The following is a 134,141-nucleotide window of genomic DNA, read 5'->3' as shown; positions in this document are numbered from 1 at the left end:
GTATACCTGTGAAGAGATCCAGGATTTAAAACTTCAAAGCCAAACTGAGAGTATCTGGGTCAAAATTAAGGGAGAGAAAAATAACAGTGATCACATTGTGGGAGTTTACTACAGATCCCAAAGCCAAACTGAGGACACAGATGATGCTGTCCTGGAACAGATGACCAAGCATTCAAAAGGAAGTGAGATAGTAGTAATGGGGGATTTCAACTATCCTGATATTTGTTGGAAGTCAAACTCAGCCAAGAGCACAAGGTTGAACAGATTCCTCACTGGCCTTGCAGACAATTTCATTGTCCAGAAAGTGGGAGAAGCAACAAGAGGATCAGCCATTTTAGATCTGGTCTTAACCAATAGTGATGACTTGGTAAGGGGGTAGAAGTGGCAGGATCATTAGGTGGGAGTGATCATGCTCTACTGGAGTTTATTATACAGTGGAAAGGAGCAACCAAGCATACTAAGACTCAAATTCTAGACTTTAAGAAAGCCGACTTAAAAAAATTTAGGGAAACGCTGGGTGTGATCCCATGGTCAGTAATACTAAAAGGGAAGGGAGTTCATGATGGATGGGAGTTTGCTAAAAGGGAGATATTAAAAGCACAACCTCAAGCAGTACCAATGAAACGAAAACATGGAAGGTGCCTAAAGAAGCCAGGATGGCTATCTAAAGAACTGTGAGCACCTAGAAAGGAACGCTGTGATCACTAAAAGTCAGCATGAAAAATAAGTCATATCAGACCAATCTGATCTCATTTTTTGACAGAATTACAAGCCTGGTAGATGAAGGGAACGCTGTGGATGTAGCCTATCTTGATTCCAGCAAGGCCTTTGACAAGGTGCCCCATGATGTTCTTGTAAAGAAGCTGGTAAAATGTGGGCTAGACAATGCTACCATTCAGTGGATTTGTAACTGGCTAACTGACTGAACCCAAAGGGTGCTCATGAATGGCTCCTCTTCATCCTGGAGAGAAGTAACTAGTGGGGTGCCACAGGGTTCTGTCTTGGGCCTAGTCTTATTCAACATCTTTATCAATGACTTGGATGATGGGCTTGAGGGCATCCTGATCAAGTTTGCAGATGACACCAAATTGGGAGGGGTGGCTAATAGCCCAGAGGACATGATCACACTTCAAAATGACCTTAACAGATTAGAGAACTGGGCCAGAGCAAACAAGATGAATTTTAACAGGGAGAAATGCAAAGTACTACACTTGGGCAAAAAAAATGAAAGGCACAAATACAGGATGGGTGACACCTGGCTTGAGAGCAGTACATGTGAAAAGGATCTAGGAGTCTTGGTAGACCATAAACTTGACATGAGTCAACAGTGTGATGCAGCAGCTAAAAAAGCCAATGCAATTCTGGGCTGCATCAATAGGAGTATAGCATCTAAATCAAGGGAAGTAATAGTACCACTGTATTCTGCTCTGGTCAGACCTCACCTGAAATACTGTGTCCAGTTCTGGGCACCACAGTTCAAGAAGGATACTGACAAGCTGGAACATGTCCAGAGGATGGCAACCAAAATGGTCAAAGGCCTGGAAACAATGCCTTATGAGGAACGGCTTAGGGAGCTGGGTATGTTTAGCCTGGAGAAGCGAAGGTTAAGGGGTGATATGATAGCCATGTTCAAATATATAAAAGGATGTCATATAGAGGAGGGTGAAAGGTTGTTTTCTGCTGCTCCAGAGAAGCGGACACGGAGCAATTGATTCAAACTACAAGAAAGAAGATTCCACCTAAACATGAGGAAGAACTTCCTGACAGAGCTGTTCGGCAGTGGAATTTGCTACCAAGGAGTGTGGTGGAGTCTCCTTCTTTGGAGGTCTTTAAGCGGAGGCTTGACAGCCATCTGTCTGGAATGCTTTGATGGTGTTTCCTGCTTGGCAGGGGGTTGGACTGGATGGCCCTTGTGGTCTCTTCCAACTCTATGATTCTATGAACTTTGGCAACTCTGTATAATTCATCAACTTCTCTTGCCATTGTTCCTTTGATGCTATTTCTCCAGTCTTCCAATTCTGTGCTATCAAGATTCTTGCTGCTGTTGTCGCATACATAAACAATGTTCATTTTTCTTTCAGTGGTTGTCCCAAAATTCCTATCAGAAAAGATTCCGGGTTTTTTGTAAAAGTCATTTTAAATATTTTTTTCCAATTCATTATATATCATTTCCCCAAAGATTTGGATATTCCTACATTCCCACCATGTATGATAAAAGGTACCTTCCCCTTCTTTACACTTCCAACAGTATTTCTGTTCAGTTTTATACATTCTTGCCAATTTTGTTGGTGTAACATACCACCTGTTTTTTTTAACAACATACAATCTGTAAATTTCAAATCCACTTTCCAAAGTTTTGTCCAATCATCAAATTGTATGTTATGCCCTATATCCTGCATCCATTTAATCATTACTGATTTAACTTCCTCATCTTTAGTTTCCCATTCTAAAAGTATGCCATATGCCTTCCTTAACAGTTTAGAATTAATTTCTACACTTTTACACTGAGATCCAGTGCTAAGGGCCTTCTGGCGGTTCCCTCATGGCAAGAAGCAAAGCTACATGGAACCAGGCAGAGGGCCTTCTCGGTAGTGGCGTCCGCCCTGTGGAACGCCCTCCTATCAGAGGTCAAAGAGGTACAACTACCTGACATTTAGAAAATATCTGAAGGCAGCTCTGTTTAGGGAAGTTTTTAATCTGTGACATTTTAATGTATTTTAATATTTGTTGGAAGCCGCCCAGAGTGGCTGGGGAAACCCAGCCAGATGGGCAGGGTATAAGTAATAAATTATTATTATTATTATATTATATGTGCATGGAAAGGACGAAGATGCAACCCACAGATTAAGCTGCATCTGCTGATCCAGATTCCAAATCACAGCCTGCTAGATTTGTAACCTCATTTTTTAACTTCAGCAGCTCTATTTCCTTCCCTTTCCATGGTAATTCCCGCCCTCCCTTCCCAGGTGGGCGGTGTTTGCGGCACCGGGCGGGATCACCTGGGCAGGTTCCACTCCCCTTGGGTCAGGTCAGCCCTTGACCGGCCTCCGGCCAGGATGGGACAAAGGACAGAGGCCGGGGGGCGGGGTCAAGGGCCAGGTAAAAGCGGCAGAGCCGCCAGATTTCCCCCCTTTTCGTTTCTCTCCCGCAGGTTCATCTTACCAGGTGCATCCAGGGTCCAGGAGCGTCTCCAGGAAGTGAGGTAAGCTTGAGTTGAGTTGGAGGGCCAGGATCTGGATGATCGGGCCCGCTTCATTGGCGGCGGCAAGCAAGGGCTCAGGGCCCTTCTGCCGCCGCTGCTTGCAATAAGGGGCCTCCCGCTGGACCTGGGGGTGCGGCGGGAGCCCGGGATCAGGCCGCGTCGGCGGCCGAAGTGATGCTGGCGACATGGAGGGCCCAGGGTCCTGCAGTCGCCTTCGCTGGTTGCTGGGGCCTCCTGGCGGACCGCGGGAGCCCAGGAGCAGGCCGCTAGCCGGCCAAAATGGATGCGGCCGGCACGGGGGGGCTCGGAGCCCTGCCGTCGCCGCCGCTCGTGTCCGGGGCCTCCCGCTGGGCCGGGAGGGCTGCGGGAGCCCGGGGCAGGCCGCTAGCCGGCAAAAAATGGATGCGGCCGGCACGGGGGGGCTCGGAGCCCTGCCGTCGCCGCCGCTCGTGTCCGGGGCCTCCCGCTGGGCCTGGAGGGCCGCGGGAGCCCGGGGCAGGCCGCTAGCCGGCAAAAAATGGATGCGGCCGGCACGGGGGGGCTCGGAGCCCTGCCGTCGCCGCCGCTCGTGTCTGGGGCCTCCCGCTGGGCCGGGAGGGCCGCGGGAGCCCGGGGCAGGCCGCTAGCCGGCAAAAAAATGGATGCGGCCGGCACGGGGGGGCTCGGAGCCCTGCCGTCGCCGCCGCTCGTGTCCGGGGCCTCCCGCTGGGCCTGGAGGGCTGCGGGAGCCCGGGGCAGGCCGCTAGCCGGCAAAAAATGGATGCGGCCGGCACGGGGGGGCTCGGAGCCCTGCCGTCGCCGCCACTCGTGTCTGGGGCCTCTCGCTGGGCCTGGAGGGCCGCGGGAGCCCGGGAGCAGGCCAGGATCGGGCCGCATGGCGGCCGTAGGGATGGCGGCGGGCGCGATGCGCTGCCGCCGCTGCTGTTGCTGGGGGGGCTTCCCGCTGGGCCTGGCTGCCGGCGGGAGCCCCCGGGGATCGGGCCGCATGGCGGCCGAGGAGAGGGCGGCGGGCGCAATGCGCTCCCGCCGCTGCCGCTGCTGGGGGGCTTCCCGCTGGGCCTGGCTGCCGGCGGGAGCCCCCGGGGATCGGGCCGCATGGCGGCCGAGGAGAGGGCGGCGGGCGCAATGCGCTGCCGCCGCTGCTGCTGCTGGGGGGCTTCCCGCTGGGCCTGGCTGCCGGCGGGAGCCCCCGGGGATCGGGCCGCATGGCGGCCGAGGAGAGGGCGGCGGGCGCAATGCGCTGCCGCCGCTGCTGTTGCTGGGGGGGCTTCCCGCTGGGCCTGGCTGCCGGCGGGAACCCCCCGGGATCGGGCCGCATGGCGGCCGAGGAGAGGGCGGCGGGCGCAATGCGCTGTCGTCGCTGGGGGGCTTCCCGCTGGGCCTGGCTGCCGGCGGGAGCCCCCGGGGATCGGGCCGCATGGCGGCCGAGGAGAGGGCGGCGGGCGCAATGCGCTGCCGCCGCTGCCGCTGCTGGGGGGCTTCCCGCTGGGCCTGGCTGCCGGCGGGAGCCCCCGGGGATCGGGCCGCATGGCGGCTGAGGAGAGGGCGGCGGGCGCAATGCGCTGCCGCTGCTGGGGGGCTTCCCGCTGGGCCTGGCTGCCGGCGGGAGCCCCAGGGGATCGGGCCGCATGGCGGCCGAAGGAAGGGCGGCGGGCGCGATGCGCTGCTGCCGCCGCCGTTGCTGGGGGCTTCCCGCTGGGCCTGGTGGCGGCGGGAGCCCCAGGGGATCGGGCCGAATGGATGGCAATGCTTCAGGGAAGGGCCAATTGGTGCCCAAGATGGGCAGTGAACCCGGAAAATGACTCATTTTCTTCCCTTCTTGATGGTGCATTGCGTATTGTGGTTGGCGTATTTTGAGTGTATGGGCTAACCGGTTATTTTCTTCTCTCCCAGTCAGTGTGTATGCGCAGTTAGGTTTGTGTGGTTCTGTCATTTAACCCACCCCTGTCCAAAAAAAAAAAAAAAAAAAAGTAGCAGTTAGCTGCAAAGTTGATTAATAGAAATAATTCTAGCATTCCCATTGCATTAAGTGCAGCATGTCTCAGGCTGAGGTCGCGCAGGGCACCCTCAAGGCGAAGGGCACCCCGAGTAATACCATGAAAGCGGCGAACAGGATTAAGAAAAGGGCCTTGTCTTCTGGCAGGAAGGTCCCCCCCATGAAGCTAGTATTAAAAAAGACGAAAGCAAAAGGCGACCCATCTGATGGCCCTTCTACCTCTGGTGCCAAACCTCGCAAGGCCCGCCCCACGCAGGATATGGTTACGGAGAGCAGCGACTCCTTGTCCACTGACGTAGAGGCGCCGGATTGGGAGCGTCAGTGCGGCATTTTGCAGCGCCGCCTGGCCCGCGCTAAGCGGCGCTTAGATAGGTCTAGGTCCCCTCGCCGTCGCTCCAGGGAGGGCAGGCGCAGGCATAGGTCCCCAGTGTCTAGTTCATCTGACAGCTCCTCCAGCCCGGATTCGCGCAGAACACATCGCAGGAAGAAGAGATCACGCAAATCAAGGAGGCACGGGCGTAAGCGCCAGAGGGACACATCGGACACTTCAGACTCTTCAGGTCTTTCAGGTACGTCTGATTTCTCCAGCAGTGAGTCTGAGGAGCGTTGTAAAGGGTACTGGGTCACTACACGCAAGGCTCCGGGCCTCCCCAGTTGGATTTGGGAACGTCGCACCCGGCGTCATCGCCGTGCCTTTGGTGCCAGTGGGCCATGGGGAGAGGATGGGCAGGATGCGAAAGGGAGGGTCCGTGCTTCTAATTTTAAGCGTACGGATCAGCCACCTGGCATTAAGTTTAAAAAGAACATTCGCAAACGCATCCTAAATGGGGAGTTTGTGGATATATTTGCATTGCTTTCCCCAGCTGTCAATCGCAGCACAAAGTTTAAGCCAGAATCGCGCCGTAAAAAAGAAAAAGCTGTGGAGATTGACAGGACCTTTGATAATTGGCTTATTGCATACACAGCCTACATGGGGCTGGTTTCAGCCGCATATCCGGACAGGGCCTGGCATCTGATCAACTACCTAGCCATCATTCTAAAAGCCAGGAAAATGGCGGGTGATGAGGCAGCCTTAGCTTATGACGAAGAGTTTCGCGAGAGGGCAGCCGCGGACCCTAATTCACGTTGGGATATCAAAGATAGTGATATCTGGTCAGAAACTGTGGCTCCTCACTTTGAAAAGAAGGCCTCTGGAGCCAGGTCAGGTAAGCAACCATACAAAGTCCGGCGGGTGACCAACACAACTTGCTGGGAGTTTAATAATGGGTCGTGTAACAGGGACAGGTGCCGCTTCGACCATGTATGCGAACGCTGCGGCGGTTCTCACTCTCGCACCAGGTGTTTTAAGGTGAAGCCGCTTTTTCGTGGCTTTCGGAAGTCGGGTTCAGGGAACGGATCCAGTGACAACAAGGGTGGTGCGAGAGAATCGGGCTCCAAGCAGGACAAGGCCACTGCCAAGAAATGAGGTTTTTTCCTCCCTTGCCCCAACCCCGGTCTGCCTTTCAGCAATGTTACCCCTTTTACGAGCTTACCCCAACAGGGCCGCTGCCGACTTCTTGGAAGCCGGGTTCCGCGATGGTTTCCGCATCCCTGTCTCCAATTCACCTGTCTCCAGAACTCCTCCCAATCTAAAGTCGGTAAGGGAAATGCCCCTCGTAGCGGCGAACAAAATTGAGAAAGAGCGCCGCTTGGGCAGGGTGGCCGGGCCGTTCCCCGCCCCCCCCCTTTCGATAAGTTTATCGTTTCCCCACTTGGCATCGTGCCCAAGAAAATTCCCGGTGAATATCGCATGATACACAACCTGTCATATCCTAGGGGTGGGTCGGTAAACGAGGCCATACCACGAGAGCATTGCTCAGTAAAATATGCTTCTATAGACGTGGCCATAAGAATCATCAGGGACTTAGGCCCCGGGGCTATGCTGGCAAAATGTGACATCGAGTCAGCCTTCCGGCTGCTCCCGGTCCATCCAGAGGACTTCTGGCTTTTGGGTTTTAAATTTAGGGACGGCTGGTATTTTGACAAAGCCATGCCGATGGGTTGTTCAGTGGCCTGTGCAGCCTTCGAAACCTTTAGTACCTTCATCGAATGGGCCATGAAAACAGTATCTGGCTCACCTTATGTGACCCATTACTTGGATGACTTTTTGTTTATGGGGCCCCCGGATTCTCCCGATTGCGCTCAATCTCTCGCTGCATTCACGCGTCTGGCTTCAGACCTTGGTATTCCTTTGGCTGCTGACAAGACTGAGGGCCCCTCCACTATCCTTTGCTACCTGGGTATTGAGCTGGATACACGTCAGCAAACATCGCGCCTCCCGCAGTCCAAACTTGATTCCTTAATAGCGTTGCTGGAGGCAATGTTGGAGGTTAAAAAGGCAACCCTTCGGCAGATCCAATCCCTCATGGGTCATCTCAACTTCGCATGTAGGGTAGTCGCGCCTGGGCGGGCCTTCTGTGCACGCCTGGCTCGACTCACGGCTGGGGGGAGAGCCCCGCACCATTACATCAGGGTGACAAGGCAAATTAAGGACGACGTGAAGACGTGGCTGGCATTCTTGCAAGATTATAACGGGGTTTCATTCTGGCAGAAGACCCTCAACCCTGGTGTAGACTTACAGGTTCATTCGGATGCCTCCGGTCGTTTTGGTTTTGGCGTGTTTTTCAAGGGCCATTGGTGTGCCCAACCATGGCCTTCTGCGTGGCATGCAGCTGGTATCACGCGCGATCTAACCTTCCTTGAGTTCTTCCCTATTCTAGTGGCCATTCACCTTTGGGGAACCCACCTTGAAAACTCCAGGGTCTGCTTCTGGTCGGACAATCAAGCAGTGGTAAGAGTTATAGCCAGGCAATTTTCGAAGTCCGACAGGGTAATAAGAGTGCTGCGCCTGTTCGTGCTGGAGTGCCTCCGGTATAATATATCCTTCACAGCCCGTTTCATACCTGGTCTTGATAACAACATCGCTGATGCTTTATCTCGTTTCCAGATGGAGCGTTTTCGAGAGCTAGCGCCAGAGGCGGCCCAAAACCCAGACCCCTTCCCGGACAATCTGTGGGAAATTGGAAACGAGAAGTGAAGCAGGGAGTATTATCAGCTTTAGCTCCCTCCACCAGGCGTTCCTATTCCCGAGCCTGGCATGCTTTCGGGCTTTTTCGCGGCTCTTCAACACGGCGCGCGTCAGAAGAAGAGGTCCTTCAATTCTTAGTCTGCCAAAAACGCAAGGGCCTCGCCATAAAAACCCTGTTGCTTTACAGGGCAGCGATTTCCTTCTTCTGTAAATTCCTTCGTTGGCTGGACCCTTGCGACAGCTTCCACGTCAAGAAGCTGATGGCGGGTTGGCGGCGCATCATTCCGCCGCGCCAGGATGGCAGGAAGCCCATTACTTTCGACATCCTTCAAGTAATGTGGGAAAAATTGCCAGAAATATGCTGGTCAAACTTCGAAGCACGCCTATTCCGGGCCGCTTTTTCCCTCGCCTTTTTTGGCGCCCTGCGTATCGGGGAATGTTTGGGCTTGCAAGCGGGATTGGCAGTCTCGGACATTAAGTTTGTAGGGCCTCTGGTAAAGATTAAAATCAGGGCGTCAAAAACCGACCAGTTACGTAAAGGGGTCACACTGTCACTTACCCAAGCCGAGCAAAGGGGGCCCTGCCCTTACCGGGACACACGCCGCTTCTTCAGGGTCCGGCCCCAGTGCAGCGGCCCGTTTCTTGTACATGCCAATTTACGCCCTCTTTCACGATTTCAGTTCACAGCAGTCCTGCGAAAAGTCTTAGCGGCCTGTGGAGCTGACCCCCAAGGATACTCCGGTCATTCCTTCCGTATTGGAGCCGCCACTTCTGCAGCAGCCCAGGGTTGGGACCCAGCGCACATTAAGGCGCTAGGGCGTTGGCGTTCATCGGCGTACAAAACCTACATCCGTCCTAGCTCCTCCACCCTAACCCTTGCAATTTAATTTTATTTATTGCAGGTTTGCCCACCACGAAGATCTGGGTGGTAGGACACAGTATCGTGCACTGGGCGGCGGAGCAGGCCTGGCTACACGATGGGGGACGCAACCTTAACATCCACCCCAAGGTACGCGTTTACTGGATGGGCCACCGGGGCATGCGTTGGCAGGGCCTGATGCCCCTGATTAGCAGGACTGCTGCGAGGTATGGCCCCCCGGAAGTCTTGATCTTACAGCTGGGGGAAAATGACCTGGTGGAACAAAAGGGAATTGAGTTGGTCCTGGCGGCCAAGGCGGATATCTCGCAACTGCATGCATTGTACCCAGCGATGACAATCGGCTGGTCGTACTTACTCCCCCGCCTGCGATGGAGGGGGGTTCCTAACCCCTCCCGTATTAATCATGCAGTTGAAAAGATCAACAGAGCCATAAGAAATTTCATGCGGCTAGTTGGGGGCTTCACCATTCCACACCCCACCATTCGGGCGGACGCACCAGGCATTTTCAGGGACGATGGAGTACATTTGACATCTGTTGGCAATGATATATGGCTGCGCGACTTGCGTCAGGCACTCTTGAACAGGAATTAAGCAGGACTTAATAGCAGTGTGGGAGTATGGGTTCTCGGTCGTGGGATTGCTTGGCGGCGAGGCCCCTGCGGGGCCTCGGGTGGCGGAGTTAGGCCTTGGCAAGGCTGCCTTTAGTCTATCATCTGGGGGAAGGGAGCGGCCATGCTCCTCTTCCCAAGCGGCGGCGCGTGCGAGGCCCGTTAGAGGGCAAAATTCGGGAGTCCCTGACCTCTTGGAGGCGGCGCACAGGTCAAACTCCCGAACCGGGGCCAGTGGCTGGGCATGCTGTGTAAGTGTGTGCTTTACAGTCCCCACCCACTGTGCCTCTTCATCCTGCATATCCTCAGCTCTCGGGCTGAGAAGGTTGCCTGCCAAGGCCTATGCCAAGTTCTCCCACTTCTGAAATTAATAAAGTTGTGGCCAATTCGAACCCATACCTTGGTCTCGTCTCATGTTTTTGGTGGAAGGGGTGGGCACCGTGGACAGGGATTTGCACGTGTGACCGCAATTCCCGCCCTCCCTTCCCAGGTGGGCGGTGTTTGCGGCACCGGGCGGGATCACCTGGGCAGGTTCCACTCCCCTTGGGTCAGGTCAGCCCTTGACCGGCCTCCGGCCAGGATGGGACAAAGGACAGAGGCCGGGGGGCGGGGTCAAGGGCCAGGTAAAAGCGGCAGAGCCGCCAGATTTCCCCCCTTTTCGTTTCTCTCCCGCAGGTTCACCCACCCCCCCTCCCTCTAATTAACTCAACTTTCTCTTTATAGTCGCTGCGGTAGGTTCCGGTCTTCAAGTCAATAATTCTTTGTTTGCAGGTTAACTTCTTGCGTTGCAGGTCAGCGGGCGCTGCTGTGGTCATAGATGGTTGCCGTATTCGGGACCGGGAAGGAATTTTCCCTGCATTGGCAGGTTTTGCCTCCCCCGCAGCATTTCGTCACAACTTTGGCGGAGTTAGGCCTTGGCAAGGCTGCCTTTAGTCTATCATCTGGGGGAAGGGAGCGGCCATGCTCCTCTTCCCAAGCGGCGGCGCGTGCGAGGCCCGTTAGAGGGCAAAATTCGGGAGTCCCTGACCTCTTGGAGGCGGCGCACAGGTCAAACTCCCGAACCGGGGCCAGTGGCTGGGCATGCTGTGTAAGTGTGTGCTTTACAGTCCCCACCCACTGTGCCTCTTCATCCTGCATATCCTCAGCTCTCGGGCTGAGAGGGTTGCCTGCCAAGGCCTATGCCAAGTTCTCCCACTTCTGAAATTAATAAAGTTGTGGCCAATTCGAACCCATACCTTGGTCTCGTCTCATGTTTTTGGTGGAAGGGGTGGGCACCGTGGACAGGGATTTGCACGTGTGACCGCAATTTTCTTCCCCATCTCCAACCCTTCCAACTGCGTTTGTATTTGTTGATGTCTCTCCTTCCTTTTCCTTGCTCTTAACTAAAAAGGCTTTGCAATTCCTCCCCCTCAAAAAAAAATCTTAACTTTTCTGTTTCACCTTTGCCTCTTTCCCACTTCAAATACTTTTTACACAGCATTTCTCTTTGTTGGCAACCATGACAAGAGAGGGGCTCCAAAGAGAAGGTTCTCGCCCTTTCCCCTCCAACTTAAGCACAACAGTCCTGCAGTGCTGTACTTGCTGCCACCGCCCTCCCACTCATTCCTGCAGCCACAGATGGCAGGAAACCAGGTATGCAGGAAAACTTTTTAAAAGGTCCACAGACCAAGGCCTCAGCATTCTTCAATGCAAGCTGCACCTTTGGAGTGTAAGGGTGCCATGTCCTCTCTCTGAACTTCTCCCAGTTGCCAAGAGAGTGCGCTGGTCACTTACAACACAATCCTAAACTCCCAGGAGCCCAAATGGCAACCATCCAGGCATGTGGGGGATCCTAAAACACAGAGGTAGGCACCTGCACACACTCCATGGTAAAACAAAGGAACTTTACAGTCAGAGCTGCCTTTCCCATAGGGCTTAGTGGTGCGTCAGGCCAGGGCAGACTAGGATTCCACTGTTCCCTTCCCAGTAGGTGCTCGAGATGGTCTTCTTCAACATTCCTTATGTTAATCTTGTTTACCCCTATGCTAATTATGTATGAACTCTCCCCTTACCGCCCCTTTTCTGACGTTTTGCTTATGTAGTAGTGATGTAGGAATGACATTTTCCGAACTGTATCTTGGGATATGGGGGGGGGGAGTTTTAAAAACCCGTGTCACCCTGTTCTAGTGTTCAGTTTATACTCGAACCTTGTTGTGCAATAAACTCCATGTTTTACTTTCCTCCGTTGGTGGCTGAGTAGCCTCGCACTTGGACTTTTCCATAACAGGATGGAAGCTGTGCCCCGTTAACTGTGTGGTAAAAGTATTTTGTTGTTGTTGTTCAGTCGTTCAGTTGTGTCCGACTCTTCGTGACCCCATGGACCAGAGCATGCCAGGCACGCCTATCTTTCACTGCCTCCCGCAGTTTGGCCAAACTCATGCCAGTCGCTTCGAGAACACTGTCCAACCATCTCATCCTCTGTCGTCCCCTTCTCCTTGTGCCCTCCATCTTTCCCAACATCAGGGTCTTTTCCAGGGAGTCTTATCTTCTCATGATGAAATATACTCGGAGTCAAGTGTGAATAGCTGTGGTGTGTGCACTGCTTGAGTGTGCTGCTGTACTCTGTGCACCTCCTCCCTGTCGGATCCTGAGTCATCGATGAGGTCCTCGTGGTGGACCCTTGGTTGGGACGGCACGCTTGGCCGTGCCTCTTGCATTGACCTCTCGGTGGCTTCTGTTGCCAGGGCTTCCTCCAGAGCGACCTGGAACGTGTTACGGAAATTACCGGGTCGAGGCTGCTCAGCTCCCGGTCCTACGGAGGAAGCCCATGGTTCACTGCGGAGGTAATGGAGACCAGCCGGAGATTGGAGCAAAAGCAAAGGAGTTTATTGCGCAACAAGGTTCAGGAGGATCCGAACCCCGAACAAAGGGTGCCCTGGACTTTTAAAAGTTCCCGCGATAGCCCAGAATACATAGCGAAATACATCACAGAAACGTCAGAGATGGGAGGAGGGAGAGGAGGTTCTAGTGGGATTTACATATAGGAAAAACAAGTTTTACATATCAGGAAGGATGGCAGGAACTGGTGAATGGACCTAGGGTGGGTGTAATACAGATCGAAAGTTTCCACTGGGGAAGAACAATAGAAAACTCCTAGGAGGATGTCTGCTGCCATGGTAACTGATGGATGGGTGCTCAGATGGATTACCGGGAGGGGTGCATTTCCTCTTGCAGCAGGATGAGGACGTGACTCGCTGCTTAAGGGATTATGGAGGCCACTGAGTTGAGAGTCCAAAAATTATACAGTATCGAAATAATATACTTCTGATGATCGGAGGATGGCGGGGACCGAGGGGTTAGGAAGGTTATTTTATAAGGAGCAGATAGACACCCGAACCAAGCAGATCGGATACTGCATTGCTGAGATATTGATTTTTCATGTTATTTAACGTTTGAGCTGTCAAACTGGCCACCCACATTCTAAATAAGTCCACTTGCAACATTGTAACAGTTTATAATTAATAGTTTCCCAAACTGGATACATTTTGGTTTCAGTTCCATTGTTCTCGCAGCAGGGAGCCTGTCAATACCCACTTAGCGCTCAGTCAAGCGTGAAGGTGATGATTGAATCACAGTAGCTGAGCTGAACGTTCCATTTTGCAGGCTGAGCTGAATGCACGCTCCTGATTGGTGGGTTTGCCGTTCATTGAGAAAATGGAGCGTGTACGGAGCGCTGTTTGACAGGAGCGCTTTTCCAGGGGCTTTTCGGAACGCAGATTTGGGGTTTTGGGGAACCCTTCATCGCGAGGGTTTTATGTGGTGCTTGTGCGACTTGTAAGGTGAAGGGGATGGCAGGAAAAGAGGGGAAAGAATGCCCGCTCATCGTCGGGCGTTAGCGATTTTTACGAGTCCCGCACTCGCTACCGGGGAGGCATAGCGGTGGGGGAAGGTGATGGCTGGTAAATTTCCCTATCAAACGTTAGGTCCTTCTTGGCATAGAGGCGTCGTTGCAGCTTCTCGTCCCTCAAGCCACCGACGAGGCGGTCACGCAGCATGTTCTCCAACTCTGAGAAGTTGCAGAACCGAGCGGCTTGGCGGAGGGAGGTCACAAACCCCGTTATGGTTTCCCCAGGGGCTTGCCGCTTTGCATAGAAGGCATTTCGACGAGCCACCACTGAGGGCTGTGGCGAGAAGTGCCCCTTCAGCCGTTCCACTATTGTTTTGTAAGGAACGGTAGCAACATCATCAGGAGCAAGGAGAGCCCGGGCAATTTCGAATGTCTCCTCTCCGCAGATGCTGAAGAATATCGCCCTCTTCTTGGCATCGTTGGTGACCCCTTTAGCTTCTAGAAGAAAGGTGAAACGGGTGGCGTATCCTTCCCAGTCTCCTGATGCTGGGTTGAACGGCGAGAAGCTGCTGTCCGTTGCCATCTTGAGTTCCTTAGGACCCGGAGCTGAAGCCTGGATACACAGTGCGAGGCAGCTGTGCGGCAGGTGGCGTTGCTGCGGTGCTGTGTGTGGCAGTCAGCTCAGTGGGATCCCATCCTCGTCGCCAGTGAAATATACTCGGAGTCAAGTGTGAATTTCATGCTCTTTATTCAGCTCATAGTAGTGAGGAGGAATGCAGTTTCCCCAAAACGTTTGCTTTATATACACTATTTACACAATGGGCCCCACGTGATTGGCTAATTCCGGGATACTCCTGTATGCCAATCGGAGTGCGGATTCACTTCCACCTGGAGCTGGATTGGGTGGCTCCTGCGGACCAATCAGACTGCTGCAATCTCAATCCTATTGTTCTGGGACCAATCAGACTGCTGCAATCTCAATCCTATTGTTCTGGGACCAGTCAGACTGCTGCAATCTCAATCCTATTGTTCTAGCACCAATCAGACTGCTGCAGTTTGGATCCTATTAAACTCAGTACATAACACATGAGGTGGCCAAAGTACTGGAGCCTCAACTTCAGGATCTGTCCTTCCAGTGAGCACTCAGGGCTGATTTCTTTAAGGATGGATATGTTTGATCTTTTTGCAGTCCATGGGACTCTCAAGAGTCTCCTCCAGCACCATAATTCAAAAGCATCAATTCTTCGGCGATCAGTAAAAGTATTTATGTACTGCTAAAGCACAAAATCTCTCAAAGCAGTTTACATTTAAAATATTTTTTTTTTTAAACCATGCAACAAAATCATTTTTAAAAATCAAAACTAAAAACAATTTAAAAGCAAATAAATAATTACAAATCTCCGCAGCTTCACCTCCAGCTCACTACATCCTGACAAGCAAATAAAACCGCTTTGCTCACTTGGGATGTCGGGAAAATGAGCGTCAATTCTCAGCTTGATGGAGAGCGCGCGAGAGCGCCCTGCGCACGCGCCCAAGGATAGACAAGCTCTATGGCGGAACCGCTCTACGGCACAGAAAGAAGATTCCCGCCATGGACTCTATGGTCACTTCCGGCACTACAGAGTCGGCGGCGCTTTGCTGCCAACATCGACCAAGAGAGTGGTCACAGTCAGTGCAATGCAGGAGGGGGGGGGGCTCTGTCGTTGACACCGGAAGTTCTCCCTCCGGCAATCCTTTCCTTCCTTTTCAGGCTCCGTCCCTTCTCGCCTCCGTCCGGCCCTTGCGGCCAATCAACGTAGAGCAGCTGACTCCTCTCTGGGGTGTCACGGGGGGGCGCCGCCTCTTTCGCCCAATGAGAAGAGAGGCGTGGCCCTCTCGCCTCGTCGCCCAATCGGAAGAGGAGACGCTTGCGGGGCGGTGCCCTTGGCCAGTCGGAGGACGCGGCCCGTGCGCTTCCTTCCCGGGGCCGGCGTGGCGGTAGCGGCGGAGTTTCGGTGAAGTGAGCGACCCCTTTCCCTCCCTCCAAGGGGTGGCGGAGACGGGAGGGTCCTGCTGGCTCAGGCGGAAGAAGGTCGCGCTAGGCTGCCTCCTCTCCCCGCTCAGAACCTGCTTGGGGGGGGGGGCCTCCAAACCTCTCAATGCGGCCCTCAGGGCTGTCGCCAGGCCGCGCCCCTCGGAAGTCCTGCCTCGCTTCCCCGCCCCAGGAGAGCGAGCGGGACGGGGGGGGGGGCGTGAAGACTGTCCCTCGCTGCCCCGCCCACCAATGGCACGTGACCCTGGAAGGGATCTCAACTCTCCCCCCCCCCAAATAAAACCCTCCCCTGACCTCCGACCTTCCTTCGTTTCTGCAGGTCCCTGTGAGCGAGAGAGACTCGGGGCGTCTGCGCAAGATGGCTCCTGCTGGGCTGCTGAGGGTGCTGGCGGCTCCTCTGCGCTGGGGTAGGTGGCTGCCATGAGAGTCGCTCAGAGCCAGGAGCCTCTTGCCCTGCTCCATGCACCAGTGTGCATGTAGAGTGACAGTGTGGTGTAGTGGTTAAGAACGGTGGAACCGTCCTCCACATGCAGCTGCTGGGTGACCTTGGGCAAGTCACACTTCTCTGAAGTCTCTCAGCCCCACTCACCTCACAGAGTGTTTGTTGTGGGGGAGGAAGGGAAAGGAGAATGTGAGCCGCTCTGAGACTCCTTCGGGTAGTGATAAAGCGGGATATCAAACCCAAAAAACACCTCATGGCCTGGGGGAGCCAGGCCCCTTCCTCTCGGAGGGCATAGAGGGCAGCTGCTCCCTATGCGGGAGGGGGGCTGGGAAGGTGTGTGTGTGTGTGTGGGGGGTGTTTGCCCCCCTCCCCAATGTCAAGTCTTTGAAAAGAGAACCGTGGACTCCATAAGGGCATTTCTGCGAGTGGTACGTCAGTCACACCCCTGTCAGCACACCCCTGCCTGACACTGGGCACATGGTGAGGGTCAGGTGTAGGGCAGGGTGCCCTCTCAGATAATGTTAAGAACCCAAGGAGAGCCTTGCTGGACCAGGACAATGGGGCCCCATCCAGTCCAGCATCCTGTCCTCACAGTCACCAACAGGTGCCCATTATGCAAAAACAAGGTGCAGGATACGAGCACAAGAGCAACGCTATTTCCACCTGGGGTTCCCAGAAACTGGTATTTGGAAGCATTGCTACTTCTGACCATGGAGGCAGAGCACAGCCATCATCAATAGTCCTCTCCTCCTTTGTAAATTTGTCTTAAGTTGGTGGTCATCACTGCTTCCTGTAGGAGCAAGTTCCACAGTTTAACTGCCCTGCGTGAAAAACGTCTCCCTTTTATCTGTCCTGAATCTTCTAACATTTAGCTTCATTGCATGTCCATGAGTTCCTAAGGAGAAAGAGAGACGCTTTTCTCCATCCACTCTATCTATGCCGGACATAACTTTATAAACTTCTGCCATGTTGCCTCTTACTCACCTAAGCTAAGAGGCCCCAATTGCCACAGTCTTTCTTCCTAGGGGAGTCTCTCCATCCCCTTGATCATTTGGGTGGCCCTTTCCTGATCCTTTCTATTTTTGTTTTGCCAGGAGCTGCTGCCCTCCCTCGCAGCTTCATTCCACCACCCTGGCCAGTGCTGCCACCCCCAAGCTGTCCTATGGCCACTCTCAACCAGATGCACCGCAAAGGCCGCCCCAAGCTGCCTCCGCCAAAGCCTGGCCCCACCAGTGGCTGCCCCCAGCTCAAAGGGGTGGTGCTGAAGACCATGATCCGCAAGCCAAAGAAGCCCAACTCGGCCAACCGCAAGTGTGCCCGTGTGCGGCTCAGCAATGGCAAGGAGGCCATCTGCTTTATCCCGGGCGAAGGGCACAACCTGCAGGAGCATAGCATCGTCCTGGTGGAGGGCGGGAGGACGCAGGACCTGCCAGGGGTCAAGCTCAAGGTTGTGCGGGGAAAGTATGACTGTGCCCATGTACAGAAGAAGAAGTGAGCACAGACTGGGCCTGTGCTTTCACACGCAGCTTCCAGAAGCCTCCAGGGCTGTGGATTGCAGTGAAGGAGGCAGAGCAAAGGATCTCTCTCTGGGAGAAAACTTTCCTTTCCGTCCCTGGAGACTTGGCTTGGAGGGTGCCTGGAACTCCTCCAGTTGGAATTTTTCAAGGCGATTGGCATGCTGTATAGATGGCAGATGCAGCATGCCAAGAGAATGGGGAAAATTCCAGGGCATGGTGCGGGGGAGAGGGAGGGTTTTCTGTTCCTAAATAAAGAGTGCCATGGTAACTTCCCTGCCTCAGTCTTTTGGAGAGATGGATTCAAACCCATGTGCTTCTTTTAGAGTGTTCCGTTGCAGGGGGCTGGACTAGATGCTGCCTTGGGTTCCTTCCAACTCTGCAATTGTACACTCACGCTTGCCTTGGGCCTGTTTCATAGTCTCTCTTGTAGTTTCCCCAAATATTCTTTGAACTTATGACTGTTGGGGACATTCCCAGGTATCTTAATGTGTTTGGAATTATTTTTTGGGATAACCAGAAGGAAACTAGATCAGCACGGTTCAGTATAGCTTCCCATTGATCTTTTGCTCCTTTGCAGTGGGAACTCTGGGCAAGGCCAGAGGCTTCCTGAGGTGGCGTGAAGTCTACCTTGGTTTCCTTTCTTTTAGAAGCAGGTCACAGCTAGATGTCTCTCTCCACCACCACAGTATATGCAGGCTGCCTTCATATTCTGTGACTGTGTGTCAATAAGGGAAAACACACCAAACCATTAGTCTCTTCCTTGCATTTCCTTTCCTTTCTCCCTCCTTTGCTGTCAACATCATACAGTTATGAGACAAAACAGAATAGGGATTGAAAACTGGACAATGTTAGTAAAATCCTTTATTCTCTTAACACTAGTTTTGCTGGATTCCAGACTGTCCATACTTATCATTTGATATAGGTGCTCCAAAGAGAACCCTTCGTCAGGTTTAAGGATTGTGCACCATCTTCAGAAACGGGAGGCAAAAATTTTGTGGCAGAATCCCAGCCAGTTTTGCTTTAGTCTTAGGTATCCATCGTTCACATAAAGGTGTTGCTGGGTGTCCCTGCACCTCCCTTCAGAGTCTGCGGTGGCCCTTTCATTGTACCCACAGCTTGCCTTAGGGCAAGGCAAGTCTCCTTTGCCAGAATGGCCACAGATACAGCAGCGACTCTTTGCCTCTTCTTGAAGCAGCCAGGTAATATTGATCTCAAATATTTGCTTGATTGTTCTCTCCTTTATTTATTAGATTTTTATAGCTAGATACTGTAATTCCCCTCCAAACCTTGACCTGGTTAGTGGTGATTTTGCCTCACCGGGTGTGCAAAGAGGGCTGGCAACTGCTGTCATAGTGGCATTCTACTAGGGACAGCTGGAAGCACTGGTTGTGGAAAGTTAATGACAGCATGGATGCAGGCTCCTCTGTGCTTAGCTGCTGAGAAGGTGCTTTTCCTCAATGTTTAGCAGTAGGGAAATTGTACCCACCTCGATTGTTATAGCTACCCAAGCGCAGCATCCCTTGAACATTAATGGTACACCGGTGAGAGATTTTCTTGCTGCAACAAAGGTCTTGCCACAGTGCCTTCAAGGACCATTCAGGGGCAAAATGCACGCAGAGTGAAGATGCTCACTGATGCAACAGGATGTGCCTGCATCCTCTTTGCTGGTTAGACGAGCGTTGGATCATTACCCAGCTGCTCTCTGCCCAACCAGACCCAAAGACCAGTCACTTCTTTGGCTAAGGCCAGAATGATAGAGCAAGGTCTCTTTTCTCCAAGTCTGGCTGAGGAGGCAGAAATTGGTTCTCTTCTACCTTACAACTCTCCCTTTCTGGAGCATCTGCTGCTGCTAGCTCCTCCTCCAGTGCCCCATAGCAGGACTTCTCTGAGACAGGTTGAAAAACACTGAAAAACAGGTGTCAGGAATAATTGTAATTGCTGAGGGGAAGACACCCCTCACATGCTCAGAGGCACTCTTGAGTATGAAGAATGGGCAGAAATCACAGAAATTAACAGGAGGACAAGCTGGCTGCACTGATGGGCAACAAGGAGAGGAGCCCTCCTAACTATGGTGCCCCCATTTCCCTCATATGTGAGAATCAGATGCCTAACCAGTGGTTCTCCAGATGTTACTCAGCTCCCCTCAGTTCAAACACTGGCTGATGGTCAGGGATGATGGGAATTGTAGTCTGTCATCTGGAGAGCCACTGGTTCTCCACCCTGCTCTAGAAAATGTGCAGGGGACTTCAGGGGCAGACCTCTGGGCAAGAGAGCTTGGCAAACTCTGGCATGGGTGCACCATGGAACTGAAGCAGCAGAACCTCTCGTCGCTGATGACAACTGCAGGCCTGGGCTTTGGGGAGGAGGGGGCAACAAGGGTCTTCCTGGGAAACCCAAAGGTGGGTGGATGCTTGCCAGGGGCAGAAGTGGACATACAGCACTTGGGCAAGAGTTCCCAGCCTGAGCTAGGGCAAGCCGTTTTATGGGGTGGGACTTATTTTTTGCAAATTTCTTCAGTGAGCGGTCTTAAAAATATGTTTCTGGGCGTGAGGAATTCAAATTCCTTAAGTTTGTGACTATATAACGTTTAGCTTGGCAAATCTACATTTGATTAAAAAGCACATCAACTGCTTTTGGAAAACCAAATGCTGTAATTTTAATTTTACCTTTTGAAAGTGTCTGGTTATGCTAAAAATGAATAGTGTTAATAAATAAAAGTAAAAATATTAATATAAAATAACTGCAGTCATTTTAATGATGTCCATGCCATCTTACACACAGTTTACTTACCAAGCAAAACTAAGTTATATTAATTTAACCAAGAAATCTCTTGAATTCCCAAGTCATTACAATTTTGTTGTAAAAATCAGCACACCCTATTGAACTTGTCCCTTCACTGTGCGCCCCTCCCCCTGCCCATGTGTTTCTTGTGCTCACGACTGGGGAAACCTGAGAAATTTCACATTTAAGACACGCCCACCAAATTCCTTTCAAGAAGAACAAGGATTTATTGAGGTCCAGGGTGAAAACTTGCTACTAAGCCAATTTTTATAAAAGGTTTATAAAAGGTCAAAACAGTGCAACCGGTAAGCAGGCGGACTTCACCGAGGGGGACCCCTGGACGTTGTCCCCCTGTGAAGTCACGGAAGAGAATTGTAACCTGAGTTAGCCTGAGTTTCTGTCCGCCCCTCTTCTCAGCAACACCCACAGATCGGGGTGGGGAAGGGGGTGTCCTCACACACAACGCACAGCGCCCTTCAGAGCTCCTCTGCCTGCCGCCTCTTCTCGAAGAATTCGCAGTAGGCCGCACGGACGCTGTGTGCCTCCCCAGCCCCTTCTTCCACGTCCAAGAAGGTGTTGGCGTGGCCCTCTGCCGAGGGCAGGTCGGCATAGTCCATGCCCTCCTCCCAGCCCTCCTGCATGGCCTCGTTGCGGCTCTCACAGATGTTGTGCAGGATGCAGCAGGCGATGATGACCAGCGGGACGTTCTTCTCCGCCACGTCCAGGCGCTTGAGGAGGCAGCGCCAGCGGCCCTTGAGACGCTCAAAGGCGTAAGTGACGGCCATGCGGCACTTGCCCAGCAACAGGTTGAAGCGCTGCCGGGGGCCCTCCGGGGCATCTGTGTACGGCTTCATCAGCCATGGCCGCAGGGGGCAGGCAGGACCCCCCAGCAGGACGGGTCCCACGGCCACACCCTCAATCTCTGTGGTGGTCTGGGGGCCAAAGGTGCCCTTCTCCATGCGCTCAAAGAGCGGGGAGCCCCACGGCAGGCCCGAGTCCTGCAGGCCGCCCGACCAGCCAGCATAGACGTCCATGAAGCGCCCTGTGCTGTCGACCAGGGCCTGCAGCACCATGGAGACCAGCCCCTTGCCGTTGATGTAGGCCGACGCGCCGTGTGGTGAGCACAGGATGGGGATGTGGGTCTCGTCCACGGCGCCAATGCAGTTGGGGAAGCCAAGCTGCTCAAAGCCCTCCATGACAGCCTGGGCATCCCCCAGGTGGACCACGTGCTGCAGCAGGACGTCGTGAATGGCCTCACACACCTCCATGACGATGACCGAGGCGGTCGACACGCCCACACCAAACTGGTTGGCCACCGAGCGGTAACTGTCCGAGGTGGCCAGCTTCCAGAGCGTGAGCGCCACACGCTTGTCGACGGGGATGGCAGCCCGCATGTTGGTGTCCTCGCGCTGCAGCACTGGGCGCAGCCTCTCCACCAACTCCAGCACCGCCTCCCGCGACATGCGGAAGTAGCGCACCCACTCGCTGTCATTGGCTGGCCCAGCCACCAGGTTGTCCCACCAGTCCGTCTTCTGCGTCTTGCTCCACACTGTCCGGTCATTAGGGCGGTAGCTGGCGCCCAGCAGCACCCGTGCCATGGCGGCCCGCTGCCTCCTGCGGCGCAAGCGGAGGTCACGCATCCGCTTTGCAGAGGAGCTGGGGGCCTTCCCAGGGTGCCAGGCTGATGGGGGTGGAAGGAAGAAAAAGAGAGGCATGAGTTGCTTTCTAAATATTTATATTTGTGCTTTATCATCTGGTTTCTGCGAAATAGCCCTGCCCTATATGGCAGAACGGGAAGGGGGCAGGTGCCACCTAATACTCATTCCACCTTTGTAAGAACTCGGATCTTTTAGTGTGGCAGCACTATTGACACCATAAAGGTGCTTTTGCTGGACCCTTATTTTATTTTTGCATTTTATATTTTACACATACAAGTGAAATAAAAACATAAACATATAATCCCCTTTGACTCCCCCCCCCCAAATTGTGGATCTTAATACAATTATTTTCCCCTCTGCATCTCTTTCATAACTCTATTCTTATAAATCCTTTATCATTCCATAGTTCAAATTTTTGTCAATCCTACCAATGTGTGTAATTGTTTACAATAGTTTTTCAAACTTTCCCCATTCTTTATTAAAGACTGCCTCTTCCTGGTTTCTAATTCTTTCTGTAAGTTTTGCCATCTTGGCATAGTTCATCAATTTTATTTGCCTCTCTTCCTTGGTCAGAGTTGTACCATCTTTCTGTCAGTTTGCAGTTCTTACTGCAGAAAGTATTGATCTGATGTGTAGAGTTCTTTCCTATTCTAATTAATTCAAGAGGGTTCTGGAAGTTTCTCTGTGTGAAAGAAACAAGCAGAAGGTTCCTGATGTTTGGGTTATTCCTTCAGAGAAGCTGAGTACAGCTGCCTTAAACTGGTTCTGTTATCTCTTTCAGTCAAGGTCATGCTGACTATAAAAGTAAGACCAGAAGGAGTCTTGGTTTCACCCTTTTCTATCTCTCTTTCCAGCTGTGTGCTGTTCTGAACACAGTATGCTTAGTGTTAAGTTTTTGAGAATTTAAGTTAAGCCTACTGCAACTGGATTTCTGATGGACAGTGCCAATCCTGAATGTATTGGATTTGTGACCATGATGCTCATTTGCCTTCAGCAGCAGTAAAGCTCTGCTGGATGAAATAAACATTAATTGCCTTTGGTCTATTTTTTGGGAATCCTGCAATGCGTTTAAGTTTTTACTCTGCTAACTATTTGTTGGAGTTCTGCCTTCGATCAATATTGAGTAGAATACATGACACTTTCAATTTCTGAGCTAACAGAATTTGTGCATGAATAGTTTCATCTGGTCCTTCGGGATCTCTGGGCCTATAATACCTAAAAGAAAAGCTTCTGGTTTCTTATAAAAAGTTATTTTCAACATTTTTTTCAATTCATTATATATTATTTCCCAAGAGTCTTTTATCATCTAACATGACCACCACATGTGATGAAAAGTATCCTCTTTCTCTTTACATTTCCAGCATGTTTTAGACTTTGATTTATACATTTTAGCTAATTTACTAGGAGTCAAATACCAACGATATGATGTTTTCATATAGTTCTCCTTCAAAGCGTAACAAACTGTAAATTTTAATTCTTCGTTCATAGTCTCTCCGATGCTGCTGATTCAATATTATAACCAAAATCCTTTGCCCAGTGGATAATTTGACCTGTTCATCTTTTGTTTGCCAATCTAATAAAAGTTTATACATTTTAAAAATTAATTTTATTTTCTAACAATTCCCTTTCAAACTGGGAGGTTTTATTTTAAAAAAACCCTTCTTTTTGTACATCTAAAACACTTTATTAAGTTGGTGATATTGCAACCACTTAGTTACTAATTCCCTTATATCTTCAAACCTCCTTAATTTTAAATCTTGAGCTACTTTTAATAATTATTTATATGTTGGCCAATCATTTCTCCTATTCCTTTTTTTCCACCAATATTGCTTCAAGTGGAGAGGGCCACCATGGTGTTTTGTGTTCTAATAATTTTTTGTATTTGTCCCATACTTCATACACCAGTTTTCTTATAACATATCTGAAGAAGTGTGCATGCACACGAAAGCTCATACCAGGAACAAACTCAGTTGGTCTCTAAGGTGCTACTAGAAAGAATTTTCGATTTTGTTTTGACAGTATTCCAGGTGAGGTCTGACCAGAGCAAAATATAGTGGTACTATTACTTCCCTTGATATAGACGCTATACTCCTATTGATGCAGCCCAGAATTGCATTGGCTTTTTTAGCTGCTGCATCACACTGTTGACTCATGTCAAGTTTGTGGTCTACCAAGACTCCTAGATCCTTTTCACATGTACTGCTCTCAAGCCAGGTGTCACCCATCCTGTATTTGTGCCTTTCTTTTTTTTTGCCCAAGTGTAGTACTTTACATTTCTCCTTGTTAAAATTCATCTTGTTTGCTTTGGCCCAGTTGTCTAATCTGTTAAGGTCATTTTGAAGTGTGATCCCGTCCTCTGGGGTATTAGCCACCCCTCCCAATTTGGTGTCATCTGCAAACTTGATCAGGATGCCCTCAAGCCCATCATCCAAGTCATTGATGAAGATGTTGAATAAGACTGGGCCCAAGACAGAACCCTGTGGCACCCCACTAGTCACTTCTCTCCAGGATGAAGAGGAGCCATTGATGAGCGCCCTTTGGGTTCGGTCAGTCAGCCAGTTACAAATCCACTGAATGGTAGCATTGTCTAGCCCACATTTTACCAGCTTCTTTACAAGAATATCATGGGGCACCTTGTCAAAGGCCTTGCTGAAATCAAGATAGGCTATATCCACAGCATTCCCTTCATCTACCAGGCTTGTAATTCTGTCAAAAAATGATATCAGGTTATCTTAACTCAATTAAATCTTAACTCATTTAAAAGTTCTTCAGATAGCCACCCTGGCTTCTTTAGGCACCTTCCATGTTTCTGTCTCACTGGTATTGCCTGAAGTTGTGCTTTTAATATCTCCCTTTTAACAAGCTCCCAACCATCATGAACTCCCTTCCCTTTTAGTATTTCTGTCCATGGGATTTCACCCAGCATTTCCCTAAGTTTTCTGAAGTCAGCTTTCTTAAAGTCTAGAATTTGAGTCTTAGTATGCTTGGTTGCTCCTTTCCGCTGTATAATAAACTCCAGTAGAGCATGGTCACTCCCACCTAATGATCCTGCCACTTCTACCCCACTAACCAGGTCATCACTATTGGTTAGGACCAGATCTAAAATGGCTGATCCTCTTGTTGCTTCTCCCACTTTCTGGACAATGAAATTGTCTGCAAGGCCAGTGAGGAATCTGTTCGACCTTATGCTCTTGGCTGAGTTTGACATCCAACAAATATCAGGGTAGTTGAAATCCCCCATTAGTACTATCTCACTTCCTTTTGAATGCTTGGCCATCAGTTCCAGGAAGGCATCATCTGTGTCCTCAGTTTGGCTTGGGGGTCTATAGTAAACTCCCACAATGAGATCACTGTTATTTTTCTCTCTTGGCTTTGGAGTTTCAAATCCTGGATCTCTTCACAGGTATCCCTGTATATGATGAGTTCTGCTGTGGCTTTACCTTCTCCCTCCTTGCCTGAGATTGTGGCTGTTGTTACAGTCGGAGCTGCTCTTTCCTAATCTCCCCCCTGTGTATTTCAATTCTCAAAGCTTTTTTATAGTTGCAATTATTTTCCAGTCCAGCTGGGGTCGCCCTTTTCTTTCGTATCAAAGACTTAAATTGGATAGTATATTAGCTATGTGCAATTACCCTCCTTTGCGGCCCGGATCCATGCCCAGCTGGCCCTGGGGAAGCTTTGTATATTGTGCTTCTGTGTTTATTTTTACTACTTTGCTCTGGGATGGAAAACGCTCAGTGAAGGGCAGGCTGTAAATACTGTGAGGGAATAAATAAACCAATAAGCTAATACTCACGCTGGGCGCTTCCTGGGGCTGCCACACCAGTGGGGTTCTCCGTAGTAGTCATGCTGGCGATCTCTGACCAGAGGCTGCTGGTGGCTGAAAGCCCATTGATGGGACTCAGCACCATGTCCTGGCTCTGGCTTCGAGCGGCTGCCCGGCAGGACTCCATGGCGAGGGAGGCGTCTGGGTCCTGCGGCCGCAGGGAGAAGTCTGCCAGTTGCAGGGCGGGCGAGTCCTTGTCTTGCCCGTCCAGCGGGCAGCCCGGCAGCCCCACAGCATTGGCCGGGGGGTCCTGGCCGGGGGCCGGCAGCTGGTAGCCATGGAGGCTGGCCCCCTGGCGATACTGGCTTGGGAAGCGGCTCTGCAGGTGGAAGTCGGGGAGTGCCAGTGCATGGAGGTACGGATCCTGCTCCTGCAGCGTCAGGTCCCGCATGTTGGGGTGCTGGGCGGGCAGGGTGAGCAGGAAGGGGGCTTCTCCCTGGGGCCCCTCTCTGCGCCCCCTGCCCTTGCGCCCCCTCTGCTTGGTCCTGTTGAGGCACACCTTGGGCACCACCAGCCCCCGGCTCATCAACAGGAAGCGGTCCAGGAGGGCAAAGAAGGGCATGGTCTGGCGCGCCCGGTTGGAGTGCAGGTTGCCGTCCTGGATCTCCTTGAAGCCCCTGCGCAGGTCCTTGGCCCGCTGGCGGCATTGTTCCAGGTTGCGGTGGAAGCCCATCTTCCGCATCTTGTCTGACAGCCGCTTGTACTGCACCTCATTGCGATAGTTGTCGAAGAGGGCCGTCTGGACGCGGTCGTCCCCCCACAGCTCCACAAAGGCCTTGGTCTCCGAGGTGGTCCAGTGGGCGGCCCGCTGGCGGACCTGCTCCATTGCGCGCTGGCGGCTGAGGGACAAAAGGGAGAGGGGGGCAGTGAGGCAGAATGAAGGGGTTGGAAGGGGCCCCCGGGATCACCCAGGCCAACCCCTGGCAATGCAGGAATCACAGCTAAAGCATCCCTGACAGGTGGCCACCCAAGCTCTGCTTAAACACCTCCAAGGAAGGAGAGTCCACCATCTCATAAGGGAGATCCTTCCACTGTGGAACAGATCTTGAATCCATTGGTTTGGATCCTGCCACCCAGAGCAGGAGAAAACAAGCTTGCTCCTTCTTCCCTGTGACAGCCATGGAGATATTTGAAGATGGCTCTCCCCAGGGGGCTACATGACCCTTGGGTCCCTTCCAGCTCTAAGATTCTGTATCTCCTCTCACTCCTCTTTTCCAGGCTAAACATACCCATCTCCTTCAACCGCTCCTCATAAGGCTTGGCTTCTAGACCCCTGATCGTCTTGGTTGCCCTCCTCCTCACACATTCCAGCTTGTCAGCATCCTTCTTAAATTGTTCTGCCCAAAACTGGACACAGTATTCCAGGTGATTGTCTGAGCAAGGCAAAAGAGAGCCGGACTATGACTTCCCTTGATCTGGACACTAGACTTCTGTTGATGCAGCCCAGAATAGCATTGGTGTGTTTGTTTTTTGCTGCTGCATCACACTGTAGACTCATGTTAAGCTTGTGGTCCACCAAGACCCCTAGATCCTTTTCACATGTATTGCTAGTAAGCCAGGTGTCCCCCATCCTATATCTGCACATCTGGTACATCCTGCCTAATTGCAGAACCTGACATTTGTCGCTTTTGAAATTCAGTCTTGTTAGTTTTGGCCCTTGGATGGAGGAGGGCTGGGAAGAAAATGACTAAAGGCCAGGAACCTTGAAGCCAACCTCCACGTTCAGGAGCTTTTTATTTTAAAAACCCAAAAGATGAATTTCTCAGGTCAGAGATGCCTGGAGGTGATCCCTGACTCCATGACTATGGAGGATCCCTACCCGCAAATCCCAGACTCCTCACCTGTAGAAGGTGGCATCCAGCTGCCCAAAGGGGGGGCAGCCCTCCTGTGTGTCTGGCTTCTGGTCTCTGGCCAGGAGGGCGGCGATCTTGCAGCTGCAGCCAAAGCACTTGAAAAGCTTCCCCAGGGCCAGCTGGGCGTGGATCCGGGCCGCCTCCTGCTCCTCATAGACAAAGTTGCTCTTGCAGTCGATGCAGGTGAAGACTCGCTCCAGGCAGTGGGTGCTCTGGTGGGCCGCCAGGCTGCTGTCGCTGCCAAAGAACTTTCCGCACTGCGAGCAAGGCAGTGCTCGCTCGCCAAAGTGGGTGCGCAGGACGTGGGAAATCAGGGCGTCCCGCTCAGGGAAACTGCGGTTGCAGTCCTTGCAGTGGTGGGGGGCCGGCCCCTGGGGGTCCCCCTGCTGCTCCTCACACTTGATGTGGGGCTTGGCGTCAGCTGGGGAAGGAGGACAAAGGGCAGGTCAATACAGGTGAGAGACCGGAGTGCCAGCCATGCCCCCGCCTTGCCCCCACCCTGCCTGGGACCCTTCAAGCCAGGAGTTGCTCTTTAAGGACTTTAAGGGAATGATCTGTGGCCTTTGGGGAAGGAAAACAGATGTATTTTAATACTTTTGAGACAAGATTTCATTTGATTTCTGTTGTGTTTGCATCAGTATGTTTGTAGTTGTGTTTGCATTGTCTGCTTTGCCCCAAGGTGTCATTTTAGGCCAACAGGTGACATATAAATGAACAGTGACATGGCACGATGACTATATGCCAGGGCTAGGAAAGACGGTGGACCCCAAGCTGGGAAGCTCAAGGTTCCCCAGCAAAGAAACAGGCGGGTGGGGGGCTAGGGAAAGAAATAAAAGGTCACTAAGGCAACCTTTTAATGTTTAATAGATTATTGTATTTTAACATTCTGTTGGAAGCCGCCCAGAGTGGCTGGGGAAACCATTATTATTATTATTATTAGTGATGGCTCCTGCAGGTCGCCCAGTGGCTGCAACCTCCGTGAAAATCTACTCTGCCCATTTCGGACCACCCCATTTCAAGTCACAAAGGGGCACAAGCAGCCTTGCTCCGGAGGGAGGCAGAGACCCTCTGTGTCCCTGGAGAAACTCACCTGCAACCCAAGTAGCCCCCCCCCATTTGCAGAGAGCTCCCCCTTTGTGTTCCTGTGCTCCTTCCCCAACTCCTTTCTGGCCAGCCTGAATCACCCAGAGCCACCCCCTCCCAGGAGGGCAGGGAGACACCCCCAGGGTGGAGAGGGGACACATGCCTTGTACCGAGTCAGATGCTTGGCCCATCTAGCCCAGGATGGCCTGCTGACCAGCAGCAATGGCTCTCCAGGGTTTCAGCAGGGTCTCTCTCCCAGCCCTTCCTAGAGATGCCAGCAGGGCTTGAACCCTGGACCTTCTTCCTGCAAGGCAGGGCCTCTGCCACCAAGTCCCAGCACAGTCCCAGTGGGGCCCCAGAGCTGAAACAGGCCTCCTGGCACCACCATTGCATGCTGCCTTGGAAAGCCTTCTGGTGCCACTCACTCAGAGTGTCTGTCTTGGCTTTTTCTGGCTGAGTCATGCTGCAGGGATGCTCCACACCTGGTCCTCTCCTGACCTCCAGCTGCCACTTAGCCCCAGAACCTGCACCCAGGAGAGAGGGGGAGGGGGAAGGAGAATGTCAGTAGCTCAACGGAACCTTAGAAAGTAGAGTTAAATTGCACCTACCTGTTTTTAAGGACTAGGGATGGAAAGAGAATTCCTAGAGCTACTATTGGTGTCCCATAACAACTTGGAACCTGTCTCCCTAGGAGATCGTCTGACCCCACAGATGCCACTTGACCGCTTTGATCAGAGGAACTGGCACAGTTCCAGGTGCCACCTAAGACCTTTTCTGCATCTGTAAGAACTTGATTGTTTAGTGTGGCAGCAACTGCCCTTTGGAACTCCCTACCTATTGACACTAGGCAGGTACTTGCCTTTTTCCCTTTCAGAACCTGCTAAAAAAAATCCTGTTTAGACAAGCCAACCAGGTGCTTAGAATGCTGGCATGAGCTTCAATTCTAGTGTTATTTTCCGTTTTCAAACGTCTTGTTGTTGTTCAGTCGTTCAGTCGTGTCCGACTCTTCGTGACCCCATGGACCAGAGGACGCCAGGCACGCCTATCCTTCACTGCCTCTCGCAGTTTGGCCAAACTCATGTTAGTAGCTTCAAGAACACTGTCCAACCATCTCATCCTCTGTCGTCCCCTTCTCCTTGTGCCCTCCATCTTTCCCAACATCAGGGTCTTTTCTAGGGATTCTTCTCTTCTCATGAGGTGGCCAAAGTACTGGAGCCTCAACTTCAGGATCTGTCCTTCTAGTGAGTACTCAGGGCTGATTTCTTTGAGAATGGATAGGTTTGATCTTCTTGCAGTCCACGGGACTCTCAAGAGTCTCCTCCAGCACCATAATTCAAAAGCATCAATTCTACGGCGATCAGCCTTCTTTATGGTCCAGCTCTCACTTCCGTACATTACTACTGGGAAAACCATAGCTTTAACTATACGGACCTTTGTCGGCAAGGTGATGTCTTTGCTTTTTAAGATGCTGTCTAGGTTTGTCATTGCTTTTCTCCCAAGAAGCAGGCGTCTTCTGATTTCGTGACTGCTGTCACCATCTGCAGTGATCATGGAACCCAAGAAAGTGAAATCTCTCACTGCCTCCATTTCTTCCCCTTCTATTTGCCAGGAGGTGATGGGACCAGTGGCCATGATCTTAGTTTTTTTGATGTTGAGCTTCAGACCATATTTTGCGCTCTCTTCTTTCACCCTCATTAAAAGGTTCTTCAATTCTTCCTCACTTTCTGCCATCAAGGTAGTATCATCAGCATATCTGAGGTTGTTGATATTTTTTCCGGCAATCTTAATTCCGGTTGGGGATTCATCCAGTCCAGCCTTTCGCATGATGTATTCTGCATATAAGTTAAATAAGCAGGGAGACAATATACAGCCTTGTCGTACTCCTTTCCCAATTTTGAACCAATCAGTTGTTCCATATCCAGTTCTAACTGTAGCTTCTTGTCCCACATACAGATTTCTCAGGAGGCAAATGAGGTGATCCGGCACTCCCATTTCTTTAAGAACTTGCCATAGTTTGCTGTGGTCGACACAGTCAAATGCTTTTGCATAATCAATGAAGCAGAAGTAGATGTTTTTCTGGAACTCTCTGGCTTTCTCCATAATCCAGCGCATGTTTGCAATTTGGTCTCTGGTTCCTCTGCCCCTTCGAAATCCAGCTTGCACTTCTGGGAGTTCTCGGTCCACATACTGCTTAAGCCTGCCTTGTAGAATTTTAAGCATAACCTTGCTAGCGTGTGAAATGAGTGCAATTGTGCGGTAGTTGGAGCATTCTTTGGCACTGCCCTTCTTTGGGATTGGGATGTAGACTGATCTTCTCCAATCCTCTGGCCACTGCTGAGTTTTCCAAACTTGCTGGCATATTGAGTGCAGCACCTTAACAGCATCCTCTTTTAAAATTTTAAATAGTTCAGCTGGAATATCATCACTTCCACTGGCCTTGTTGTTAGCAAGGCTTTCTAAGGCCCATTTGACTTCACTCTCCAGGATGTCTGGCTCAAGGTCAGCAACCACATTTCCTGGGGTGTATGAGACCTCCATATCTTTCTGGTATAATTCCTCTGTGTATTCTTGCCACCTCTTCTTGATGTCTTCTGCTTCTGTTAGGTCCTTTCCACTTTTGTCCTTAATTGTGGTAATCTTTGTACGAAATGTTCCTTTCATATCTCCAATTTTCTTGAATAAATCTCTGGTTTTTCCCATTCTGTTATTTTCCTCTATTTCTTTGCATTGCTCGTTTAGAAAGGCCCTCTTGTCTCTCCTTGCTATTCTTTGGAAATCTGCATTCAATTTCCTGTATCTTTCACGATCTCCTTCGCATTTTGCTTGTCTTCTCTCCCCCGCTATTTGTAAGGCCTCATTGGTCAGCCACTTTGCTTTCTTGCATTTCTTTTTCATTGGGATGGTTTTCGTTGCTGTCTCCTGTATAATGTTACGAGCCTCCATCCACAGTTCTTCAGGTACTCTATCCACCAAATCTAAATCCTTGAACCTGTTCTTCACTTCAACTGTGTATTCATAAGGAATTTGATTTAGATTGAATCTTACTGGCCCAGTGGTTTTTCCTACTTTCTTCAGTTTAAGCTGGAATTTTGCTATAAGGAGCTGATGATCTGAGCCACAGTCAGCTCCAGGTCTTGTTTTTGCTGAGTGTATAGAGCTTCTCCATCTTTGGCTGCAGAGAATATAATCAATCTGATTTCGATGTTGCCCATCTGGTGATGTCCATGTGTAGAGTCGTCTCTTGTGTTGTTGGAAAAGAGTGTTTGTGATGACCAGCTTGTTCTCTTGACAGAACTCTATTAGCCTTTGCCCTGCTTCATTTTGATCTCCAAGGCCAAACTTGCCAGTTGTTCCTTTTATCTCTTGACTTCCTACTTTAGCATTCCAATCCCCTATAATGAGAAGAACATCCTTCTTTGGTGTCATTTCTATAAGGTGTTGTAAGTCTTCATAGAATTGATCAATTTCGGTTTCTTCAGCACTGGTAGTTGGTGCATAAACTTGGATTACTGTGATGTTAAAAGGACTGCCTTGGATTCGTATCGAGATCATTCTATCATTTTTGAAGTTGCATCCCAGTACAGCTTTCGCCACTCTTTTGTTGACTATGAGGGCCACTCCATTTCTTTTACGGGATTCCTGCCCACAGTAGTAGATATGATAGTCATCCGAACTGAATTCGCCCATTCCTGTCCATTTTAGTTCACTGATGCCTAGGATGTCAATGTTTATTCTTGCCATCTCATTTTTTACCACATCCAGCTTACCAAGGTTCATGGTTCTTACATTCCAGGTTCCTATGCAATACTTTTCTTTACAGCATTGGACTTTCCTTTCGCTTCCAGGCATATCCACAACTGAGCGTCCTTTCGGCTTTGGCCCAGCCGCTTCATCAGCTCTGGATCTACTTGTACTTGTCCTCCGCTCTTCCCCAGTAGCAAGTTGGACGCCTTCCGACCTGAGGGGCTCATCTTCCAGCGTCATATCTTTTATATGCCTGTTGTCTTTGTCCATGGAGTTTTCTTGGCAGGGATACTGGAGCGGCTTGCCAGTTCCTTCTCCAGGTGGATCACGTTTGGTCCAAACTCTCCGCTATGACCTGTCCATCTTGACCTGTCCATAGCTTGCCTGAGTAATTCAAGCCCCTTCGCCACGACAAGGCAGTGATCCATGAAGGGATCCATGTTAATTTTTCTTCACAATCATTTTATGGGCTTATCTTTTTTGTAAACTGCTTTGAAGTTTGTTTGCTCTCTTACAATCAAGCTGTGTCTAAATTTAATGCTGGAGGAGTGAACCCCAAAGTCTCCAGGGGAAGGGACTGTCTTTGCCACTGCCATCCAGGGGGAGAGGGGGGAGGGGCTGGGGGCAAGTCCTGCCACTGCCAGCCAGCTTCAGCCAGAGCCACCTTGCCGGGGTGTGTGTGTAAGGGAAGCAGGAGAGAGTCACCCCCAAGGCACACAGGACAGGCCACTGTGCTTGGAGAGAAGCCCTAACTCTCTGACGGAGCACTTGCTCTGTGTGTAAAAGGTCCCAAGTTAAACCCCCGGAAGCTTCTCCAGAAAAGGCTGAGGAAACTCCCCTGAACCTGAAACCCTGGAGAGGCGTTGCTGGTGAAATTTGGGTGTATGTGCAAAATGGCCCTAGCTGCTGGGTCTGGGTCTTGAGTTGCTCTTCCCCAACATCTGGTTTGTGTTCAGGATGCCAGCTGTGGGGGGCTGTCTGAAGCAGCTCAAGGCCACAGGCCTCTGGCATGATTTGTCCTCACTCCCTTTCTGCCAAGAATGTTACAGGTAGATAGCTGTGTTGGTCTGCCATAGTCAAAACAAAATAAAAAATAAAAAAATTCCTTCCAATAGCACCTTAGAGACCAACTAAGTTTGTTCTTGGTATGAGCTTTCAGGTGCATGCACACTTCTTCAGATGAACATGAAAGCTCATACCAAGAACAAACTTAGTTGGTCTCTAAGGTGCTATTGGAAGGATTTTTTATTTGCCAAGAATGTGTGTATGTGCATTGGTGTGTCTAAAGCCAAGGCAGCCGTCAGCATTGCGTGTGGAGTATGGAATATCGAGCTGGATCTGGATCTCTTCCTCGGGTTGCTGCACTTAGGAGAGCAGTCCTGGATGCGCCAGCACCTCTTAACTCTATGCCCCTCATGGGTTTGAGTTGTCCTGAGGCAATAAACTGTTCACACAGAATTTGCACGGAGGTTTCTACACCATAAATGCTGGGAAAGGCTGACAACGGCAAGGAGGAGGAAACTCTGAAGCTCAGCTGGACGTCACTGAGGGTCACAGCAGGATGGGCACGATAGCAAAACTCTGTCAGGGATTGCTGCCAGCCAGTGTAGGCAATCCTGAGCTCCACAGACCAATGTAAAGCAGCTTCCTCTGATCCCTGCTGGTCTTGGATAAGGAGCCACGCCTCAGGGGTGGTGTAACCCTGGGGGTAAGAGCCCCCCCCCAAACTCCATGCCAACCCCTGACTTGCCTGCCTGTCAATGGGCTTCTCCTGCGGATGCACAAAGGAGAAGGAGCTCCAGATAAGGATTCACGCTCGCTGCTCTCCATAGCTAGCCCAGAGCAGCTGCAGAGCAGCCCAACCAACATGCGCACCAGGATCTGTCCCCTTCAGGTCGCCAACTGATGCCAACTGAGAGGCATCGGGTTCAGCAATGGCCACATTTGCTGCTCACGAAGTCATAGAGTTTGAAGAGACCCCCAAGGGCCATCTAGCCCAACCCCCTTCAAGGCAGGACTCAGTCAGGACCTTCACCCCTTGAGGGACTCACCTGGGCTGGGCACTCGGGGAGCCTCTTCCTGTTTTTCCTCCATGGGGGCCTCGGAAGGAGGGGCCTCCCCTTGCTCTATCCGGCCCAAGACCTCTGGCTTGGGGTCACGTGCAGGTGCTGCATGCGAGGGAGAGAAAGTGGAAAAGTCACCACCTGTGGGAAAGACTTGGGCGCCACAAGGGTGAGCCAAGGGCCTGAAGGGGGAAGATGTGGGGTGGGTGTGGCATGTCTGGAGGAGCAAGAAAGCAGGGGGAGGGCCCCTAACTGGTCTCCCCGTGGCAATGGTCAGAGGAGATTTGCCTCAGGCCTTCCTGGCCACAGAGAAAGAGTTTGGGCATAGAAGCATAGTCAGAAGGGATCGCCAAGGGACATCTAGTCCAGCCCCCTGCAACGGAGGTCTGCCACCACCCTGAGAGGGGACTCTTGCCAAAAAGGAGGAAGAGGAGCCTGGTGGCTGGATCAGAGCAGGGCCCCATCCAGCCCAGCCCCCTGGGTCTCGCGGAGCAGAGCCCAGCCAAGTGCCCTCTCTGAGCAGCAAAGCGTGAAGGCAACAGCCCTCCTCACATCTCCCAGCATCTGGCACTCACAGGAAGACTGCCGTAGGACATGGAGGCTCCACCTAATGGTCATGGCTAGGGAGGCCATGTGCCTCATCCCCCTTTGAAGCTGCCACGTTGCATATCAGCCCTCAGAGACACTGCCCATGTCAAGCCAGGGTTAGCTAGGAGAGGCCTCAGGAGGAGGCTGGACCTTGTGGAGGTGGAAAGGGAAGGGAGGACAAAGAGCCTTCAGCTGGTGATGGTGGGGCAAAGCCAGAAGTTCAAGGGATCCAGTGGATCACCAGTGAAACTTGTCTGATTTGACTTGAAGGGTCCGCCATCACCCCCACCCCACCCCAGAGAGCCGCTGCCTCCCCTTCCAAGGGGGACCCTCACCCAGCGAGGCCACCAGGTCATGGTTCTCCTTCATCACGTCCCAGTACAGGTCCTTCTGCCACGCCGTCAGCTGGGCCCACTCTTCAGGTGAGAAGTAGACAGCCACGTCCTCAAACGTCACCTGGAAGGAAAGCAGGCCGCATCCTGCTCGGTATCAAGGGAGCCAGCACCCTTTGCCCACCCCCTGAAAATAAACCTCTTCCAGAGGAGTGGGGAGAATGTGGCAGCTCAGAGCTTGGGCTGAGTGTCCCCAACATCCGGAGCGAGGCAGCATGCACAGAGAGAGGGGTTCCTCCCCAAGGGGAGGAAGTGCAGCGGCAGGACAGCCAAGGCTTGTCTGCTGCAGGGTGCTTTGGCAGCTGTCCCGCAAAGATCCCACACCAACAGGAGAGGGCGCCGTTCACAAAAAGAGAAAGGCAGCCCCCAAAGGAGGAAGAGACAGTGCAGGCAACACTCTGCAGAGACTGGCACAGAGAAATCCCACCCGCCCAGGGTGCCGGCCGTGGGAGAGGCCAGCGGCCCCAGTCCTGCTCCGGAGGAAGCTCCCTGCATCCCCACCAGTGCTTCCCGTCCTGCCCTGCCCTGGACAGGGCTGCAGGATCAGGCCAAAGGGAGCACCTCTAGCCAGCCTCCTGTTCTCAGCAGGAAAAACTCCCCAAAGAACCTAGGAGCCCAGACAGATTGCCTCTGGAACTGGAGGCTCCATAAGAAGAGAGGAAGAGCCCTGCTGAGTCAGGCCAATGGCATGTCTAGTCCAGCATCCTATTCTCACAGGGGCCGACTGGGGGCCCATTACAGGAAACCCACAAGAGTCTCCTTCTCCCCTCCGGTGGCTTCCAGCAACTGGCAAGGGATTGTTGTTCTTGTTTAGTAGTTTAGTTTAGATTGTTGTTGTTTAGTAGTTTAGTCATGTCCGACTCATCGTGATCCCATGGACCCGAGCCCGCCAGGCCCTCCTGTCTTCCAGTGCCTCCTGCAGTTTGGTCAGACTCATGTTGGTCACTGAGAAGACTGTCCAACCATCTTGTCCTCTGTCGTCCCCTTCTCCTTGTGCCCTCCATCTTTCCCAACATCAGGGTCTTTTCTAGGGAGTCTTCTCTTCTCATGAGGTGGCCAAAGTCTTGGAGCCTCAGCTTCAGGATCTGTCCTTCCAGTGAGCACTCAGGGCTGATTTCCTTCAGAATGGAGAGGTTTGATCTTCTTGCAGTCCATGGGACTCTCAAGAGTCTCCTCCAGCACCATACAGTGGTACCTCAGGTTACATACGCTGCAGGTTACATACTCCACTAACCCAGAAATAATGCTTCAGGTTAAGAACTTTGCTTCAGGATAAGGACAGAAATCGTGCTCTGGTGGCGCAAGCGGCAGTGGGAGGTCCCATTAGCTAAAGTGGTGCTTCAGGTTAAGAACAGTTTCAGGTTAAGAACGGACCTCTGGAACGAATTAAGTACGTAACCAGAGGTACCACTGTAATTCAAAAGCATCAATTCTTCAGCGATCAGCCTTCTTTATGGTCTAGCTCTCACTTCCACACTATCTGAAGAAGTGTGCATGCACACGAAAGCTCATACCAAGAACAAACTCAGTTGGTCTCTAAGGTGCTACTGGAAAGAATTTCCTATTCCATATAAGAGATATCTCTTGGCAAGGGATATCTTTTGCTTATTCCCCCTCCCTCCTGCCAAGGACCCCACTGCCCACTCCCTCTGCTCACCTGAGCAACCCGCGGGGGGCTCTTGGCCGCCTGCTCCTGCTCTAGGAGCTCCAGGACTCGTTGGTGCCAGCACTCCCAGGTGCAGAGGCCCCGCCAGGCGCCAGGCAGCTCTGGAGGGCGGGGGGACATCCAGGAGGGGCCTTTGCAGTCTAAAGAGCAAGCGGAGATAGGATTGCCATATTTCAAAAAGTGAAAATCCGGACAAAACAGTTGTTGAGCTTTTTTTGTGCAAAACCAACACTGCCAACATTGGATTTTCCGGACATTTTGCTGATTTGTATTCTGGATTAGTCCAGGAAATTCTGGATGTATGGCAACCCGAAGTGGAGGGAGAGGGCTGCTCTGATGAGTCATTTCTTCCGTAAGATTTTCGCAGTTAAAAAGGAAGAACCTCAAAGTGTTTGACCAAAAAAAGAGATAAAACAATACTTTACCAGTGAGAGGAACTCATAACAACCATCAGAGACTTTGGAAAAGCTAAAACAACAGACTCAAAACAGATTAAAACTCCCATCGGCTTCCTGAACATCTGGGCAGGCTTATCTAAAACAGGGATGTTTTTTAGCAGGCGCGGAAAGGAGCACAGCGAAAGCGCTTGCTGGAAGTCAACAGGCAGGGAGTTCCAAAGTGTAAAAGATCCGCACTACAAGATCAGGTTCTTACAATGGCAGAGCAGGCATGATGTGACCCTGCAGTGGAGCCAGGGCTGCCCAATGAGGGGGTTCAGGCAGGGAAGCACGCTTGCAATTTGGTCCAGCATTGCTCCAAGACGCTTCCATTTCATTCATTTATTTATTTCATTAAAATTATACACTTTATTGTAAAAGCAGGGATGCAGGTGGCGCTGTGGTCTAAACCACTGAGCCTTGGGCTTGGTGATCAGAAGGTCAGCGGTTCAAATCCCCGCGATGGGGTGAGCTCCCGTTGCTCGGTCCCTGAGCCCTAGCAGTTCAAAAGCACATCAAAGTGCAAGTAGACAAATAGGTACCGCACTGGCGGGAAGGTAAACAGCGTTTACGTGCGCTGTTCTGGTTCTCCAGAAGTGGCTTTGTCATGCTGGCCACATGACCCGGAAGCTGTACGCCGGCTCCCTCGGCCAGTAAAGCGAGATGAGCTCCACAACCCCAGAGTCATCCGTGACTGGACCTAATGGTCAGGGGTCCCTTTACCTTTACCTTATTGTAAAACAACAACAACAACCCTCAGAATGTATATTTTATATTTGATGTTTTATTTCGGAACATTTTAATGTAGGTTGTAAACCATTTTGAATGTTATTTGTTACAAATAAGTGCTTATACAGCCATTCCTTGGTTTTCTAACAGCTTAGTTCTTGAACGTTTCTGCTCCCGAACGCCACAAACCTGGAAGTGACTGTTCTGGTTTGGGAACTATTTTTGGAAGCTGGATGTCCAACGGGGCTTCTGCAGCTTCCAATTGGCTGCAGGAGCTTCCTACAGCCAATCAGAAGCCGCGCTTTGGTTTCCGAATGTTTTGGAAGTTGAAAAGACTTTCGGAACGGATTCCATTCAATTTCCAAGGTACAACTTCATTGTTTTATATTTATTATATATTTATTGAGACCCTGCCTTTTCCCCTGACAGGGACTCAAGGTGGCTTACCAATATATAGAAATGAAATGAATAACATTAATGATTTTAATTGGGTTTGGAATAAATGAGCAATTAATTGTTCCTGTTGTGAAATTCATTGTTGTAATTTTCCTTGGTGTAAAGCACTGTTCTGAATAATGCATTTAATAGGGCCGGGGTGGGGCACAGGGATGGGTTTATGCATCCCCCAAAGTGTGGGAGGCTCTCATCTGAGAAGTGGCTTTTTCCTTTTGCCCCTTGCATTCAGCCCAGGCTCCAAGGACGCCCCAAAGTGGTACCTGGGCTGCTGCTGCTGCTGCTGCTGGAGGCTCCTTTGCCTGGTTCGTCCTGCGCAGGGGGGTCAGCGAAAGCTGCCTCTCTCTCGCCAGGGGGCTCCCCGACATACATGTCATCCTCCATCACCCAGTTGGCCTCCCCTTGTTCCTGCTCATCCTCTTCCTCCTCCTCAAGGTCAGAGGCGGCTGCATCTTTGGTGGATGCAGAGTCTGCCAAGAAGAAAGAAGCAGGGTCAGCAGTGCTCAAAATTCCCCAGGCACCTCCAGCTTTCTTAATCAGATGAGCAGAAAAGCTTATTCACTGCATTTATCTCCCAAGGAGAACATGGTTCATGCCCCTCCTGAGTTTATCCCTACAACAACCCTGTGAGATAGGCTAACAGGCTGCAACTGACTCTAAGGTCACCCAGTGAGCTTCAGGAACGAGTGGGGATTCGAACCCTGATCTCCCAGGTCCTCATCCGACATTCTCACCACCACCCCACACTGCCTTCCTGGAGTTCTTCTGCTGTGGGGAAGCTCTATAAATGAAGTACCCAAATAAATATGGGGAAAGCAAAATGTCACTTAGAGAAGGATCTGAAATATTCTCCTTGAAGCTTGATTTTTTGGTTTCATTTTGTTCTGGATGGTTTTATTTGATGTTTCAATGTGTTGTAAAGCACTGGGAGATTTTTCCTTTAAAATATAAAATGGTACAGAAATGGGGGAGGGGGGATTCACAGATGAAAAAATGATGCCTAGGCATTCCATTGTGGTGACCACAACTGAGGTTTAAGGTACCATTTGGCAATTAGCTTACATATCTGAGTTTCTAACCCTGGGGGTCAACGTCTGCAGCCTGAACCAAATTGTGGCCAGCTAGCAGCTTCTTGGAAGTGGAAGAAAACAACATTCTGGGTCCCTGCGACCCCCACCACTCGATCCTGATCCTGGCTCTCCCTCCACCACATGGCTTGTCCTTTTCTTGAAGGTGTGTCAGCTGAGAGTTCCGCCACACGACACTTCTCTGTAAGCAGCGTTGCATAGTGGTTAGCAGGTCACAGAATCATAGAGTTGGAAAAGACCACAAGGGCCATCCAGTCCAACCCCCTGCCATTTGAACCCTGGTCTCTCCCAAGTCAGACTGGGAGAGACCAGGGTTCAAATCCCCCTCGGCCAGGAAGCTGGCTGAGGGTGACCTTGAGTCCTGTCCCTGCCTCTCAGCCAAACCTCCCTCGCAGGGTCATTGTGAGGATACAATGGGGAGGAGGATACCTCTATACAGCACCTTGACCTCCCTGAGGAAAAGTGGGGTGCAAATGTAATAAACAATAAACAACCAAACAAATGGGGGGCTCCAACCAGTAGTATGTTTCCAAAGAGAGAGGTGCTGGGTGGAAGCTTATCCGCAAGCCACCAGCTTTGCCTTGGGGCTTCTAAAATCTAACATCCAAAAGATGTTATTCCAGAAAATGATCAATAAATAGTGTCTAACCTTCTAACTGCTGCTAAGATTACAACAGCTAAAAATTCGGGTTGGGGAGCACATCTCCTGCTATGTCCGAATGCGTTGAGAAAACTAGGTCCTGAGTAATTATGATTTAGCTAAATTACAAAAGAAAATGTGCAAACCAGCCTAACAGGTTCATGGGGGGGGGAATGGGTATTGGGGGAGGAACAGTTTGGGAAAACAAGCTCAAGGATCACATCCAACCTAAGGCGGCTTTCAGCCTGCTGTGACTGCATCTCTTTGTGCTCTGTCTTTGGTTTATTAAGAAATGATTTATGCATAAAAAGAAAATAAATGAGATGTCCCATGTAGTGTGGTGGTGGTGGGACTCTTCCCAGTTACTCTGCAGAGAAGGGGGGTTCCTGCCTGCCCTGCCACCAGGGCACTTCACACAGCACACCCCGACCCCAAGAGGTTCTTCCCATGGAAAATGAGGGCACTTTGAAGCTGACATCCAGAGCCGTCTCATCCATTGGGGCTGGTGGCGCCCTCCAGCCCTGCTGGCAGCGCCTGCCGGCAGCGCCCTCCGACTGCCCAGCGGAGCAAGGGAGCTGGCCAGCCACGCCACGCCCTCCAGCTGCCCGGCGCAGCGCGAGCTGCCTGGCTGCGCTGCGCCATGCGGGAGCGCGAGCCGGCCACCCTCGCCTCCCTTCCCGGAAGCGCTGGAAGGGCGCGCAGAGCCCTGCACCGCTCCAGCGCCACGCCCCTCATCCCCCGCTCGTCCACCCCCCTCCCAAGGGGCGGCAAGCGCAGGAGGGAGGCGGCGGAGAGGCGGCATGGTGGGGGCGCTGGAGGGATAGCCGCGCCAGGGCGGCCGATCTTCTTAAGACGGCCCTGCTGACATCCCTAGCCGCTCCCTAGTCCCCCTTTGGGGTGCAAAGACTCAACTCAACACTTGCTATTGCAGCAATCCTGGGTGTGTGCAGGCTGACTCTACACCACCCTGCCCATGCGCAAACAGCAGCCATCCTTCTGAGACCCAGAGCAGAGGCCATTATTCTGCTGCTGTCACCTCTGTCTTTGCACAGGCAGGTCTCTGGAGAAGGGTGTGCAAGTGTTGGTACGGCACTCCGGGAAGCACTGGAGCCACAGTTCCTGCATTGCAGGGGGTTGGACTGGATGACCCTCAGGGTCCCTTGCATCTCTACAAGCCTATGACTCTGGGCCCCTGAGGAAATGAATGTCTGCAGCTGAGTTGACATTGGCACCCAAGAGCCCCACCTCAAAAGCAGGGCAACCGGAGGTGCCCAATGCCCCTCAAAGAGCACCTCACCCCCTCACAGCCCGGCAGCTCTCCCAGACTGACACCCCAGGCCCGGAGCGTTTGTCCTGATGCCAGAGATGGACAAAGGGGCATCTGAGCCGCCTGCATTGCCCCCCCCCCCGCTTCATTATAAAAGCCATGTGACTGTCACCAGATTGCACCACAAGGAAGCCAACAGCCTCCCCTTCGAGGGTTGCAGTAAGTGCAGTGCTGCAGGGGGGGGGGTCTTCTGTCCTACTGGGGTTTCCAGCTCTCCTGACTCACTCCTGACTCAGGGCTGAGTCTCGTTCACCTCTCTGCTCCACAGCCTGAGTTTCAACCCAGATGCAACTCCTCCTGTGCTGATGCCTCCAGAGATTAGGAGAGGATCAGCACCTTTCCACACGTCCTGCAAAGTCATTCTCATAAGGCAGAGGCGGTGGGAGCCTCAGAACCCCCAGAGCCTGGCTGGATCAGGTCAAAGGGGGACAAATAACCCTCCCTGCCTCTGGACCTGGAGTTCCACATAAGGAAAGCCTGCTGGATGAGGCCAGGGGCATGTCTGGTCCAGCCTCCTGTTCCCTCAGGGGCCAACCAGATGGGAAATCCACAAGAAGGACTGAGCACAAGAGCAACTCTCCCCTCCTGGGATTCAGAAGCCATTGCTGCCCATGGCTGGGGAGGCAGAGCAGAGCCGCCCTAGGGAGGAGTCGCCCAGAGCCCTCTTCTCTTCCATGGATTTGTTTAACCCTCTTTTAAGCCACAGAGGTCAGTGGTCCTCACTGTGTCCTGCAGGAGGGAGGTCCACAGTTTAGCTGGGCACCACGCAAAGGAGGATTGTGCAGCTGCCGCGTAAAAGTGGGGTGGAGAAGTGACTGCTGGCCAATCCCATCTCAAACCCAGAGGGAGCCCAGCTGAACCCCATGTGCAGCAGGAGGCGTCTCTGCCTGGCTCCTGGCAGTGCCAGGGCTTGGACTTGGCCCTCTGCCTCCCCCACAACCACTATCCAGACCCACAGACTGTCCCAGCACATCTGCCCCCTAAGTGCCGACTTCAGCAGCTCTCACCCAGGCAGCAAAAGCCCCTGTGAGGAGGAGGAGGAGGCAGCCCCCCCTGCCTGTGATGCCCCCAAAGGAGCAGAAGGAAACTTCTGCTTGTTCTGGGCTGCTTTATCCCAAGGGTGTCTGGCCTGGCAACCTCTGCTCCTCAAGCGTGCCTGGAGGAAGCCCGGTGTCAGTGTGCAGCAGGTAAAACCCCTTCCGACTTGGCTCCCAAAGGTGTTACTTGGCCTCTGGATGCCTGACTCACATCCAGGCGGTTGCCCAAGTTGGTGGTGCATGCATTCCCTTTCCGAAAGAGAAGGCTGGGAACAGCTGTCCCCATTGAGTCATTGCATTTATATCCTACCTGTGTCTCCAAGGAGCTCAAGGCGGAGTGCATAGTTCTCCTTCCTCCTGTTTGATCCCCACAGCAACCCTGCAAGGTAGGCTGGGCTGAGAGGCAATGACTGGTTTCTAAAGGAACCCCTAGGGAGCTTCATGGCCACGCAGCTACAAATCCACCTAATGGTTACCTCATTCAACCCACATTTTACCAGTTCCCTCGCAAGAATATCATGGGGGACTTTGTCCAAAGCCTTACTGAAATCAAGATACACTCTGTCCACAGCATTCCCCTGATCCACCAAGTTTGTAATTCCATCAAAAAAAGAAAGAAATCAGATTGGTCTGGCACGACTTATTTCTGAGAAACCCATGCTGGGTCTTAGTAATCACAGCATCTTTTTCTAAATGCTCACAGACCGAGTGTTGAATAATCTATTCTAGGACCTTCCCTGGTTGATGTCAAGCTCACCGGTCAGTAGTTACCTGGGTCTTCCTTTCCCTTTTTGAAGATGGGGACAACATTTGCCTGCCTCCAGTCTGTAGGGAACTCACACAGTTGCTGCAGTGACCTTCCTGCCCTTCTGTGGGCTTCTTCCCACTGAGACATGTGGTTGGCACCTGTGAGAATGGCAGGCTGGACATTTAACTTACGTTGTGAACTGCCCTGTAATCTTAAGGGGAAGAGCAGCATATAAATTTAATAAATATGAATGGTGATGTGTTGTTGTCTCAAGACAGAATGGAGTGCTCCAAGAAGTCAAGCAAGCTTCACTGAAGTGACCTCCCTGGGGCGCACCCCATGGCATTGTGCATGGAAGTCCTGGGCTGCCCAAATCCCCGAGTTGGCCTGGTTGATGGGGTCCAAAAGAAAGCAGAGCAAGATGTTGGGCACCAGCCGGGCTGCAGGAGTTGCTGGAAGGAGGCATGCAAGGCGCCATCCAACAGTCTTAGGGACTCCACTCCAGAGGCTGACTGTACATGGGGCAAATGATGCTGCTGCTTCTGTAGGCCAGGCTTTTGCCACCCTGGCACCCTCCATACCTTTTGGGCTTCACAGAATTGTAGACCCGGAAGGGACCCCAAGGGCCATCTAGCACAACCCCTTGCAGTGCAGGAATTCTTTGTGGGCTGCACACCTTTCTCTGCTTTGGCTGGAGGTGAAGCTTGCTCCTTCCCTGGGACATGTGAAGCCTCTGGATGAGTCACCCCGGGCGCCTTCAGGCAAGTGCCTCAAGTGAGGAGGGGCTCAGAGGCTCCATTCCCAGTGACTCACGCGCTCCTTTGGCAGCGCCAATGAAAGCCACTCAGAATGTGTGAACACACTCGAAGTCGGCCCTCTTTCTCTGGGCGCAGCTTCTGCACCTCACTCTTTATGCAACCCATCACAATGCATTTCTCAATGCAGGTAAATCCTGCAAGAAAGTCATGGGGAGTTTTCAGTCCTCCTCCTCTTGCAAGGGATTCAAGGGCATCTGGAAGGAAGCTCTAGAAGGGGGGACGGATGTTCACAGCACTTCCAAATCCTGATGGGATGCATCACTTTGCGTGCATGTCCAGGTGCATGATGAGCATGTTCATGCACACACAGCGAGGGCCGCACATCAGCCTGAAGCAGGGAAGGGCCTCTTCCCCAGCCTACAAATTCCCCAGGATGACTTCCATGCTGGGCATTTAATGCCACAAAGCTCAGCTGCAGCACAGAAAGAGACTGCCTGGAGGAAGCACCCCAAAGGTGGAAACCAACGTGTCCCGGTTTGTTCTTGACAGACAGGCCTTTCCTCCAAGGATGAAGGGGGGCTGCCTGGGTCCCAAAGAGCAAGGAGAAGCCATCGATCGGGGGGGGGGGGTTGAGTTGGAAGGGATCCTGAGGGTCATCTAGGCCAACCCCCTGCAATGCAGGAATCTCAGCTCAAGAATCCCTCATGGACGGCGACCCAACCTGTTGGGGGAACCTCCAAGAAAGGAGAGTCAGCCACCTTCTGAGGGAGTCCGTTTCGCTGCCAAACAGCTCTGACTGGCTGACAGAGAAGCACTCCACAAAGGGAAATATCAGACTTTGGCTTTGGGGCCACACAAAGATTCTGTATCCCACTGGACGGGACAGGGGGCTGGATGATGTACAGAGATGCCCAGGGCAGGTGAAGCCCCACCCCCAGCCCCTTCCCTTCCATTAACCAAGCACTTCCTGACCCTCTTTCCCACACACCTCCCCTCTCCCTTCATCATCCCCCGCCGGCCAACTCACTCACCCCTTTCCTTTCTGAGGGGCTAGTTGCCCCTTTCACCCCTAGCAGCCCTCAGAGCTCTGCTTCCATCCGTCTGCTTGTCTGTCCACCTGCCTCTTCCTCTCCCTTATAGCTTTCCCACCTGGGGAGCAAGGTCACACCTGCCCTTATTCACCCCACATCATTGAGCAACCACCAGGATGTGTGAACCTGCCAGCATCAGTCACCAGGCAGTGAGTCACCAGAAATCTCTGCCTCCAGCCATGCCAGGCAAACGCCCCCCAGGTGCCAAGCTGTTTATTTGTGGGTTTTCAAATGTGTCTGACCATGCTGGCAAAGAAGAGCCATCATAGCTAGTGGCCATTGAGGGCCCTGTCCTATGTGAATTTGTCCAGTGTTCTTTTAAAGCCATCCAGGTTGGTGGCCATCCCTGGCTCCTGAGGCGGACAGTTCCACAGATTCACAGTACAGTGTAAAGGACTTTCTTCATCTGTCCTGGAAATCCCAACATTCAGCTTCCTTGGATGTCCACGATTTCTCATGTGACGAGAGACAGAAAAACTTTCCTCTCTCCACTTTCCCCAGGCCACACATCATTTTACAAACCACTATCGTGTTGCCTCTCCGTTTCCTATTCTCTAAACTGAAAAGTCCCAAATGCTGCGACCTTCCTTTATAGGAAAGATGGGCCAAACACCTAACAGGGCATGTGATGCTTTCCTCTGTCCTCAAAACGCCCACAGAGGCCAGGCTGTCCTCAGCAGACATTCAAGCCCAGCCTCCTGGCCTGAAAACAGGACGCAAAAGCCCTGAGCTGCCCCCTGGCTCCTTCCATGTGGAAGCAGGAGTGCAGCTGGGCCTCCTGCCCCATGAGACTTCCTTGCTTCGAGCCATGGCATCTCCAAAGGGGCCATGAACGAGTGGCAGTCAGGCCAAGCTCCCGCCTTGCTGGGTCTGGGCACCCATGAGGGGGCAAAGAACCCCCTGCCTTCCAGGGTGAGGGCAGTTCCTGCAAGGGAGGAAGCCAGGCCCCCTCCATTCCCTCTGCAAGGAAGAGAAGGCTGTCTCCATGGCAACCGGCTGGGGTCCCGGCCTGGGCCATGGAGGGAGCCCAGCACTAGGCCGGCTTCAGTCCCTTGTCAGGCCTGGAAGCCTAATCCGTGCAGAGTCAGGCCTCCCTTGGGCACTCTGCAAAGCAGATTCAATCCACATTCACCCTGCGGAATCTGCCGGGTCTTGACGCTTAACCAAAACATGGCTTTGACTCCTTACAGGCCCAAAGCAGTGCTAAAAGGAGAGGCCAAGGCCTTCCATTTCTCTTTAGCAACCGGGTTTAAAGGGGCTAAAAGAAGAAGACGACCCTCCAATGTAGGACAAGGGGAGGGAGAAGGGGAGAAGGGGAATCCTCTTTTCTTGTTGGTTTGTGGTCTAAAACAGACACCTCCAGAGTCCCAAAAGTCTCTCCAAGGCAGCTGCTCCCTTGTGACTCTGAATGCAGATTTTCCCACTGATGTATCATAAAACACCTGCACTGCACCTATTGCACAAAGCAGCTCACAGCTGGAAGGTTTGGTTAGTCAGCATTCAAATAAAGGGGTCGCAAAAGCCACCAAAGAAAGAAACCCACAAATCTAAGTATTGAGTGACGCTTGTTGGCAACTGGTCGCCCCTCCCCCCAGGAGATACAGGCCCTGCGCCTCATAAAGACAACCCAAGTGTACAAAACGAGCACATTGCAAGCGTACCTTTGTGTAAGGTGAAGGGGGGGTTGTGTCTCCTGCACACCTTCACCCAAACTCAGGCCAACAAGGTGTACACCCAGACACACCACGAGCGTGTGAAGGGAGCCACTAACTCGGGTTGAGCATTTTGTGGACGGGGCTGATGGGCCCTCAAATGGTAGCCAACTCTGGTCTGCACTAAGCCCAAGTTCAGACCCCACCATCCAGCTTTTAGAACGTCTTAAATTATTGTTATTTTTTCCTACTGATAATTTAATTTTTTTCTCTGAATTGTAAACTGCTTTGAATTTGTTTTATTTTTTTAACAATCAAGTTGTGTATATATTTTATAAATTTTATAAATACATCGCCCATGTTGAAGGACTTTGTCCAACTCAAGAAGGGGGGGGGGAATGACATTGCAACTCCCCACCCTTGGAAATCTGTAGAAATAGTAAAATCCCTCTTAAAACTAAGGGAACTGTATATCAGAAGAGCCAGGATGGGTCTGTGACAACAAGTCACAGGTGGTTTATTTGGTTCCTCCCTTTTTGGTTACATTCACACATAACGCCCCCCCCCCCCCCCCAATTTCACTATAAATTAAATACAATATTCTTTTGATTTTAAATATAGTGTGTAGGGGGGGTTGGGATGTGTGTGGGGATCTTAGAGTTGGATAAAGATGGATTGTCAAAGAGGCCATTCCCCTTCCTTCCCACCCTGTCCCCCCCCAACCGCCACACCTTAACTTCCCCACTAAGGAGAGCTTTATTCAAATGGGCATCCAATTTATCCTCCCTTTCTGATCCACTCCCTGCTCTTCCTGGACCCATTTTAGTGGCCAGACTGCATGTCAGCAAAACTTTACTGAACTTTGCTAGTCTATGTGTCTGTGCAGAGCGGGTGCCTCGGACCCTGAGCTCTTCACGCAGCAGACACCCCCAGCTCCCCCCCCAAAAAACTATCTTTGATAAAGAGAGAAAAGAGGGGATTGTCCTCACCCAGGGGGGCCACTGGCTTGCAATTTTCCAGCATCACCTCCCTCTGCATTTGGACCCCTTCTGCCATCCTTTTGCACCTCCCACGGGAAAACAGGTCTGAGTGTCCTTGAAGCACCTGCAAGATAGAATCATAGAAGTGCAGAGTTGGGAGGGTCCTGAGGTCATCCAGTCCAACCCCCTACGAGGCAGGAATCTTAGCTAAATCCTACATGGCAGATTACAACAAGCAGGCACTGCGATCAGCACCCCACATTTTGTAACTGGGCTGCAAAAGACATCCTGCTCTGATCAACTGAACTGGAACTGTTACAGGGGCCACATAATCCCTGCTCTGCATTTGTAAGAATTCAATCTTGTAGTGTGCCAGCACCCACACTGTGGAACTCCCTGCCTCTTGACACCAGGCAGGTGCCTGCTGAAACCATCATTGTTTAGACAAGCCTACCTAGTTACTTAAGAAGGTGATGATAACTTTAATCTGTTTTCAATTATTGTCATTTTAACTTTTTGAAAGTTTTCCATTATTGTTGTCATTTTTCCTTATGGATACTTTTGCTTTATCTTTTTGTAAACCTTTGAGAGTTGTTGTTTCTTCTTTTAACAATGAAGCGCTGTATAAATTTTATTAAATAAATAAAATGAATAAAGAAACCAAGCAGTGGGGCCACCCTAAGACACCCATTCCTTCACGTGAGGTTTACCCTCCCCCCCCTTTCTTCCTCTCTCAACTTACCCTTGCTCAAAAAGGTCAAGCAGCATCCTGATAGGAGACAAAGGGGGTGCACACGAAAAAGCATGCCTTTCTATTCCAGATTAATTTCAGAATAACCAACAACCTCTTCTTATAAATGCAACAATACAGATTTAACAGGCACAAACAATCCAGCTCCCAGGAGACATGATCTTGGGTGTGCACCCAAAATGGCACTTGAACCCGCATCTTTCAAGGTCACAGCTGCTGGCAAAGGCCTGGGGGAGGGGGGCTGACTTGCAAGGGGTGGATGAGCCAGCAAAAGGGCCTCTGACACAGGGGGACACCCCCAGATCACAACCCTCTCCTCTGCTTTTAAGAGGCTGTTTGCAAACTGAAGTTTTTGGTGTGAACCTGAAAATGCAAACATCCCAACTGAAAGCATCTTCCAGTTGCAAACTCAGATTTGTCCCATGTAATGTGTCAAATGTGGCCCTACAGGCAGAGGGGCATCTGTGTCAGGAGAGATATTTATTAATCTTCACGTGGGCAAAACGGACCCACTTGCCAAGCAAAGGCCTTGGCTAGGTTGTTCTACTCTCTCACACCTTTTTATTCCAAATCGATTAAGTCCTGCACCCAATATGCTGGCTGCAGATTCCACGCACATGCAATGTATTGCTTGGGACCTGTGTGCAAACTCTGCCCGCCCCTTGTGCCCTTAACCTGCTTGCCTGGAAGAATGTCAAAATCCACTTGCAGGCTGAGATCCTTGACTGGCTTGAAATAGATTTTGAAGTGTTTGCAGGGCAGGAAGAGAACTCCTGCCAAATTTGGGGGGCATGAGGAGGGCTGTGCAAGAGATGAGCCCCGCTTCTTCAGCCCTGGAAGCAGCAGCAGGTACCGGTATGTGCCCAGCCGCCGCCAAGGGCGACAGCGAAGCCCCGACCCCGCCCGCCGCGCCCGGCAGTCGCTGACCCCGCCCCCTCCTCCCTTCACCCGGCGGCGGCGGCGGCTGTCACGGGCTGGCTGCGCCCGGCGCCCTTGGGGCGGGGTGGGCGTGGGGTGCCCAGGCTGCTGCCCTCCTGCGCCCCCCACCCCGCCCGGCTCTCTGGCGGCGCGACCCCGCCGGGATCCGGGGCCGCCTTTGTTCTGAGGCCGCCCCCGCCCGCGACACCCACGGGGGGAGGGGAAGGGAGGGGGCGTTGCGGGGGGCAGAGGCGGCGGGGGGTCAAGCCCCAGGGTGGGGGGGGTCAGCCGCCGATCGGTCCAGCCCGCCGCCCCCCCCCGGAGGGCTGGGTGGGGAGGGGGCGCCCCTCTTCCCCTTGTGTGACTCCGGGGGGTGGTGGCAGAGGGGCTGCTGCCCCATGCAGAGGGCGGAAGGGACCCACCTGGGGGAGGGATCACCGAGCCCCCTCCCTGCCTCCCTCCATGGCTCGGGCTGCGGGGGCTCCTTCGGCGGCGGCGGCGTCTCCCTTCTCGCTTCCCGGGGAGGTCGCAGTCACGCTCCTTGGCCGTTCAGGCCCCGCCCCAGCCGCGGTGCACGACGGGACTTGGAGTCCTGCCCCCTCGGAGACCCGGCCGGAGGGAGCGCGGCGCTCGGTGGTCGCCTTCGGGCTGCTGGGCTCCGGAGCCCGAGGCGAGAGGGCAGAGGAGTCCGGCCGGGAGAGAGTCGGGACCTTCCGCTGGCTGCTCGCCGCCCGGCCCAGCTGGGGGTCCTTCGGAGCCCCTTCCCGCAAGAAGATAGTGGCCAGAAAGGGTTGGGAAAGGCTTCCGAGCCGGTCTCAAGGAAAGTCTCCCTCCGGAGCAGGACATCTGCCCCCCAAGCGCTTGCAGCCTTCCTTGATGGACACCAACAAGTGGAGCCATTGTTGGTTTTTCTTCAAACCGCACCAGGAATCGGTGTCTTCCCACAGCTGTCATCCTTCTCTTGTGATCTCTTGTGCTATTTGACACAAGAATAGGAGAATAGCCTGCCAGATTGGGCCAATGGCCCCTCTAGTCCAGCAGCCTCTTCTCCCAGTGGCCAACTGCATGCCTGTGGGAAACCAGCGAGCTGAACCAGAGCCCCAGGCCCTCTCCCCTCCTGGGTTTTCACAGAAGCATTGCTGCCTGACTGTGGAGACAGAGCAGAGCCATCCTGGCGAGGAGCCTTCAAATGGCCACGAATTTGCACAAAGCCACCCAAGTTGGTGGCCACCACTGCCCCCTGGAGGAACAAGTTCCATAGTTTAAGTATGTGCTGTGTGAATGACTTTCTTTTATTTCCTCAATTTCCCAAAATTCAGCTCCACTGCATGTCCACAAGTTCTCATGCCATGAGAGAAGCGGAAACTGATCCATTCTCCATGCCATGCAAAATTTTATCAACTTCTATCACATCTCTTCTCACTTGCTTGTTCTATAAACTAAAAAGTCCCATATTCTGCAACCTAGCAGCTGCAGGAAAGCGTGAGGACAGGTTGACCAGGGACCTGGATGCCTCCTCATCCTGAATCAGTGCTTGGAGGCTGGATGAGGCCTAATAAAGCCAAAGTTTCGAGGCAGCTAAAAACACTTCAGACACACCATCCAAATGCAAAAATACTGTATTTGAAATACAAGTTTAAATTACATAAAGCTCTGTTTAGTGCTGGGACTCTGGCAGAGTTGGTGGGGGTATTTTATAACACTAGACAGATTCCAGGGCAACAGGCTCTGGACTTGGCCCTCTGCACCCCTGCAAACCAATTCTGGGATTGCATCAGAATCTCAATAAGCTCCTGAATGAAATGGGGGCAGATCAGGCAGTAATACTTCCTCGAGGGCAACAAAACAAGCTTTCCTGCTTCAGACTCCATCTTTGGTTTGGCGTCGGATCAATTCTGCGTAGATGCCACCCTTCCGTAGTAGCTCCGTGTGTGTCCCGGACTGGAAGGAGAGAAACAGGGAGATCAGGAAATGAGCAGCACTTTCCAGTCCCCCAAAGTCAACAGAAGTGCCAAGAGCTGCATAGTTCCTACCAGTCAATACGACACAAGCACCATTCTCCTACAAAGAGTAAGAGGAGCTTAGATTGGCCCCTTCTATCATGTCCTCTAGCATGGAAGTCAAGAGATTTTTTGTTACACCAAGCATTTAGTGCATTTTAATATTGCCTGTTCTGCCTGTTTCATTAGGACTTGTTTTAATCCTCACTTAATTAATTGTAGTAATATTTAAATTGCTGTAAAATGCCTTCAGGAAGAAAAGTGGTACATAAATGTTTCTATAAATGAACCGGGACTCCAGCATGAAATTGCTGTTTTATAATTTATTAGCAAATTTTATTCTATTTCTTTAAGGCTCAATCAGTTTCCACTCCCAATAGGTGTTGCTTTGGTACAGCAAACTTGAGAAAGATCTGCAGGTCTGAAGGCTTATTCTGTTGTTTTTGTATACACCTGAATGTTGAACAAAACTGTCACAGAACTTCCGTACACCTTGTCCTTCACTTTTGGCAAACGTTATTCTCAATAACCATGTATGTGTAAGCAACAGTAGCACACAGTCACACTTGGCAGGGACAGGAAAGGCCTCTCTCAACGGCCTGAGTTGCTGCCACAGTGGGACAGATGGCACAGTGCCTGCTTAAATTGCAGGTGCCAGAAGGGGGCAGCAAACTAACAAAGTGGGTTTCTCAGGAAGGGGATGGGGCCCAGAGTTCAGCTTCATGGTCTGCTGCTCCCAGAGAGTGCAGGCTAGAGGTGAGCACTGCAGTCCTTCTCCATCTAGCAGCACACTGTGGGAAGGAGCTGCACATCTGGCTACAGGAGTTTCAAACTCTGTACCACTTGTTTAGGCTGGTGTTGAGTGAAGGTGGAGAAGTTTGCATTCTGCTATTAACACATCCTGCAGCAATGAGTTCCAGAATTACTGGTAAGATATTTATCTATTAACCTTTGTAAGCCCAGAGAAATCAATGGGTTTAGGAATGCCCAGCTGCATTGGTCTGGGGCCCAAGGATGCTGAAATCCACAAAGTGCCCCCAAATCCAGTTCTCATTAGCAGGTCCCCCCTTTGTTCTTTCCCAAGCTGGGAGAGGCCCTAAGTGTTCACCACAACTCCCCACTCCTCCCAGGACTGCCGTCAAGGCTGTCTGCCGCCTCACCTCAGCCACGTGGCCCTTTGACAGCACCACAATGAGGTCTGCATCCTTCACCGTGCTGAGACGATGGGCAATGACCAGCACAGTGCGGCCAGCCACTGCACGGTCCAGGGCTTCTTGCACCACATGCTCCGACTCCGCATCCAGGGCGCTCGTGGCCTCATCCAAGATCAGCACTTTGGGGTTCTTGATGAGGGCCCGGGCAATGGCCACTCGCTGCTTCTGCCCCCCAGACAATGTCACCCCACGCTCACCTGGGATGGGAGAGAGAACATAGAGGGGAGAGATGAAGGGGAAGCAGACAGCCAGGACAACTAAGCGTGTCCTCTTGACGTGGCCCCTCTTGTTTCCCTCTCCACAGCACACTCCCCTGGAGATGTGCCCTCTTCCATCCTATAGGAGGTTGTAGCATCATGGGAAAACCTCGTGGCCAAGGCCTGAATCTGGCACCAAGTCACACCAAATCTGGCAGTCAGAAATCTACAGAGATGAAAATAATTGCCACAAAATAGCCCCAGAATGTGTTACCTCGAGGATGCACTTCCAATCCCTCTACCTTGTCTTCTAAATGTGTTTGTGAACCCAGTCATTTTGCTGAACTTTTCAAAAAGAATGTGGAATAAAGCACAACAAAATCTGCCTTGTGCCGAGGCTGGAGGGGAACTGCAGCCTGAGTTCAGAAAAAAAAGATGCAAGAAGAAAGAGGAGTAGGAGGAGTCTGTGGAACAACCAGGAGAGGTTGCCAGGTTTAAGAGGATCCAAATCAGGACTCTTGCCCCACTCCACAAACATTTTCTCAAAACCTTGATGCCCACCCTATGGTGGAAGCTGGCAAGTAGTTCCGTCAATCAGGGAGAGAGTAATTTTTTTTTAATGCCGTCAGTTTAAGAACCAGACAAGAACTGCCTATGGGTTAGACAGGGACCTGGGATTAGAGAAAAGGACTTTCTGTCTGGGTGGGTGGGTGGGTGGAAGGAAGGGTGTCTCTGGCTATCTGAATAGACTCAGAAAGGTTTGTCTGTCAGAGTGAATGGGCTCTCAGATACAGATAGGGATTGTCTGTGGGCAGAGAAGGTTCTGTCTACCAAGGGGAAGGTTAGGATTCCAGAAGGGGCTAGGAGTCTTTTCCAGGTAATGTAAGACAACAGCCGTCCTAGAAATAATTTAACTGTCCAGTGACAGATTTGCAGCATGAAATTATGGAAGATCTTAAATATATTTGTAAAGAGTGTTTGTTTGAAACAAAAGTGTTGTGCCTTTCAGAAAAGTAACCACAAAGCTCGAACCTTACTGAGTGTAAACCAATAAAAGTTCTAGTTTTGTTCTGAAAGTGTCTAATCCTTACTTAGCTCCTTTGAGTGAGGATTAAGTGGTCACAGACTCCCCTTTACCTAATTATAGTAGGTTCCTACTGCAAACCGTTAGCTTAATACCTCTGCTGTGGGAAGGCAGGGAGAGATTTGTCTAACAACACACCTCTAATAGCAGTCACATTACCCAGCCTGCCACCCATCCCACCCCTTTGCTTTGACTCACCCACAACAGTGTTGTAGCCGTCTGGAAAGCTGCGGATGAATTCATCCGCATTGGCGAGGCGAGCAGCGGCGTAGATCTCAGCATCCGATGCGCAAGGCTTGCCGAAGCGGATGTTCTCCATTATGCTTGTGCTGAACAGCACAGGCTCCTGGGGAGGAGGAAGAGGAGGAGGAGTGAAGCCTCAAGACGCAGGGAGAAGCTTGAGCCCAAGGAAAACATCTCCCACAACTGCTGCTGTTGTCGCCTCAGCAAAAACACCAGCACCTCCTACCTCGAGATCATTCATGTTCTTACTCCAGTTCAAGACATCTTCTTTAAAACCACCAGCACTGCCTTGCTGCAGCAGGCTGGTGCTGGATGTGGCCAGCTACTCCCATGTCCCATGACCACCAGTTGGTCCGGAGAGCCACTAAGCAGACTGCACAGCAGAGGCAGCCATCCCCACCACATGCTGGTAGCTGCTGCTGAGCAGGGAGGTCCCATTCCCACAGTAGCCCTATAGCTTTCAATCCTTGTTTTTTAATACTGTTTTATTATCTATATTATGTTTTATATTCAGTTTCTGCATCCTGATATTCTCTGAATGCACAATTTCACTCTGGTATGCTCTGAATGTGCAGTTATCTATAAATTCTGAAATGCAATGAATAAATAAATAAATCTTCAGCTATCACAATCAACAGTCAAAGAAAAATATCCTATGAAAAAGAAACCAACCCTTTTTAAAAAAAAAGATCTAGGTTGGTGGCCACCACACTAGCCAGTAACACTCAATTCTATACGTTAATTGCATGCCACTTAAAGAAAGAATCTCTTTCTTATGGTTCTCTGCTAATCAGGTTCACTGTCCTAATGGTTTGGGGGGGGGGAAGGCTGCTTCCTCTCTCCCCATGATCTGGGACTGCATGCAGCATCCCCTTCTGTTTGCCCCCTTTTTTCATCTTAGAAAAATACTCCACTGCTTTCAGTCTTCTGCAGGTGATTTCTCTATTCCACTCCACTCTTCAGCCACCAGCACCTCCACTCCACCCACATCTCTCACCTGGTTAATGTAGCCAATGATGTCCCCACGGAGCCAGGTGGGATCAAGAGTGCAGATATCCCGGCCATCCAGAAAGATTGCACCCTCCGAGGGCTCATAGAACCGCTCCAAAAGGGCTGCCACAGTAGACTTCCCTGGGCAGAAGAAATAGAAGTCACTGAATGCTCCTTCCCCAGGCCATGCAGAGCGTTCCCCCCCCCCCCCCGCTTTGCTGGCACTTTGGTTGCCAGATGGCACTAGTGGGCAGGAATAGGAAGACTGCCATGAGACCAGGATCTGGCACTATTCAGTCAGGATCAGCAGAAGAGGTTAGTGGGGCATTTGGCCATTACTCAAATGAAGCAGCACATGGTGAATGAGTTGTCAAGTTTTCAAGAAACACAGGACACAGGTGGACCCATCTGGGAATGTGAAATTCAACCAAGGTGGGCAATGTGTGAGGAGGAAGCATCTCACAAAAGGATTTACAACCGACTCTGGGAAAGGAGCCTTAGAGGCACTTGAGAAAGGAGTCCGGATTATGGTATGACCAAATGGCTAGTTCCATCTTAAGCGATATTAAGAGCTCACTGATCGAGATCTCGGGAGGAGCCCAAGAAACACAGACACACTCTACCACTCCAGCAGGCAGGGAAGTCAAAACGTGGTAAAGCCTTTGTTGACCTGGCCCTGAGGGGAAAGAGAGACACGCTTACCTCCTCCAGACGGCCCCACAATAGCCACTGTCTTGTTAGCAGGGATGGTGAGGGAAAAGTTTTGCAGGACCTTGGCGCCTAGCCGGGTGGGATAGCTGGGAACAGAAGAAAGAGATCAGGCCTTGAGGTGGACCAACTCTATGGTTAGCCCAGAGACTAACACAAAGAGATGAGGGTAGGGTTGGCGCAGGAGCCAATCCCAGAGTAGGGAGGCTTCACCAGGGCAACTGAGCGGGACCCTTGAGGTGGTGGAGCAGGAGAAAGGAGAGCAGAAGGGGGGGGGGTGTGCCTGTGCACAGGAAGGGCTGAGCATATTGCAGGAGCAGATGATCACATCTCACCACTGCAGTGCCTCATATCTGGCAATGGGAGTTTGCTCCCTGAAAATCTTTTGCTAAATGAAAAGTTTTAGCAAGTTGCTTGCTTGTGTGGCTGCAGAGGAAAGCTTGATAAGCTTCAGAAGGGATTTTTTTGAGTGACTGGGAGGAGTCTGAGGAATCAGGCCAAAGGGGCCCATCTACTCTACTCCAGCATCCTGTTCTCACAGTGGCCAACCAGAGGCGTGTGAGGAACACTCAAGCAGGACCTGAGCACAAGAGCCCTCTCCCCTCCTGTGGTTTCTGGGACCTGGGATTCAGAAGCATCCTGCCTCCAACCACTAAGCTTTTACAAAATAAACAAAATGCCTGGAATGACAAGTGAAAAACAAGTTTGTCTGTGTACTATAAATTTTGTGCTGTCTTTTTCCAGATCCTGTGCACAAGAGCACATCCATTCCTGAGAGGTCTGCTGACCCACCTCCTACAGCCAGGTCTCACCTGAAGGTGACATCATGGAACTCAATGCGCCCGCTCAGCATGCTGCAGGCAAGCTGCTCTTTATCACAGACCCCGGTCTCTGGTGGAAAAGTCATGTATTCAAACACGCGGGCTGCAGCGCTCATCCCGCGCACCACCTGGAGGAGATCAACAGCCACAGGTTGCGAGAAGGCTTCTCAGGGAACCCAGTCCCCTCCATGCTCAGCTGCCAGGAGCACGGCAGCTTTGGCCACATCCCCATGAACTGCTCCACCACCTTTCACAAAGCTTGGGTGCATTTTAGCTTGTGTCCAGTTATTGTGGGGGAGGAGGAGGCCCCCACATGCCCTCCACACCCTGCAGCCTCCCCCCACGTACCTGCCCAAACAGGATGGACATGCTGGCCAGGGACCTAGAGGAACACAAGCAGGGAGTTTGTCAGGGCAAAGGATGGAACACATGGTGGGGATGGGGGTGGGGAGTCTCTGATCAGCCACTGGGGCACATGGGAGGCCTGCTAGGGCCTTACCTTTGCACAGTCTGCGAGGACACCAAGAAGGACATGAGGTCGCCCGGTGTCATCTCTTCCCCAGCCAGGAGGGTGCCGCCTACAAAGATGGTACCTAGCACAATACCTGGGGGAGAAAACAAGATGGCAGCAGGTGGAGGTGGTGGGACGGTTCAGTTAGCCTTTGCCCACTTGATGCTCTCCAGATATTTTGAAGTACAAATCCCATCAGTCCTAGCCATCTGGAGGGCACCAGGTTAGCAAAAGCTGTGTTAGGGAAACTTATGAAAAGTGGGGGGGGGGGTTCATTTTTATTGAGTGAGCGACTGCGTGTTCTCAGGACATATGAGGTTTAAACTGCATTTGCTCCAGCAACCTCCATGCTGTCCCAGAAAGGGCAGAGCAAGGGAGAGAGCCACTGCGTCACAGTGAAGTCACAGCCCAAAGATTCATCAGTGGCCCCCCAGCACCACTCACAGTTCAGGGCCACGTTGGAGAGCCCCTGGAAGAAGGCAATGCCCAGCCCCAGCTTCATGTTGAGGTGACTAGCTTGATCCACCTCTGCTCCATACTGCCTGCAAGGGACAGAGAAAGCAGCTCAGGCCAGCAGTTTTGGGAGAAGACTGGAAGACCTGCAGAGTGCCAGCAGAAGAGGACTGAAGCAGGGAGAGGACCTCCAAGTTATGGGATGGCTATATGCCACACTCAGGAAAGGGAGCAACTAGCATTCCCCACCTTGGGGTGGGAGTAGGGAGGACTACCAACATATTGGGTTCCCCTCAAGGATTTTGAGGGAGTGGTAATCTCAAAGCTGGCCCCTTCCAGTCCAGGAGAGAGGGACTCACTCGAGTTCTTTGGGTTCCATGGCGAAGGCCCGCACCGTCCGGACGTTGCCCAAAGCCTCATTGGCCACTGCTGTGGCCTTGGCCACCTGCAGTCAGGAAAGAAGCAGAAGTCACTGTGGGGGTCAGCAAGCTTCAGGAGCAGATCTGGAGGCTCCTGGCTTGGCTAACTCCAGGAATCAGTTCCAGTCAGATGCACTGCAAGGAAAGGACACTCTACAAAGGAATGCATTTTTAAAATGGGAGGGAGGGAGGGAGGGAGGGAAAGGCAGGAGCTACTCCGGAAAAGAACCCATGATAATGTGGGGCAGGCAGGATAATTTGCTGACATGGGGAGATCAGAACTCTCTCGTTTGCAAATAACCACCGTAGCTCCAGTCTGCCACTCTGAGGTTGGTAGAGGGGGTGGGGGCGGGCAGCACACAAAAGCAGCTCATTCACCTAGAATAATTGGCTGAATCCAGCAAAAGAGAAGCAACGACATGAAGCAGAATTCTAGAAAGCCATTATGGAGAATAAAGGAGCTCAGTCACAGACCAGAAAGTATTGGGGGGGGGCCTTGGGGGGGCTTCAATGGCCTGGGTGGGGCTTCAGTACCCACACTGCACACTGGCAGAGCCTCTTACCTGTTCTTGGGCTTTGCGTGAAAGCTTGCGCAGAGAGCCACCAATGTAGGCCCCAGCCCCCACCAAAATGGGCATCACCACCACCAGCATTCCCGTCAGCTTGGGTGAGATCAAGTAGAGAGTCACAAAGCAGCCCACAGTCTGGGTGAGGCTGCGCAAGCCCTAAGGAGCGGGGGGGGGGGGTGGAGAAGAAGAGAGAAACATGCTAATAAGGAAAGAGCCCTTGGCCCCACATCAGACTCACCTCCCCATGGAAAACATTGCATACATTAGTCAAGTCCCCACCCCACCCCAGGAAATCCAGGCCCAGCTTTGAACCAGCCCAGTCCCCACACCTGAGAGATGACAAGCTTGAAGGAGGACTTGAACTCCTGGATGTCCGTGGTCAGGCGATTCACCAGCTGCCCCGTCTGGTTGGCATCAAAGAAGGCCACCTCCTGCCTTAGGGAAGAGGGTGGCAAGTCACTCCACTCCTCTGGTTTTGAATAGCTCAAGCCCCTGGATGTATCTCAAGTTCCACCCTTCTCTCTCTCTTTCACCCACCCATCCCACCCTGCAGCAACCCTTCCCCCACCCCCAGGCCAGTTACCTGAGGAAGGAAGAAAAAAGCTGCTTGCGCATCCTATTGGCCACCCTCTCCCCAATCCAGGAGAGAAGCAGGATATACCCGAATGTCATCAACCCCTGAAAAATTGTAGAAGGGGGTGGGGTGAGATGCACAACATCACTTGAGTGCAAAACCAAGACAAATGATTTTTATCACACTACAGTTGTTAATTAGCTGTTAGTGTTTAAAGAGCTAAACAACTCAGGCCCCAAATATCTGAAAGACAGCCTACTTCCCTACTGACCCTTCTGGGTGCAGAGATCCAGAGAGAGATCCCCCACCCTCAGAGGAGAAGGCCTTCTCTGTGACAGCGCCTAAGCTGTGAAACTATGTTCCCACAGAGGTGTGTCTGGTACCTTCATCATACAGCTTCTGGCGAATGCTGAAGACACACTTCTTTACCTTGTGGATTTTGACACTTGACGTGATCCACCTCCTTTTGTGATTGTAAAATGTTTTAAACAATTTTTAATGTGTTTTATGTTATAACCTTCCCTGGGACATTAGGGTGAAGGGTTAGAGAATGAATAAATGAATAAATAAATGAATAAATGAAATTAAACACCTTGACCGGTGCCAGACTATCTGTGTTGTGTCTATGGGGGTTTCTTGTGAATGGTTCCCTGCCCTTTGACTTGGCAATGCCAAGTCAAAATTAACATACATCTAAGCTCTAATTATCACTACCTGCACTTTATGCATCTCACTGTCACTCGAATGAATATACTTTATTCGGTCACAGACCAGCATAAAACAAGATATTTGCATTTATAAAAACACTGTAAAAAATAAATGCTTAAATGGGTACTCATTACATGAGGGCATATACTGTCACTCAACTCTTACCTTATAATTTTATCCCTTAAATACCTGCTAGGATTTCGCTTCATGCATGTGAAGAAGAGGGCTTGAGTCCATGAAAACCTATGCACAATATGCTAGTCTCTAAGGTGCCACAAGACTCCTGGTTGTTTATATGCACATCAGTCCCCTCATCTCCCCACACAAATCCACCCTGAGGACCCCAAATGCACTTGAGCTTAGAGCCAAACAGCCACTACCCAGAAACATCCTCTCTAGCACCCACCTGGAGGCCATAGACACTCAACAGGCGCAGGGCAGGTCGACGCGCCACACGGATATAATCGGCCACACGCATGTGCTGCGCCACCACATTCACCATCTTGCCCAATAGCAGTGGGATCTGGATGTTAAGCATTGCGGCTCCCAAGGCAAACTGAAGGCAGGGGAAGAAGCAAGGTGAGGAAAGTCAGCTGGACTCAGAAATGTCACACTACACAATTTGTGCCTGGGGTTATTTCACCCTCTAGTCCAAACTGTCAGCCTGGGGTTTTCTGCTGCTTCCCACATTACACACCTTTCTTTGGGCTTCATTTCTTTCTGACTTTGTCAGCCTTTGCACAGGTGTGCTTGTTGGTCTGGGCACGTGTGCGCACCCTCAAAAATTTGACCACACCCTTGCCCATCATTTGCACAGGCCACAACTGCCCCCCTTCAATGGGAGAAAAGGAAGGGGATTCTCACCAAGACTGCTGCGATCAGTGCCAGCAGCTGTGGGCGCAGGAACTTCCAGAACATGGCCCAGTTAAAGTCTGGCTCCTTGTCCACAGGTGGGGGGACACACACCACTTCAATCCTTTGGACCTCCTGGCAGAAGGCCCGCCTGAAGCCCGCCCCCAGTCCCAAGAAGGCTGGCCCTGCCAAGAAGGCAGCCACCCGGCCCAGTGGGAGGAGGCTGCGGGGCAAGAGCAGCAGCATGGCTGGGAATGGCTTGGCCAAGCGGTTGGGAGCCCGCAGGAAGCATGAGAACCTGGCATGGCTGCCCCAGTACCTGCGAGGAGAGGAGGAAAAGAAAGCCAGTCATCTCAATTCAGGTCAATGGCTGAAGAAGACACCACTAGGTAGGGCTTTTGACTGACAGAGCAGTTTGCTTCCAAAGACCATACGATCCCCTGAATGCCATAGCAATCAGAAAAATGTAATCCTAAGAAATCCACAAGTTACAGTATTGTTATTCTCAGGTGAGAAAATGAAGCTGAGGGGTCACTGGGACAACTCACCCCAGGACACTTAGGGAATCCCTGGCAAGACCATTGCTCTCCATCCCCAGGACCACACTTTCTCCTCAAGAGAAGTGGCTTGGCCGAGTCCACCAAACCTGGCACTACAAGGCAGGGAAAGTCAGACTGGTTCACAAAGGCCTTTGGGCTGGATGTAGGAACCCTGGATGCACACCCCTGCGGCATGTCCTTTTCTCTGCTTTGGGAGCCTGCAACTGGACCAGGACAGCTTAGTTAGGCCTAGACGGCCCCTAGCCAGGAGGATGCCAGATGGGAATCCCTCCTCCATTTGCCACCCTGAGATCTTAGGTGGAAGCAAAGGCTAAATATTCAACCAGGGGACAAGTATCTTTCTATTCCACCAGGCTTTTTCAGGAAGCCTATCTAGAAGAAGGGACACGGGTGGCGCTGTGGTCTAAACCAGTGTTTTTCAACCACTGTTCCGCAGCACACTAGTGTGCCGCGAGATGTTGCCTGGTGTGCCGTGGGAAAATTTTGTTTATTTGATTCCTATTCAAGAGAATTACTTTATATATAGTCAATATAGGCACAGAGTTAAATTTTTTAACATTTTCTAATGGTGGTGTGCCTTGTGATTTTTTTCATGAAACAAGTGTGCCTTTGCCCAAAAAAGGTTGAAAAACACTGGTCTAAACCACTGAGCCTAGGGCTTGCCGATCAGCTCCTGTTGCTCAGTCCCAGCTCCTGCCCACCTAGCAGTTCGAAAACACGTCAAAATGCAAGTAGATAAATAAGTACTGCTCCAGCGGGAAGGTAAACAGCGCTTCCATGCACTGCTCTGGTTTCGCCAGAAGCAGCTTAGTCATGCTGGCCACATGACCCGGAAAAACCCGGAAAAACTGTCTGCAGACAAACGTCGGCTCCCTCGGCCAGTAAAGTGAAATGAGCGCCGCAACCCCAGAGTCATTCGCAACTGTCCGGGGTACCTTTACCTTTCTATCTAGAAGAAGGGGGGTGTTGGTGTGTTTTGATCTCTTTAGGTTCGTGTTCACTGCAATTATCTTTAAAATGCTTTTACGTCTGAAATTTTGAATAACTCTTGCACCTGCCAAGGGCCTCTGGGAGGAGCTACTGGGGAAGGTGGAGAGCTCTGCAAAGGCGCTTTGCTCGGGACTGCTGGCTCCTAGCTTCGCACATGCGCCGTGCCAGACTCATGTGCGAGGCTTCTTGGCGAAGGAGGCCGCTTGCTCTGTCTCCCCGCCCCCTTTTTGAATCTGCCCCGCCCACGAGCCGGACGCCCTCGGGCCAAAGGGCCGGCAGGGCGCGAGGACTCCGTTTCCCAGCGTCCGCTGGGGGGAGGCAGACGGGCTCCACAGGCAGGCCGCGGACTTCACTTCCCAGCGTGCTGCGCGGGAGGCCGAGGCGGGCGCGGACTCCAGCCACCAGGCTGCTCCTCCCGCGGAAGACAACAAGCCCCCCAAACGCGGCTCAGGCGAGGCGCTCCCGGCCTGCCCCGCGCGGGCGACGGTTACCTGGCAACGAGCAAGGCCCGGAAAGGCCGTCTCTTGGCCGCCCGCCCCGGGGCCCACCAGCAGCAGTAGGACGCGCCGCCGCGGCCCCCGGAGAGCGGCCCCGCCCGCGGGAGCTGCAGTAGCAGCCGCGCCAACATGGCGGTAGCGGGCGCCGCCGCTGCGTCCCTGTCCTCCCTCTCCTCACAGGAGCCCCGCGCCCGCCATGTTGGAACCGCCGCCAACGACGCCGACCCACAATGCCCCGCGCGGCCGCGCGAAAGGGGGCGGGAGCGGGGCTGGCGCCGGGTGGGCGGAGCCACGAGGAGCCGCGCGGCGCGTCCCCTGCCTCCTGCCTCCGCGCCCGGAGAAGCGAGGGCGGCAGCGGGGAGAGCCATGTCCGGCCGCCGAAGCCGGACCGCCAAGCTGTGACTCGCGCGGGCGGGGAAAGGGGTGCAGCGCCGCCGCCGCCAGGCCACGTCCCCGCCCGGGATGCGCCGCCGCTGCCCCGCCGCTCTGCCGGACCACCGGCTCCCCTCCTGCGGCCGCTGAGCCCCAACTCCGCCCCCCCCCCACCCGGAGCCCCTCTCGAGAAGCGGAGCCGCGCCGGGCGAAACAGCTGGCAGGCGGCCCGCGCCAGCCCCGGAAGAGCCTCCTCGGGCCGCACGCGGCGATGGCAGCAGGAGCAACAGAGCCCGTCCCGGGAGGAGCCGCCGCCGCCGCCGCGGAGCCCTAGGGCGGAGAAAGCGAGAGGAAAGCCCAGGTCAGGCTCCCTCGGGACGCAGCCGGACGAAGGGGGGGGGGGTCCCCTGTTATTGCTAATTATTCCAGTTATTGCATGTGTCTGCAAGGCGGGGGAGTCTTGGAGGGTTCAGTCCCGGCCCCTCCGCCTGCAGCCCAAGATCCAGGAGGGGAGACGAGGCACCTCTGGCTCCGAGCAGGCCAGCCGTGGCCTCAGCGCTCCTCGAAGGGGTTTGGGGGGGGGAGGGGGTGCCATGGAGGAGCGTCTCTTTCTTTTTTTGAGGGGGGGCTGTGAGGCCTAGTGGGGATGCAGAGTGCCTGCCAGTGACTCACTCCCCCCCCCCCGCTTCCTTAAGACTCACCCGGGTGGCGTCCTGCCAGTTGTACAGCATGTTTACCCGGTCCTGGGTTGTTTATGAATTTGCTGCCCTGGGTATTTTTAGCCCTGCCCTGGTGCCTCCCCCCCCCCGGCCCTGCCTCCATATGGTGGGATAGGAGAGAAGCCCATCCCGTGCAGAGGAGACCCCACCAGGGCTGACGTTGGGCCGGCTGGGGGCTGAATCCTGGTCCCGCCTGCTTTCCCCCCTGGTTCTGAGCCTCTGAGCCGCTGCCCTGAGCCGTCTCCTGGGTGACTCAGGGCTCTTGCAAGGCGAGCAGGAAAGGGCTGTTTTTCTTGCCGGACATCAACACTGGTGGATCCCCCAGACACCCCAAGCAGATCTCTCTTGGGCAGCGGTAAAGGCACGGTTTGGGGGAGGCAGGGAGCCCTGAGAGGGTGGGACAGCTGTCACTTTCTTGCCAGTAATTGTGTGTGTGTGGGGGGGGTGGAGCTCTCTTGGCTGGGGGGGGGCATAGGGGGGACAGTATTCTTCAACCTGGTGTCCCCACGACGCTTTGGATGGCAATTCCGATCCAGCCGCTACAATCTTGTGGCCACAAGGTGCCAAGTCTCTGGCAGCTTGGAGCAGGCAGGGCTGGGCCTGGGGCCCAAGAGTCTTTCCTGGTCCAAGGGGGCTTCCTGAGGAGTGGGAGGGATGCCCCTGGAGGAGGGGACAAGCAGAGACTCTTGGGGTGCAACAGGGGGACACACACACACTTGTGTTTATCTCTGCTTGAGCTTCTTGCTTTGTCCTCTGTGTTGGTATCTTGGAGAACCATGAAGCCGAGCTCCCTCTTCTCCCTTCATTGCCCTGTGGGGGGGGGGTGCATCCACCCTGCTGGAGCTTCACCTGGAGCAGCCCAGGTGTGCTGGCTGGGGCTGGTGGGAGTTGTAGCACAAAGCAGCTGGAAGGCGCCAGGTTGTGAGAGGGTGGCCTTGGGATGGCTGGGAAGCAGGGTGGATCAAAATAAATGATTTTTTAATAAAAAAAAATCAGATTGTTTTTTATTTAAATCGGATTTTTTAATTTAAATCGGATTTTTTAAAACAAAATGCTTTTTGGTGAAAATATATTACCATCCAAAGGTTATTCAATCATGAAATAAAGATTAGTTTTTTTAATTATGTAGAATAAGGCTGTATATGTTTATTTTTTTTGGTAAATAAATTCCATTAATCCATTTACAATGTCATTTATGCTCTTCCAGAGGTTTTTGTATGATTATTGGGCAGTTTCTCTGCCTACAAGATATTATCACAGATGCTTGGTTTACTTTTGCAGTTCTCAAAACTGAATTTGACTCAGCAGAGATCACATGCTTCTTCTTCACAGCAAAAATGTTATAACATGAGTTGAGAAAAAGACCTTAATCCTATTGTTCTACAAACCTATAAATACAGAATCAACCCCTTCAGTGTTAAGTTTTAAGAAGTTCAGTGAATAGAATAGAAACAATATTTTTCTGATTGTTTGGAGTGGAATGGATCTAATAAATCTATTTAAATTGTTATTAAGGTAATGATTATTTTTCTCCTTCCTAAGTACAATAGAAAAGTTGTCCAAATATGAATGATTAACCTATTAAACTGGGGATAAAAAACTAATATGAAAAGTTGTTATTCTAAAAATCTTCATCTACTTGCATATTAAAGTTATACCAGCAAGAATTAGTCTTTACGTAGAAAACTGTGATTTAAATCAAGCCTTACTGACTAGTGATTTAAATCGTGATTTAAATCAGTTTGATTTAAATCAAATCCACCCTGCTGGGAAGTGACTCAGCGAGTGGCAGGAAATGGAGCAAGGCAGATGGACTGGATCCAGGGCATTCCTGGCCTCTGCAGGTGACCGGGTGTGTAGTGTGTGAGAGGGAATGGGTCTTCCGCATGGAGGGCTGGATCTAGGCCCTGGCAAGCAGAGCGCACCAAGCACTGCTTGTTTGGAAGTGCCCTAAAAGGAAAGAGCCAGGTTTTGCCCAGGCAAGCCTCGGCATGAAAAGGGAAGCTAGATATTGGCCTGGAGTTGTGAAGAGGGACCCCCATCACAGCGCTCAGGCAGACCCAGGGAAATTCCTTGCCTCCTTTCTCCTGTCAATTTCTGTCATTTGCAAAAAGTAAACAAGGGAATGCCAGGCTCCTTCTAGGACTCTTAAGCAAGGCCATGCCTTCCCCCTCAGCCGCTCCCTGCAATTGCTATCCAGGTTTCAATAGAGGCTTTGGCCAGCAAAGCCCAAGAGATCAAGTTACTCTCCCCACCCCCACCCCATCTCACCTGAAAAGTCATAACCTGTTTCTCAAACCCTCAGCAGACAGGATTTACTGTCCTTGTTTTCTTTGTTAATGTTCAAGCCCCGCCTGAGAATAGGAGAGATGCTTCTCACCTTAGCAGGCTGCCCAAGAGACCTCCTCTCCACCCAGCCTTCTCACCCCTTTCCTCCCTGTCCCTTGCCAAACACCAAGCCTGGCAAACTAGTATTCGGACAGCCCAGGCCCCAACCCGCCTCCTTCCCTACAGACCCTCTTGGGCACTGAGATCAGTAGAGGGGGCCTGGTCGGTTGTTCCTCCGCCCTCAGAGGCTTGGGATAGCAGGTGCCCCACGAAAGGGTCTTCTCTGTGGCAGCCCCTAAGCTGCAGCACTCCTTCCCACTGTACAGCTTCTGGAGGATGCTAAGGCGCACCTCTTTCACCCTGACCTTTGACACTTGAGGTGTATGTATTTAGGACCCACCGTATCTCTCTGAGGGCAAGTTGTTTAACTGTTTTCAATGCAGTCTTTTAAAGTTGCAACCTTGAGACCTTGGGCTGAAGGACGGGAAGTAAATAAATCCTCACCCTCTCTCTTTCCTGGCCAGCCTGTCAGCTGGCAAGACCCTCCTTCCCCTGGACTCTCTTGTTTCTGAAGCACCAGCCAGCCGGGTCCCCCCTTCTTGGGGAGACCTGCTCTCTTGTTTCTGCTGGCTCTGCTCCTTTCTCCCTCTTTGCTGTTTCACCCCCAGTTCTCAGGTTCCCCCCTTTTCCTTACCATCCAGAGCCACAGGAAGAGCTGTTAGGCCAGGGGTCAGCAACCTTCGGCTCTCCAGATGTTTCGGACTACAATTCCCATCATCCCTGATCACTGGTCCTGTTAGCTAGGGATCATGGGAGTTGTAGGCCAAAACATCTGGAGAGCCGAAGGTTGCCTATGCCTGTGTTAGGCAGAGGAAGGGGGTGCCTCTTGGCATGGCTGCTTTACTGGAGATTCCTGCATTGTAGGGGGTTGGACTAGATGACCCTAGTCCAACTAGGGTCCCTTCCACCTCTACTGTTCTATGATTCTTTGAATTTTTGTATCTGCATTTTTAGATCTTATTTTGATTTATGTGGAAATTGTTTCAATTTGGTTGTGTGCTTTTTGATGTGTTTTACTCATTTATAACTTTTGTAATGTTTGTGAGTATGTAATTCTTGGCATGTTGCTTTAACTATGGAAAAGTGGCATACAAACAAAATGAGAAAGAGGAGGAGAAACGGGCCCAAAGTCTCCCACCTGCTTTCTACTGATGGTTACCTAAAAACTTCCCTGTTCTTCTTCCCAAAATCAATCAAGTGGTCATCACCCAGTTTCCCCTCCTGGGACCCCCTGCCCCACTTCAGCCAAGTCTCCCCACTCTCCCTGACCACAGCCCCAATGCTGGCTAGGGGGGAGTGGTCCCTGGCGACCCTCGGCTGGAATGGGGGGGGGGCTGCCCCTCCCCAAGTGTCCTGGAGATGGCCTTGTGCTTGTGACTCAGGAGGCCGGTGGCTGCCTCTCAGCCTAAACTACTGGAGGAAATGGGGAGACAGAGAACTCTGCACACAACCTGGAGCTCCTTGGAGGGGGGAAAGTGGGATAGAAAGGCAACAGTAATGAGAATCTGCCCCCTTCTCCCTGTGTCCCAATCAGGGTCTGACGGGAGCCGGACAGCTCAGTGAACCCCATGGAGGTCAGTGGGAGCCACTATGGCGATTATCATCGCCTCCCAGACTACGAAGAGGAAGACTCTCCCCCTGAGGATGAGAAGGAGTTGCTGGTGCACGTCACAGAGGGGCTTAAAGGTACCCCTCCCCAAGCCCTGGGAGGGCAGGGGGCAGCCGGGGGGGGGGGTCCTTTCAGCCAAGCCCCGCTTCTCACTCTTTCCTCCTCTGCAGATTCCTGGCATCACATCAAAAACTTGGACAACTTCTTCACCAAAATATCCTTCCTGGTTCTTGGGCTTCTCCCTCGTGAAGGCCGCTCCGCTGGGCCAGAGTTGGCGTGAATGTGCTACAAGGACTTCCCAGCAGCTAGGGAGCAGCTCTGAGCACGAGCAAAGCACATTTCCCTCCCCGTGTAGGGCTGGAGGAGCACGTGGGGCTCAGCAGCCCCAGAAGGCATCTGGAATCCCGGGGGAAGGGGGTACTATGTGCTGGGGTCCCCTCTTTTCCAGGCGGCTGCAGGGGGGGTCTTCAAGGCAAGGCATAGCAGAGTGGTTTTCCTTAACAGATCCTGCACATCTACCATTTCCACCAAAAGAACGGCTTTGCCTGCATGATGCTCTCTGATGTCTTTGAGCTGGTGTAAGTACCCCAAAACTCATTGCTCGGCCCTGGGGGGAGGAGGGAGCTGGTGGGCATTTGTGGCAGGGCTGCTTCCAAGTGGGGAGCATCTGCCCACCCTCCTGTCTCTTCGCTCTGGGACCTATCTTCATAGAGTGGGAAGGGGTCCCCAAGGATCATCTAGTCCAACCCCCTGCAATGCAGGAATTGTGGCTTAAGATTCCCATCCAGACTCTGCTTAAAAACATCCCAAGAAGGAGAGTCCACCAGGAAACAAGCCTGATCATCTTCCACACAGCCGGGATTCAGATATTTGGAGGGAGCCCTCATTACCTCTCGGTCTTCTCGTCTCCAGGCTGCAGGGAGCATGGAGGTGCCTTCTCCGTCCACAGCTGGGAGTGGGGAGGCCCAGGGGTCTCCTCCAGGGCAGGGGATGAGAGGGAGACCCCACGGCGGCTGTGTGTGTGCCTGAGCAAAGGGCCCCACCAGGGAGCGTGTTGCATTGCAGGCAGGTTGGCCCAGATGTGCCCTGGGAGTCCTTTCCAACTCTGTGACTGTGGCTGGGCCTCCTGCAGGCTGAGGGGTGGGCCTGTGCAGAGGGGGCTCTCCTGACCTCCCTTGGCTCCTCTCCCCCCAGGCAGTTTCTGTTTGTGGTCACCTTCACCACCTTCCTGCTGTGCTGTGTGGAGTACGACGTGCTCTTTGCCAACCGGCCTGTCAATCACACTCGCCATGGAGGGGGTGCCCTCCCCGAGAGGAACAAGGTGACGCTGCCAGATGCCATCCTGCCCACGCCTCAGTGCGCCCAGAGGTGAGTGGCGGGCGGGGGGAGAAGAGGCCCCACTGCGAGGAACGGGTTGGCCCCCTTTAGGCCCTCGGGAGCCCCAAACCTCCTTCCCAGCCAGGTGGGGGAGAGGCCCAGTTAGGGAGATGCTTTGGAACTCCCTGCCTCTTGACTCACAGTATTCCTTTTGGCACCTGCTGAAAACGTTCCTGTTTAGGAAAGTTTAATGATTTAGCTCTTGTATGTTATGTGCTTTTCTGGGTTTTATTGTTTTATCTTTTTGTGAACAGCTTTGAGATTTTTGTTTTTTTTTTGTTTTGTTTTTACACAGTGTGGAAATTTTATGAAGTATAGATAGATATGGGTTGGACTAGATAGCCCTTGGGGGTCCCTTCGAACTTTATGGTTCTATGCACCTGTATGTACGTATGCACACACTCTTCTTAGCAAAGGGTCAGAGTTAATCCAGGTTGATGAATCCAGTGCGACCTAGTGCAACACAGCCAAGGTTCCTTGCAGGGGAGGAGTCCCTCCCCAACAGCCATAAGACTTTCCCCAGCTTAGAGCTCAGAGGATGCTGCTGCCAGTGCCTGCAGGCTGGTTGGGGAGAGTGTTGCTCTCGCGCCTGGGTCCTGCTTGGGGTCTCCCTCCCCTTGTCCTCGGCTGACCCTCCCTGGTGCCCCCCCTCCCTGCAGGATCCGTTCCAGCGGCTGGATCATCTTCCTGCTGGTGATGGCTGCCACCTTCTGGGTCTACCGCCTGGTGAAAGTCCTCTGCAGCCTCTTGGGCTACTGGGAGATCCGCACCTTCTACACCAAGGCCCTCAAGATCCCCTCGGTGAGCGAGCGAGCAAGAAGTTTATTACTATTTATATGCAACCCATATGACTGGGATGCTTCAGCCAACAAGCAACCTCTAACATTCAAAACCTCCCAGCACAGAGGGGGCGGTGGGTGCAGCAAGGACCCCCCTTGTTCCTCAGGAGCCCCCCTCTCCTTTATCCCCCCATTACCTCCCCTCTGACGCCTCCTTTGGCTGCTCCCAGAGGCTGCTGACATCCCACCCCCCAGATCGCTCCTGCATGTCTGGGCCCAACAGCTTAAATAGAATTTCATTGCAACAAAGACGCCTGCATTTCTGCCAATAGCAAAAGGGGACAGTCTCTGTCTTCCAAATAACAGCTGAATCCTTAAGGTGTGTGTGTGGGGGGGGGGTCTTCCCTCCCACCTGACTGAGCAGGGCCGTTCCTGTGAGGTGCACAGTTCCTAAGCACCTCGTGCTTGAGCATCTGTGTGTTTCCTTGCTGCCTTGGGGGCAATGTTGTCGGTGGAATAAGGAGTCGCAGGCGGGACTTGAGGGGTGAAGGAGGGTTCCCTCCTCTCTCCCTCTTTGGGTCCTGATGGTCAGAGACCCAGTAAGCAGGTTGGGGTTCGCCTCCCCAAGGGATAGCAGCCTGATTTGGGGGAGAGTCCTCAGGAGATGCCTTCTTTGCAAAACTGAAATCCAGCTTCTGGATTTCACTCTGTAGGCTGATCTTTTGGGGGGGGGGGTGAATGTCATTTTTGTCTCTTCCTTGAGGGAGGGAGGGAGGGAGGGAGGTTGGACTAAGTGGCCTCTATGGCCTTAAGCAGAGATCCTTTGTGAATCAGATGTGAAGCAGGGGGGCCTAATCCTGCGGTGGCTGCCTGTTTAATTCTGAGCTGAGCAGGAGCTACAACTTCCTAAGCCCCACTTTAGCAAGCTGGAGTGCCTGTAGGGAGGTCTGTTCATCCATTCATTCATTTCTGTTTATAAAAAACATTTGCTTCCTGCTGTGTCCTGAAAAGAATATATGAAAGCAGTTTACAGCAATAAAAACCCATGGTGGTGGGTGGGTGGGTCTTAATTTCCTGCCTAGGCCTGGCAGGTGTTTAAAAGTGGGCCCAGAAGGAGCCTGCTGAGTCTCCCTCTCTTTTGCACCCCCCGCAGGACGAGCTGTGCAACTGCAGCTGGCAGGAGGTGCAGGCGCGGCTGATCTCTCTGCAGCGGGAACAGCCGATGTGCGTCCACAAGCGGGAGCTGAGCGAGCTGGACATCCACCACCGCGTCCTGCGCTTCAAGAACTACCTTGTGGCCATGGTGAACAAGGCGCTGCTGCCCGTGCGCTTCCGCCTGCCGCTGCTGGGCGAGGCCATCTTCCTGACGCAGGGCCTCAAGTACAACCTGGAGCTGCTCTTCTTCTGGGGGCCAGGCTCCCTCTTCCAGGGCAAGTGGAGCCTGCAGCCCCAGTACAAGCGGGCGGGGGCCCGGCTGGAGCTGGCGCGGCGCCTGGGGCGAGGCATGGTGCTGCTGGGCCTGGCCAACCTGCTGCTGTGCCCCTTCATCCTGGTGTGGCAGGTGCTGTACGCCTTCTTCAGCTACACGGAGGTGCTCAAGAGGGAGCCGGGCAGCCTGGGCGCACGCCGCTGGTCCCTCTTTGGCCGCCTCTACCTGCGCCACTTCAACGAGCTGGACCACGAGCTGCAGGCGCGCCTGAGCCGCGGCTACAAGCCCGCCTCCAAGTACATGAACTCCTTTGCCAGCCCCCTGCTGGCCCTGCTGGCCAGGAACGTCTGCTTCTTCGCAGGCTCCCTCCTGGCCGTCCTCATCGCCCTCACCGTCTACGACGAGGACGTCCTCACCGTGCAGCACATCCTCACAGCCATCACCCTCCTGGGGGTCATTGTCACCATCGCCAGGTGGGTCAGGAGGGCGGATGTGGCCCTCCAGAGAGCCAGGCCTCTCGTCTTTAGGCACTGGGGCAGGACCGGAAGACCCACCTGATGCGACCTTCCCCCTCCTGCTGCTGAAGCCCATCTCCTGTTCCCCTTGTCCCTGTGGCCAGGCTGGCGGCCGGAGCTGCTGGGAGTTTTAGCCCATCAAGGTCTCCGGGGCCCAAGGTATGGGCTGGGCTTCAAAGGGAAACCCCGGCAAGTCTTCAGCTGTGATTTCTGCCCTTAGATAAAATCCAGCCCCATAATAGGCCTGCTACATCTGGGGTGTCCTAACGAAGGATCTCCAGTGTGAAATTGCTGGGCTGGAGGTCTCCAGCATACAGGCCTCTCTCTGGTTTGGCCTCCTCTGCCCTGCGGAATGGGGGCGCCTGGCACGGATCCCTCGCCAGATCCCAGGTTCTTCTTGCGTTGAGCACAAGTGTATTTCAGGGGTTGTAGTTGGCTAAGTTTTATTCAGAGTAGATCCATTGAAATGGATGGACCACAGTCACATCTGTTAATTTCAGTGGGTCTGCTTAGGTGAGTGCAACCCTATATTTTCAGTGGGTAACAGAATTTTGTTAAATGGTCAAGTCAGAAGGGACCCCCAAGGGTCATCCAGCTCAACCTCCTGGCAGGTTGCCTTCAAACCTCCACCTTCTGCCACCACCAAGATAGCAAATCCTGGTGGCGCTGGAGTAACCATGGAGGGGTGCAGGAAGGCTCCTTTCACCAGGTGCTGGACATCTTCCCCTGTGGGGCGCCCCCCCCCCACCTTGATGTCCCCAATTCATGGGGGAGGGTGTTTGGGGCTGGTCTTCCTGGGTGCTGACGACCCGTCTCCCCCTCCCTGCAGGTCCTTCATCCCGGACGAGCACCTGGTGTGGTGCCCAGAGCAGCTGCTGCAGTGTGTCCTGGCGCACATTCACTACATGCCTGACCACTGGCAGGGCAATGCCCACAAGGCAGAGACGCGGGAGGAGCTGGCCCAGCTCTTTCAGTACAAGGCGGTGAGTGGGCAGGAGGTCTTTATTTTTAATTTCTAGAGGATTTGTAGCCTGCTGTTCACCCAGAAAGGCTCTCAGAGCAGCTTACATGCAGTCAGTCAGTTGTTGTTGTTGTTGTTCAGTCGTTCAGTCGTGTCCGACTCTTCGTGACCCCATGGACCAGAGCACGCCAGGCATGCCTATCCTTCACTGCCTCTCGCAGTTTGGCCAAACTCATGTTAGTAGCTTCGAGAACACTGTCCAACCATCTCGTCCTCTGTCGTCCCCTTCTCCTTGTGCCCTCCATCTTTCCCAACATCAGGGTCTTTTCTAGGGAGTCTTCTCTTCTCATGAGGTGGCCAAAGTACTGGAGCCTCAACTTCAGGATCTGTCCTTCTAGTGAGCACTCAGGGCTGATTTCTTTGAGAATGGATAGGTTTGATCTTCTTGCAGTCCATGGGACTCTCAAGTAGCTGCTGTTAATATTTCTTTATATCTTGTTTTTTTCACAGTCTGAGACTCAAGGCGACTTACACAGATAGCAAAAGCGAAAGACATTAGCTATAGGCAAAATATTAGCTAGAAACATAAATGTAATTAATGTAAATGTAATTAATCATTAAAATAATTAAAGCTGGTGACGTGGGTGGTGCTGTGGTCTAAACCACAGAGCCTAGGGCTTGCTGATCAGAAGATTGGCAGTTCGAACCCCCGCGACAGGGGGAGCTCCCGTTGCTCGGTCCCTGCTCCTGCCCACCTAGCAGTTTGAAAGCACGTCAAGTGCAAGTAGATAAATAGGTACCGCTCCGGCAGGAAGGTAAACAGTGTTTCCGTGCGCTGCTCTGGTTCGCCAGAAGCGGCTTAGTCATGCTGGTCACATGACCCGGAAGATGTCTGCAGAGAAACGCCTATAGAGCCTATAGAGCCAGATGAGCGCCGCAACCCCCGAGTCATCCCTGACTGAGACCCAACGGTCAGGGTACCTTTACCTATAATTAAAACTATGGTAATATTTAAAACTTGTGCTAAGAGCACAGGCCTCAGCAATCAAGACATGCCAGCACCAGTCCTTTCCTCACAAATGGTCAGTTCTCAAAGTCCAGTTGGAACCAGGATGGACAGCGAGGAGGGCGCCTGTCTGGCTTCTCCAGGCAGGGAGTTCCAGAGTTGCCTGGGAGCAGCCACCACCAAGAAGGCCTCTCTGGGTGCCCACCAAGGGTGGGAGGTAGTGCTACCCGCAGGCGTACAGTGGGGAAGAGGGCATGGCACAGGAGGGAAGAGGGACAGGTCAGGATCTGGCAGCTCTGTTTCTTAGCTCTCCTGGGATGGAGCCCCGTAGCCTCTCATCCCGCATGCCAGGGTGGGTTTTGGGGAGGGGAGACCTCTGGAGCTGACACCCCCTGTGCCCCCAGGTCTTCATCCTGGAGGAGCTGCTGAGCCCCATTGTGACGCCCTTCCTGCTCATCTTCGCCCTTCGCGCCAAAGCCCTGGACATCATCGACTTCTTCCGCAACTTCTCGGTCGAGGTGGTGGGGGTCGGGGACATCTGCTCCTTTGCCCAGCTGGACATCCGCAACCATGGCAACCCGCAGGTATGGGGGGGTGGAGATTTAAAGCGCTAAGGCCTATTTGCCAGCAGCCGTGTGACCCTGTGCCGTCCCTGCATCCAGTCAGTGGTCTAGTTTGGGGGCAGGCATTTCAGTTTCTTGTTTCTGGGTGGAATTATTCTGAAATGCTACAGGGGGTGGGATGGAGGCCCCCCCCCCCATGAGAGCCAGTGTGGCATGGTGGTTAGAGCACCAGGCTAGCACCTGAGAGAGCCCAGGGTTCAAATCCCCACTTGGCCATGAAGCTCACTGGGTGACCTTGGCCAGTCTCTGCCTCTCAGCCTCACCTCCTTTGCAGGGTTGTTTAAGCAGTGTGTGTGTGTGGGGGGGGACCATGTTGCCCCCTTGGGCTCCTTGGAGAAAAAGGTGGGAGGTAAATGCAATAAATAACACGATGATACCCACTGGCAATCCTCGTCTCACACAGCAGCCCCATTTTACAGGCAGGGAGACTGAAACTGGGAGTGTGACATGCCCAGGGCCAACTAGAGGACTTCCGGGCTTCTCTCCTGCAGCCAAGCCCCCACTTCTGCTGGACTCCCATTCCCCTCTCTCGGACCTATTCTTCCCCTTACAGATACGTTTGAGCTGACATGGGGGGTACATGGCTCAGTGGTTAGAGCAGATACCCCCCACCCCTGTGGCATCTCCAGGTAGGACTGGGGCAGACTCAATCTGCTGCCAGTCAGAGTCAGACCATACCGAGCTAGAGGCCCAAGAGCCCCCTCCCATCCTGCTGTTTCCAGCAACTGGGATCCAGAAATATTTACTGCCTCCAGCTGTGGCGGGCAGAGCCTGGCAGCCTTCGGACCACGCAGGTTGGTGGCCACGCTGTCCTCCTGCGGGAGAAAGTCCTTCCCATTATTGCCATCCCCTTCCCCACTGAATTCAGGGTCATGAGAGAGCGAGCGAGCGAGCGAGAGGAGGGCTCTTCCCTGCGCCCACATCCTCCCTGACTTGCTTTCTCTCCCCCCGCCCTGCAGTGGTTGTCCCAGGGCCGGACAGAGGCCTCCGTCTACCAGCAGGCAGAGAACGGCAAGACAGAGCTCTCCCTCGTCCACTTCGCCATCACCAACCCGCGCTGGCAGCCTCCCCCTGAGAGCTCCCTCTTCATTGGGCACCTCAAGGAGAAGGTGCAGCAGGATGCGGCCCACGCGCCACCTGCCCAGCGCCTCTTGGCTGAGGCCCCCCTGGGCGCCTCCTTCCTGTCAGACGAGGGACCCTGCACCGTGGTGAGTCCTGGGGACCGGGGGAGGGAGCCATCTCTGGGATCCTGAGGCCCCCCCCCCCTTTAACCCTCCTGGTGCTCCCTCTAACCGCATCTCCCTCCTGCAGCCGGAGGCCCTCTTGGCCAGTGTCCTGGCCCACCCTGTCCTGGCAGCGGGAAGTGGCGGTCTGGCATCCCAGGCAGAGAGGAGCCGCTTTGGGCAGCCGGGCAGCGCAGCCGGGGCAGCTGCCAGCATCCTGGCTTCCCTCTCCTGCTCACAGCTGCCCCGGCGGGGCGAGAACGCCGTCTACCAGAGCGACAGCACCCTCCCCGGAGACAGGTAGGGAGACGGGAGACCTGGCTGGTCTGGGGCCCAGGCCATGTGCTTGGGCACAAGGAGGGCGGTGCTGGGTAAGGCCCAGGACTGCTTGGCCCCGGTGCTCTGACTCCCAGATAGGGAAGGAGGGAGCCGGTGGGGAGCTGGAAAGAGACCCTGGGGGGCTCCATTGGGCCTCTGCGCCTGCTGTCCCCCACCCCGTTCTCTTTCAGCCTTGCCACCCCCTCCGGATTTCTCTGTCCACCTGCCTCTTGATTTCATCCTTGGGGGTCCGGCTGGGTTTCCCATTTCTCTCCTCCTTTTCTCCCGCCTCTTTTCCTCTCCCAGCTCCCTGTGCTTTTCTGCTCTCTCTCTAAAGCGGTTCCTTCTGCCACCTGGTCTTGGTGGGGAGGGCCTTGTGGCTGCCCTCTGCTCAGTCCCTGCTTCTTGCAGCCAGTGTGCCAATGGGTCCCTGCCTTTCTGTGCCCCTCCAGTGTTGCCCCACCTGAGACGCGCCCAGGGCCCCTCAGCCGCTCAGTGCTGCTCTCTGAGTTTGCCTCAGCCGAGATGAGTCTGCACGCCATTTACATGCATGAGGTGAGTGGTTGGCCGGGGGTGGGCAGTGGGAAAGCAGCATTGTCTTCCTACACGGCAGGGGGTTGGGCTAGATGGCCCCTGGAGATCCCTTCCAGCTCTATGCTTCCTGTGTCTCCTGGGTGGTGGGGCGGGGCCAGCGCATTCCTGGGTCTCACCTGTGTGGGATCCCTGGCTGAGGGTGCTTGGTCCTGGGTGAGATCCCCCAGGGACCCAGTATGCCCACCCCGCAGCCGGCCACCCTCACAGGCTGTGGCGCCCTCCTGACTTCCATCTCTCCTCCAGCTTCACCACCAGCAGCAGCAGCAGCATCAGACGTCGCCACGCTCGCCCTCGCAGCCCCTGGCACAAGCAGGTGAGAGCCTCCCCTCTTGCCCCTGGGGGCACTGGTAGCGCCACACTGGAGGGGCTTCCTTCCCTTCCAGGGGTGTCTTCCCTGGGGGCGCTTTCCCCAGGATTCCTCCCTGCCGATGCTCCTGGCTGGAGAGCCAGGCGATGCCTCTGGAGGTGTCCCTTAGTGGGGGCTGGAAAGGACATGTTGCCCAGCATGGAGGAGTCTGTTTGCGACATGGAAAGGAGGCTTGGTCTGCTCCAGGGCGAGAGCCGTTTCCTTGTCAAAGCAGCCATGGCCGAGTTGAGTGTCCCTGAGTGCAGAAGGCCAAGTAGGGGGCTGAAGCAGGTCTGGGGGGCTGGATCCCAATGGCCCACCCCACCTGAAGGGCCGTCTGCCCTTTCCCTGCCCCAGGCGGGGGTTAGGGGGTTGCTTGCCCGCCAGTGGCCCTCCCTGCATGGCCAAGGTGCAAAACTATCTGGGGCTCCTGCCTGTGGCTCCTGGAGTGTAATATTTACCTGCCCCCTGGGGGAGCGAGGAAGAGGAAGAAAGAACTGCCCTGAGATAGGGCGGGATACAGATTTAATACAAATCTCATGTTGGTCCCCCGCTCATTGCCTTCTCCGCCCTGCAGCTTCCCCCAGGCCCTCTTCGCATGTGCGCAGCCAGGATCTAATCCTTGGGGGCTGGGAAGAGGAAGAAGAGGAAGAGTCTCAGGCGCAGCAGCAGCAGCAGCAGCAGCAGAGGGAGAAGAGCTAGCAGCCGCCCTTGCCCTTCCCACTGCCCCCCCTCCTCTTGACGTGAGTCTCTTTCCCCCCTGCTCTCTGACCCACAGCCTCCCTCCGTGGGGCTTCACCCGAGCTCAAAGGGGACTCTGCAGAGCTCAGCCACACACTCCAAGGCCTCATGGTGGGGGAAAGTCGCCTTGCTTTTTTTTTCAGGCCCCCCCCCCGCCCATTTTTTCTGTGTGTCTGCAGAGAGGGCCAGCAGCTCTGGGAGGCTGGCTTTGTTCAGACGCATTTCCTTCCCTGGGGTGTCATGGCCACGGACTTGGATGGTGTTAAAGGGGAATCGGATAAATCCTGGAGGAATCAGCATAGAATCCTAGAATGGCAGAGTTGGAAGGGGTCGCGAGGGTCATCTAGCCCAACCCCCTGCAGGGCAGGACTCTTTTGCCCATGACCCTGAGGTTAAGAGTCTCTCTCACACTCGGCCAGTGAAGCTCTCTCAGCTGAGGAGAGCGAAGGAGGCTAGGAGCCAGGATGGCTCTGCTCTGCCTCCAGAAGCAGCCATGCTCTGGGAACTGGAGGGGGGGCCCTTTTGTGCTCAGGTCCTGCTTGCCTCTGGTTGGCCCCTGTGGCTGCAGGAGCCTGGACTAGATGGGCCTGACCCCATGGCCCATCCTGCTTGCCTTGCATAAGGGTTTGGTACCTGGGGTCCAGCCCCCCCAGCCTAACCCTGCCTGTTTTCCCACTCTAGGTGATGGCTGCTGCTGGTGACTTGCTGGACTCCCCCCCCCCCCCCCCGGAGCATGGCCGGCCAGAAAAGGAGCAGGAGTGGGAATGTGCCTGATGTCTGCCCTCGGCTGGCTGTGGACTCTCGACGGGAGATGGGGACCCCCCCCCTTCCTGGCTTTGGGTGTGTGCCCTCCGCGGGGGTGAATAAGCTATGGGCCGGATCAGGCCCTGCCCGGTGCTACTCATAGAGCTATAGGGTTCCTAAGGTCAATGAGAGGATGGCTGGAGCCAAATGCCCCCCCCTTCTCCCTGCCTTCCTCTGCTGCTACATGACTTGCGCTGTGCCCCCTCCCTCTTGCAAAGTAGCCCCCAGGGGCAGGGGGCTCCAGCTCAGGACACTTTGGGGACAAATAAATGTTTACAGATGTGGCTAACAAGAGATTCGGTTCCTATAGGCGGCAGAATCCTTTCACCTCCTCTGGGGCAATGGGGATTTGAAGGAGGGGCTGTGGGATTGGGGGGCTGCTCCCTCCCCCTTGAAAGCTCCAAGTGGCTCTTCAGGGAAGGCGGCAGGTAGCTGGTTCCGATTGGCTATGTTAAGCTGTGATGTCAGGGCATGCTCCTGGATTATAGGGCAAGAGAAAGCCCCCAAGCAGGGTGGGGGACGGGAAATAAGGGCTGTGAAGGTACTTAGAAGGGGCTGAGTCCCCTTTCCTAGAACTGTTGAGTTGAAAGGGACCCCAAAGTGTCATCTAGTCCAACCCCCTGCGCTGCCCTTTCACCTCTGGCCTAAGGCTTCTATTCTTACAACCTGCAGACTCTGCCAGATGGTGCCTTCATTTTCCACAGGGGTTACAATTATTTTAGGAGGAAAGAGCCTGGCTTTCAGGCTAGCCTGGGCTCTGTCTGCTTGGGCACAGGAGTTTGGATACCTTGTCTGCTTCTGCCATGACACATCCCTCACAGTTCAAAAAATGCTGAAAGCAGAAGGTCCAGGAGAGATAAATGGAAGGACTTGTTCATGCAGTGCAGTGTTAAAACGATGGAACTTCCCGGAGGCAGGGATGCCGTTAGAAAAGAGCAAATTCATGGAGGAGGAGGAGGAGAGGGCTGTTGAGGGGCTCCTGGCCAGGCTGGCTGGGCCCTGCATCCCCAGTTGGAGGCAGTGATGCTCCTGGAAACCTCAGGAGGCGAGAGCTGCTCTTCTAAGACCCTCCCCTCTTTGGAGAAAGGAGTGCGCAGGTGCCACAGAGCAGGGCAGGGGGGAAAACAAGGCTTTTAATGGCAGGATCTGGAGCTGCGAGGGTCTCAGAGGGACGGGGAAAGGCTGAGCAAGGACTGGCGCTTCTGCTGGGAGATGGACTGGCTGCGGATGAGCGAGGCCACCTCTTGCGTGCGGAAGGTCAGGCCAAAGATGTCCTCGTGGTAGCGGTTCTGGTCCTGGGAGAGAAAGAGGCAGTGTCAGATCCTACACACGCAGACACGCCCCCCCCCCCCGGGCACTTCATAGAAACATGGAGTTGGAAGGGACCCCCAAGGGTCATCTGGTCCAGCCCCCAGTGCTGCAGGGAAGGAGGGCAGCTGCCGACTGTTTCAAGGTGCCCCACAATTCAGTGCTGCTGGTGCATTTGCTGTGACCCAAGGGGGCCACCCCCATAAGACCCTGCCCTGGGAAGCTGAGGGCTCTCTGCCTCCATTGCTGGGGTCTGACTGGGGGGCAGCTTCCCTTCCTCCCTCACCTGGAGTTCACTGATCTTGTCCCCGGCCTCCGCCAGCGTCATGCCGCCCTCCTTGGCCAGGATCTGCTGGACGGTCTGCAGGACCCCCGTTGCCATGGTGACATCCCCACAGACGTACATGTGGCCCCCCCTCTGGCAAAGGACCTCATGGACATAGCTGGGCAGCTCCAGGCGCAGCAGGTCCTGAACGTATGTCTGCGGGAAAAGGGAAAACCAGGTCCGTCATAATACAGAGTGCCACTCCCTCTCTGCTGAGGAACTGCGGCTGCTGCTGCTTGGGGATCTGGGATCAGGGCTGCCAAAGCACAGGCATGAATCGCCTTCTGTCCCCTCCAACCCCCCCCCCATGTCTGCCTGGATGGGGGTGGCTGCCATCTGCCCACCCAGAGCCCCCCATTTTGGGGGGAGGGTGCTAGAACTGGACTGGCCTCCTTGGCCAGCCTGGTTTTACAGAGGCTGCCTTTAGCCTTCCTGACACAGAACAGCCTGATAATGATAGAACTGTAGAGTTGGAAGGGATCCAAGGGGATCATCTAGTGGTCCCACCCCCTGCAAGTTAGGGATCACAGCTCAAGAATCCCCAACAGAGGGCCCTCCAACCTCTGCTTAAAAACCTTCAAGGAAGGAGAGGCCACCCACCTCCCAAGGGAAACCATTCCGCTGCCAAACAGCTCTGACTGCCAGAAAGGTCTTCGCGTTTTGCAGGAATCTTGTTTCTTGCAATTAAAGCGGATTGGAAGTGGTCCCCATTGGCTGCTAGCCTTGTTCTGTGGAGGCTGCCTTGGCCCTCCTGGCCCAGAACAGACTGGACGGCAGAGGAGGAGTTAAACTGTGGAACTCCCTCCCACAGGAGGCAGGGAGAGAAGTTTATAAAATTATGCAGAGCCTGGAGAAAGCAGAAAGGGGATTTTTTTCTCCATCTCTTACAACGCTATTAGTCCGGTCAATATACAAAATGACCTGGGCAAAATTGCAACATAAACACTATTAATGGCATTTTTATGAGAACTGGGTGTAGAATAACATATAAAAAATTAGACAAAATTAAATGACAGGAACACTGAAATCGTGATTTCAAAATGGCCGACCTGCTGTATCAATTGTATTGTATTTCGAAATATGTGTTTTTAATTATTGATATATTAGAAAATGTTGAAAACAGTCACGTTCTTCTAGCTGCGGACAATATTGATCACAATATTCTTACACTGAATGGTGAGAACACATTCCATGGTATGGGGATGATAGCAGCAATAACCCCAGCAAAAACCTTTTCTCGTTGTATTCCAAGAAATAATATATTGAGCTGTGACTTAAAAGCTGCTGCATCTATCAACATTCATGAATTTGCATCCAGTACTCTCAGAGGCATTAAGTTTAAAATATTGCCTGATATCTATCCCATAAATGTCAAAGTAGATCTGCTGTGGAAACTGTCAAGGAACTTTGAACAACCAATGCCTGGCTGGTCTGGAATGATGCACTTAATACATAATAACCAAAACAACCAGAAAGTTGAGAAATCATCAGTACTTTTCCTACCTATTATTGATATGAAGCCCACTGAAATGACTTGCATCCTGTCTACCTTAACATACCTACGAGATTTAGCTCTTAAGCACAATATACCAACTATCATAACATTTGATCAGCCACTCTTTTGGAAAGCATCACAAATAGTTCATTCATCATGTGATGGTAGTGCTCTCAAGGACATCATTCTATTGCTTGGTTCCTTTCATACTTTCATGAATCTTCTTGGGGCCATTGGTACACTCATGGCAGGATCGGGCCTTAAAGAAATCCTCGAAGAGATTTATGGGGAAAATACAGTAGTGCATATGTTAAATGGGAAATCAGTATCAAGAGCTTTTCGTGGACATTTGACTCTCGATTCATGCTTAAGTGCTGAAATAATGTCGCAGAAAATTGACGATCATTCAGAATTCCCCCAGGTCTTAAAAGAAGCTTCTGCACTGTATGATTCACTAGTGTCCTGTAACAAAACTATAGAAGTGGATTCTTCACAGACTATGATACACATAAGCTGTGCATTGGATGCAAAGAAGAGCAAACTGAAAGCAAACTCAGCAACAAGTAAACTATGGCTTGAGTATCAAAATATGGTTGATCTTGCTAGAAAACTCATCACAGCAGATAGAACTGGTTCATGGAAAATGCATATTGATGCCATAAATCAGTGTCTACCCATTTTCACAGCTGCGGGTCACCATAATTACTTGAAATCAGCATACCTATATTTGCAGAATATAATTCTGTTGCCAACAACAAATGCAACTATTTCTGCAATGTTTGAAAAAGGATTTCATGTGATACGCAGAAGTGAACGGTACTGGGCAGGATTGGGTTCTGACTTAGTAATCGAACAATGTCTGATGCGCTCTCTTAAAACTACAGGGGGTTTGACCAGAGGAAGTGGATTGACTGGCATTCAGAGAGCAGTTTGGTCTTTATCATTGCCTGTATTGTCAGGGTATAATCTAGCTATGCTGGAGTTTACCAATGTGTCATATTCATCAAGTGAACAACACAAGGAACTATCTAGTGCAAGGCTGATTAGAGACAAAAGTGATTCACAACTGGTATTGTGCAAGTTGCAAGCATTCTCGCCATTTACACCCGAGTCAAGTCTGCGTAATATTGTAACAGGTGTAACTGCAGATTTGGCAAATGTTAATGTGCATGAATTGCAAGAAGTTGGTAAGGTCATTGTAGCTAAACTTATTGACCAAGAAGTTTTTGCATATAAATGTAAGCGTTCTGACAAAGTTAAAACATTAGCGTTCTCTGCTGCACTGAAAATTCCTGGAGATGATGAAAGAACGATTGACCCAGCATTGCTGTTTCAAAGGCTATTGGACATTGTTAACACAGGCAAACTAAATTTGGAAGAAGTGCTGCAGTATGAATTGTGCTCATACCCACCTTCATTGTTCAAATCATGCTCTATACCCAGGAAGGCTGACAAGCCACAGATAGTACATGTTATCAAAAAATATGTGATGCAGAAACAGAATAGTTGTAGTACCGAATACGTTCCAAGAAGTGATCAATTTGTGTTAGATGGTGGTCCGCTGCTGCATTGCCTTAAATGGAAGAAGCATGAAACGTATGATGACATTTGTTGTTGTTCAGTCATTCAGTCGTGTCCAACTCTTCGTGACCCCATGGACCAGAGCACGCCAGACACCCCTATCCAACACTGCCTCCTGCAGTTTGGTCAGACTCATGTTGGTAGCTGTGAGAACACTGTCCAACCATCTCATCCTCTGTCATCCCCTTCTCCTTGTGCCCTCCATCTTTCCCAACATCAGGGTCTTTTCCAGGGAGTCTTCTCATGAGGTGGCCAAAGTACTGGAGCCTCAACTTCAGGATCTGTCCTTCCAGTGAGCACTCAGGGCTGATTTCTTTAAGAATGAATAGGTTTGATCTTCTTGCAGTCCATGGGACTCTCAAGAGTCTCCTCCAGCACCAAAAGCATCAATTCTTCAGCGATCAGCCTTCTTGATGGTCCAGCTCTCACTTCCATACATTACTACTGGGAAAACCATAGCTTTAACTATACGGACCTTTGTCGGCAAGGTGATGTCTCTGCTTTTTAAGATGCTGTCTATGCTCCATGGACACAGACAACAGGTATGATGACATAGCATGTTCTTATGCGAATTTTACAACTCGTCATTATGGGAAAGCTATTATTGTCTTTGACAGCTATGAAAACATCCCATCCATTAAAGATATGACTCACAAATGTCAGAAATCTATGTTCTCTAGCCCTGAAGTACACTTCTCTCCGCAAACTAAATTCATATTAAAACAAGACAACTTTCTTTCCAATGAAAGTAACAAACAGCGAATCATTCTTCTCATAGCTGAACATTTGAAGAGACAAGGATGCACTGTTGTACTAGGTGAAGGAGATGCTGGTGTTGAAATTGTGGGGCATCACCTCAGTTCCAAACTACTGTGATTGGAGAAGATTCCGATTTATTGATTCTACTCCTGTACCATGCTAACCATCAAACGGAATTTAATTTGTATTTTCGTAGTGATAAACAAGGAAAAAATCCAAACCACACATTTGACATTCTTGCTTGTAGAATGATACTGGGCGCAGAGACCTGCAACTATCTTCTTTTCCTCCACGCCTTTACAGGCTGTGACAGCACATCCAGAGTATTTGGGATAGGAAAAGGCAAATGTTTCAACAAACTTATCGCAGATAATCGACTTCGTGAATTAGCATCGGCATTTTGTTTGAAAGATCAGTTACATATCAATATAGAAGATGCTGGTCAGAAGGCGATGGTTATACTTTTTGGTGGAAAAGTTGATGATACCCTTGGAACATTATGACATTGCATACTAGTGGACAAAGTAACATCAGCAAACTCTTTCGTTGCACCAGAACGTCTACCACCAACTACATCTGCAACAAAATTCCATAGTTTTCGATCATATTACCAGATAATGGAATGGTCATGCCACAAAGAGGGTTTACAACCTAATGACGGGTTGGATTATAAAGGAGGACAACCAGCTTCACCCTGTGATGTCAGACATGGCCCCTGCACCTGAAAGTCTTTTGAAAGTTATCCACTGTAACTGCACCACTGGTTGTTGTACATTCCGTTGCACGTGCAAAAAAAAATAGTTTTCCATGTTCAACAGCTTGTGGTCAGTGCCAGACCATTGGTTGTGAAAATGTGTTGTTGATTGAACATTGTTCTGATATAGAAGATGATATGGATGACTGATGTCTGCTTTCGTTATTTGTAATACATAATAAAAGTTCTGGTTCAAGCACCTTATTGTGACCTTGTTTCAATGTACCATTGCTTTCACTTTGTTGTTTTTAGCAAACATTTAAATACAGAAATTATGTAGCCTAATAACTAGATCAATGACAACTTTGTATTATTTTCCCTGACATTTGGTAACAATTAAAAAACATAGGATACACACAATTAAGTTTAGAAAACTAATCGAAATACAATACAATTGATACAGCAGGTCGGCCATTTTGAAATCACGATTTCACAGTGTTCCTGTCATTTAATTTTGTCTAATTTTTTATGTTATTCTACACCCAATTCTCATAAAAATGCCATTAATAGCGTTTATGTTGCAATTTTGCCCAGGTTCCAGCGGTTTGTTTTTTTCTGAAGTTTGCCTGGACTATATAACTAGTGGACTTCCAATGAAGCTGAAGGTTGGAAGATGCAGGGCAGGTAAAAGGAAGTTGTCCTGCAGGAGAAAGGGCGGCCACCAACCTCGGTGCCTCTGAAAGAGGAGAGGCAGCCATGCTTCTGAATGCCGGTGGCTGGAAGCCCCAGGAGGACAGGGCTGCTCTCCTTGCAGGTTTCCCACAGGCAACTGTCCAGCCAGTGTGAGAAGAGGCTGCTGGACCAGATGGGCCACTGGCTGGAGACGGGAGGCTGCTCCAAGGTTCATTCCTTAGCATCCCCCCCATCCCCATATTATTACCTTGGGGTAATCTGGGTCGCGGGAGAAGCAGGTGAGGACGCGGCTGAGGACCCCTTTCTGCTGTGCCTCCTGCACCTCCTCCTTGTAGATATGGTCGTAGCGGGAGCTGCGGCAGCCAAAGACCAGCGTCATCTCGCCTGGGGGGAGCCCTGTGGGGCAGGAGGGGGTCAGGGCTGGGAGAGGCAAAGGCACGCTGCCCCCAGCCCAAAGCTTCCCCGGCCCCCCTGACCTACCTTCAGCCTCCAGGCTGTGCAGCCGCTGCTGCCAAAAGCTCCGGAAGGGGGCGATGCCGGTGCCAGGCCCCACCAGGATGCAGGGGGCTGCGGGGTCCTGGGGCAGCTGGAAGTTTGGGGCGCTGTGTGGGGCAGAGACACCAAGAGTCACTTGCCTGGTGCGTGACAGGAGTGGAGCCCAGAAGCTGAACACTGGAAGATTCAGCCCAGGCAAAAAGGAAGGGCTTTCCCACGCATCACAGATGACGGAACTCCCTGCCACAGGAGGCAGCAACCACCACCAACCTGGCTGGCTTTAAAAGAGGATTGGAAAAATTCATGGAGGAGATGGAGGAGGAGGGTTGGGGGAGGGAGTTCCACAGTCCAACTCTGTGTTGTGGGTGTAACATGTGAAGAAGTGCTTTCTTTGTGGGGCGTCCACGAGAGCAGGGGAGAAATTCTTCTCTGCCCACTTTCTGGCGGCTCAATCGTGTGAACTCCTTTCATGTTGCCTCTTTTTCTGGGAGAGCAGGTGGGGAGTTTTGCTCCCTTCCTCTGGGAAGCCTTGCTAAGGCCAGAGGGAACGTTTGGATAGAGCTGCTCCTTCAAGGTCCAAGCTCAACCCCCCCACCCCCCCCAACACCCCTTACCCTCGGACGAAAACCGGCACCATCTCGCCAGGAGCCAGCTTTGAAAGCCACGTGGAACAGACGCCAAAGTGAAGGGGACCCTTGCCATCTGGAGCAAAGCGGGGGAGAGGGGGGAGCAAAATGAGAGGCTGCCTGCGAGTTTCCCCTCCCCACCCCCCATCAGATGGCACCCCCCCCCCCATGAGACTGCATTCCCCCTCCCCAGGTGGCCAAGGTCACCCCTGTGACTCTCACTGTCCCCTTAGAATCACAAGATTGTGGAGTTGGAAGGGACCCCAAGGGCCATCTGGCCCAACCCCCTGCAATGCCACTCAGCCCTTCCCCCCCAAAAAAACTCACTTTGGCTGTGGTAGTTGAGCACGGCCACCGTGAGGTGCATCTCCCCTGGGTGGGCGCTGGGCGCCGAGCTGAGGGAGTAGTAGCGTGGTTTGAGCAGGGGCAGCTGGGTGAGGAGCAGCGAGGGCGGCAGCGGCACCGAGGGGAACTCCTGCAGCACCTCCTCCAGGGTGGGGCAGCGGAACCACTTCCACTCCTCGTACAGGAGGGAGTCCTGCAGGGTTAAGAGCAGAGAGGTGGAAAAGGAGGAGCCCCGCCCCAAGGAGGACATGGAGAGGCAGTGAGGCTTAGCGGTTAGAGCAGGGGGTCCCCAAGCTAAGGCCCAGGGGCCGGATGCGGTCCAATCGCTTTCTAAATCTGGGCCACAGACGGTCTGGGAATCTGCATGTTTTTACATGAGTAGAATGTGTCCTTTTATTTAAAATGCACCTCTGGGTTATTTGTGGGGCATAGGAATTCGTTCATTTATTTATTTTTCAAAATATAGTCCGGCCCCCCATAAGGTCTGAGGGACAGTGGACTGGCCCCCTGCTGAAAACGTTTGCTGACCCCTGGGTTAGAGTATCAGGCCTGGGAGAGATGAGGTTCAAACTCCACCCACCACTCGGCAGTGAAGCTCCCTGGATGACCTTAGGCCAGTCCCAGCCTAGCCTACCTCTCAGGGTTGTGGTGGGGATTAAGTAAGGATGGGAAGAACAGCCCTGTCTGCCCCCTTGAGCTGCTTGTATGAATAGGTGGGGTGGAATTGAAATAGATTAAAACACCTGCTGGAACAAGAAAGGCTTAGTCATGGAGAGGGTGTCTAATCTCATGTGGGAGGGAGTTCCGCAGGGCGTGCTCTGTGTGTGTGTGTTAGAGATAAATGGGTCAATAATGCACAACCCCACCCCCACCCCGCTTCAAGGCCCTGTGATGGGAAGGGAAGAATACCTATATCCACCCGCTCTTCCCCAGCCCCCTACCTCTCCCAGCCGCTGCAGTTTCTCCCTCTCAGCCGGGTCTTCTGCCAGCGTGGACAGGATCTGGAGCAGTTGGGCGCTGGGGGGTGTTGTGAGGTCCAGGAAGAAGGTGAGCGCCTGGCGCAGTGTGCAGGGGGGCAGGCGGGGGCTGGGGACCCACAAGCGCTTCGGGCCTGAGGAGGAGGAGAAGCAGGAGGCAGAGACTCAGCGGTCGCAGGAATTTCCAGCTGCCAAGCAGCTCAAAAGGCTTTTAGTCAGGTTTCACCACCACAGAATGTTAGAATGGTTGAGTTGAAAGGGACCTCCAAGGATCATCTAGGCCAACCTCCTGCAAGGCAGGGATCACAGCTAAAACATCCATGACAGGAGGGCATTCAACAGCAGAGAAAGGGAGAAGGAGGGGGTAGCAGCCACTTCTGGAGGATATGAGGAGGAACAAGCGTCCACTCGCAGGGCACCTCCCCCTCCCACCTCAAGGAGCCTAATCCAGTTTGCTCACTGTAGCCACCCAAGCATTTGTCTGCAAAGAGGAGCTGCGGCAGGGATTGCATTCCTGCAATGCATCACTGACAGAGTATCAGTGCATTACTGGTGAGCTCATACTGGCTCATCTAGACACCTAAAAACCGTAAGGAGAACCTGCAGGATCAGGTCAAGGGCCCTACTAGTCCACAGTGGCCAACCTGGAATCCCATGTCCAGCTCTGGGCGCCGCAATTTAAGAAGAGCACTGACAAGCTGGAAGGTGTGCAGAGGAGGGATGTATTTGCTGCCTGCATTGAAATGTAAGTAAACCTTTTCATTTATCTAACAAAAATGTGTGTTTTGCTCTTAGCAATGGGGACAAAGAGGGGAAAGGTCAGCAGACCACAAATAAACAGAGACAAAAAGGTGTATTTGACTTAATTCCTAGCTTCTAGTAAACTGCAAAGCGCCCAAGTGTTTTTTCTTTGCTAAAAGGTCTTCTTAGCCTGTTTACTCATATTTCTCCCTCACATGTGGAATAGGAGGTTTAAATCTTAATTGACAGATTTGATTCTCAATCTTTCTTCAGTGTGTGTGTGTGTGTAAACCCAGTGAAAAAATAACCAGAAATAAAGCAGACCAACTACAGTATAAAAAGTTACAGGACTGGAAAGGCAGCACCCTGGTCCGGGCCCTAGGAGAAGGCACCCTTCTTTGCCCCACAACACCCACCCCATGGCTGGGCCTCAGTCCCTGCACACACCCCCAGCAGAGCAGGTGGCCACTCACTCTCTCCCGCTTCCAAGGTTTCCACGGTGACAGCCTCGTTGGCAGGGGGCGGGTCCTCCACTCGCTGCAGGATGGCATCCACCAGCTCTACGTTGTTGGCGGGGAAGATGCCCACGTGGTCCCCCGGCTGGTAGGCCAGCTCTGGCTGGTCACCCGTCTGCAGCTGCACCAGGATGGTGGAGCGGCTGCAATGGGGGAAAGGAGAAGAGCAGTCAGCCCCGCAGGAAGGCAGTGGACCCCCCAACCCCAAATGCTGGTGGAAATCAGGCCCCCTTGGCTGTGGGCTGTAAGAGGGGGAAGCGCCCGCCTCCTGGGGTTGCAGAATTGGGGCGAGCTCCAGCTGTCCTGTTTTGCCTCTCACCTGGATTCTGGGCTCTGCAGGTTCTTGACTGAGAGGATGTGGGATGGAACGACATTGCGCTTGTGGACGAGGGTCAGGCCTGAAGGGGGAGAAACCCAAAGGCTCAAGGTGGTGGCAGGGAGATGTTTCAAGCTTTGCTTTTCCAAATTTGGCAGTGGAGTGGGGAGAAAGGTCTCCATGGGGGACAAGGAAGCAAAATGTGGGAGGCCGTGCCAAGAAACCCTGAAGTGGGGCTTCTGAAGATGTGCCTCCCTGCCCCACATGATAGAACAACTTGTCCCCACTTCCTCACAGGGTTTCTGGGCTGTCAGCCCCCCACCTCTGCTTAGAGGCATTAAGCTCTGACTGGAGGACCCCTCAGGACCCTTGGGGTGGGGGCACAGGCAGTGGGTTCCCTCGCACAGGGTGCTGAGCCAAGGGAGTGCAAAATTAATAATAATAATAATAATAAAAACAAAATCGAAAATTCTTTCTAGTAGCACCTTAGAGACCAACTGAGTTTGTTCCTGGTATGAGCTTTCGTGTGCATGCACACTTCTTCAGATACACTGAAACAGAAGTCACCAGATCCTTAAATATAGTGGGGGAGTGGGGAGGGGTATTACTAAGAAGGGTGGTGGGAATGGGTGATAGGCTGATAAGTGTGGAAAACCTGTTGACGACTCTAAACGGCTGCAATTAGTCTTGCAGGGAAAGGCAAGGGGTGAGATGGCTAAAGATGGCTTTGTTATGTATAATGAGATAAGAATCCAATGTCTTTGTTCAAACCAGGTTTCTCCATGGTTTTAAGTTTGGTGATTAGTTGCAATTCAGCCACTTCTCTTTCCAGTCTATTTCTGAAATTTCTTTGTATTAAGACAGCTACTTTGAGATCTTTTATAGAATGTCCTGGGAGATTGAAGTGTTCTCCTACTGGTTTCTCTGTCTAATAATAATAATAGCAACAACCTCCACCTTCATTTATATGGGTACCCAAATGAGAAGATCCAGAAGAAAGCTACTGTACCTGAAGCAATTATTGTGAAAATAAGAAACATTTAGCAAGTGGCACCAAGTTTTGTCCTCACTTAGGCTGCTGTGGCGCTGTGGGTTAAACCACTGAGCCTAGGGCTTGCTGATCAGAAGGTCGGCAGTTCGAATCCCCACGATGGGGTGAGCTCCTTTTGCTCAGTCCCTGCTCCTGCCAACCTAGCAGCTCGAAAGCACGCCAAAGTGCAAGTAGATAAATAGGTACTGCTCCGGCGGGAAGGTAAACGGCGTTTCCGTGCGCTGCTCTGGTTCGCCAAAAGCGGCTTAGTCATGCTGGCCACATGACCAGGAAAACCACCTGCAGACAAACACTGGCTCCCTTGGCCTGTAAAGCGAGATGAATGCCGCAACCCCAGAGTCGTCCACGACTGGACCTAATGGTCAGGGGTCCCTTTACGTTTACCCAGGCTGCCGTATTATCAATGTCCACCCCTGGCATGGGGGCAGGGTGGCAGAGCCCAAAGTAAGGGGGCTTCTCTGGGGTGTGGAAGAAAAGACAGGCCTTAGCTTCAAGGCAATTGCGTTGGAGAAGAACCCCCCTCCCCAGCTAAGCTCTTCTGATGCCCTCTGCTAGGGCGTTCTGCTTACATACAAGGCTTCACAACTTTGATGGGGATGTGCAAGTCATCACACTCTGGTTAATAAGATGCCCCCCAAAATTAGCTTTGCTGGAAAAACTGCATTGCTGGTCAAAAACCTTCCACATGCCACACCTGTGCCCCCTTTTCTGCTGACTTTTTTTTTTTTTAACACTAACGGGCAACCTACGAGGTGCAGCTATGTCTCAGGCACAGATCCTTGCAGACCCCCGACCTGGCATTCTGCTTCCACAAGGGTCAGCGGAGGGGAAGATGCACCATCTTTGGGGTAAGCGAGGGCAGGGCTGGTCCCTGGGCTGAGCACTAGCAGAAGGGCATCCGCTTGGCGCAGCAGAAGGCCATGATCCACCACACGACACATACCTGGCAGGAGATCCAGGGCCGCCGGGTGAACCACCAGGCGGAAGCGACTGCGCTTCCAGTGACAGGGGCTGTTGAAGACCTCTGTGCCGACCACCTGGGAGTCCACGCAGAAAGTGTCGCAGGCGGCCTGTGGGGAGACGAGGGTCAGGAGGGACTCGCTCTCTGGGGAGGGCGCAGGATTGTGGAGCTGGGGGGAACCCCAAGGGTCATCTAGCCCATCCCCCTGCAATGCAGGACACAACCAGGGGCGTCTTTCCCGTTGGGCTGAGTGGCGCCCTGTGCCAAGGAGCGCACCAAGGAGGCACACTACGCGCCCGCCTCGCCTGCTTCGCTCCTTTCCCGGCAGGGGCGCCTGAAGCGAGGCTGCGGTGGAGGAGGAGCTGCAGCTGCCTCCCTCGGTGCCCCCACCTGCTCAGCCCAGCCGAGCCACCCTACGCCGCTCGCTGCGCCTCCAACAAAGCCGCCTTGAAGGTGGGGAGGGGCGCCGGAGACCCTCGAGGCGGGAGCGAAAAGCGCTTTCCTCGCCAGAAGCCTCTGCGCAACAGCAGCCCCCTCCTTCTCTGAGCCCCCCTCCTGCTTCTTCTCCTTCCTTTCACTGGCTGGCCTTTCCTTTTTATCCCCCTCTCACTTTCCTTTTCATTTTGCTCATTTTCTTCCGCCTCGTGCCACCTTCTCTATCTCTTTAATTTGCCCCCTCATGACATCAACTTGCACGGAATCAAAATGAACAAAAAATGGCAACATCAACTTGCCATTTGATTTTTAAAACCACAAAGCCATTTTCACTCACAGCACTGAAATATTAAAGTTTGCACGAGAATAAGTTTTACTCAAACAAATAGACCTTGCCACCCTAGACACGTCTAGGATTTGCCCATTTGATTAGGGTTTACTCAGGTTCTCATTACCTGAGGAACTGAGTCTCCTCTCCCTTTCCTGCCTCCCCTCCGTTTTTTGTCACCTTCTGTGGATGCCTTTCTTTCCCTCTATCTGTCCTCTCTTTATGTCAATTTGCCTTCTGTATAATGTACTGTACAGAGAATAAATCTGAAAATGTTTCAGCATTCTCAGAACTTAACAGAGGCCGCAGCAGTTGTTTGCAGTTGTCATAAACCCACTTAATTTGAAGTAAGTCCCATTGGGCAAATGGTCGCCAGGCAAGTGACCTACTAAGTGAGAGGGTAGGCAAGGCAAGTAGACGTGTGTCAATGCGTAAAGCAAGTGTTATTTACACAGAAGAAAATCCTACTGAATTCAAATAAATGGGATTAAGTTTGCACTCTTGCTCCTGAATGAACAAAAGAACTGTTTGAAATGCTGCAATAGCCGTATACACTCAATGAGACTTACTCTTGAGTAAACCCACACAATCCTAAGCGCACATATACTTATAAGCAAAGCCTCATGATTGACCCCAAGAAGGCTTGCTCCCAACCTATATTGGAAGGATCTAGGGAACATTTACTTGGGTGTAAGCAACACCATTACAGAACTGAAGAAGCTTCACTGACTGAGTAAACCTGTTCTGGCAGCCAGATTCATGCTATTAACCTGGGTGGGGAATATAAAACCCTCAAGGAGAGGGAAGCATTCTGCTCTGGCTTCTTGGTCACCCTTTCCCCCAATGTGGCTGCGCAAAGGAAAAACAAATCTGATGAACTTTACATCACACACACAAAAAGTAGGGTTGCCATACGTCCAGGGTTTCCCAGACATGTCCTCTTTTTGGGGCCAGCATGCCCATCCAGGTAGATTTGTGCATTTTACATGAAGTGTCTGGGTTTGGGGTTTTTTAAAAAAAAAAAAATTTTTTTTTACTTTTTAATTTTGGGGCCCCTTCAGCCATGCAAAGCTGCAGACAGCACTGTAAAAAGGTGAACGTGGGGAGTCGGGGCGCCGCCGGAGGGATCTTTGAACCACAGCGCCGGATATCCTTAAGACGGCCCTGGACACAACTGGCCACTTGGATGAGACCAGGGAAGGTGGGGAAGAGGAACATTGCAGCTGTGGGGCTGGCAGGGATGGGGCACCTTCTCCCTCTGCTCAACATGGAGGGGCAAAGTAGTGGGGGGGAGGGAAGGGGCTTCCACCACAGCCAAGCAGGTGGTGCCATTCCCCAGCTGACCATCAGGTGGCACCAGCACCCCACACTCCCGGCCAGCAAAGCTCAGCATCCATTCAACCTGCAGCAGCCCCTCCAAGGAGGATCTGAAAGGGGAGGGGCTTGCAAAAGGGGGAGGGGCTTGCAATAAAGGGAGGGGGCATCTCTAGCAACTCAATATATCCAAAAGGTCTGGGAAACCTGCAAGCGGGATTTCTTTTCCAACCCAAGAGCAACTCTCCCCTCCTGCGCTTTCCAGCAACTGGCATTCAAAAGCACTGCTGCCTCCGACTGGAGAGGCAGAGCTCAGCCATCTTGGCAAGGAGCCCCCCAGAGCCCCCTGCCTCCTGGATTTGTCTGTGGGGCAACGTAAGGGCAGCCGGCTAGGGACCCAGAGACCCAGTCAGGATTTCCACAAAGAATAAAGCTGGCCTGTTAAATGATCAAGACAATCTTGCTGCTCTTGGGCTGCACTGACCATCCAAGGAATTTATTTAAATACAGTATGGTCTTGTACAGACAAACCTTTCCAGATGCTAATTTTAATCTGTTTTAGTGCTTTATATTTTAGTGTGAGAAGTGAGGTTACAGGGAACCAGGCAGAGGGCCTTCTTGGTAGTGGCACCTGCCCTGTGAAACGCCCTCCCATTAGATGTTAAGGAAACTATCTGACTTTTAGAAGACACCTGAAAGTAGCCCTGTTTAGGGAAGTTTTTAATGTTTGATAATAAATAATAATAATAGTAATAATAATAGTAATAATTTATTATTTGTGCCCCGCCCATCTGGCTGGGTCTCCCCAGCCACTCTGGGCGGCTTCCAACAAATATTAAAATACTTTAAAATATCACAGATTAAAAACTTCCCTAAACAGTGCTGCCTTCAGGTATTTTATGAATGTCAGGTAGTTGTTTATCTCCTTGACCTCTGATGGGAGGGTGTTCCACAGGGCGGGCGCCACTACCGAAAAGGCTCTCTGCCTGGTTCCCTGTAGCTTTGCTTCTCACAGTGAGGGAACCACCAGAAGGCCCTCGGCGCTGGACCTCAGTGTCCGGGTAGATTGATGGGGGTGGAGATGCTCCTTCAGATATACTGGACCGAGGCCGTTTAGGGCTTTAAAGGTCAGCACCAACACTTTGAATTGTGCTCGGAAACGTACTGGGAGCCAATGTAGATCTCTCAGGACCGGTGTTATGTGGTCCCGGCGGCCACTCCCAGTCCCCAGTCTAGCTGCCGCATTCTGGATTAATTGCAGTTTCCGGGTCACCTTCAAAGGTAGCTCCATGTAGAATGCATTACAGTAGTCCAAGCGGGAGATAACTAGAGCATGCACCACTCTGGTGAGACAGTCTGCGGGCATGGAGGGTGTCAGCCTGCGTATCAGATGGAGCTGGTAGACAGCTGCCCTGGACACAGAATTAACCTGCGCCTCCATGGACAGCTGAGAGTCCAAAATGACTCCCAGGCTGTGCACCTGGTCCTTCGAGACACAGTTACCCCATTCAGGACCAGGGAGTCCCCCACACCCGCCCTCCCTGTCCCCCCCAAAACAGTGCTTCTGTCTTGTCAGTATTCAACCTCAATCTGTTAGCTGCCATACATCCTCCAACCGCCTCCAGGCACTCACACAGGACCTTCACCGCCTTCACTGGTTCTGATTTGAAAGGGAGGTAGAGCTGGTTATCATCTGCAATACTGATGAACCCCCAGCCCAAACCCCCTGATGTTTTATTGTGCTTTTAATATTTTGTTGGAAGCCGCCCAGAGTGGCTGGGGAAACCCAGCCAGATGGGCAGGGTATAAATAATAAATTCTATTTTGTTTCAAAGTTTTGCAAAAAAATAAAATAATATGGTTTTATCTTTTTCATTATTTTTTGTTTTTGTTTTAACAATTCAAGAGGCATATACATTTCATGATAAATAAATAAATGACTCCTTTGGAGCCTCAAGCAGCTTACTCCAGAGCTTGCAGAGCAATTGTTGCTCTTGACTCCCAAAGCGCCCCCTGCCCCCCCAATACACACAACGCCCCCCTTGCAGGGCAGCCACCTTAAAGACGTCCATGGCCCAGATGCGGAAGGACTCCTCCTGGCCGCAGAGCTCATCCCCCTCGCCCATGGGGAGAATGCGCTCGCCCCCCAGCTCCTCCAGGCGTGTGTCCACGGCATGGGCAAAGGCACAGAAGTGCAGGTAGGCCCGGGAGCCCAGCCCAAAGACGGCAAACCTGGAAAGGAGGAGGAGGAAGGTAGGGTGAGAGGGGGGCAGGGCTGGGGGGCCAGGCTCTGTCCCCTCCCCCTATCCAGGTAGTCAAGAGGTCCTTTGTCAGCTGGGGCACCTCCAAGGCCAGCCAGAAAGAGCCTGCAGCTCAGCGGGACTATGCTAAGCAAGTCACAGAATCCTAGAGTTGGAAGGGACCCCCAAGGCTCATCTAGTCCAACCCCCTGCAATGCAGGAACCACAGTTCAGTATCCTGGCAGGTGGCCATCTAATCTCTGCTTTAAAATCTCCAATGAAGGACAGCTGTCCGCCTTCCAATGGAGCCCATCCCACCACCCAACAGCTTTTACTGCATCTTTGGAATGGGCTGAGTTCCACCTGGCAGCCTTTTGGCACAATCTCACTCAGTTACAAAACCCACACAGCCTTTTTCTTTCCAATTTTCATGAATTTGGCTCCTCCTTCCACTAATAAACAGCCAATAAACTTGCTCTGTCCCAAGAGCTTAGGGTAAAGAATGGGACAATAAAACAAAACAAAACTGTTTAATTCAATACAGGCCATATTAAAATTTAAGATTGGTCTGGACCTCCTGAACTCAGCCCATTAAAACCCAGTCACGACAACATCGATTTTCCTGTGGTCAACTCAGCATCAGCCCTCCTACAGCTGTAAAGTCCTTTTGTCGCTTCAGCTTCCTGGCATTTCAGCACAAAGTGGCTTTGCTCTTCAGGGAACCAGCTGCCCTGGGCTTCAGCTCAGAGGGCAAGGGGAGGGGAGGAGAGGGCTTCTAGCCACCCTGGCTATAGGGTCAGAGGCATTTGGTACATTTGCATCTCAAGGGCTGGGGGGGGGGGAGAGAAGGTGAGTGGTGGGGGAGATGATGGCTTGGCTTCTGCCAAGTAGGAGGAGGAGGAAAATGCAGGTTTTGCCAAGGATGATCCTGGCCTTTGCAATGGCTCCCACCAAAAAGGAGGTTCTGCTGCCCAGCCAGGCATTTGTGCCATTGCTTGGCTGCTGCTAGGGAACTGCAGGGGATCTTGGTGGCTGACCTGATAAAGGTGCAGGGAGATGGCAGGTGGCAAGTCCCGCTGGGGGACTGGGCGAGGCATGGCTGCTGCACCCGAAGGGCCTCCGTAGAAGCTCCCCTTCCTCTGTGCCTCCTGCCCCAGAAGCAGGATCCCCACCTGCCCTGCCTGCAGGGCTCTGCTCTCTGAGGGAGCAGGATCCAACCCTCCCTCCTTCCTGGGCACCTTACCGGAGGGTCCCCAGGGCCCCTGCGCTGTCTGTGTTGCTGGACGCCCTCCTCTTGGTCTTCCACGCAGATACTGAGGCGTCGGATTGGGAAATGCTGTTGAAGCGCATCTTGTAGCTCCTGCAGGGAGAGAGAGGAGAAGGGGGCAGCAAGCACCACCCCCAGCCCCCCCCCAAACTGGGCTGTCTCCACAGGAAACCCTGGGAGGAGAGGGGGCTGCTCTTGCAGGTTTCCCTTGGGGGCACCCCATGATTCTCTGACTAGATGGGTGTATGGGCAATCTTTTCCGGAAGATATTTGTACAGTTGTCCCTCACTTTACATACCTCTCTGGATACATAATCTTTGGGTTGCGAAAGCAGCAAACCCAGAAGTATTTTTCCGGGTTTCGCCACTTGTGCATGCGCTCACGTGCATAGAAGCAGCGCCTCTGGTTACGGACTTTTCGGGAACGAATTAAATCCGTATCCAGAGGGTCCACTGTACTTTGAGGAGACAGTGATGTAGCATGGCCATCTCTTCCTGCCTCTGTTTACTTCCCCTCTCTATCTCTTGTTCTGCTCTTTGATGGCTGAGAACAGCCTTTAATTTTTAAAAGAGCCACCTTGCATTTGGCAAGACAATGGGCCCCCTAAGCACTGCTTTCCTTTTCTTTCCAGGGAGGTGTCAAAGCTGGGAAGCTGGGAGGTGTCATTCTTGCCTTCTCATCACTGGGAGAAGAGGATGCTGGACCAGATGGGTCTCCTTTGGCCTGATCCTGCAGGCTCTTCTTATGCTCTTAAGCAGAAAGGCTTTCCCAAGCATCTTGTGCCACGTGCACCCAGGGACAGAGATCACTCTGGCTTCGGGGGGCCCCAGCCCTTCCTTGGGGCTAAGAGACACTTTCAGCTGGTGGCAAGCCAGGACCTGGGACCAGCTGCACAGAGGGGGCTCCGTGTCGGGGTGGGGGGCAGGGTGAGGCCAAAAGTGCCTTTCATCTGCAATGTTCCCTGGCAGCTTGATGCAGCTGGCCTCATCCCATACCCGGGTCCAGGCGCCAATCTGAGCTGTTTCCCCCATGGGCAGCAAAGTTAATTAGCTACGTAGATGATGACAGTAATGAGGGCAGGCATCAAAGGAAGGGGTGCCCTTTCCTCCAGGCAGAAAGACACCAAGTCGAGGTCGTGGGGGGGGGGAGGGAGTTCAAAGAGGCAACTTTCAGGTTAAAGGAAAGAGACATCCAGAGGCCGGGAGCAAACCCTGAAGGTCTGGAAGACCCTTTGACTCTCTTGCAGGGTGGAGAGGGCAGCCAAATCCTGGCAGATCCACAAGTAAGGCCAACCTGGCACTGTAACCTCCGAGACTCAGAGTGCGCCTGGCTGCAAAGTCACAACCACCTCCAAGTTGCTGCCTTTAAATAACTTGCAAGAGAGGGAAAAGGCCAAGCGAGATTGTGGGGAGGAGGGTCTGGATCCGCAGGAGAGGAAGAGGAAAAGGAGGAAAGCTGAGCTTCCTCCGGGTAGGACTTACTTTTGTAGTTCAGGCTCAGAGTCTGCAAGGTAAGGGCAGGACATCTCCATCAGAGCTCGGGCAAATCTCTGCAGGGGGAGAGAAAGAAAGGCAGGGAGGCAACCAAATGAGGACCCAATCCAAGCAGGTGGTCTTTATTATTGACGGAATTTATATACCACCCTATACCCGAAGGTCTAAAGGCGGTTCACCAGAAAGAGGTGCCAGGGCTCAATTCTGCTCAGAGAGGGGAGGTGCAACGGTGGTGAAAAGGAGAACATTTGGCCAGATGTTCAGAAGAACAATAATTGTGCCACAAATTCCAGGCTCTGCTCATGAGAGATCCAATCGGAGAAGGACCAGCTCATCTATTATTATCGTTGTTGTTGTAGTAGTAATAACTACTACTTACTACTACTACTACTACTACATTTGTTTAGCTCCCAGGGCAGTTCACACCATAAATGACCACAAACTACGTAGTAAAAACAACCACAAACCCAATTCCTCCCTCCCACAACCCACTGAAAAGGGCGTCCATCAGCCCCAAGCCTTGGGAAAGAGCAACCGGGTCGCCTGCCCTGAAGTGGGCCATGAAGGTGCCATCTCTTCTGGCTCCCTGCCCTCTGCCTCCTCAGGAGTCTCTTCCATAGGCAGCCAGGATCAGGCCTTTCCTGTGGCCACTCCAACCTTTTGGAGCCCCCTGACCCTACATAGATCAGCCAGACTCAATTTCCATTGCCTTTTTGAAACCTCACAGGAGGGTTTTTAAGCAGAGGCCAGGGATTCTTCAAGCTCTGCTTCCTGCACCACAGGGGGTTGGACTAGAGGACCTTTGGGGATCCCTGCCAACTCTGATTCTAAATGGAGAATTTTATCTCAGCCTGTATGTTCTGCATTTGAATTTGCTTTAGTATACATGCTTTCAATGTCAATTCACTTCAGGGGGGGCAGACCAGACCTAAGTCAGCCCAGCACTGAGTGGTACCCCGATTTTCAGGAGGCCACCACCCACCCCCTAGGTCCCATCATAGAGTTGGAAGGGACCATGAGGGTCATCCAGTCCAACCCCTTGCAATGCAGGAGTCTTTTGCCTCAATGGGGGACTCAAACTCGTGACCCTGAGATTAAGAGTGCTGCTCTACAAATGGCGCTGTCCCAGGTCCTCAGCGCATCTCCAGTGCCCCCCACCCTACAAAAAAGACTTAATCAGAACAGCGGTTTGCATAAAAACACAATAAAATTCAGAAGAGGAACAATTAATTGCACATCTATTCAAAATCCAATTAAAAGCACTTAGTTTTATTTATTCAACAGAACAAAGGAGCTTTATCTGGAGACACCAGCTTTCGAAGTCTGATGGTCGTTTACACCTCCAGCCACCTCTTTGTGTCCCCTGGGGAATCCCACCAGCCCCCAGGGGACACTACCACCCCCTCGGGGCCGGCTTTCGCCAGGGCAAACGGGACACCTGCAGCTGCTCCACACAGCCGGCATTTTAAGGGGCTCCACAGGTGCAAATGGACCAGCCTTAGAATGGCAGCGTTGTAAGGGACCCCCTAGGGTCTTCTAGCCCCCCCCCCCTGCAGGAATTGCAGTGAGAAAATCCCTGATAGGTGACAGCCCAACCAGCCACCCAACAGATCTGGACTTGGGTTCCAGTCCATGCCAAGAGTGCCAGGTTGAGAGAGAGCTTTGGACTCTCAGCCCCACTTGGGAGTCTCAGCGAAAAGGGGGAGAAGGCAGCATCACCTCGCCATTCTCGGGGGGGTCTCCGTTGCCAAAGGTGCTGGTCACCACCAGGACGAGGGTCTCATGCTCCAAGGAAACAACGTCGTATTCGTCCATGCAGACCACCTGCAGGGAAGCGACAGGGGGGTCAGGAGGGTGAAGGGCGCTCTCAAGTGCTCCCACCCCCATTGCCCCCCAAAGGGCAGGGGCAGCTTGTGAGCCCCCTGGAGACCTTGAGCCAGGAGGGCTCTGCTCTGCTCTGCCTGCTGCATCTGGAGACAGCGATGCTCCAAGCATCAACTGCTGGGAACCGGGCTGGATGAGGGGGGGGGCGCATGCAAAATAATAAGAATAAATAAGAAAAATCTATATTTGTACAGGTACCCACTGAGAAGTTCCATAAAAGGAAACTGTACCAGAAGGAATTATTGTGGAAAGAAGAAATATTTAGCTGGGGGCACCAAATGTTGTATTCCCAAAGTCGTGCTCCTGGGCTTGGATCCTGCTTGTGGGTATCCCCTTGGGGCGCCTGTGAGAACAGGATGCTGCACCAGGTGGGGACCCTTTGGCCAGGCTCTTCTGTTTTTAATGGACCCTCCAGGTCTTCTTATGAGTGAAACCTCCAGCACCAGAGGCAGTCTATCTTGATTCCTAGGTTCTTGGGGTATTTGGTGACTGTGAGAAGGCTGGACCAGGTGGACCACTGGCCTGATTCAGCAAGATTGACCTTGATCCCCCCCACCCATATGAATTATTGCCTTCAATGCAAAGAGCAGAGAGCCTGAAGTGCCTCACACACCCACACCACACAAGACACAAGACACACACTCCAGTTCCACCATGAGCCTGGCCAATCACGGGGCAAGAAACACGCCACTGCTGGCACACACAGCCTGGGGAACTCCTTGCCACCTTGGGGGGGGGGAGCGTCGCCTCACTTCATGTGCTCTGTGGGCATCAGGAGGGAAAGCGGCCATGAGCCCCCACCCGCTGCCATGCTCTGAGCCCACCTGGGGGGCAAAGGAGCCTTTGAAGAGCTGCTTCAGCTTCAGGGCGTAGGCCTGCGACTTCCCCGTCTCGGAGGCGTACAGGATCGTGGCCTTGACCCGCTTGGCCATCACGTGGCCCATCAACTTGGCTGAGATCTTGACCGCTCTGCAGGAGGGGTGGGAAGAGAGCAGGAGGACTCAGGCCCAGCAGGACAATGGGCGGAAGGGGGAAACTTCCCCAGGCCTGGACAGGCAGAGCCAAGCAGAACAGCATTATTAATTGATTGATTGATTGATTGATTGATTGATTGGATTATTCTATTAAATTTGTGTCCCACGCTTCATCCACAGATCTCAGGGGGTTCGCAGTATAAAGACACAAGACCAGGCTGCCTGCAGTGACTGACAGCAGAGGCTCTCCGGGATTTCGGACAGCAGAGGCTCTCCGGGATTTCGGGCAGGGGAGCCTCTCCCAATGACCTGCAGATGCCAGCAGGGATCGAACCTGGGACCTTCTGCATGCCAAGCAGATGTCCTGCCACCGAGCCACAACCCTTCCCGTGCCTCAGCGGATCATTGCCCTCCTGGATTGTTACTTATTTGCACTATTCATCTGAGGGCCCAGTCGCAAAAGCTGCCTGCGCTGCTGCTGAGAGGTATCTTGCCTCTGAGCATGGAGGCTCCACCGCTTTGTCCAAAGGCATCTGGGCCAGAGATGGCCTCTTCTGGGGCCATGCTGCACTCTGCACATGCTCCGAGCATTCAAAGCAACCAGGAGGATTTCTGAGGAGGTGCTAGAAGCAAGTTCCTGCCCCTGTTTCTTCAGAGAAGGGCTTGGAATTATGTGCCCCCCCTAAGCTGCCGCCCACCCTAGTCCTGCCTCAGAGCTCTAAAGAAACAGCGATTCCCACATTGTAGGGGGTTGGACTAGATGACCCTTGCGGCCCCCTTGCAACTCTACAATTCTTATTCTAGGGCATGGCTGAGAGCCTTTAGGCAGAAGCTGCAACACACTCTCTGTGCTGATGGAATGATTCGCTCCCTGCGCTCCCCCTTCTCCAAGGATGCGACCCACTTCCTCCCCCCGCAAGGACCTACTTGGCAATCTCCTTGAAGGTCTTCTTTCGGGTGACAGTGGTCCCTTTGGGGATGTAGGTTTTCCAGGGGTCGCTCTGTGGGAACAGCATGGGAATTAGGAAGCAGGAAGAGGGACAGGGGTCTCAAGCCTTGAAACGCCTCCCTCCCACCCCAGAAAAAAAAAGGTTCTTTCGCAAAGCAGCTCTCAGGAGTCCATTGTAACACTGCAGCTAGCAGCGCCCCCAATGGCAGCCAAGCAAACTGCAGGGTGACAACAGCCTTGCATTCTTTGTATATATAATTTATTCATATACATACAGTATGCTTGCAACTTACGCAGGTCCTGTTCTGGGGATTGTGTCTAAAGCCAAAATTGCATTTAGTGAAAACACATTGGGCGCAACAGCAGGCAGAATTGCCAAAATATTTTTTCCTGGATGCCTGCCCCCCGTTTTGTTTTATTTTGCCGCAAGCATAAAGTTGAATGTGAACAAGTAGTAAAATGTGCGTAAGTTGTGGGCTTAGTGCATCTATATCTATATCTATTTGTGTGTCTGTACAGAAAACCCACAATAACCTTCCTTTTAAGTTGCAAAGGGAAGCACTCTGCTGAACTCACAAACGTGGGGGAGGAAGGATATATCTAATAAATATATCCTCTCCTAGCATCTATTGTGATTTTTTTCTTGATTTTATAGGATTTGGCATTCCTTTTAGGGCATATACTGGCGAATCTGGAACTCGACTCGATATTTGGATCACACTGACATTCTTTACTTGAACCTTGCTATTCTATTTTATCATTTTGTTTTCCATATTTTAATTTCTAACTGTTGCTATAAATATTCTCTCTGTTTTACATATACACTAAAATGAAATGCTAAAGAACTTTATGCAAAAATGTATATATCATTAATGGTTACCAGCAACAGATCTCCCCTAAAAAGGACAAGGATCCTGGTTCAACGGGTGGGGGAGATGTGAGCTGGCATTTTGGTGCCCATGGAGATGATATCATGGAGATGACTGTAGGAGGAGCATCTGGGCATAAACTCCTCCGCTCTGCACCCCTTTGCCACCCAGAGAGCAGGCAGCACCTCCCCATTGGTCTCACCTGGTATCGGAAGAGAGGAGAGAGCTGGTAGTTCACCAGCTCCTGGTGGAAGACGGGGGAAAGGCTGCCGGAGATGGGGGGCACCAGCCAGACCCAGTCCGAGGGGCAGCCCCCGCGCAGGCGCTGTTCGTTCTCCAGGTGCTTCATGAAGGAGTCAGCAATGGCGTGGTGGTCCACAATGGTCACCTTGGCCAGCTGCAGGAAAGAGGCAAGGTCAGGGGAAGGTGGGGAAGCCGTACCCCAGCCCCCTTTCACCCAGGCAGGGGGGCACTGCAGAGGGTCCCGGGTCCAATCCCTGGTGGGGGCAGCACCAGCATCTCCTGGTAAGGCTGTGGGGGGGGGTTGCAATTCCTGCATTGCAGGGGTTGGACTACATGGCCCTTGGGGGTCCCCTTCCAACTCTCCCATTCTGCGCCCCCACTGCCTGGCACTCTGGAGGGAAGAGTAAGTGAAGGCGGCTTTCTTCCTCAGTGTTTCTCCACCTCCTGGCTGTGTGGACCTGGGGACCCACCACAGGGGGGAGCTCAATCCACGCTGAGTTCAGGAGGCAGCCGCCATTCTCAGTAAGGTCCACCCTCTCCTCCAAAAAGGCCCAAAGCCCAGGGAATCCCCCATCTCTCGGGGAATCCCCTAGGAGGAAAGGTGGCAGTGTTTGGGATATTTTCGTATAGAGAAAAAGGAAGAAATAGGCGACAAAGTAGTATGCTTGTAAAAGTATGCCTGTCATGAAAAAAGTGGAGACAGGAAAGGTTTCCTCCCCATCTCCTGGCACCAGAACTTGCAGACATCCCATGAAGCTGATCACAGAATCATAAAACCACAGAATTTATAGAGCTGCAAGAGACCCCAAGAGTCATCTAGTCTTATGCTCTTACCCAGGAAGGGGGGCGGGTGGGGGGTGAATTCCCAGCAAGCTGTCTTCCTCCTTTCCTCCTCCTCCCCTCCCCACCTGCACCTCACTCCCTTGTCCCCACACCCAATCCATCACCTGGAAACTGTGCAAAATGGCCACATTCATCTCCACAGCCGCCTTGTCCTTCCAGAGGGAGGAGGTCGTCTGGGTGTCCAGCCCCATCTCCTCAGCCACCTCCTGCAAAGACACATTTCGGTTGGGGGGGCAGCACCTTTATGCCACCTGCGTGGAAGACGCACCATCCAATCTCATAAGGCATATTTTTGCTAGTTAGCAGCTGAGGGGGTTAAGACCATAGAGCTGCATTGCTGATAGGCTGGCTCAGACCATAGAAATGTAATTGGTAGAGAAGGCTCTGTGTGATGTCACTTCCCCTCCTTTCCTGGGAGGGAAGAAGGGAAGAAGTAGTTCCTGTTCTTTTTCTCTCTCTTTTCTCCTCAACCATCCAAGGGAGCTGACATCTCTCTGCTTTCTCCAGCCTTAGGCACATGCCTGAAGCTGTTTTTGCTGCAAAGTCAAGTATTCTACCTGCATTACTTTTTACTGCTGTTGTTGCACAAATGCTGGATTAAACTGTATGTTTTAAACTTACTTTTCAGTCTGTAGCCTGTTTTTTGATAAACGGGAAAACTAAAGGGGGAGATCAGCCTAATGCCCATTTCCTGTGCTTTCAATTCAGCTGCTTAATATGAGATTTAAACTCTACTGAGAGAACTTTCTCTCGTGGGAGAGTCTCCAAAAGCTCTGTATTTGCAGCCACATTGTCTCCTTGTCTCAACCCACACCTGTGGGTCTCTAGAGGGATAAAATCTAGTTAGCATATTCCCTCACCAACCTAATAAAACCAACCAGCCTGCTCAAATACCAGCCTGCTCAAATCCCAGTGACTCCTGGCAATGGTGGCCCTGCCCTGCCCTCCACAGCTGGAGACAGAAATGCTTCTGGAGCTGCAGGGGAGGAGAATTGGGCTCAGATCCGGCTTGCGCGTTCAGGTTGGCTACTGTGAAAACAGGATGCTGCACCAGATGAGCCATCAGCCTGCTCCAGCCAGGTCTCCTTATGTTGTTATGAGTGAAACCTCCAGCACCAGAGGCAGTCTATCTAGATTCCTAGGTTCCTATGGGTATTTGGCCCCTGTGAGAACAGCATGCTGGACCAGATGGGCCAGTTGAATCTTCTTGTGTTCTTTATCAGTCATGGCAGGGGGTGCAGGGGGGAGGAAGGGGGCCAGGGCAGGGGGGCTTCCCCCTGGCTGACCTCTACCTGCAGGAGGTTGTAGCGCTGGGAGTCACAGAAGTTCCTCATGCCGATCTCACAGCCGACATACCAGCCACTGAAGGGGGCCGCTGGGAACTCCAGGCCCCCGATCTCCAGGAGCATGTTTGCCACTGCAGGGAGGGCGTACCAGCGGAGACCCAGATCCTTGAACCACTTTAGCCTGAAAGAGGAAGGCAGGTGTCAGAAGGGGGAGCTGCGATTCCTGCCTTGCAGGGGTTGGACTAGATGACCCCTGGGGGTCTCTTCCAACTCCACAATTCTATGATTCCATGAAAGTCCTCGGCAGCCTTTTGGGACAACCATTGCAAATGGCAAGAGCGCTGCCACCACTCCCCCCCCTACAGGTCAGGAGGGGGATCCACGTCCCCCCTCCCCACACCCAGTGCCACCCCCTTTCCTGGCACTCACGTGGGGTGGCAGATGGGGACCTCCAGGACCAGCTCCCCTGGCAGGGGAAAGATTTCAGGGTCCTCGTCAGGTGCCTGCAGCAGCAGGGGGAGGATGTCAAAGCGCCCGCCGGGGGGCCGCCAGCCGTACTGAACGCAGACCTGGGGGGGGGGAAGAGACTAGTAGGCAAGAGACTCCCTGAGGGCCCCCCCTAAAACGGCAGAAAGAGCTGTCCATGGGTTTTGGAGGGGTGTAGAAAGCACCCAGATGGGCAACTTACTTTGTTTGATAATTCTGTTGGTTTATTGCATAAAATTTATACACCACTTGATTGTAAATAGAAAACCTCAAAGCGGTTTGCAAAAAAAAAAAAAAGACAAAACAATAAAATTGTCACTAAGAAAAATCAGCAATGATCATTTAAGGCAATCAAAAAGTTAAAAGAAAACACACAAGGCAGATTAAAATTCACATCAACTTTCTAAATCACAATCATAAAGCTGGAAGGGACCCTGAGGGTCATCTAGCTCAACCCCCTGCAAGGCAGGAATCTCAGCATGTGGTCCCCCATGCAATTTGAAACCATATCAGACCCTGATTAGCTTTGCAAATGTGCTAGCAATTTTATTGCTGTACCACTACACAGACTTGTCAAAACAAAAATGTTTTTGGAGGTGCCAAAAAGAGTACTGTGAAGGCGTCTGCTTGGTATCAAAAGGCAGGGAGTTCCAAAGTGCAGCTGCTGCCACAATAAAATACTGAGTTTTTACAAATGAGGAACAGGTAACAGTGGCAGTTTTGCCAATCAAGTGGCACATATGGGCTCTAGATCAGAGCTTTTCAAACGTTCTATGTTGGTGGCGCAATTTTATGACATGCATCATTTCGCAACACAGTAATTCAGTTTTACTAGCAAACCGGAGGTTAAACTAATGCCTTATGAGATATGGACACATATTGCAGGACACAACTACACACTGCAGCCAACACACAAATGTGTGGCGACAGACTTTGGAAAGCTCTGCTTTAGATACACACATAGCAATGCCTTGGCCTTGGCCTGCTTGCAAAGGGGCAACTGGTGCAGATCTCTGAGCTGCAAAGAGGTGATGTGGCCCCGAGGCCTCGCTCCCGTCAGCAATTGTGCTGCAGCATCCTGCACTGACTGCAGCCTCCAGACAGGGGCATAGCAGGGGGGGCGTAGGGGGCGGTCTCCCCCACGTTCCATAATGGAGGGGGGTGACAAGTTATCAAGGAACAATTACTGACCTACTAGGGCGGTTCATAAAAAACTTTTTCTTTTTGAAAATGCCTGCTCCGATGGTCTTATCTTACTATACTAGGAATTATATATCTATATATGAAATTTCATGCATACTGGTTAATATCTTGACCCTCCTCCACCAAAATAGCTGTTTACTTGGCTGTTTTCCTATGTCGTGAAGGCTGAAATTTCAGTTCAGTGGAGCACTTACTGTTCCCAACCCTAACCATGTGGAAAGCCATCTAATTAGACTTTAATTTGATTTTGAGATGGTTTTAGGAGGTTATTTAATTATTGTTTGATTTTATACCAATGTTATATATCCGATGTTAGCCACCCTGAACCCGACTTCGACCGGGGAGGGCGGGATATAAATAAAAGTTTATTATTATTATTACTTGTTATTTTTCCATTGTGAGAAAATATGAAATAACATAAAACCATTTTTGCAGGGGGGGAATCAATAGGGGGTGACAAGAAATTTTCTGCACCGGGTACCACCTGACCTTCCTATGCCACTGGGAGGGGTGACAAAAAATTTTTTTGCCCCCGGGTACCAATTTACCTTGCTACGCCCCTGCCTCCAGATCAGGCAATATATATTATTATGAAACAAACAAATGAATATTGTGAATGGAGCCTCAAATGGTAGGAGCTGTGAATGGTCCTGGTTGGGGGTGGAAGAGGAGATGCCCACAAGCCACTTCTCACCTCTGTGAAATCCACGTTGGCCGGGTCTCCCAGGGTGGTGCCATCTGGCTGCGCGTAGCCTGCATAGCGGATCAGCTGCTGGTTCCAGACGCGGAAGTCGCCCCGGCCGGCTACCCGGTTCGGGAAGATGGTGATGGCTGAGCTGTGGGAGAAAAGCAGAGTGCTCAGCTCAAACTGGCAGCATCAGCCGTGCCACCGTCATCCTGCCAGGGAGGAGAAACTGCAGCAGCCCCTCCCAGCAAAGGCTGAGTCCCCTGGGCACCTGGCAGCACGGAGGGAAGCAAAAGGGGTCCCTCACCGGAGGTTTCCGCGGTTGGTGGCATAGTTGATGTGGGTGCAGAGGGAGGTGAACATCTCCTGGGCGCTGGCACAATCTCGGGCGTCAAACACCTGGAGGGGAGAGAACAAGCAAGGTCAAAGGGTCAGGTGCCAGGCGGATGGGCAAGGGTCACAATCTCACCTCCTCCTGCCAAGATGCCAGGACCAAAGGCCGAAACATCTGCATGGGGCCAAGAGAGCAGCACATCTGGATCCCGGGAAGGAGCACAGAAGATGCTGAGGGGACCTGACTCCCCAAGCACCCAAAATGTCCAGGGCTGGGGGGCAGAGGGATGAAGGCTATGCAAGAGAAGCGCCCCCCCCCGAAGGGCCATCCTAGCTCAGGGGTCCCTGCTGCTTCCACACCCCAGGACGCACCTGCAGCTTGTTCCACTGGATCCGGCCCAGGCAGCGGGAGGCGTTGCGCCAGGCGTGCTTGGCCCCAAAGATCAGCTCTGCCTGCAGCAGCTGGTAGGTGCCTGTCTCCACAATCTGCTGCTCTACCTCCTGGAGGCGCTGCAGGTGGGCCTGGGATTCGGAGCTGCGGAGACATGGGGTGGGGGGGAGGGGCTCAGGTGCGGCAGCATGTTCCAGGGTGGCCAGCTGTTGGGGCTCCATCTGCCTCCCCACCTGCCCCACAGCCTGCTCTTCCCAAGGCCCCCCAACTCAGACGAGAACCGACAGCCACCTTCCGCAGCCTCCGTTTCGGACTCCCTCTACCCCCTCAAGATCATCCTGCCCCACATGCACCCCCCCAACCACTTCAAGGGGCGGAACTGGCACCACTACCAGCAACTCGTGATGCCCATTCCACACCTGTAAGAACACCATCTTCTATTGCAGTGTCACCAATACCCTTTGGAACTCCCTGCATCAGGCCAACACCTTCAATGCACAAATCTACGGTGCCACTGCCCTTGGAGTACTGGGTCCGGTTCTGGTCACCTCATCTCAAAAAGGTTATTGGAGAGTTGGAAAAGGTTCTGAAAAGGGCCCCTCAAATGATCGAGGGGGCGGAGCAGTGGCTCTCTCCCGGGTTTCAGGCAGGGAGTCTCCCTCAGCCCTGCCTGGAGACACTGCCAGCAGGTGGTTGAACCTGGGTCCTTCTGCATGCAAGGCAGGGGCTCTGCCATGGTGCTAGAGCCTAAGAACATCCAGAGAATGTCCTGGATCAGGCCAAAGCGGGCCTCTTACGGGCACAGGGGGTGTTCCCAACCAACACATCAGAAGCATTACAGGGACTTGAAACCGTGTGTGTGTGTGTGTGTACGCGCGCGCGCGCACACACACACACTGCACCCATTCAACCCCCCAGGAACTAACACCTAGAGCCACTTATCAGAATAAGGCAAGGAAATCCCATAACCTGAAAAACAGAAATTCACCAAAATAGCCAAACAAATGGCTTTCTTTAGTTTCAAAGATGATGAAGAGATTGCACAGGGAAGAAGACTTGGCGAGCAGCAGATAGGGCAATCTCCCTGGCACAAAGAGCCAGAGAGAAGCCCACCCCCCTCACACTACATGTAGGGACCTCCATCCCAGGCAGGGGTTCACCAGGGGAAGCAGGAATAGATGGGGCAACTGAATCCAGAGAACAAAGGGAATGGAAACACTTTTTTATAATTGCTGCCTTGAGGGACAGGAGACACGTCTGCAGATTTCTGCCTGTCCCCAAACCTCATTCTCTGACATTTCTATGATGCTTCTTGACATGTAATATTGGAAACTCTGGAAACTTTTGAAAGTGGATGTAAGCTTTTGTTTTGGGTTCTTCTTCTTTGCCTGCTTGGAAGTTGGAACCTCGTTGCAACAATAAACAATCAGGCTTCATTGCTGCTGTTTGGCTTCGCTAACTTGGCAGGTGTCTCTTGCTTGAACCGGACAGATTTGAACCCACAGCACCAAATCCTGACAAAGTTGGGAAACCCTTAGGGAACCCCGAGTTCTATTTTCCCTTAACAGAGCCCATCTAGTCCAGCATCCTCTTTGCACAGAGGCCACCCAGGAAGCTCGCAACCAGGATCTGAGCACAAAAACTCTCTCCCCTCCTGCACTTTCCAGCCACTGGTACCCAGAAGCATCCCTGTTTCTGACCCCAGAGGCAGGGCAGAGCCATCATGGCCCCTCCCCATGGGGGGCTATTTATGGCCTCCAGGATCAGCCCCACCTGGAGAGGCAAATTGCTGGGGGACCCAAAAGGGGAAATGGCGCTCTTGGCCTCCTTGGGGGTACATCTGGCAAGGAACCAGTTGAAGCACAATCTGGGCTGACCCCACCCCCAATATTAGCCACCAGGCTCTCCTGCCGCTCATTTTCTTCCATCCCCCAAAAGCTGGATTTTCCCAAGCAGCCGAACCAGGCGGACAAGGTCAAAGTGTGTGTGTGTGGGGGGGGGACAGATTCTGCTGCCAGACGAATGGGAGTTTGCTCTGCTGCAAAGGACAAGCACACAGCTTTCCATTCTGCAGGCGAGATAAAGGTTTCAGGAGGCATCTGAATGTTTTTGCAAGGGGGGGGGGCAGCAGGCGAGAGAAAAGTTTGCTCCTGACATCAGAGGCTTCTGGGGGGGACAGGAAGAAACAGCTCAGAGAGGAAAAGCCCTCAGATAACATCCACCCAAGTCAGGAGTCCTGCAGAGAACAAAGGAGTGAAGGCAAAGATCAGCTCCCTGGGGCCCAGAAGGGGTGCCCCCTCCCCCTCCCAGACTTGTCTCCCTGCGTCACAAAGGGGGCTACTCAGGAGTAAGCCGCTGGGTGGAGGAGGCCTTCTTAGGAGATGGAGAGAGAGAGCCCCGCCTTCTGCACATTCCAACTGGTGAGCAAGTAGCCACAGGGATGCCCCCCCCGTAAGTAATCCAAGGGGTGCTAACCCTGGGACACTGCACTCCGTCCAGGCTCAGGGACTATTGACTCACACCTCTTTCATCATGGAGAATGTCATGCACAGTTGTTATTTTAGGATGGGTGGAAATCTCTGTGACTAGACAGTGGCGTTTGGAAGCAGGTGGGAGGAGAAGAGTGTGGGGCGCAGGCATTGGGGAACTCCATGTTCCCACAGACCAGCCTTCGTGAGAGCTGGGGAGGGAGGTGTTTGATACTTCTTAATTTTTTACCCAAGAACCACCTGGGGAAAGCCATGGCAGAGGAGGTTTACGGCTGGGGTTGGATCATCAGGAGTGAACTCTGCAAGGGAATCTGGGCTGCTTCCACATCACATTTCTTAGACTGCTTCCCAACCATTAGCTGTGAGTGGAATCACCACCACGATGCCAAACTGCACTTGATATAATGCTCTGCTATCCGGTGGCACCCTGCCCCACGGCCAAGATCCTTCTACATGCAGAACTAAGTCCTTTTCAGCAAAAGTCTCCTGCAATGTTTGTTAAAAGCTTCCACCTTGCAACTTTTGCTCTTATCGCTTCTTGTTTCATTCAGCTACAGCATTGCTCACAAATCTCTTAATGACCCATTTCTTAGTTCCTGTTCCCCAACGAGATTGATTTTAGTTAACGAAGAGACAGTAATTAAGGCTTCTTTCCTGAGCACGTAAGAAGCAACAAAGAGGCTATTTATCCAGAATGCTCTTACAATGCTAAATGGGAAGCAATGAAAGCTGCAAACAGGAATCTACTAACTAAAAAAACAAATCTCCTTTGTGGCTGAAAAAACAGGAAGCTACTAACTAATGGAGCATGAGTCCTGAAAAGCCTTAACTGCACCCTGCAAGCTCCAAACCAGGCAATGCTGCAATTGCATTTCACAGGAACGTACAAAACTCGCCCCAAGTCAGGTCCGAAGTAGGAAAAAGGATAACAGAACACAGAAATGCCAGGCTTGGAGAACAATGTCTGGATTCTGTAAGTGGTCAGCGGATTGCCATTCCAGGCAAGGTGGCTGGCTGGGGGGGCAAGAGCCCACCAGGAGAATGCTAGGATGTGGGCCAGGCCCCACATTGACTGAAGGGAGCCTCAAGAGCCAGGTCTGGGCGCAGCTTCGCCATGGCACCCACTGCCCCCACCCACCAGAGATGTGGCTGAGCAAGGCTCCCAGAGACTCACCGTTTCATGGAGTGATAGTAGAGGTTAATGAAGTCCTGTGCCAGGGGCAGGAGCTCTTCCATGGGGCGGGGGCCCTCCGAAGCAGCACACATCTGCTTGGGGAACATGATGGAGCCTAGGCAGCGCCTCTCATTGCATGGCACATTCTGCAGAGAAAGAGGGAGAAGGGGCTGCAGCTGCAAAGGCTCTTCACTCCCCAGCCCCACTGGGAGACTCCCCTTCCCAGCTGAAACATCCATCTCCTGACCAGCTTCTCCCCTCGCTGCTGACACAGAAGACTGGTTGGCCCCTGAAGCTAGGCAGGGGAACCTGTGGACCCCCAGATGGGGGGGGGGCTTTCATCAGCCCAGGTGCTCTGGGATTATATGGGGCCTGGGAGTTCCAGAACATCTGGTCACCTTCAGTACCAAAAGGACAAGGAAGAGTTGGAAACGATTTGAAAAAAAGCAGCCCAGATGGTCCAGGGGGTGGAGTGACTCCCCTAGGAAGGAAGGCAGCAGTGCTTGGGACTTTTCAGTTTGGAGAAAAGGAGAGGAAGAAGTTTGTAAAATTATGCCTGGCATAGAGAAAGCGGGACGAAAAGAGCTTTCCTCCCTCTCTCATAAGACTAGAACTTGTGGACATGCAAGCAAGCTGAGGGCTGGAAGGTTCAGGACAGACCAAGGAAAGTCCTTCTTTAGGCAGCGCCCAGTTAAACTATGGAACTCACTTCCCCAGGAGGCGGGAATGGCCGACAACTTGGATGGCTTTAAAAGAGGAGGGGGTACCAATGGCAAGTAGCCCCCATGGCTGGGCTCTGGTGGAAGCGCCCATGTTTCTGCATCCCTGGTGCTGGAAACCCCAGGAGGGGAGAGAGTTGCTCTCAGGCTTGGATCCCACATGCGGGCTTCCCTTTGGCCATCTGGTTCACCTATGTGAAAAGGAAGCTGGGCTAGAGGGGCCCCCTTGGGCCTGATCCGGCATGCTCTTCTTCTGTTCTTATGCAGGGCTGACCCACCCACAAGGCAAGGCAAAGGGGCAGGATCCTCGGGGGCAGCTGATCCGGCCTGGATGGACTGCATCGCCCACTGTGGTTGTGAAGGCCAGATCGGTTTCCTCCTTCTCTTCCCCCCCCCCATGCTGCCTCTACAGTGGTCTCTGGGGCATTGCTGGCCTCCTTCCACCTGCAGGGAGGAAATGGTGGGGCTGCCTGCTGGGGTCTCCTGGGCTCTGCACCCACCGGGTGCCCTTCCCCCCTTCACCACCTTTGGCTCCCACTTCAAGACTGACTGGTTTCCCCACTGGTGACCAATGGAGCTCTGCCCCTCCTTCCTTTTTGGCTCGGTTGCAAAGATGTCTTGGGCCAGCCCTGTTCTTACGTATATTTGGAAGGGGGGGGGACACACAGAAGGTGGCAACTTGTTGACTCACTTCCTCGGGATTCTGGCTGGGGGTGGGAAGTTTTCCACAGGGGCAGAGAAGAAGAAGAAGAAGAAGAAGAAGAAGAAGAGTTTGGATTTGATATCCCGCTTTATCACTACCTGAAGGAGTCTCAAAGCGGCTAACATTCTCCTTTCCCTTCCTCCCCCACAACAAACACTCTGTGAGGTGAGTGGGGCTGAGAGACTTCAGAGAAGTGAGACTAGCCCAAGGTCACCCAGCAGCTGCATGTGGAGGAGCAGAGACACGAACCCGGTTCCCCAGATTACGAGTCTACCGCTCTTAACCACTACACCACACTGGCGTAGTGGTCACAGAGGCGAGCAGCATCAGCTACTCAAGGCAGCCATCTGCCAGCTGGCTGGCTGAGGAACCCAAGGGAGGGGAGCTCCCCACCTCCCCCCCCCACTCCACCTCAGAGGCCTCACCTGCAAGGTCTGGGCATTGAGAGTGTCATAGAGGATGGAGCCTGTCTGCCAGTTCTTCAGCCGGGTGTACTTGGGGGGTTCGGCGGGGCGGTCAGCTGGGTGGACAACTGGGCAGCTGGAACCAGAGAATCACAGAACTGTAGAGCTGGGAGGGACCCCCAAGGGTCATCTAGCCCAACCCCCTGCAAGGCGGGAACCACAACTAAAGCATTCCAGGTAGGTCAACTCCAAAAGCAGGGGAAGACATGAACCCCCCCCCCAATGTGCAAGCTAACCCTGAGATGATGCCCCCAAACCCAGGTCCCCAAATGTGAAGGGCCCCAGAAAAAAGGGAGAGTCAGAGAGGGACCCCAATGCTGGGACAGGGGAAGGCAAGGCAGTCTGATCTGGGGGTGGGGAGAATAGTTGACTTGGGGGCCCAGAACAATGGCAGGGGAAAGGAGGCAGGGGGAATTACAAAGGACACCTAGTCCAGGCCCCCTCCAGAGGGAAGGCTGCTCATCCACACAGGGAGACCTTGTGCCACCCAGAGCAGCACAGCACCTGCCAGTGCAGAAAACGGGATGTGGGCTCTGGGCAGGTGCCTGTCACTTAGCCCAGCCCATTCCCACAAGGGTGGGATGAGGATTCGATGGGACAAGTCCAAAGGGAGGCCCAAAGATCAGGCCAGCGTGCTTAAAAGGGGGGGGGGGGGAATCTGTGAATGGGGAGGGTTTTAAGCAGAGGTGGGGGGGCACCTGTCAGGGATTCCCCAGCTGCAATTTTTGCATTGCAGGATGGGCAGACTGGATGACCTTTGGGGTTCCTTCCAACACTACAGGTCTCAGAGTCAAACAAGCAATCAAGCCAAGCTGCATCAGGCCAAGCGGCAACCCTGGGAACACCTGGCATGGGAGGAAAGCCCACCTTGGAAGTCCGGGAAGTCCCTCTGGTGCTCTAGGGGAAAGCGTCTGACATGATGCCAGCAGAGGAACTCAGGACACCTTCTCTCCCTCGAAGGCACCCCATCTGGCTTGACCCCAGCAAAGTCCATAGAATCATACAATTGTATGTTTGGAAGGGGACCCAAGGGTCAACTAGTCCAGCCCCCTGCAATGCAGGATTCCCAGCTAAAGAATCCTGGAAAGATCGATGGCCAGCCAACCTCTCTTTAAAAGCCTCCAAGGAAGAAGAGCCAACCATCATTCAAGGGAGTCCATGTCACTGTCAGACAACCCAAACCCCCAGAAAATCCTTCCTAATTGTCCGGTAACACTAATGTTAACTCAAAATTCCCTTCCTTGCCGTTTCAATCCATCCGTTTGGATGCTCCCTTCTGGAGCAGGAGAAAGCAAGCTTGCTGCGTCTTCTGCATGAGAGCCCTTCACATATATGAAGACCGAGAGGAGATACGAGAGCCGTCTTCAAAAACCTCAAGGGCTGTGACATGGAAGAGGGAGAAAGCTTGTCCAGTGGCGTTGCTAGCCTCTGCGCTGCTGGGGGCGGCGGCAGCGCAGAGGAACCCCCCTGGGGGAGGGGCACGACGCGTGCGTCGTGACGTCATCATGACGTCACGACGCACGTGGGTGCAGAAAGGGGGAATTTCCCCCTTTCAGAGGCTTTTTTTCGGCGGGGGGGGGGTCGACTAGCGAGGAGGGGTGACAAGCGTGACACCCTCCTCGCTAGTCGACCCCCCCCCCCCCGCCGAAAAAAAAGCGCCGGAAAGGGGGAAAAAGAAGCAGAGCCGGCGCTCTGCATTCAAGCCCCGGCTCTGCTTCCTTTCCCCGCCCCCCCCCCCGCGGGTTTTTTTCGGCGGGGGGGGGTCGACTAACGAGGAGGGGTGACAAGCGTGACACCCTCCTCGCTGGTCGACCCCCCCCCCCGCCGAAAAAAAGCGGTGGAAAGGGGAAAAAAGCAGAGCCGGCGCTCTGCATTCAAGCCCCGGCTCTGCTTCCTTTCCCCGCCCCCCCGCGGGTTTTTTCGGCGGGGGGGGGGGGTCGACTAGCGAGGAGGGGTGACAAGCGTGACACCCTCCTCGCTGGTCGACCCCCCCCCCGCCGAAAAAAAAGCGGCGGAAAGGGGAAAAAAGAAGCAGAGCCGGCGCTCTGCATTCAAGCCCCGGCTCTGCTTCCTTTCCCCGCCCCCCCCCGCGGGTTTTTTCGGCGGGGGGGGTCGACTAGCGAGGAGGGGTGACAAGCGTGACACCCTCCCTCGCTGGTCGACCCCCCCCGCCGAAAAAAAAGCGGCGGAAAGGGGAAAAAAGAAGCAGAGCCGGCGCTCTGCATTCAAGCCCCGGCTCTGCTTCCTTTCCCCGCCCCCCCCCCGCGGGTTTTTTCGGCGGGGGGGGTCGACTAGCGAGGAGGGGTGACAAGCGTGACACCCTCCCTCGCTGGTCGACCCCCCCCCGCCGAAAAAAGCAGCGGAAAGCACCCCTTCCAGGTGCTGCTGAGTGAGGGAGGGAGCGGTGGCGCGTGGGCGTGGCAAGAGGGGCCGCCGCTTGTCACCCCCACCCGCCGCTTTTCACCCTGTCACTGGGGGCGTACCGCCCCCACCGCCCCTCCCCAGCGACGCCCCTGAGCTTGTCTTCTGCTCTTCTGGAGAGAAGGACCCAAAGCCATGGCTTCAAGTTACAAGAAAAGAGATTCCGACTAAACATCAGGAAGAGCTTTCTGACAGTAAGGAGGTGATGGGGCTTTTAAGCAGAGGTTCATAGAATCAGAGAAGGGACCCCAATTGCCATCCAGTCCAACCCCCTGCAATGCAGGAATCTCAGCTCAAGCATCCATGGCAGGTGGCCATCCAACCTCTGCTTAAAAACCTCCAAGGAAGGAGAGTCTGCCACCTTCCAAAGGAGTCTGTTCTGTTGTCAAACAGTTCTGGATATTGGATGGATTTTGTTGAGATTCCTGCATCACAGGGGGTTGGATGAGATGACTCTCAGGGTCCCTTGCAACTCAGCAACTTGATGATCCGATGAATCTATGTCATCTCTCTATCTTCTCTTCTGCCAGCTAAACAAACCCAACTCCCTCAACTGTTCCTTGCAAGGCTTGGTTTCCAGATATTTAAACATGGCTCTGCAATCACCCGCCCATCTTCTCCTGTCCAGGCTGGATGTCCCCAACTTCCTCAACCCCCAACACTGCCCAACAGTCCTTCCGGATGCCCTGAAGGTCCTCTCCTCTCCCACCCACAAACGTGGCTCCCAAAGTCTCTCCCCCCCCCCCCCAGCCAGCCAGCCAGCCCTCTGGGTTCTAGGCTGAGGCCCCTTCTGCTATCACCTGCACTTTTTGGAGGGGACGCTTTCTTCTGCGATGGACGCCCGATGCCTGGAGCAGAGGTCAAGACTCCAGAAGTGGGTCTGGGAGGGGGAAAGGGCCCCCGGCAAGTTCCCCATGGCACTGCGCACCAAGTCCTGGCAGAGAGTGGCTCTCTCTGGAGCAATGTGTCGATGGTGCCAGGAACTCCCTTTTCTTCCTGCCTGCTGAGAAAGGGAACAGCGGGGGGGGGGGAGGAGTGGGATTATGGCCTCGCCTTCCCCATCCGCCCAGACAGACGAAGCTGGGACAAGGGGCGGTGGGGCCCTGGGGGGTTGGGCTCCCTCCAAAAGTGGGGAGAGAATGATACACATTTAGCAGCCCCCCTCCCCAAATAGCAAAGAGCCGGGATGCCAAGCTGCGAGGCCAGTTGGGAAGGATAGGAGGGAGACAGAAGAAAACAGGTGGCAGGCTGGGGAAGGGGAGCAGAGAGGGTCTCACCCTCTCAGCCCCCCACCCCAAACTGGAGCTCAGAATGGCCACGTCAGGGATTCTTGTGATGCAATTTTTGGTAAAAATGCAGATGATGACGGGAGATCAAAGGGCCTCCTTTGGATTTCACCCCAAAACGTGACTGCTTTGTGGTAGGGCTGCCCTGAAGAGGGGCTATGGGGTTGGGCTAGATGACCTTTGGGTTACCAACAACTCTCTGATCCGAACACAGCTCCCAGGGCCATTCAGGAATAAAGGCAGGTTGTGACCTGCAAAAGGAACCCCTCGGCCCTGAACAGGGGCGCTGCCTTTCATTTCCCTATGGGAAATCTGAGCCCCATCCTGGCATGCCAAGGGCCAGGTCCTCTTCCTCCTGAAGCCCAGAGAAGCATCCAGGGGGGCGCCAGGCAGCCTCTGTCCATGCACTGACCAGGTGGGTGCTTGCTTCAGAGGAACCTTGCCCAGTGCAGGCATCTGGACCTCAACAAGGAGGAACCGTAGGATTGTCGGGTTGGAAGGGACCCCCAAGGGTCATCCAGTCCAACCCCTGCAAGTCCTGAGGCTCACCTCCTCTTCCATCCAGGGCAGCCTCACCACAGAACCATCACTTTCCCCTGCATTTTTACTGAAAAGGTTCAGAAAAAGGGAATCTTGAATGTTCAAGAGCAACCCTGATGGATTGTGGTGATCCAAGGGCTGGGAGGGCACATCCTGCAGCCGGGTGCCGTCACATTGCCTCTGAGTCAGCACCCAATTCCTGGACCAGCACCTCTGAGAAGGAAGGGGGCTTCCAGGAAGAGAGCCGTCCCTGCTTCCTGCGGGGGGAGGGGAGTTCCGTGGTTCCAACTATGGGCCACACACAGAGGAAGGTCTTGCTTTTGTCTGTCCTGAGTCATCCGACCTTCAGCTTCATGGGATGTTCGCACGCTCTGCCATTAGGAGATGGGGAGAACTTCTCTCTGCCCACTTTCTCCATGCCAGGCATGATTTTTTGCCCTTCCATCATGCCCCCTGGATAATTCGCTTCATTTTCTCTAGCTGCGATCCCTGCATTGCAGGGGTGGGCTAGATGACCGCTTCGGTTCCTTCCAACTCCACTGTTCTAGGATTCCAAAAAGCCCCTGATGTGTGGGACGTGGGCAGGAGATGGTGGGTGTGGGTGTCCAAGAGAAAGACGGGGTTTGCCTCAAGCAACCATCAGAGCTCAGGGGGGCCAGAGTGTGGTGCTTGCAGGATATTGGGGTGTGTGTGTGTGGGGGGGGGGTGTTTGCATCTTGGAAGCCCCCTCCCCAGCCCCATTGACCTTGGCCTGGCCAAATCAAGCCGCCTGTTGTTCTCACAGAGTGTTGGAGACAGGAAGCCACACCTTTGCTTTCTGCTTCCATTTCCTTCCTCAGCCTTGGGAGGAACCACATATGGAGCGCTGGAGGCAACACGCAGGGAAGGAAGGAGGGAGGGGAACCCCCCAGGCATTGAAATGGGGGGGGGAGCTTACTGGATGAGGAAGGCAGAGCTGCTTGGAAGTACCAAGGGGGTGCCATCATATCCCCTCCCCTGGGCACTGCCCCTGGGCAGCCTAGTCTGGGTGGCAAAGGAAGGGGGGGTCATCTCTCTCCAGTTACGAGAGTCCCCACATCCCATCTTGCCCCCCCCCCTAGATCCCTGCCTGGGGCTTCCTCAACGCCCCTCAATAAAAACAGGGAGCAGAGCCTGTTTTCCTGTTGTGCCTACCAACTGCAGCTGGCAAGGGGCTGGATTTGTGCCAATGATGGGAGCCACTCAGCCCGCTTGGCAGACAGAACACCCACTTTCTGGCTACTCCCCCCCCCTCAAAAAAATCTGGGCTTAAGGGTCCCCTCCCCCTGGAGGCTCCCTAGAGCACTAGCCTGAGCCTGCCTTGGACAAGACAGGAGACTTGCAATATCTAGACAGTAACTGAGCCGGCGCAGAGGTAAGATCCGAGTTTTAAATTATTATTAAGTGGGATTCAGTGAACTGCATGCAGCCATTTTTGCCTGCGTATCTTCATTATTTCTGCAATTCCGAAAGAGTGGCCAGTTGCTATTTAGTGAAGGGGTGGGGCCTCCAAAGGAGACCAAAAGACTGACGACACCCCTGGCATGCAGCCCAATGCAAATCAAATGACCCGGCAGATCTATGGAGGCAGATCCTTGGACTGGCGCTGGGCCCACAGCGCACCCAGATAAGGCGCAGAGAGGAAGCCTACTCCCCAGGCCCCTTGCTGGGCTTCTGATCCGTCTCCACAGGGCATGACCCCAAAGGCACACGGATCCTGGCCTTCATTGCAAGATAGCCCTGCTAAAGCATTGTTCTCAAACCAGCTTCACGCCAGCTGGAGTCCCCAATTTATTTTAGATATTTATTTACTTATTAAATTTCCATACTGCCCTTCATCCGAGGATCACAGGGTGGCATACAAAATAAAAACACAAAAAATAGATAACATTTTACTAAACAAAAACCAGGCAGAGGGCCTTCTTGGTGGTGGCTCCTGCCCTGTGGAGCGCCCTCCCATCAGATGTCAAGGAAATAAACAACTATCTGACTTTTAGAAGACATCTGAAGGCAACTCTATCAGGGAATTTTTAAATGTTTGATGTTGTATTGTGTTTTTGATATTCTGTTGGGAGCCGCCCAGAGTGACTGGGGAAAACCAGCCAGATGGGCGGGGTATAAATAATAAATTGTTGTTGTTTTAAAGGTTGTAGATTGTACAATTAGCCAAAGGCCTGGGAGAAGAGGAATGTTTCTGCCTGGTGCCTAAGGATGTGTAGGGAAAGAGCCAGGAGCAGTGTTAGAAACTGAGATAGGAAAGCTAGGAGCTAAATGCCACCTTAGACTGAGGTTACTGGTGCAACAGCAGAACGTCTAGACACGCCTTTTTTATAACAAGAATACAAAGCTGAAAATGAATGAACTGCAGCTAAAATCTTATGTTCATTTTTCACATGGTCTAGTCCTTCCCCTGCCCACCCCTCTAATATTCTTCAGAGGGTCTCTTCTCCAGTCTTCAGAGAGTAGCTGGAAGTGGGGAGGCAAAAAAACGTTCTCCTTTCCTTCTGCTCTGCAGTTTTAATCTGAAATCTTAGACACAGTATTTGCACCCAGAGCTCAGAAACCCCTAGTGCTAATGAATTTTCCTGTTGCAAAATGCGCCTAGAACAGTGGGAGTTTCGAACACTGGCCAGGCGAGCCTCCTTGGGGAGAGCGTCCCACAAACAGGGAGCCACCACAGAAAAGGCCCTTTCTTGTGTTGCCACACTCCAGGCCTCTCGCAGTCAAGGCACACAAAGAAGAGCCTCAGAGAATGATCTCGGGGTCCAGGGCAGTGCATCTGGGGGAAGGTGGTCCTTGAGGTCCTGAACCATTAAAAGCTTTATAGGTCAAAACCAGCGCTTTGAATTGGGCCTGTGCAGTCGGGCCAGGATCTGTGTACGTAATATGCTCAAACTGTCTTGCTCCGGTGAGCAACCTGGCCGCTGAATTCTGCACCAGATGAAGTTTCCAAACCGTCTTCAGAGGCAGCCCTACGTAGAACGCATTGCAGTAATCTAACCTTGAGGTTACCAGAGCATAGACAACAGTAGTTAGGCTATCCCTGTCCAGATAGGGGCGTAGCTGGGCCACCAGCAGAAGATGGTGGAAGGCACTCTGGGCCACTGAGGCCACCTGAGCCTCGAGCGACAGCAAAGGATCCAGGAGGACCCCCAAGCTGTGAACCTGCTCCTTCAGAGGAAGCGTAACCCCATCAGGAGCAGGCGACCTCCCAGCCATCCGGCCTGAGGAACCATCTACTGGTGGTGCTTCAGAGGGGCAAGCAGCGTCTGGGTGAGCCCTAAGAGCCAAGCAGGGGGCACTGGAGGGATAGATGAGTACCAGACTCCCTGGATCAAGTTCACAGAATCAGAGAACTGTAGAGTTGAAAGAGACAGCAAGGGTCATCTAGTCCAACCTCCTGCAATACAGGCATCTTTGGCTCAAACCCACGATCCTGAGATTAAGAGTCTCGTGCTCCAACGGCTGAGCTACCCCTCAGTTCATCCATTTAGTTGAATTAATTAAATACAGGTAACTCGCAACAGGCACACATTTAACTCATGTGCATTCAGCTTTACATGCTTGGCAAATAAATAATAATAATAATAATAATAACATTAAAAGGGGGTCAGGCGTCTGGGGGGAAAGGTTTCGGCAATCCCACCCAGCGCTGAACCCAATGCGTTTTGACTTCACGATTTTGGCTTTATGTGCCATCCCTTGAACATAACCCCAGAGTAAGTAGAGAGTTGCCGGAAAGGCATTTCAGTTCGATTTTGAATAAATGTGCAATTAATTCTTGGTGCTTTGAATTTTATTGCATTATTAACTTCCTTAGTGGGTCATGCAAGCGGCTGTTCTGAATAATGCTTTTTATGAGGTAGAGAAGGGGGCACTGGGATTAGGGGGCCAAGGGGGCAGGGCATGGGCGTAGCCAAGGGGGGGCTATCAAGTAAATCAATAAAAATACTTAACTGAGGTTCTGCCCCACCCCAACATGAAGCCTGGCTACGCCTATTGGGCAGGACCCACAACAACATTTGAGACCAACTGATCTAAAGGGCAGGTTCCTAAAACAAGGAGAAGTCGTTCAACTGGCTTCAGCAGCCACATTATATATTGAAATACAGGATCTTTCCTTTGAATTATGTGAAAGTTGGATCATTGCTAAAATTGAGGCCAGCAATCTCAGATGCAGTTTAATTCACGGCCTAGTAATGTTTCGCTATTACAAGGTTTAGCTGTTGCCCTGAGATGCTCTGAGTGACCATCAAACCCCCCCCCCCAGCAGCAAGGAGAAGGGCCACCTCTAAAGGCAGGCATGCCAATAAATAAATCTTAAATAATGTTTGTGGATACAAAGACGAGTCATTTCTCTTGCATCCCATCAAAGTAGGCTAGATAAAGCAAGGAAATTAATGGGTAATGATGGTTCGCCTGCCTAACGAATCCATATTCCTGCTTACGAATTAATGCTTGGAGAAGACTGAACTGCTGGATCCGTTTCAGTCTGGCTTCAGGCCCAGTCATGGCACGGAAACTGCCCTGGCTGATGACATTGGCCAGGAGAGAGAAAGAGAGAGAGAGAGAGAGATGGGGTAGAATGGCAGCCTTGCTCTTCTCCTTGACCTTTTGGGGGCTTTGGGGTCCCTTGGCCATGGCGTCCTTCTGGAGGGAGAAAACGGGTAGAGAAAAGTTTTTCTCCCTCGCCCATAGCACTGAAACTCCTGGCCATCTAGCGAAGATGAATGTTGAGAGATTCAGGACACAGAAAAGGAAGTCCTTCCACATTGTTAAACTGTGGAACTCACTGCCACAGGAAGCAGAGGTGGCCCTCTCCCCTCCTGCAGTTTCCAGCTGCTGGGCTTCAGAAGCTTGCTGCTTCCGGACTGTGCTGGCTAGGAGCCTGTGATCGCCCTCTCCTCCTCTATGAATTTGTCCAATCCTCTTTTGCACCCATCCACATTGGTGGCCATCCCTGCCTCCTGTGGGAGGGAGTTCCACAGTTCAAATCTGTGCTGCTCTCCCTCTTCCCCTCTTCCCCACCTTTCCTCTCTTGCCTCCCCTTCAGTTTGCAATGCCCTTCCCTCCTAGAGATCAGGGGGCTTGCCTCAGAGTCATAGCATCACAGAACTGTAGGTTGGGAGGGACCACTAACGGTCATCCAGTCTAACCCTCTGCAAGGCAGAAACTTCTCCAGACTTACCGTTCCCCTTGAGCTGCCAGCAATCCTTCGACTCCCCACCGCCAGTTCTCCAGCTGCTCAATGGTGGCAGAAGCTGCCTTCCTACCTGAGCAGAAGGGCAGGCTGTGTTGGCCTGGCCTGCCTCCTCCTGGCACCTGCTTCACCTGGGCTAATGGGCTGCAAACAGGCCTTTGAGACAGGAAGACACTGAGCTGTGACGTTGTGTTGCCAAAAGAAAAAAAAAGGTTTTAAAATGGCTTTGCCTGCCTCATTAGCTGCAAAAAGGCAACCAATTAGTTTCCGAAAAAGACAGGGCTCTGGAAGAAGCCACTGCTGGCCTGCTGCTCAAGCAGAGTTGCCAGCTTTTCAGCTTGCTGTGCAAACAGGAGTCCTTCCCCACTGCAAGGCAAGCTGCTCTTAAAGGCACAAGAGCAGGCCGGGCCACCTTTTTCTGGCCAGCTGGCCCTCCTGCTTGCATCTCCTTTGCAGGGAACCCAACACTCTGCGCCACATTCAGATTGTGGAGCCACCAGTTCAAGTCCCTGCTCAGCCCAAAAGCTGGGGGGGGGGCTTGGGCCAGGAAGGATCTCTCCATCTCCCTTCCCTTGCAAGGTTGTTGTGAGGATACAGAATTGTTTGGCAGTAGAATGGACTCCCTCAGGAAGTGGCGGCCTCTCCTGTTTTTAAACGGAGGCCTGGTGGCCACCTGCCTTGGATTCTTCAGCAGTGACTCCTGCATGGCGGGGGGGTTGGGCTAGATGACCCTTGGGAGTCTCTCCCTGCCCTACACTTCTATGAGAGCGGGTGAAGAATCATGCAGGCTTCCTTGGGAGGAACGATGGGCGATGAGAAAGGCAAGAAAGCAATGAAGTCTCATGTCTGAGTGCTACTTACACTCGCGCGGTCACCCGGGGTCGCTGTGATGCAGGAGGTCGTGCGATTGTCACCATCATCTCTTCCGTTGAGGCAGGACCACAAGGAAGCACTCATGACTCCTCCCGCCCCTTTTCGGCGTTTCTGCGATGTGGGGCGGGGGGGGGGCGGGTTAAGTTCCGAAAGTCCTTTCCAAGGCGAGAGAAGAAAGGCAGCGCCGGACACACGCGCCCCAATTCCTCTCCCCCAAAGCGCGTGCAAAAAACTCGTGTCTGCAAGAGCACTTCTGGATCACGCGTTTCTAAAAGAGGAAAAGGGTGTGGGGAAGAGGAGCTCCTAAACCTGCCCAAGCCCCTCCCCCCGCCCCGCCCTTTCATTCAGAGCAACCGGCAGGTGAAGCAGCACCTGCGCGCCTCAGCAGGGTGACCGCCAGGGGGCGGGGTCTCCCCTTTCCCCGCCCCGAGCAGCCCCAGCAGCGGCCGCCAGGTGGCGCTGCCCACAGGTGGTCGGGCAGGAGAGACCGGCTGGCTCTTCTAACCTGCAAGAAGAGAGGCCGGGAAAGTCGAATAATTAATCCAACATCCCAGCAGACCGCTTGATTTTGAGGATGGACGCTCTCGCCTCTGTTTGCGTGGATTTGGCAGCAAGAGAGGAATTCGTCTGGGAGTTGGGATTCCTGCATTGCAGGGGGTTGGACTAGATGGCTCTTCGGGATCTCTTCCAACTCCACAATTCTATGATTCTATGAATCCAAATAAAAGCCCCAAGTGGGCAAGTGCTGCGTTGTCCACAGTGGTGCAAAAGCTTCAGTACATGCTGACAACTTGCCCCCCTGGCTTCTGAGTCTCCCAACCGTGTGGAAAACAACACCCCTCCACCCCAGACCTCTTCTCTGGCATCCCTTGTTGTGAGGAAGATGGTCTTCCATGAACACTGTCTTAACAGTGAGTCCATAAGTGACGGTGGAGGCCAGTTCTGGATCCACACGTCCTTCCACAGTGGGGACATAGGTTTCTGGGTGGGAGTTGATCATGGTGAGGGTTTGCCAAGCATACCTTCCTTCTGTTTCTCCCTTTCATCCTCAGTTCAAGTGCCGCTGTTCTCCAACTGAAGCGCTCGCAAGCCAGTGTTTCCCAGTTGTCAGTGTTTATACTACATTTTTAAAGATTTGCCTTGAGAGAGAGTCTTTAAACCTCTTTTGTTGACCACCAGCATCACGCTTTCCATTTTGAAGTTTGGAATAGAGTAGTTGCTTTGGAAGACGATCATCAGGCATCCGCACAACGTGACCAGTCCAATGAAGATGAAGTTGAAGAATCATTGCTTCCACACTCAGGATCTTTGCTTCTTCCAGGACACTGGCATTAGTTCACCTGTCTTCCCAAGTGATGTGTAAAATTTTTCAGAGACGCCGTTGATGGAATCTTTTGAGGAGCTGGAGATGATGTTTATTAGTGGTCCATGTTTCACAAGCATACAGTAAAGTTGGTTGTATGATAGATTCATAAACAAGCACCCACCCACACCAAAAAAGACCCTCATAAAATCATAGAATTGGAAGGTGCCCCTCAGGGTCATCTAGTCCAATGCCCTGCAATGCAGGAATCCCAACTCCCTGAGGAACTCCTAAAGGGCTGTCACATGGAAGACGGAGCAAGGCTGTTTTCTTCTTGAACTCTTGGTTTCAAGTGACAAGAAAGGAGATTGTGACTAAACATCAGGAAGAACTTTCTGGTGGCAAGAGCGGTTTGACAGTGGAACAGTCTTTGGGGAGGTGGTGGACTCTCCTTCCTTCCTTCCTTCCTTTAAGCAGAGGTTGGGTGGTCATTGTCATGGATGCTTGAGCTGAGATTCCTATCTTGCAGGGGGTGGACTAGATGACTCTTGAGTGTGCTCTCCAACTCTGCAGATCTATTATTCTGTGACTTGGAAGGTGTGGAGCAGAGCCTTTTCCTCAGTGGCCCCTGAGTAGCAGAGCTCTCTGAGCTGGGAGATCCACTTGGCCGCCTCTCCAGGAAGACTGAGGCCAAGGAAAGGCAGTGTGGTGCAGCGGTTAGAGGGCTGGATCAGACCTGGGAGACCAGGGTTCGAATGTCCACATGGCCATGCAGCTCACTGGGTCAGTCACTGCCTATCAGCCTATCCTACCTCATATATATATATATTTTATCTTTAATCATTCTTTCTAATAGGTTGCAAGTATTTCATCACACCTGTTAGTGATTTACATAATTACAAACTTCTAAATATTTCAAAAATTTACTCCAGTCAGCTTGAACCTGTTGGTCTCTCTGGTTTCTTATCCTTGCAGTCAATCTCGCTAGTTCCGAATACTCCAATAATTTCATTCTCCAATCATCTACCATTGGTAAATCCTTCAATTTCCAATTTTGTGCCAATAAAATTCTAGCCGCTGTGGTGGCATATAGGAAAAATCTTTGATCTTTCCCTCTAATTTCCTCACCTACCAAACCTAGCAAAAACGCCTCGGGTTTTTTTGGGAAAGTATATTGAAGTATCTTCTTCAACTCGTTATATATTATCTCCCAATAAGCTCTAACTTTATCACACATCCACCACATGTGATAGAAATCACCCTCTTTCAGATCACATTTCCAGCATTTTTTACTACTTTTCTTATACATTTTGGCTAATTTCACCGGTGTCAAGTACCAACGGTACATCATCTTCATTATGTTCTCCTTCAGAATTGTACATGCCGTAAATTTTATATGGTGGTTCCACAGCTTTCCCCACATTTCTAGCTGTATGTTATGTCCCAGATCTATCGCCCACTTTATCATGACCTCTTTTACTTCATCTTTGGTATACCATTCCAATACATAATTATACATTTTTGATAACAATTTTCTATTTCCCTCCAATATTTCTATTTGGAATTTAGATTTTTTGGTATCAAAATTGTGCTTTCTTTTCTCTTCATTGAATAAATTATATACCTGGTAATATTGTATCCAACCTGTCAATTTATTTGCCACTTGCTCATATGGTTTGATTTTCCATCCTTTTTCTGATTCTATTAAGAGCTCATCAAATGTTAACCAGTTCTCTCCTATATTGATTTTTTTTTATCGTCAAGATTTCTGTAGGTGATAACCATCAAGGGGGATCCAAGCAGGAGAGCCCTCTCCCCTCCTGGGGTTTGCAGCAACTGATATTGAGAAGCATGGCTGCCTTCAGCTGCAAGGAAGGAAGGAAGGAAGGAAGGGCACAGCCTTCCTGCTAGGAGCCCTCCATAGCCCCCTCCTGAATTTGCCCAGTCCTCTTTCAAAGCCATCCAGGTTGGTGGCCCTGACTGCCTCCAGTGGCAGGGAGTTCCCCCCTCACTTCTGGACAGTGTTCAGGGATGGGGAGGGGCGCCAGTGGCAGCAGAAACGTGGGCAGGCGGGTTTGATGGATGAGGTGGCAGGAGAGCTGATGCCAGCCCTTCCCCTCCTGCCCTGCCCACTGCAGGAGGCAGGGATCCTCAGGGTTTCTGGGAAATGGATAAGCTTTGCCAAGAAACATCCTGGACACCCTGCCAGGGGGAATGCCCTGCCTGGCTCCCTCAGCCAAACACAAAAGGACAAGGACCTCTGGGCAAGGCAGGGGGGTGCATGAGAGGCGGGATGTGTGGGATCGGGGGGGGGCTTTGCTTCATCTGCTGTTGTACCCCACCTTATTTTTCTCCCAGGAGCTCATGACCTACGTGGTTCTTCTCTTGCTCCTCATTGAATCCTCACAACAGCCCTGCAAGGTAGGTTAAGTGGAGAGAAGGCAGTGGCTGGCCCAAGGGGGCCTTCATGGCTGGGAGAGGATTCAAACCCTGGTCTCCCAGGGTTGCCACGGTGGCCCTGTGATTCGTCTGGAGCAAAGTAACAGGTGTAATGGCAAAAAGGGTCACGCACAGACAGTAAGAGCAAGAGAGAGCTGAAATGTGGCCCTGTGGAGGAGAGAGGAAGGGGCTTGTGAGGAAAGGCCAAGGTTTTCTTGAGGGAAACTCTCTCTCTGCAAAAGGCAGGGGGGCAATATTAGCTCTGATTCCTGTGCGGCCAGGGGTTGGACTAGATGAGCTTTGGGGGTCCCCTTCCAACTCTGCAGTTCTGTGTTTCAAAGTGGTTTGCAACGAGCCCCAGAGCACAATCTGAAGAAGGCGCGCTTGCCCCTGCGCCACCTGGAGTCCCGCAGGAGAAGTGCCGGGAAAGAAGGATGCGGGGGAGGGCGGGAATAGTGGGGGGCGGGGGGCGGTATTGAATTGGGGCCCTTCCAGGCTGGCTGGTTTTTTTTTTTTTTTTAAATACTCTTTATAAATTTTAGTTTAGAAAGTAATAAAACGCAACAGGGGAGAAATGGTGAATCACATTTTGATGGACAGTAGATTTAAATGAAGGGATGCGGGTGGTGCTGTGGGTTAAACCACAGAGCCTAGGGCTTGCCGATCAGAAGGTCAGCAGTTCAAATCCCCACGACAGGGTGAGCTCCCGTTGCTCGGTCCCAGACTCCCAGCTCCTGCCCACCTAGCAGTCTGAAAGCACGTCAAAGTGCAAGTAGATAAATAGGTACCGCTCCAGTGGGAAGGGAAACGGCATTTCCGTGCACTGCTCTGGTTTGCCAGAAGCGGCTTAGTCATGACCCGGAAGCTGTATGCCGACTCCCTCGGCCAGTAAAGCGAGATGAGCGCTGCAACCCCAGAGTCGGACACGACTGGACCTAACGGTCAGGGGTCCCTTTACCTTTACCTAGATTTAAATGATATGAAAGACTAGCATATCTCATACTTCACAGAAGGAATACAAAGATAAGAAAGAAGTGTGCATGCACACGAAAGCTCATACCAGGAACAAACTCAGTTGGTCTCTAAGGTGCTACTAGAAAGAATTTTCGATTTTGTAAAGATAAGAAATGAGCTGAAAAGAAGGAAAAGGGGAGACACACTTAAAAATGTCAGCATAGCTCTACAAAAGTCATGCCATTTTCACATATTCCATTTGGCTGCTGCCAAGGAGTACAGCAGCTGAGCCCTGTTAATACACTGTATTGTTATAAGTTTGGGGGCTGGAGTCTGTGGGTGCAAGTTAGCCATATAGCCTGGAATTAGTAAAACAGCGAATTAATGGAGGTTTGGCAAACAGGAAACCCCTGGATTTAGCTGAGGCTAAGGAGCCATGCCAGCTGGGAAGAGCTAGGGGTCATTGGACGAACAAGGGTCAATGATGGCAAGTCCTTAACTCATAAAGAAGGCCATTAACAGAGAAATGGGGAAATCCCCTCCAGACCTGAGAGATGGCAGAGGGGAAAGGCCAGAGGGGCAGAATTGCAGAAGGCAATGAGGTCAGCAAACAGGAAAAAGTGCCCCTTTTGCAATCAGACACGGTGTTTAGGATCTCTTGGAACCAGAGGCTGCAGCAATGGGACCCTCTTGAATGCTGTGCACTCCCTCCATCTAGACACAGGTTGTATATATGTGTGAAAGAACCGTAAATCATAAAGACCCCTCTGTGCCTCATTGTCCCCAGAGGGAACACAGACCCTGTGACCCCTGGACTCTCACATCACTCGGAGATGGGGGTTGCATCATGTGACAGTCTATCCAGGAAGATCTCTTCACATTGCACCAGGCAAGACTCTTCCACGCCATGTAAGCTTTTCCTGTACAGCTTTGCTCCAGGCTGGGTGTTTTTGTTTGTTTGTTTGCAAGCGCATTCTGCAACATGTCATGGATTTGTGTCTTTGTTTAATTTATATCCTGTCCTTCTTCCAAAGGAGACCAAATAGCAAGTGCTAAGCAATAGAAACACTGTAGAAACAACTGCAGACTGGGAATGTCCTCCGCTTAAAAGGCTTGTTGAAGGAGAGGGGAGGCGTCTCCCATAGACACTGGAAAAGCAACAGGGGCGGCACCTGCCTAATACGCCAGGGGACCAGAGGAGCCACCACCCAAAAGGCCCAGTTGACACAATGGCAGTGAATCAGGGATAGATTTGTAATGGACAGGCCACAGTCCACACAGCTTTCTTGGTTGTCCTGTTATGCTTCCCCAGGACCACTCCATTCTTGCCCTCTTTAGGGCATTTTTGTGCTGCAGCACAACCAAAGGTGCAGGGGGTGGACTGGATGACCCTTGGGGTCCCTTCCAACTGCTCAATTCTATGATTCTAAGTGGGACAAAAAAACAAAACCACCCATGTCGACAGGACGTTGCAGAACATGCACTGATTGGAAGCGAAGCAGTCTGTCTACCCCAAACCTTTGCAGCTGCAAACAGTATTGAAACCATCCAGAATGTCATGGCCAGCCCACCCATGAGGCAAGGTGAGGCAACTGGCTCAGGCAGCAGGATCCCTGGGGGCAACAGAACCCAATGCTGATCTTTATTCCCCCTTCTTCCTGATGTAGATTTTCATTCACCCTTTCTTTGCTGGTGGGGAGGGGCACCATTTTGTGGCTGCCCTCTGGTGCTAAAATGTCTTGGGTCAACCCCATTAATCTATATATATATATATAAATGTTCCCATTGCGTGCGCGTGCGACAGCACCTTGCTCCGTAACCGCTGGACCAAAGCGCATCAAATTTAGGACAAAGTGTAACATGACCATCGAGGAAGGATATAGCATAATAAAAATTTAAAAAACCACACCTGTCATGCCTAAAATATAGAATAAAGGCAAAAAATAAATAAAGGCGCGCCTATTATACCTCACCAGCAAAAGGAATGAAGACTCCAACAGCATCCAATAGAAAGGCGGATTGCCTGTTGACGTCATCAGACCTGCGCCAAAAAGAAAACCCCGTCCACCATTTTATAACTGCCATCTGTAAGCACCCAAGGACTTTCTGACACAAACTGCTTAGTGGAAATGTGGAAAAAAGACGGAGCGGGAGGCAGGGCAGTTGCGGAAGAGAGGGGGGAGGAAAAAGGCGGGAGCGAAATAAGCCCAAGGCTGCCTGAGAGGTCGCAGGGAGTAAGACCAGCTCTGAGGGGATTTTGTCGCTGGGGTGCTTAATTTTGGGACTGGGGTGGGGGAGAATGCTCTTTTTAATGGCGTAGAGCATGGGGCCAGTTAATTGTGAGGAGGGGGTGTTTGTGGGGGGGTGCGCTTTTACAGTAAAAAAAAAACCAGAGCAAGGCCCGCAGTAGGCCTCCATAAAGTGCCCAGTGCCCTCAATTAAAATGGCCGCTGCACACTCACAGGCATTTTAGTATTTCCCAATTGCCCTCACCTAAAATGACCGTCGCAACTTCGCATGATGAACACACACAGTCCCAAGTGATGCAATACCCTACTCTACAGGGACAGGGAAGAATGAAAACAGGAGCTTCCAGAATACTTTCGGGGTCAGAATTTAAAAAAGCAAAAACAAACCACAGCAACGCGTGGCCGGGCAGCTAGTTGCACAATAAAAAGGGTCCCATAGTCACAGATGTGTAAGGATGCTTACTGTTAAATTCTTGCCCAAAGGTGTGCAGTTATTGCTTCTGGCAGCAGACCTTCCTCACCTGAGAGTGACGTCTCAGAGGAGAGTCCCTACAGGATCATGGAATTGTAGAGTTGGAAGGATCACTTAGGACTCAGCTACATTAGTAAGGAAACACTGCTTGGAATATATTATAAAACATGCAACACCAGATGGTGCCAGAGAGTAAAATAAAAATTCTATGTGATCTTCCATTGCGTTTTTTTATTTATTTATAATGATTTAATTTATGACTTAATTATAATGTCCCCCCCCACCCGTGTGTAGATCCACCCATAGTCTATCCCCTGCAATACAAGACAGTGCCTGTTTGGCTGCCAGCCGTAAGATAAATGTAGTATAAACACCAACAACCGGGAAACATTGGCCTGCGAGCGCTCCAATTGGAGAACAGCCTGGAGAACAGATGCTCGAACTCAGGACGCAAGGGAGAAATGTGCTAAGAGGAAGGCATGTTTGGCAAACCCTCACTGGGATCAACTCCCACCCAGAAACCAATGTCCCCACTGTGGAAAGACGTGTGGATCCAGAATTGGCCTCCAGCGTCACCTACAGACTCATTGTTAAAACCATGTTCATGGAAGACAATCTTACTTGGATACGAATGATCGCAGAAGAAGAAGAAGAAGAAGAAGAAGAAGAAGAAGAAGAAGAAGAAGAAGAAGAAGAAGGCTGCCAGCCGTCAGAGAGCAGAGCTCCTAGCGGAGCTGGCACTGCAATCGGATGCCCCTGTTGCCTCTCTTCCACTTGGCAGCTGCCACTGCCTTAGCCAAATTAGAAAAAAAAACTTGGAGGAGGAGAGGGCTTTGGGTGGCCACTAGCCAGGATGGTTGTGCTGTGCCTCCTCAGTCAGAGGCAAAAATGAATGCAGGTTGCTGGAAGATACAGGAGGGGATTTCGCACTCAGGTCCAGGAAGAGACCCCGAGGGTCATCTAGTCCAACCCCCTGCAGTGCAGGAACCTCCACTAAAGCATCCAAGACAGTGCCCATCCAACCTCTAAGGAAGTAGAGCCCACCGCCTCCTTCCCCCAGATGGGTCCCCTTTGGCCAGATGCAGCTGGCTCTTCTCAGGTTCCCTGTGATGGCCTGGGAGTCAGACTCTGATGCTGAACCTGAGGGATCCCAGCCTGCACGGGATTCCCCGCCTCCAGAACCAGCTGAGCCGGGGCCAGGGCTTGAGCCTGAAGGATCCCCACCTGTGCTGGATCCCCAGGTGCAGGCATCAGCAGAGTCTGCTCTGGCTCCTGATGGGAGGGAGGACCCATTGCCTGCAGGTGCTCCACTCCCAGCCTCTTCAGAGGAAGCTGAGGCATCCCCTGGGTCCAGTAACCCACCATCCTCTCCTGAGCTACAGAGGCTCAGGGCAGAGAGGCGAAGGGAGTTAAGTGTCTGCAGGAGGAGTGCTCGCCTCCAGGCCCGGAGGAGAGGCGAGTCTCCGGAGGATCGGGACCGCCCTAAGCATAGGGCCAGATAAAAGCCAGCCAGACCCAGCCCAAGTTGCGTGAGCAACTTAGTTGCAAGCGTGTGCTCAACCTGCAACCTTGTGCCTGAACCTGCCTTGGACCTTGATCTGCTCCCTGCCTCGCTCCCTGCCGGATTGACCTCCTTTGGACCCCTAGACCCAGGACTGGATTTGGACCTCGCTTCATGGACAAACCCTTGGGGCCAGCACAGTTTGCT

The 134,141-nt window shown here is 52.4% G+C and overlaps 5 protein-coding genes across 9 annotated transcripts; 2 read left to right on the top strand and 3 right to left on the bottom strand.

Annotated features, from left to right (window-relative positions):
- Positions 1-15,570: 15,570 nt before the first annotated feature.
- Positions 15,571-17,842, top strand: MRPS12 (mitochondrial ribosomal protein S12). The gene is made up of 3 exons (XM_033165366.1): positions 15,571-15,650; positions 15,931-16,018; positions 17,148-17,842. The coding sequence occupies exons 2-3, from the start codon at positions 15,970-15,972 to the stop codon at positions 17,546-17,548; spliced, it is 450 nt and encodes a 149-aa protein (XP_033021257.1). The 5' UTR covers positions 15,571-15,650; positions 15,931-15,969; the 3' UTR covers positions 17,549-17,842.
- Positions 17,843-20,811: 2,969 nt separating this feature from the next.
- On the bottom strand, positions 20,812-28,110 carry LOC117055658. The gene is made up of 3 exons (XM_033165365.1): positions 27,674-28,110; positions 25,803-26,671; positions 20,812-22,032 (listed from the first exon to the last, which is right to left on the bottom strand). Exons 2-3 carry the CDS (start codon positions 26,656-26,658, stop codon positions 20,828-20,830), a joined length of 2,061 nt encoding a protein of 686 aa, XP_033021256.1. The 5' UTR covers positions 26,659-26,671; positions 27,674-28,110; the 3' UTR covers positions 20,812-20,827.
- A 23,399-nt stretch (positions 28,111-51,509) lies between these two features.
- ABCB8 (ATP binding cassette subfamily B member 8) lies at positions 51,510-63,366 on the bottom strand. Of its 3 annotated transcripts, XM_033165775.1 has the most exons (16): positions 63,215-63,366; positions 61,186-61,492; positions 60,728-60,877; positions 59,623-59,717; positions 59,369-59,474; positions 59,034-59,195; positions 58,411-58,496; positions 58,043-58,140; positions 57,587-57,692; positions 57,436-57,469; positions 57,079-57,215; positions 56,261-56,355; positions 55,566-55,699; positions 54,524-54,671; positions 52,991-53,241; positions 51,510-51,771 (listed from the first exon to the last, which is right to left on the bottom strand). In XM_033165775.1, exons 1-16 carry the CDS (start codon positions 63,349-63,351, stop codon positions 51,691-51,693), a joined length of 2,127 nt encoding a protein of 708 aa, XP_033021666.1. In that variant the 5' UTR covers positions 63,352-63,366; the 3' UTR covers positions 51,510-51,690. The 3 variants fall into 3 exon arrangements, with proteins under 3 accessions (XP_033021666.1, XP_033021667.1, XP_033021668.1); XM_033165776.1 differs by lacking the exon at positions 60,728-60,877; XM_033165777.1 differs by lacking the exons at positions 57,079-57,215; positions 57,436-57,469.
- Positions 63,367-64,534: 1,168 nt separating this feature from the next.
- On the top strand, positions 64,535-78,181 carry ATG9B (autophagy related 9B). The gene is made up of 14 exons (XM_033165024.1): positions 64,535-64,666; positions 68,234-68,385; positions 68,479-68,522; positions 68,822-68,886; positions 69,503-69,676; positions 70,345-70,486; positions 71,618-72,366; positions 73,238-73,391; positions 74,780-74,959; positions 75,958-76,206; positions 76,310-76,521; positions 76,992-77,094; positions 77,377-77,446; positions 78,057-78,181. Exons 2-14 carry the CDS (start codon positions 68,268-68,270, stop codon positions 78,179-78,181), a joined length of 2,385 nt encoding a protein of 794 aa, XP_033020915.1. The 5' UTR covers positions 64,535-64,666; positions 68,234-68,267.
- Positions 78,182-80,117: 1,936 nt separating this feature from the next.
- NOS3 (nitric oxide synthase 3) lies at positions 80,118-125,226 on the bottom strand. Of its 3 annotated transcripts, none has more exons than XM_033165772.1 (27): positions 125,005-125,226; positions 117,900-118,102; positions 114,640-114,754; positions 112,793-112,938; positions 109,111-109,273; positions 108,713-108,804; positions 108,415-108,556; positions 106,461-106,600; positions 106,038-106,212; positions 104,850-104,951; positions 103,862-104,056; positions 102,769-102,842; positions 101,692-101,836; positions 100,703-100,807; positions 98,972-99,039; positions 97,467-97,583; positions 96,041-96,215; positions 91,889-92,015; positions 89,898-89,976; positions 89,537-89,721; positions 88,287-88,456; positions 87,328-87,538; positions 86,989-87,076; positions 86,360-86,481; positions 86,127-86,275; positions 80,619-80,813; positions 80,118-80,319 (listed from the first exon to the last, which is right to left on the bottom strand). In XM_033165772.1, exons 1-27 carry the CDS (start codon positions 125,098-125,100, stop codon positions 80,188-80,190), a joined length of 3,711 nt encoding a protein of 1,236 aa, XP_033021663.1. In that variant the 5' UTR covers positions 125,101-125,226; the 3' UTR covers positions 80,118-80,187. The 3 variants fall into 3 exon arrangements, with proteins under 3 accessions (XP_033021663.1, XP_033021664.1, XP_033021665.1); XM_033165773.1 differs by having other exon boundaries at positions 117,900-118,099; XM_033165774.1 differs by lacking the exon at positions 117,900-118,102 and having other exon boundaries at positions 125,005-125,224.
- Between the last annotated feature and the right edge of the window lie 8,915 nt (positions 125,227-134,141).

This window comes from Lacerta agilis, chromosome 12 (genome assembly GCF_009819535.1).
Source record: "Lacerta agilis isolate rLacAgi1 chromosome 12, rLacAgi1.pri, whole genome shotgun sequence".
Classification (NCBI taxonomy): Eukaryota; Metazoa; Chordata; class Lepidosauria; order Squamata; family Lacertidae; genus Lacerta; species Lacerta agilis.
Note: the sequence above shows the minus strand (reverse complement) of the source record. Positions and strands in the feature narration are given on the sequence as shown.

Coding starts and splice junctions, on each gene's coding strand:
- MRPS12 (XM_033165366.1), top strand. CDS start 15,970: ATGGCTCCTGCTGGGCTGCTGAGGGTGCTGGCGGCTCCTCTGCGCTGG. Junction 16,019..17,147: donor GGCGGCTCCTCTGCGCTGGG/GTAGGTGGCTGC, acceptor TTGTTTTGCCAG/GAGCTGCTGCCCTCCCTCGC.
- ABCB8 (XM_033165775.1), bottom strand. CDS start 63,351: ATGTTGGCGCGGCTGCTACTGCAGCTCCCGCGGGCGGGGCCGCTCTCC. Junction 57,693..58,042: donor CTCCAACGTGGCCCTGAACT/GTGAGTGGTGCT, acceptor TTTCTCCCCCAG/GTATTGTGCTAGGTACCATC. Junction 57,470..57,586: donor TCCTCGCAGACTGTGCAAAG/GTAAGGCCCTAG, acceptor GTGTTCCTCTAG/GTCCCTGGCCAGCATGTCCA.
- LOC117055658 (XM_033165365.1), bottom strand. CDS start 26,658: ATGGAGCAGGTCCGCCAGCGGGCCGCCCACTGGACCACCTCGGAGACC. Junction 22,033..25,802: donor AGCCCCAGGAAGCGCCCAGC/GTGAGTATTAGC, acceptor CACCCCCATCAG/CCTGGCACCCTGGGAAGGCC.
- NOS3 (XM_033165772.1), bottom strand. CDS start 125,100: ATGAGTGCTTCCTTGTGGTCCTGCCTCAACGGAAGAGATGATGGTGAC. Junction 108,805..109,110: donor TCCAGTGGAACAAGCTGCAG/GTGCGTCCTGGG, acceptor TCTCCCCTCCAG/GTGTTTGACGCCCGAGATTG. Junction 96,216..97,466: donor GGGGCCCTGGGGACCCTCCG/GTAAGGTGCCCA, acceptor CCTCCTTTCCAG/GTTTGCCGTCTTTGGGCTGG.
- ATG9B (XM_033165024.1), top strand. CDS start 68,268: ATGGAGGTCAGTGGGAGCCACTATGGCGATTATCATCGCCTCCCAGAC. Junction 68,386..68,478: donor CGTCACAGAGGGGCTTAAAG/GTACCCCTCCCC, acceptor CCTCCTCTGCAG/ATTCCTGGCATCACATCAAA. Junction 68,887..69,502: donor TCTGATGTCTTTGAGCTGGT/GTAAGTACCCCA, acceptor CTCTCCCCCCAG/GCAGTTTCTGTTTGTGGTCA.